This window comes from Talpa europaea (assembly GCF_964194135.1).
Source record: "Talpa europaea genome assembly, chromosome: 2".
Taxonomy (NCBI): domain Eukaryota; kingdom Metazoa; phylum Chordata; class Mammalia; order Eulipotyphla; family Talpidae; genus Talpa; species Talpa europaea.
In genome coordinates this window covers 66,446,021-66,590,199 of record NC_140068.1, presented here as the reverse complement: position 1 = coordinate 66,590,199, position 144,179 = coordinate 66,446,021, and the positions used below count along the sequence as shown (strand labels likewise).

The following is a 144,179-nucleotide window of genomic DNA, read 5'->3' as shown; positions in this document are numbered from 1 at the left end:
ACTTTTTATCCACCAAATCTAAAACAATTCTCTAACATAGCCATTATTATTAGATAGTATTATGGTATTGTGCCATCTTTGTGGACAAAGAAATAAAATCTGTGAGAAGGTATAACCTGACAAAGTTATTGTCAGAACTAGAATTTGAACCCATGACCATCTCATCCAGAAGTTTATGTACCTCCCAATATACTAGACTACCCCAGAAGTGGAAGTTTTCCAATTATCTATTAATACAACTTTTAGCAGTTTTATGATTGGAGGATATATATATATTAGGGAAATTAGACAAAATAGATTCTACATTAGCCTATAATATTTTGTGTTAAAAATGTTTCTGATAGGGCCTCCCCGGTGGCGCAGTGGTTGAGCACTGGGTTGTGAAGCTGCCCACAGCCTCTGCAGCGCCAGTTCGATGCTCGGCTGCTCCCCGGCCACCAGAGGAGGGTCCCACATGGCGTGCAGACCTCTCCTGCCGCCCGCTGCTCCCCTCAGCAGTGTACTTCGGTCCTTCTGCCTGCTCTGCTCCCCGCTCTGGCTCTGGTGAATTTTCTCACCCTCCCGTGCTTCTGACTGTACCCAGTGCTTGTATAAATCAATCAATCAATCATAAAAAAAATGTTTCTGATAACATAATTTGTTAAACAGATATTTTTCAGCCTGAACAGGAAAAAAAATTGCAATTTTATGCTACATACTGACACAAATTTATTTAGCACTTTTTAAATTAGCCAAATACTAACTAAAGCTAATTCATTTGAATAAGTCTGCTTCTTATTTTTTAGTGAAGTACCACTGTTTTATATCTTGTTAATGTTTTTAGAGTATAACATTTCTTCTCTCAGGTGTAGTCACTATAACTCTCCCATCAACCAAATCTGATTCTTAAGATGATACCACACACTTTCTAATAGCAGCCTACCTCTGTTCACTTCCCTATCAAGACTTGCATAAAGAAAAGGATTGCAGCTGAATGCACATCAAACTATAAAAAATTCATAAGGCCTAATGGGCTCAGACATTTTTGTATTTGAACAAAGAATTCAATCTATCTACCTGTGAAATTAATAGAATTTTGGCTTCAGAATTTCAGAAGCTAGTAAACAAACAAAATTTAGAGATATCTGATGAGACAACTACCTTTCCTATGTTTTTCCTAATGCAAGTATTCGTAGGACTAATTCTATAAAAAGAAATACAGAGAGAACAGTCTAAACCTGAGCAGCAGGTTTCTTTATCCTTGTAATACCAATTAATTCTGTGCATTCTATTAGATTTTAAGTTACTAATCTGCCAGGAAAAACTTTATAAAGTTGTCACACAGGCAATATATGGTTAAGATAATGTAAATAGCGTGGAAGTATTACAAGATCCTAGAGAAAAAAAGCTGCTGCCTGTTTACTCTTCACCGCCACCAGATATAATCTAAACATTACATTCCTAAAAGGATATGCAATATCACTTACATTTAGCTTAGGCAATTGCATTCCTCTCCTGGTCTTAGCTGAACTCTGTGGCTTGATCTTAAGCTTTGGTTATTTGAGGTAAACTAACCCTGTGGTCAAGCTTGCCTCAACTGAAGCTAATGTCAATATAGACAGGCATTAAAGGAGAATACTAAAAGCTTAGAAATACTGATTATCTTCAGAAAATGCAATGAGTCAGTTCCTACTCTTATTGATGTCAGATTTTTATAGGGAACATTACATCACACAAAGTTTAAAAAAGAATGGAAGCCAGAATAAACAGAGCTATACATCACAAGTCTTAAGTATCACAGCAGACACATTTTAGCTAATGTAATCATATTCATACCGTTTTTGTCCAGAGAGACCATGGTAATAAAGCAGAAATATGGACATTGGAACATACTTATCTGCCTATAAATATGTAGTTTTACATATAAATAAAAAGGTCTTTGCTTGTTTCCAGAAATGTACATGCTTATACTTATCCAATGACTAAGATGAGATTTTATAGTTTAATTAAATAATAAAATATATTTCAACTTAAAAATATTTCTACCTATTTCAAAAAAAATAATATTGCTCAATAATACAGTATATCATCATTTTATCTCTCAAAACTTAAAAAATTTTATTTCATTGAAGATGTTGTCCTGCCTGATTGAGCTTTATAACAAAGTTATACATAAAGAGTTCAAGTAATGGGATAGTTGTATTGTGCTATGCGGTTTTTTTCTTTCCCAGTTCTCATTTACTGATGATACAAACAAGTGCTTACAGGTCAAATGAGATGATCTCTTGGGTTTGCTTTAAAAATTACTTCAGATATTTTGGAAAAATAAAAGTTAAGAGGTGTAAATGAAACAGTGAAGAATGTTGATAATTATTGAAACTGGATAATATGTATAAGAGGGCACGTTATATTATCTCTCTTTTGTATATGTTTTAAATTCTATAATAAGAGCATAAAACAAAAAATATACTAACTGAATAAAAATCATGTAGTTTCCATTCAAAAGAAAAAAAAAGCAGTAAGAATGAGATACATCAATACATATTAATAAGGATAATTATAATTTTGATTTTATGCTTTAAAATGAACATGTTAGGTACTTTCTATCTTAATATTAATGCAATATGGATCTAAATGTTTTTTTGGTTTTTTTTAAAGATTTGTTTATTTATTTATTTATACAAGCACTGGGTACAGTCAGAAGCACGGGGAGCAGAGCAGGCATAAGGACCAAAGTACACTGCTGAGGGGAGCAGCGGGCGGCAGGACAGGTCTGCACGCCATGTGGGACCCTCCTCCAGGGGCCAGGGAGCAGCCAGGGATCGGACCCCCTCCAAGGACCCCCGGAGCAGCCAGGGATCGAACCCGGCGCTGCAGAGGCTGCGGGCAGCTTCGCAACCCAGCGCTCAACCGCTGCGCCACCAGGGAGGCCCGGATCTAAAAGGTTTTAATAGCAAGTGTTAGGATTAGGCATGATGTGGGAATAGGAAGCTCTTATATACTGTTGACAATGTAAATTAGTACAGCCATAATGAAAACCAGTAAGAAAATTCCTCAAAAAATTGAAAATAGAAATTCCATGCTATACAGTTATCCCACTTCTGGGCATTTACTTGAAGAATACAAAAGCACTCACTTAGAGAGATACATGGTCATCACAGTATTATATACAATAGCCAAGAGTTGGAAACAACCTAAATAAGTGTCCATGGACAGATGAGCGGATAAAGAAGATGTAATATTAATGTGTGTGTGTGTGTGTGTATATATATATATATATACACATATATATGTGGTATTCCAGTCCCATATTTTAGTATCATTCCATTGTGTGTGTGCATATATGTGTGTATATAGATAGATAGATACATACATACATACATACATACATATATATGTATGAATACTACTAAATTATTCCTGCCATTTGCTACATGGACAGATCCAGAGGGTATTATGCTTAAGATCTAGAGGGTATTATCTTACTAAAATAAGTCAGTTAGAGAATATGTGGATGTCATGCATATGTGGTACATAAAGAAATAAACAAATGAACCAGATAAAGCAAAAAAATTTTAGGGTATATCTTTTATAGGGTATGTCCAGTTATACTAGAACATAGCTTTTAGTGTATTTGGACTTAAATGGATATTTAATAATGGGGTTTGTGATTCTATATTAGAGTTCAATCACATATGAGGGGAAAGTTTTTTAAAATTTAAGTACATTTGTTTTTCCACAAAATCAGTTCCTTCGTCATCATACCCTAACTTAAAATAGACACTAGTTCTTACTCTGATGAACAGTGCTTGAGTGCCATCTGGTGACTTTCCTCCACACAGCATGATTTTCCTCTGATCCTCTGGCACGAGAAAACCCTCACACCAGCTTGGTACTACAAACATCAAATTAAAACAAGACCTTATTTGCCAGACAGAAAGATCATCTCTTCAAAGGTGGTAACCCAGAACCTCATAATACAGTAAAATTCATATTTTGAATTGTATAAATGACTTTCCTATTATGGTCAAAAACTATTAATATATGAAGCAAAAGGGGAAAAAAAGATACAATTCATTACTTTTAAATAGTTTGTCAAGTTTTAATATCTTGATTTAGTAGCATGAGTCACTAAGTGATCGTGAAACTTGAAATCAGAAAAGCAGGTATCATGTGTTTAGTATGAACTTAGTATAAGTGACGAAAACTTCCTATTTTGAAGATAAAATTTGAAATATTCACTTTTTTTCCATACTTTCCCTTAGTCAGAAAGTGAAGTCAAGAGAACAAGAAACAGTCGTCATTCATTACAACTTTGTTTTGTTTAATAACTTACAAAAAACACTATTTTCAGTAGTCATATTTTAAACAGCAGTGTTATTCTGAGATTGTGATGCATGTAACTCAGGATAAAGCAAATAAGTTATTATGTAATATACTATTTCTTTCATCCCTAGTGTCATTCAGAACCTTGAAATAAAAATGTAAAACAAAGGCAGTTAGTAAAACCCCCATAGTCTTAAATTTGAAGTGGATGTATTATTCTAATGGAGGATATAATTAACTCTTAAAAAATTCCTGGCTCTCTTTATTGAAAAGGCCTAAAAACAATGATATATCATAGTATGACTTAATGAGTGATAATATGTCCATTTAGTAATAGTTATTAAATGCTTAAAGAGCATAAATCTTTACAAATTGTATATGATTGAAGACAGAAATTAAAAGAGAACAAGGATAGATTGATACCAGATGATTTATTACAGCATTTGGGTATTGTCAAAGATTGTATTATTATAATAATAGAGTTATTTTCACAATAAAAAGAGATTTCTAAAACCAAATTGTAAATTTAATTCCCTGGTTTATAGTGCTATTTGTCAGCGAAAATAGACATTCTAGGTTCTGTGTGGAATCCAGGTTGATCAAGACAGGATTGGAAATAAGAGAATGGAGCACCGTGGAGACATTATGTAGCGGAAAGGAAATGACCTTTAGAGACAAACCTATGTAACAGGTTGAGTATCAGCTTTATTTGCTACTGTGAGGTCTTCGCAGCTTTCTTTACCTTACAGAACCTCAGCTTCCTCGTTTGTGGAATGGTGGTAACAACTACTCTATAGTTACTGCAATAAGTGATAAGACAATAAGTGATTAAAGTTGTTAATGCAATAGCTAGCACTAAAGAAAAGCTAAATAAATGTTCTCTCTCTCTCTCTCTCTCTCTCTCTCTCTCTCTCTCCCCCCACCGCCATTTTTAAATGTATTTCACCCTGTTACACCTAACTTCAATATCATTAATTATGAAGTTATACAGTCTCAAGGTATAACTATGATGGCCTGACAAATCTGAAAAGAAACCTTAATTTTTAGGTGATTGATTTAAGTTTTGATAAATACATTTGGATTTTTTCACTTAGCGAAATCATAAATCTAAATTTGAAAATCAAATTATCTCATTCAAAACACTGCTACTAACTTACAAACCAAAATAGAGTAGAATTAACATAACAAATATTTATTAGAGGTTATTAATAAGCCAAAAACAAGAAGTCAGGAAAGGGAATAAAATAATGGATATAAAGTCTTACCACAGCCACTGTCACTGCTTTCCAAAAGTTTCTGGGCATTGTAGTTTGCTAAGAAATTCAAATATGGAAAATTTTAGAAAATGATTTCTCTGTTTTTAAGAGCCCAACCAAAATTGTTTTCAAAGAGTCCTTCCTTGGTTAGCTCAAAAGCAAAATAAAATGATAGTGCACAGATATTTTCATCTAGTTTGCAATGTTTCATTGTATATCCCAGTCTATCCAATATGTCACTTTAATTGCGTTTTTGTGTGGGAAGTATTGTCTCCTACCAAAGCAAGTTCTTTATTTGGTCAGAGAGGAGATTCAGAGAAAAACAAGTAAGACAAGTTTCGTTTACATACTAGTGGGAGTCAAGTCTGCATTGAGGAAATATTTGTCATGCTCACCACATTTTTGTAATATGCTTGTCTCACAGAGCCAGTATATAACTTTGAAGAAAGAAGAATGGCTGTTTTATATAATGCTGGAGAAAAAACTTTCTGCCACCTAGCTTCCCTCCTACAAGATAGCCAGATAATTATGAGATTAAATTATTTTTTCTAAAATATAACTTCAATTCTGAATCTTGCTTAGAATTTCCTAAGGTCCTTTTCCTAACCCTTTGTTCAATTTCTCTCTATTCCACATGTAAGTTGAACCACCCAATATTTATCTTTTTCCTTCTGTTTTAATTTGCTTACCATAATCCCTTCCAGCTTCATCCATGTTGCCTCAAGTGGCATGAGTTTATTCTTTTTTTTTCATCACTGAGTAGTATTCCATTGTGTATAGATAGAAAGATATGGGGAGAGAGAAGAGTCAAAACAGGGGAGGGAAGAGCACAAGGCATGGTGGAGATGGGTCACAGGTGCTGAGGTGGTGGGAAAACTACAAGATTAGCCTAAGGGGAGAAATCAAATACTGTCCAAAAATTAATGATGATGTAAGAAAAAAAATTTAATTAAAAAAAATTCCTAAGGTCTACTTTTTGTCGCCTGTTGTACCCAGTAGCAGGATCCAAATTAGTCGCCTCATACTACTGTTCACCCTACTACAACTGCTTAAAATGAATTTTATCCAAAATCCTAATAATCTCTCAAATCCCAGCTCAACTCCTCTCTTATTTATCAGAGGTTTCTAAGTCTTTATAGTTCACACAAATATTCCTTCTGTATGACCATAGCATCTCCTCTCTAAATTTTTTTATTAGCATTCAGTAAAATACTCCTTTGTACCCTAGCCATTTTGAGCAGCCAATTTTCATAGTCTTAATGATTATTCATGTTGTTTTGCTAGTTTTTCTTTGGTTATTTATATTGTGCAAATTAGCAAAATCATCTGATAGTTTTTTTCACTTTCTGACTTATTTCACTTAGTATAAGCACCTTAAGATCCATCCATTTTGTCCCAAAAGACACTATTTCATCTTTTTTAGTAATTAAGTAGTATTTCATCAGTATATATTCCAAAATTTATCTAGTCATCTGATGATGGGCATATAAGTTGCTTCCATAACTTGGCTATTGTGGATAATGCTGCTATGAACAGAGGAGTGCATAAAAATTTTCATATCTTTGGACAAATAACTAGAAGTGTTGTTGCTAGATCATATGCTATCTCCATTTTTTTTTTTTGAGGCATCTCCATACTGTTTTCCATAGAAACTGTACCAAATTACATTCCCACCAAGAGTTAATGAGGGAGCCTTTATCTCCACATCCATAATATCTGTTGTTTCCAATCATCTTGACACAGGTTCTCACAGGGGGAAGGCAATCACTCATAGTGGTTTTGACTTGCATATTCTTCATAATAAAGGATTATGAACTTTTTTTTCATGAGCCTGTAGTCCATGGCTATGTTCTTTGGAGAAGTGTCAACTCGATTCTGATTCAATCTATCCGAAGATAGTGTCAGTTATTACAAGTGCTCAGTCTCTCATGACTGCCTACAACTTGTGAAACCAGTCACAAATCCAACTTGCTACCTGCGCTCAATAAATTTGCTAGAACAGCTCATGAATTCTGGAAACCCACTTATTCACTAGAGCACCAATTCATTACAAAAGATAGAGCTTACAAATAGATATTTGGGAAACATGCATAGGATAAGGTATGGGGAAAGTCACTGATCTTTTCTGTCCTCTGTGGGTGTGCTTCTCCCACAAAATATCCACATGTTTATAGTTCTCCAATATCTACCTTTGAGCTTTTTTTTTTTTTTAAAGATTTATTTATTTATTTATACAAGCACTGGGTACAATCAGAGGCGCAGTAGGGTGAGAGAATTCACCAGAGCCAGAGCGGAGAGTAGAACAGGCAGAGTGAGGAAGTACACTGCCGAGGGGAGCAGCAGACAGCAAGAGAGGTCTGCGCATCATGTGGGACCCTCGCCCAGAGGCTGGGGATTGAACGGGCGCTGCACAGGTTGCGGTCAGCTTTGCAACCCAGCACTCAACCGCTGTGCCACCGGGGAGGCCCTACTTTTGAGCTTTTATGGAAGTTTCATTATATATTCATGACTGATTAAATTATTGGTCATTGTCAACTGAATTAAAATCTCTAGTCCCTCTACCCTCCCCAGAGATCTGGAAGTTGGGAGTGGAAGTTCAACTCTCTAATAACTTGCTTGTTTCCACTGGTGACCAAGCCCCATCTTTAAGTACTACAAGAAAAAGTTAACCCATTAACAAACAAGACACCTTTATTACTCTCAACACTTTGGAAATTCAAAGGTTTGGGTATCTGTGTACATAAAGAACAAAAGAAATATATTTGGTTATTTGAATGAACAAATTATATATTGTTGATTGATCACAATATCACAGATACCAATGAAGCAAAAATAATTACTATATTTGTATTAATGTTTTATAGTTGTATTAATGTTTTCAATAATTCATTCCCTCCTTTACTGTAAATAAAGTATGTTTCCCTGCCCACTATGGGCTTGGATATCTCACTTGATTTGGTCAGTGGAATATTCACTATACAACACTTCCAAACAGAAACTTTTAGAGTAATTGTAAGATTCTGAAAATTTCTTAACTCTTGTGCCCTCTTCCATAAGAACAGCAAGTTGTACGTAAGGTTTTCTAGTGCAGGTCCCAAAATATATTGAGATTATAGAAAGACACACCCTGCACTCTAGGGTAGAATCATAGCTTCCAATAGCTGACAATATAAAGCCAAACAAGAAATAAATATTTGTTATTGTAAACTGCTGAGAATTTGAGATTGCCATATAGTAAAAGCTGACTAATATAAGACCTAATATGCTGCAACTAGTATGTCCTGTATCCAGAAAATCTCATTTAACTAACACATTAGTCCTAAACTTTATATTTTTTATTATCCTCATTTTACATAAAAACAAGTATGAGAAGTGACTAATCCAAATGTCACAGCGCTAGGAGATTTCAGAATCAGACACATGTGGAATTGAAATTAAATTCTGCCCCTTATTAAATGTAGCATGATAGGCATAATATGATCTCATTAAAGTTCAGTCATATGTAAAATAGAGTTAATACTTAAGTTCTTCTAAAATGTACTTACAAGGGTTGTTAGGAGAATTATATTAAATAATGTGTGTGAAAGACCAAATGATTTAATGAGTGCCTTGACTTATATCACCCCTAAATCAAGCTCTGAGACAAAGACTTGGCATGATAGTTTCAGAATTGTGTATAAGTCAGGAAAGTAAGATAGCAAAAGAGAAAGAAACATCAATAAAATGTTAGGTTATGATATCTGCATTGTAGCATAAACTGAATTTCACTTTTGTGCATGTGGCTAAATAATACACCATTGTGTAAATACATCACATGTTATTTATTCATTCATCAGTTGATGGACATTTGGATTGTTTTCATCTTTAGCTAATATGAATAACACTGCTATGAACATTTATGCCCCGGATTCTCTGTGTAAATTTGTCTTAATTTCCTCGTAGGAAATATACCTATCTAGGGGTGGTATTGCTGGCTCACATGCTTAGTCTATGCTTAAATTTTTGAGGAACTTACAAACTGTCTTCCAATGATACACCATTTTACATTTCTACCAGTAATTTGTGATGATTCTAATTCCTCCACATCCCAACATATACCTTTCATTACCTCTCTTTTTATTATACCTAGAGGGTGTTAAGTGGTATTTCATTGAGAGTTTGATTTGTAGTTCCCTAATAATTTGTGATGTTGAGCATTTTTTCATGTTTATTGGTTATCTGTATATCATCATTGAAGAAACATCTATGCATTTGCTCATTTTTATTTTTTTCTGTTTCTATTGAACCATTGTCTGCCTACTAATTTTTTTTTTCTTTACCACCACCATCCATTCTATCCCCTATGTCCCCTTATCAGTCCCCTCCCTCTTAATCTCAGAGTGCGCATGATGATTACTGGCTTTCACTGTTTTGTTTTTTTATTTTTAATTTTTTAAAGATTTATTTATTTATGCATATAAGAACTGGGGTACAGGCCAGAGGTACAAGGACTGGGGGGGGGAGGGATTGGTTAGAGGAGTGGGGAGCAAAACAAGCAGACTAACTGAAATACACTGCTGAGGGGAGCGGCAGGAGAGACAGGAGAGGTCTGCTACGCCAGGTGGGCAGCTTCCTGGCCACTGAGGATCAAACCGGTGCTGCAGAGGCTGCAGATAGCTTCACAGTGCTGCACTTAACCCCTTGCGCCACCAGGTAAGCCTTTCACTGGTTTTTGAAAGTGTTTGACATTATTGAATTTTCTGCTATGTAAATTCCATTATTTGTTTTTATAATTCTAACTTGCTTTACTACACATAATTCTCTCAAATTCCCTCCATTTTGTTGAAAATGACTGCATTTCATCATTTCTTATGGTTGAATAGTACTCCATAGTGTGGGTATACCACAACTTCTTGATTCAATCATCCATATTTGGGCTACTCCCATGATGCTACTATGAACATTGTAGAACATATGGATTTTTGTGTTGAGGGTTTCAATTTGGCTTTATTCCCAATAGTTGGATTCCTGGGTCATATGGTATTTGGATTTTTTAAGGTAAATCCAGATTGCTTTCCACATAGTTGTACCAGTTTACATTCCCACAAACAGTGTAATAGGGGTCCTCCATCACTTGCTATTGGAGGTCTTTTTAATATGTGTCATTCACACGGATGCAAAATGGTAGCTCACTGTGGTTTTAAACTACTGGAAGTGATAAACATTCTTTCATGTCTATTAACCACCTGGAAAACTCTTTGGTGCATTCTTAGCTGGTATCTGCTGCCATTTATTTATTGGGTCATGTGGTTTTTGAATTGTTGAATTTTGTGAGTTTTTCTATATATCTTGGATATTAATCCCCTATCAGTTTTATATTGTATGAATATTTTCTCCATTCAGTATGGTGTCTTTTTAATCATCTTATATTTTCCTTTGTTGTATAAAAGCTTTTAAATCACATTTGATATAATTTAATGTATTTTGTTTTTAATTTACCTTGCCATGCAGGACAAGTCACTAAGAGCATCTTTTGACATTGATGTCATGAAACGCATTTCCAATGTCTTTCATCTGTGTATTTTATTGCTGTAGATCTCCAATCTGTAATCCAATTGGAGTTTATTTTTGTGTATTTTTACACAGCACCATTTATTAAAGAAACTGTCCTTTCACCCATTATATGGTCATAGCTGCTTAATCATAGATTAGATACTGATATGTCATGGATTTATTTCTGGGCTTTCAGCTATATTCCATTGATGCATATACCCATTTTTTGTGCCAATACTATATTGTTTTTAGGACTGTTGCTTTATAGTAAAGTTGAAATCAGCAAACATTACATCTGTTTTTCTCCTTTTTCCTCAGTATTGCTTTTGCAATTCAAAGCCTTTTGTGGTGACATAATTTCAATATTTTTTATAAAACTTCTTTGAAAAATATTGCTTGTATTTTTGATGGGAGATTGTGTTGAATCTATCCATCATTCCATAGCAGTTACTTTCCCCCCTATGTTTATCAAACCCCAGATGAGTGAGAAATTCTGGCATAGATAGAGCAGGAAAGAGAAACAAGCTGATCCTAAGGGTATGGTCCCCAAACCAGGACCTAGCTCATTGTAGCAGATTAATAAATCTTGGTCGAAAGAATTAATGACTTAATCCTGAAAATTACTTAGCAGTGTTTTCAAATTTGCAATTCTGATTTCATTCAATAATTATACTGTTTCTCTGACCTGTCAATCAGAGATCAATCTGTCATAAGGCTTGAAAAGAAAATTCTACAAAACATTTGAAGGGAGAACTAGTCTACAAGCTCTTATATGGGAGATTAATCTGAGATTCTGACTTACTCCCATATCCTGCAAAAATTAGAAAAACTTGTTTGAACCTAAAGAAATTCTCCCATATATTCTGTGTGCCCTTCTTATGACAGTAATGTTCCCTCCCAATCTGGCAGAAAATGTAGTTTAAGCTAAAAATAGCAGAGACAGAAAAAAGGAACATTTTCACTCCTTGGTGACTCTGCAAAGAACACTATCATTTTCTATGAAATTATTCAAACAAAACAAAAAATGTGAAATACATTTATAAAAAAAAAAAACAAAAAAATTTCCAGATGCATTAGTATATTCAAATAGAACAACTCTGACACCAAGTGGTTAAAAAAAAAGTTATTGTCCAAGATTCACTGTCAATAGCATCTTTCTTTTTTTTTTTTAAATGTTTTTTTTTTTTTAAGATTTATTTATTTATACAAGCACTGGGTATAGTCAGAAGCGCGGGAGGGTGAGAGAATTCACCAGAGTCAGAGCAGGATGCAGAACAGGCAGAAGGACAGAAGTACACTGCTGAGGGGAGCAGCGGGCGGTAGGAGAGGTCTAGCGCGCCATGTGGGACCCTCCTCTGGTGACCGGGAAGCAGCCGGGGATCGAACCGGCACTGAAGAGGCTGCGGGCAGCATCGCAACCCAGCGCTCAACCGCTGCGCCACCGGGGAGGCCCTTCAATAGCATCTTTCATGTAATCACTTTTTTTTTTTTTAGGTCTGCAAAGTTTATTTCAGAGATAACATGCTTATATGGAGCTTTAACAGAGAGTTTCAACATGACATTTGTACAAAAAAATCAGGAACTCATCTGTGAGGACAATTGTCTCTGCCTTGTGAATAAAAGAGCTAATGTCAAAAAATATTTTTTAAAATCCAAGGCACCAAGCTATAATCTGTAACACAAGTGCAGTCCTCTGAATAGTAAAAAACTAAACAGTCAGAAAGAACAATGATTTCCTTTTCTTAATGCAAGATTGATGCCTAAAAAGGGACAAGGAACTATTTCAAACTATTTGTAAGTTAACAGAACACTTATTATTAGCATTAGGACAATTAAGATTGTCAATGTTAAACTTTAAGCAGGTGTTGAAGTTATTTCAGGAAACATTGTGTCGGTGCAAGCACCTGTGCACCGGGGCAGCATAGGTCTGCTCCTGTACATAGTTGCAGCCAAAGAGTAGATAAATCAAGCACATTTTGTGTCCATATTCCCAGACTGAGTGTGTCCTAAAAACAGAATTGCAGAGTACAGAAAAAAAATATACAGTTAATATTTATAGAACTAAACACATCCCACCAGATCAACAGTCAAAAACTGCTCCAAGTACCAATATGCACTTCAAAATGCAAGACTGACAAGCACTGAAGATGCAACTGTTTCCAAGCTTTTCATACTCCCTGCTTTGGGGGTCTAAGTGCAGCACTCAGCTGGCATGCTAAGACTGAGTTCTAAATGTTACTTATTTAGAAACACAGCTCAGAGTTAGTACCCATGGTGAGGTGATTTTTTTAAAACACATTACATCTTGCAAGCTTCAGTGTTTGTATATTAGAAACAATCCAACAAAGTCCTTGTGAGCCATTAACCCAATCATGTTCTTCACATGATCATATGTGGGTTTTTAATTGCTAACTTAATGATATTGTGAAACAGAATAAACACTTTAAGATTTCAAATATGTACTGAGAGAAAAAACACTTCTTTTGTAGAGATCCTTTTAGAAAATCAAGAGTGACCATTTTACAAAGATACCCTTGATGCATATTCATACCTGAATTGCAAGGAAAAACCAAGAATGAGAGACCAAGGAGATTTTTACAGAAACAAAAACAAAAGCAACTTCTTTACTCAGAACCTTTGTTTATGAACCAGGGACAAGATAATATAAGCACCTTCTGAGATATGGGTTGTTTTTTTTTTTCTTACATAGGACTGGGGTGTAAGCCAGAGGTGCCGGAGGTGAGAGGATTCACCAGAGACAGTGGAGAGCAGAAAGGGCAGATTTACTGAAACAGGCTGCTGAGGGGATCAGCAGGCAAGACAGGAGAGATCTGCTGCACCATATGTGGGTTAGCTCCATGGCCAGGGATCCAGCTCAGGCTGTAGAGGTGCTAGTGCTGAAACTTAACCCCCAAGCCACCAGGGAAGCCCCTTTTGAGATATGGTAAGGTGACTTCTTTGTTTTCCTTTTTCCTTGGATGGTCATTTTCTTTGCCATATTCAAGTTAGAGGTGGGGAAATTTTGGGAAATGGTCCTCGAAGTTGAAATCCAGGGTGAAGGATGAATTCTCTTTCTAGGCATACAAGGTTTAGTTTACATAGCCCGTTGAGCAGAAACAGATTTATTTTTCTTGTCATCTAAACTCATCTGGGGCTTTGGTGTGATACAGCATAAAATCTTACAGATAATGTTTTTGGCTTGATATCAGGAGGGATACTGGACACTTGATTTAGTCTCACAGTGTCGATAAACTTGTCATTTATCCACTCCTGTGCCCTTGGTCCCACTGTATTGCTGCTTTTGTTTGCCTTTCTGATTTTTGCTGCTGTTATTCATTATTTTGGTGTACAGTCTACTGCCCTTTAATTGCATCAAAGAATCTTTCATAGTTTTTGTTGGAAAGTTTTTACATCACCATTAAAAAAAGTTTTTGTGTTTATTGATTTGGCTAGGAGTCACATCTAAAAAGGCAGTTTGAGGGCCTTCTCATTTTCAAAACATGTTTTGGGTTTTGTGGATGAATTCATGCCATTTATAGAGGCTGATGAAGTCACTTGCAGACTGCAAGCTGCTTCATAATGTCAATCCTCTTTTTTCTTTCTAATCTTTCCCTCAAACTCTGTTAACAAAATTCTGTTGTTTTCCCTCTGTGTTTGTTAGACTTATCTTGAGTTTTTATTTTGATGTCCCCTTTCCAAAGCAGTACTCTCTGCTTTTCTTGATCTTGACTGCTTTGCTTCTTTTTAATCTTTTTTGGTTGTTGCCCATCATCAGATTGTAAGAATTCTTCTTCTTGCCCCTAAGCTTCTTGCTTTGCCATCTTTTTTTTTCCTTCATTGATTTCTTTTTATAGTTTTTCATCTTCTTTTTCTTTATTCATGAGCAAGTTATCATTTTTTGTTGTTGTTATGCCAAAATTTCCTTTGCATCCTGGGCACTAAGTTCCTAGTGTGCATTTATTGCAAGACTCTTTAGTCTTGTAACCTCACATCTTTTAGTGGTTTTAGAAAGTGTTTTTCTTTTATTATTAGTCACACCTAATGTATTTTGTGCAACTAGGATATGCTGAACAGGAATTACTTTATAGGAAAAAAGAAAACGGTGGTGCTCATTTTTTTTTAAAGTACTCCTGACTTTGTGCTTTTTTTTTTTTAAGATTTATTTACTTATTTATTTATTTATACAAGCACTGGGTACAGTCAGAAGCGTGGGAGGGTGAGAGAATTCACCAGAGCCAGAGCAGGGAGCAGAGCAGGCAGAAGGACCAAAGTACACTGCTGAGGGGAGCAGTGGGCGGCAGGAGAGGAATGCGTGTCATGTGGGACCCTCCCCCGGTGGCCTGGGAGCAGCCGGGAATCGAACCAGCGCAGTAGAGGCTGCGGGCAGCTTCGCAACCCAGCGCTCTACCGCTGTGCCACCGGGGAGGCCCGGTGGTGCTCATTTTTGATATGCTGGGTGAAAGAGAGGGGGGTTGATTCTTTTGGATTTGCCTATTTGTATTAATAGAAAGTGGATGCCAACTGATTGTAGAAGATTACCGTTATAAACACAGGATGTTTCACCATGGGTGCCTCTTAGTAACGGGGGTTGGCATCTGTCTACTCATTTCTGACATCTGGGGACATCTCCACACAACTCCCCAAGGAGAGCTTCAATGCTAATGCTTGCCTTGATGGATGACTGCACATTTGCCTCAGATGATGCTTCCATGCTCACAGGATGAATCCATGCTCATGTCGGTGAGCTTTCTACACCCTCAGGGAGCCCCTCCATACTCATCCCAGGAAACCTTTCCATGCTAACCTGGGGGTTGAGTCAATGCGCACCTTGGAGAATTCTTCCAAATTTGCCTTAGGAGGTGCTTCACTGCTCACCTTGGGGTTGGGAGGTGATTCCTTGCAGTTCTTGAGGGATGTTTCCACTTTTACCTCAGAGGGTGACTCAACACTCCCCTCAGGGGATCTGCACATCTGCCTTGAGGGGCACATCAACATTTGGGAGCTCCCAGGTTTACCTCAGGGAATGTGTTCCTACTTTCTCTAAGGGAGGCATAGACACTGCTGACTTGCAAAGCACAAAGGCAGCCTTTATTTATTTATTTATTTGTTTTTTAAATGTATTGATTTTTTGTCTGTCTTTTTTTTTTTTTAGATTTATTTATTTATTTATACAAGCACTGGGTACAGTCAGAGTGCGGGAGGGTGGGAGATTTCACCAGAGCCAGAGGGGAGAGCAGAGCAGGCAGACTGATGAAGCACACTGCTGAGGTGAGCAGCGGGCGGCAGGAGAGGTCTGCGCGCCATGTGGGACCCTCACCCAGCGGCCGGGGATCAAACCGGTGCTGCAGAGGCTGCACGCAGCTTCGCAACCCAGCGCTCAACCGTTGCGCCACCGGGGAGGAAAGGCAGCCTTTAGATCATCACTGCTGTGGCTATGCAGAGGCATATTAAAATACTGGATTAAAGTAGTCTGGGTGCCTGGAGCATCTTTTCCAGGAACTGATAATGAAGCAGCAATTTTGCTTTTCACTATTAATGTTTTTGTTGGGACTAGCAGGTGAGAGATCAAATTATTCTCCTAAATAATTTATTCATTATTACCAATTATTTATTATCAATGATTATAATTATTATCACTTATTAATTGATAATCAGGTGGCTTCTTCCACTTGTTCTATTTCTATAGATGGATGTCATTTGCTGAGTCTTCTATTCCAAGATAAGTTTCTTGCTTTATTTTTATTTTCTTGGCAGAACAATTTTGAAGACCTGCAGATGATGTAGACATGTGTTTCTGTAAACCATAAGTCTCCTGCTCTAGTTTTCCTATAGATATTAAATGGTTATCACCAGCTTTGCTCTCAGGGTTCATTGTCATAGAGCGTTTCCATGACCATCTTTTTTGACAATAATCAAAACCATTGCTCTGGTCCAGTGTAAGATAAATAACAGATTTGAATATCTTCCTCTATATTTCCCCTATTTTGCCCCCTGCTGGTAGTTTCCTCTGTTCATCTTTTCTTTCTGCACCCTTAGTTTCTATTTTTCTTCCATCTGTTTTTCATATTGGATCTTTTTCAAGCAGCTGTGTTTCCTTATAAGCATATTGTTTTCTTTTTCTCCTCCCTGTGCTCCTTTACCAATTTTTGTTTTATCAGTACATCACTTTTCAGCACAGGTCCATCTATTATTGATTTACATGTTGATCCTGTGTCTGAGTATTTAGATGGAAAAGAGTTAAGGCCACTTTGATTCTTTCTTCAACACAAGTGTGAGTAGTAGCTATGACCCACTCCCTCATCTCTCTTAGGGACATGTGCTGTGGCAAGGGAGTAATCTGTTGTGCTCTGAAAACCTGAAGTGCCAGCTGTGCCTTGATAATTTTAAAGAAAGAATACAGTATTGCTACCTACTTAAGTCTTCTGTGAGAATTAAGTTTAAAAATTAATAACCCCACTTTGTGGTATATATGCAGAGAATATGAAATTATCAACTCAAAAAATTATATGCACAACATTTTTATTGCACATAGCTCGGATATTAAAGCAACCTGTGTGCTCACTGATAGAGGTTTAGATTAAGAAAACATGCTGTATCCACGTAATGAAAGAAAAGACTAAATGTCACCATTTATAAGGAACCAGAAGGAACTCAAGAGAATTGTGTGAAGTAAAGCAAAGCAAAAAAAGACAAATATTGAATATTTTCATATATGTGAGTAAAACAAGGACACTCCTATATATATATATATATATTGAGATGTCTGAGATTAAGAGGAGTAGGGAGGGAGAAAGGGTTAAAGAGTTATAAGGGATGGTAATTGATTACTTAAAAAGAAAGAAAATAAATATTAATCTTGTCCAAAAGAAATACTCTGAACAATGCTTCACCAAATATATGGCCACTTCAAGTCCCAGTAAAATTGACATATAAAACTAACCATGACATAGACACTCTGGGATGTCAAACTGAAAGTATTAGTAAAAAACAGGAAACAGAGCATGCACAGACTGATAATAAGATCATTGGTTTTGTTCCAAAAAGCAGAAAAGAAAGAGTTAAATAATGAATCACACAAACAAACCAAATTTGCAAGCAGCTGCATGCCCAGTGCTAGTGAGACTGAGAAAAGGTAAAGAGAGAAGAGAAGAGGAAGAAAGAATAAAAAAGGAGGGAGAAAGGGAGGGAGGGAAGAAGAGAAACAAGAAAGGGGAAAATAAAAGAAGGGAAGAAAAACTTCTAAAACAAATTTCAAACCTGGAATATGGCCCTAATTTCTTTTCTACAAAGACCTACAGAAAAATCTGGACCTAGAAAACACATTTGCTTCACAAATGGAAAATCAAAAAGGAATCAGAAAAGAATTCACTCACACGATACTATATCACAAAACAGGATGATGAAGAAATGAAAAATAAAAATAGTGCAGATAAGGAGCATTCGCCAGAAGCCATTATGAAAATTTTGATCTAAAATTTTGCCACAAATTTTAAAACATAATGAAATAATTACTTCTATTAAGCAAGACCCCAAAACAAAAATAAGAGTTCTCTGAAAAGAGAAATGAGCCATCAATAAACCATCAACTATTGACTAGTAAATTATTAGCCAATTTAACCAGAAAAAAATAAATAAATATACAATAAGAGGAAAATAATCATATATTTAAAAAGAAATTAAAATAATCTTGATATAATTTATTCATATCAAATATATTTTTAAAACTGGATAGAATATATTATTTCTAAGATAGGAAAATTTACCAAAAAAGACTTCAAAAAAGAGAGAATGTACACAACGATTGTAAATTTTTATAAATTATTAGCAATGATTATTTAAAAAACTGTTGAATAGAACACTCCAAATAAAACCAAAATCCCCAAGCTCTGATGAAGTCACAAAGAAATGTTACCAAAATTTTAAAGAATGATTTATTCCAATACCATTAGATTGCTCTAGAACATAAAGAAGGAAATTTTCACATTGTTCTCTGGTGAAACAAATATGACATTGATACTAAAACTTAAATGTATTAATGCAGACATTACAAAAATATAACATGTTGGTTAATTTTTAGGAGGGTAAGAATCTGGTCTATTCTTGATTCTTGGTGAAAACTCACTTTTTTCTGGATCACCATTAGTTTATAAACCTCTAACAAAACTGAAGCAAAGTAACAACTTCCCCCACCTTTTCAACTGCACCAATTAATGAAGGTATGTGTATTTTAGTGAGTGATCCAATTCCTCAGTTCTGAACCACACATTGACGTAATTCTATACACTTGCATATAAATGAGACTATTTTGCATAAAGGTATTTTTAAACTGTTAAGAAACACATATAAGATATTGATCCTGTCATAATTCTTATTATCTATCATTGTCACAACTATGAACTTCCCAGTGACCTACACTTTGACTTCTGCATAGTAAGTCCTAAAGTTAATAACATATAATGCAAGGAATTCAGAAATCTATATTTCCTCTACTAAAATGTTTCAGATCTTAAAGTGTTTGCTCTGTGATAGCAAAGAGTGTCTCGGTATATACAAATTGTATACAAATGTTTAGCATCTTGGGTTCTGTGGACAGATTTCAAGGGGACCTATAAGCCTTCCTTGTCTTTTTTAGTATAAGAATATTTTCTTTATTTTTAAAATATTAAGTCATATTTAAGAAATAAACATTATGTTTGTTGAAAATTCACAAATTCAGGACCTCCCTGGTGGCGCAAGGGGTTAAGCACCGCACTATGAAGCAATCTGCAGCCTCTGCAGCACAAGTTTGATACCTGGCTGGCCAGGGAGCAACCCACATGGTGCAGCAAACCTCTCCTGACGCGCCGCTTCTCCCCTCAGCAGTGTACTTCAGTCTGTCTGCCTGTTCTGTTCCCCCGCTCTGTCTCTGATTAATCCTCTCACCCACACCCCCACCCCGCATCTCTGGCCTGTGCCCCAGCTCCTGTATGCATACATATAAATAAATCTTTTTAAAAAAAAAAAAAGAAAGAAAGAAAATTCACAAATTCATTGCTGTATGGTAAGGCTTAAGAGGAAAAAAAGGAGACTTTACCATAATGCAGGTAAATTAAGAAGTTAAAGATGCAACAGAAATAATTCTAATTGTGTGACAATTATATGCTTAAAATCTTGAAAACAGGCATTCAGTTAAACACAGCAGATTGAAAATATATAATGAAGGCCCACTAAAATGACAGTAAGCAGATTTTTTTGAAACCACAAGGAGAAGGGGGATGTGTAAAAATATCATAGCAACATTTTGGAGGCTGGAAAGCAGATGGATGAGTGGTAATTGATTTAACAAACCAGAGAATACTAAAACCTAAACCAGCAGAAGATAAACACAGAAACAGATTGCAAGACTCCAGCTATGTTCAGAAAACTGAGGCAGCAAATACCTTTGAAACCAAAAGTGGTACAGGTGGATCTTAAAATAAAAGATTGATGGAAACATTGTATACTCAGACACTTCTCCCCACCTCTAGTCCCCCAGATATCTCTTCTACTAACTAGGGACTATCCTAGGAGATTTTCTCTGGAAAGGACTTGAACCATAGAGAATTTGAACTCAAGATCAAAATACTGAAACATGATGATCAAGTGAAATTTTACTTAGTGAGTAATGATAGTTGTGATCCTTATTCCTAGGCAAATAGATGATTTCCCTTAGCCCAAGAGAAAGATTAATAAAGATCCTGATAATCAGGCCCTAACAAGATGATCCTACAATAAAGTTTACTTGTTAACTAGTTTTTCAGACACATTCAGAATTTCAAATACGCTGTCATTGCCTTACCATTTAAAATGAGTGGATTGTCAAAGATTTCAGGTAGCAGAGAAAAATCCCTAGACAGTTATGAAAATTTAAATCTATAGAAAGAACTTGGGATAACAACACATGCAGAAAGAAGAATAAGACATTCAAGATTTTTTTTAATAGTTAGAAAATAAATATATAAAAGCTACTTCCTCTACTAACCATGATAGCATAACTGGTTCAAGACTAGCCATCTTGGCATTATTAAAAAAATCATAAAAATACATGAATTAGTTGTTCTCTGATGTTAGACAACTAGAGTACAGAATAGTGATCCCTAAGGAAAGGGAAATATAAAGGGAGAAAACCACACTACTGACTGAAATTTCCCTTGGAAGCGTGTCCCAGACCATGGCATAGAGTGGTAGAGTCTTAAATACAGAGGTCTCATTTCCTCTGTGGAGGCAGAGATCAGAGTTCTGTTGAGGCTGGAACTTGTGGAAAATACATTAAAAATTAAAGAAGCAAAAACTTTTTAATTCCAAGGAAAACACATAATTTATCAAAGAAAAAATGTAATCCTGGTATACTGCATGAATAAAGTTACAGTAATTTGAACTAGAAATATTAATAAAAAGCTTAAATAGGATATTTAGATTTATAGAGGCAGATATCAGGGAAAAAATTTAGAAGATTTGAAAACACATGTGGGGAAGGGAATCCTGAGTAAAACTCATAAAACAGTGGATCACTGTTTTTCCCTTCAATTTAGAGAATTATTTAATTTTTTTTAAGTACTACTGCAAACTTGGATTTTAAAAAGTCTTAGTAGTATTTACTAATTATAATTCTGAATTCAATTCAACTTTAAATTCAATGCTAAGCTAGGGAGACATTAATTTTTTTCTTTTTACCCAAAGTAAAACAATTTTATTTGACAATGTAGAGAAATATTCTGAAAACAAAATTATATACATTATAATTATATACATTATAAAATATAGCAACAATGGAAAATTATCTTTAGAAACTGAACCATATTGGTGGTATGTGGAAGTATCTAAAATGTAAGATTATTATATAGTATATACTATCATTCAAACTGATTTTTTGAAATACCACTACAAAATAGGCATAAATGGGTGTTATCATATTAGTTGTTGATACAAAAATGTAGGCAATGGACATTTAGTTGACCCAATAGAGGAATTACTCAAATAGTAATGTACACTTCAAGCTTTATTTTTTAACACCATCTCAAATGATAATTTGCTGGGGGGGGTGGGAAGGCAACTATTTCTTCTCTTTTTGGAACAGGTAAAAATTATATTGATTCTTATACTTCGCCAAAGACACGTTTTGCTCAACTTCTTGGATATAACAATCTTTTATTCATTCTGATATATTAAAAAAATTTTCATCAAGTAATGTCTTTGTACCCAAATGATGGGAGGAAAAAAGGGAAAAGAAAAAGGAAGTGGGAAGGGAAAGAAAAGAAAATGTTTCAGGGAGTATAAATTCTTAGTGTGGCTTAGTTCATTCCAAAGCAGATTAGAGAAGAAAGGCTCTCTGCCATTCAGTCCAGCCTATTGTTCTCTTTGCTACCTCAACAATCAAGCCTCAGTAAATCAGAACTCAAACAGAAACCAAGAACAATAAAAAGTGTCTTCCTTTTCCAAATGCTACACTCAAAATATAATAAAGTGTGTTAGTCACAAAATTTTATACAGGGTTAACTACAAATACTGTAGTTTCACTTACTGGCAGAACCACTGGAGTGAGTCATCAGGAATTTTGTCTATTCATAAATCTAATGACTCCATTATTTTAAAAATCAAATGAAGATCTTATACTCTTTTCCTTCTGCCTTCTCCTTTTCCTTCCCTTCTTATTAACTTCCTGTTTCTTCCTGTCCAGTCCTCATTTTCCCCTTCCATTCTCAGGAGAGGGTGATGCAGAGATGTGCTGGTGTGCATAGCTGCCTGTACCCAAGGAGACAAAGAAGGGAGGAGGTGTTGAGATAGGAACTTTGTTGCTGCCTTACTGTGGGAAAGCAATGAGGGACACAACAGTCATGCAGCAGGCAAGAGGAAGCCTTGAGGAGGTTCATCAATGGTGTGCTCATCAGCACGAAAAGATGCAGGACAAGGCAAGGCAGGGGGTTGCATGGAGATAGTGAGTAAAGGAGACAATGAGATTGGGAGATTGACAGAATGAGAAAAAAAATCAACTGAGACAATATGCAATCATACTGAAAATAATGAGAGCCAGATTTCTTACATGCATAGATTAGAAGGGAGAAGGCCAAAAAGAATCTTGACATATTAAATTAGAACTGGAGGTATAACGATAAAGGCATGATCTTAAGATTTTCTTCAATGGAGATATGTCCCGACTATTCTTTCTTCAGTGAGCAATGAACCATTTGGCACTGATGATATTGCCTATAGTGATCTTACAGTAAAAAAGGAGCTAAGAAATAGTTTTCTTCTTGTTTTCTCTTAAAGATTTCTGACAAAAATCAAAAGCAATTTAATTGCAAAGGAAAAATGAAAATAAAATGATAGATGTTTATTTATATACTAAGTTATCCAGAGAATATAAAAACTAATGCAATTTTTAAAAATTAAAATACAATTTCCTTCAGTATATATAATTCAGTATATATGATATAAAATACCCTTCAATGTGTATGCCATACTGTGGCAAATACAATAGGAAAAAGGTCTGCAGATTGAGTACAAGAAAAAGCTCCATGGAGGCTGAAAACAGCATTCTGGCTGGCAGTAAAATTGCACAGCTGGTGCCATTTGGGAAATAAAAAGGGAAAATATTTTAAAACCTAGCAATTTCTTATAAGGCTCTCAAAAAACTCCCAGTTTCCTAAAAATATTTTTTGTTAACTTGAAACATCATGTTCTCCATTTTCCCTACAGGTTTAATAATGCCAGTCAAAATTCAAATAGGATGTTTACTTTAGAACTTGAGAAAATATGACACTGAAAATCATATAGTATGATTAATAGAATAAAAAACAAGGGGAAAAAAAACAAGAGGGAATAATCTCACCAATAACTCAAATATAGAGTAATAACAATCTTTAAAAATACAGTAGCAAAATTGGAGTAAAAGACCATTAATGCAATAAAATGTAGAACACAAAAAAATAGACCTTGTTATAGGCTTTAATATGAGATGAATGAGGAACTGCACATCTATGAAGACAAAATATTTTTAAATTATGGCAATTGTGAATTTTGAAAAAAGATCAGTTTAAATACTCATCCTCTATTCCCTACTAAAATTCAAATAGGTTGAGTAATAGAATCAAAGCCAAAGGGAAAAAAAAAGACTAAAAAGTGAGTATCAAACATATGATGAAATTTGTTAAATACACGTGATCTAATATTGACAATATAAAAATATAACATATTTATACTTAAAAAATTTAACTGAAATACAAAAGAAAATAAAGAGGAAAAAGAATTTTAGTAAGAAAAATGACAATAAAGGGGTTACTTCTTTACAACAAGTTCATACAAATCAATAAGAAAATTACAAATATCAGTCAGTAATTCTCAAATAAAGAAATAAAAATATCCTGAAAAATTAGAAAAATACCCTTACAACTCATCAAAGAAAGCTGTAATTTAAAAAGCAGTGTTCCGGGCCTCCCCGGTGGCGCAGCGGTTGAGCGCTGGGTTGCGAAGCTGCCCGCAGCCTCTGCAGTGCCGGTTCGATCCCTGGCTGCTCCCCGGCCACCAGAGGAGGGTCCCACATGGCGCGCAGACCTCTCCTGCCGCCCGCTGCTCCCCTCAGCAGTGTACTTCGGTCCTTCTGCCTTTTCTGCTCCCCGCTCTGGCTCTGGTGAATTCTCTCACCCTCCCGCGCTTCTGACTGTACCCAGTGCTTGTATGCATGTATGTATAAATCAATCAATCAATCAATCAAAATAAATAAATAAATAAATCTAAAAAAAATAAATAAATAAAAAGCAGTGTTCCTACATCAAAACCCAAAATACAACTTGTGGTAGACTCTTACCTTGGAAACCTCCAGTGAACATCATTAATCGGTATTCATGTCCTTGTGTAGTACTCTCCTATATTCGCTCTGGCCTCAGTCATTTAACTTTCTTTGGCAAGTGAGACATTAGCAAGAGTGATGGAAGCAGAAGATTGATAAGGACTTACACATTGGAGTAATCGTTTGGAACACTCTTCTTGGAAATCATCTGCCATCCTGAAAAGAAGATTGAGCTGGACCATTAAATGATTAGAGGCTATATTGAGAGAGTACCTGGAGGATGGTAAGTCATCTTGGATATTCTATCTCTTGCTAATGCTCCGGTGAAATGAAGCCAATAAGGGACCTCAGTTATTCCATATGGAAATGAATCTCCCAGATAGCCCACAGAATTATAAGAAGTAAGAAATCATCGTTATTTTGAGGGACTATGTTTTGGGGTAGTTTGTTACAAAGCAGTAAATAACTAATATAATATTTTCTCCATAACACCAAAACAAAAATAAATAAAAAGATAGCATGCATTACACTAAAAAGCTGCTCATAGCAAAGGAAACCATTAACAAAATGAAAAGGCAACCCATAGAATGGGAGAAAATATATGCAAATCATGTATTTAACAAGGGATTAATAGCGTAAATATATAAAAGTACTCATACAATTCCATAGCAAGAAAAAATTTGATTAAAAATCTAAAAACTGAGATGGTGATAGATGATGGGTGCTATGGTGGTGGGAGAACTACAAGGACTACACCTGAGGGGAGAAATCAAATACTGTCCAAAAATTAACAATGATGATGTAAGAAAATAAATAAATTTAATAAATGAAAAAATGGAAATGGGCAGAGATTTCCAAATATTTTTCAAAGAAGACATACACATGGCTAAGAGGTACATGAAAAGGTGTTCAACATCACTAATTATCAGGAAATTACATATCAATGTAATCAATGTGGTACAGTATAACACTGTTAGTAGGTTAGCAATAGGTTTCAATGATCTTTAAAATATTCATTAAACCCACTGAACTTGAGTCATTTCACTTCTGGAATCTATTCAGAGTAAAAAACACTTAAATACAAAGAAGATACATTTACAAACATGTTCACTGCATTCTTAGATATTGAGACAAAAGCATCTACACCTACATCCCTGTTCTATTCAGTTGCCTTTACTAGCATGACTTTATTATTTCATTGTCTTCATCAACATAACCTTACTATTCTAAAAAATTCTTGAGATATAAATATTGGCATTGGGCCTCCCCGGTGGCGCAGCGGTTGAGCGCTGGGTTGCGAAGCTGCCCGCAGCCTCTGCAGCGCCGGTTCGATCCCTGGCTCCTCCCCGGCCACCGGAGGAGGGTCCCACATGGCGGCAGACCTCTCCTGCCGCCCGCTGCTCCCCTCAGCAGTGTACTTCGGTCCTTCTGCCTGTTCTGCTCCCTGCTCTGGCTCTGGTGAATTCTCTCACCCTCCCGCGCTTCTGACTGTACCCAGTGCATGTATAAACAAAACAAACAAAAAACAAATAAATAAATAAAATAAAACATGCCTCTATTAAAAAAAAATTTAAAAAAAAATATTGGTATTATCTTTATTGTTCATGTCTGGAACACCTAGCCAATACATTAAAAAAAAATCTTTAAAGATGTTTCGACTTTTCAATGGATAATACTAAATAACTCTTCTCTTTCAGTCTCTCTTCAAAATCTTAGCTTTGAATCTTTTGCCTTGCCTGTCTTTCAGTAAATCCTGAGCTATTGTGGAAAGATTATTAATTATCCTTAGTCCAGCCCTCTTATGGAAAAACCTGGTTTAAACCATACCCCCAAAAGTCTTCCAAATATCTCAACTTTGCCCTCATCCTTTTGACATACAGCTACAATTTTGTCAAAATAGTGGTCTTCTTACAGTAATTCCAAAGGACACCTAAATGCCTGTGTTTATAGCAGCACTATTTACAATAGCTAACATATGGAAACAACCCAAATGCCCAAAAATAGATGACTGGATCAAGAAGAGGTGGTACATAACACAATGGAATATTACTCAGCAATCAAAAAAAGATAAACACATGCAGTTTGCAGCAACATGGATGGAGCTAGAAGGGATCATGCTCAGTGAAATAAGTCAGAAAGAAAACGAAAAATACTGGATGGTCTCACTCATAGCAGGAATTTAGAAAACCTAAATAAGAGACCAGGAAAAAGATTAATCAATACAAAGTAATAATCAAAATCAACGAGCAACTATAAACCAGAGACACACTCGGGGGGGGGGGGGAGGAAGAATTAGAGTCAAAATAAGGGGGGGTGCAATTGTATGGAGAATATAACCAAAATGAAAATGTGCATACATTGTGCAAAGATGAAAAATGATGTAAAGATTATATAAAATAAAAAAAAAGAAAAAAATAGTGGTCTTCTTTACAAGGTAAGCAATAAGTTCAGGTTTGCCTTATCACCAGATTTTTCACCAGATTTTGTTAGTGGTATTTTAGGGGAGCTAGCATTTGATAAAATGAAGTACAAGACTGGAAATAATATTTATATTAAATGTCTAATTAAGGAAATTAGTTATGTAAAATATAGCACATTATTTTAAAAAATGGAGAAATATCAATAAGTGGAAAATGCTTATGCTTTAAGTTAAGTTAAATATAACAAAATTATAATATGATTCCAACTATGGGCTCTGTAAAGCATGTTAAGAAAGAAAGAAAGGGCAAGATAGGGAGAAAGAAAGGAGAGGAGCGTAAAGGAACCAGAGAGCAAAAGAACAGTTAAATGTTTGCCTCTAAGTGTTGAAATAGAAATGATATTCTTCCACTTATACAAATATTCTTTAATAAGAAATATTTAAAAGATTTTTTAAAATTATTTTTAAATAATTTTTGAACAATATTAGCTAAAAATATAAATAATATGTAATGATCTTTCCTGTCTTTGTAAGCAAGGTACACAATGGCTATAAAGTCATGTGAATGGAAGGGATATAATTCAAGCAACACTGTCTCTTCAGGCTACTGAAGCATGTCAAAACCTTCAACAATCAAATTAAAAGATAGCAGTCAGAAGACTACTGGTGAAGAGAGACCCTAACTGGTAATTGAAGAAAATGACAGACTATTTAAATCAGGCAGAAACACTTCTTTGAATATAAGTAATCATTATACTACTTATTCTAAATTCAGTGTGGTTTCTATAATCCCTATAATGTCTTGTATATGTGACAAGATTTAAATTATTTTTTAAAGATTTATTTATTTATGCATGCAAGAACTGGGGTACAGGCCAGAGATGTGGGGGGTTGAGAGGATTCACCAGAGACAGAGTGGGGAGCAGAACAGGCAGACTGACTGAAATATACTGCTGAGGGGAGCAGCAGGCACAGCAGGAGAAGTCTGCTGTGCTGTGTGGGTAGCTCCCTGGCTGGGGATCAAACTTGTATTGCAGTGGCTGTGATAGCTTCATAGGTTACATCTTAACCCCTTGCGCCACCAGGGAGTCCCAAGATTTAAATTATTTACATGTGTACAAGCATAGCTTCTTTCCTTCTCTTCTCCCTCAACTGCTCAACTTCTCCCTCAACTCTCAGAAAGCTTTTAGGTAGTGATTACTTAAGCTTCCTCTTTTCTCCCTTAGGAGCATAGAGAAAGGCATAAAAAAAGAACCACAGTTCTCATAGGACTATGGGTTTCTGGGAGCAAGCATATGGCTTGGTGACCCAGAAGCTGAAAGGAAAGTGGCAATTATGAAACTAAAAATGTTCTTTTAAAGTAAGAAGGGAGACAGTCCTGGAAATTTCAAAGTATTAGAGATCTGAGTGGATAGAGGATTTTAATAAGAGTTTTCATGAGCTAAGTAATTAGACCTCCTTAAACTTCTGCAAGAGACATGAATCAAGAATGAATATCTTTTGGACTATGCTTGAAGTAAATCACCACTCCTACACAAAATCACATGGGCAACCTTTTGCTTCATTATTGTGATAAACATAAGTTAAACTCTGGGTTATAAAGGAGTGTCTATATATATTTTTAAATACTATGCACAATGAAAGTAGAAAACAAATGAAAAGCAAGTCTGGATTTTTATCTAAAATTTACACAAAGGAAACAGAAACTGTGTATGGTAGTTAAGTGCACAGTAACTACAAAAATATGTTTGATTGTAAAGAACTCCTTTATCTGGATCTATCAAGGTTTGGGTGAAAAACCTCTCCAATCATCAAATGCCTTTTACTCTGTTTTCTATACTCAAACAAACATTATTGGATTTCTTGGTTACTTAATACCAAGCAAACAGATGTACCAGCAAATGGGTGCTAGATAACAGACACAAGTAATATAACAAATGGAAACATGGTATTTTCAAAATCAATAGTGATCTTTCTGTGTGAGCATACCCTTGCTTGCACACACACAAACCTATTATGTGCTTGGCTAGAGTAAACTAGTTAATCTGAGAACTGTGATTTATTAAAGTTCCAGAACTCTAAAGAAGAGGAACCAAGTAATTTACCAGAGTTTAGTGCTGGTCTATGTGGACCAGATATTATTTCAGATATATTAAAACAAAGTATACTAAGGGGAAAAAAGCCTCTGATGTTTTTATGATTAAGAAATTACTGAGTATTAATTTAAAATTTGCAGAAATGCTGTGAAATGTTAGTCAATGGTAATAATATGAATCCCATTAACATGCTAGAAAATAGCATTTCTTTGAATGTAGGGTGAGGTAATCTTGGTGTCTGCCAACCGGAACACAGTCTCATACACTGAAAACTAATCACCTGTTGGTCTCCTCAGCCATAAATACTTGTAAGAATAACCATATTGGGGGGCGGAGCAACATGGCGGCGAGGAGACGCTGCCAGTAAGATCTCCCATTAAAAAAAGTTAATAGGGAGGAAAAGCGGCAGGTCCCAGTGAGAACTGGGACACGGAAGATAAACGGACGACTCCAGCAAACTGCCCGAAGAAGAAAGTTGCCATAAAAGAGGACGAGAAGGGAGGGAAGCGCAGAACCCTGCTCCCCTCCCCCGCCCACAGAGGCGGCACTCTCCGACCGGCAGAGACCAGGGAAACAACAAACCAAAACGCCCAACAAGAAAAACGGATGCAGCAAGCGGGACTGTGAGTGGAAAGGAACTATTTCAGCCACCACACCCCGTGAACGGGAGCTGAGGCGAACCCTGCAGAATCCGCCGCGGAGGTGAGCTCCACGCGCCATTAAAAAGAGAGCCCCGCCCACCAGGAGGAGACCAGCACCAGCACACAGCCCCGGCCGCCCGGTAAGCTTGCGCGAAAGCGGCGCTCGGATTGCAGCTGCCCAGGCCCCTGCGCCTGCGACCTAGGCTTGCGGGGAGACGGCGGAGGCCCTCCCTGAGTGAGCAGGAACAAGGTGCCCAGGCAGGGGAGCGGGATTCAAAAGGCGCCATTCCCGCGCCACTGATCTGGGCTACAGCCCGCGTCCTGGAACTGAGGGCTTTGGAACTGAGACCCGGGGCACGAAATTAGGGGCGTGGGTTCCCCACGACGGTGGGGCACAAGGCAGACACAGTACCCCAAAGCCGTTGAGGTGTACCCTACCATCCCCGCTCTGCTCCCTGTCCCACGGGGTGGAAAATCAGCTCCCCAAGGGCTCTAGGAGAGATCTCTGGTGCCACCTAGCGACTTGACCCAGCACAGGCTACTGAAGGAGCTAGTGGCCAGCTGGGGAGTTAGCCCACACCGGGCCCCTTCTGAACAAGTAGTCTGAGCCCACAGGGAGAGCGAGCACCCACAGCCGGGGCAGACCAGGCGCGCAGAAGAGTGTGCCTGAGACCAGAAGCGCAGGGAGTGTGTCCCACATCACCATTTTAGAACAGGGACATTTCTTCAGTAAAGACTACCTGCAGAAGGCTTCCTCAGGAGCCAGAGGTGAGCGGGGGAAGTTCGCCCACGCCAGACCCCCTCTGGCCTGCAGTCCAAGCCCAGAGGGGAGCAGGAACCCACCGCCGGGGCAGACCAGGCGCACAGGGGAGTGTGTCCCCACATCGGCATTTTAGAACAGGGACCTTTCTCCAGTAAAGGCTGCTTGAAACTGACAGATGACTCCTGGAAGAACCAGAGGGGAACAGAGAAGCCCACCCAAGATGCCGGCAAGTCCCAACAACACAGTGTCCCAACGCATACGGCAAATTAGAAAACAGACAGTAGGGAGGAGAAGAACCACACGCAACCTAGCAACTCTCCAGAGAAAAAGCACACCACAAAAAGAAAGCCAGCTCCCAGATTGCAACGACAATAACTTGGAAGAATTTCTGAGCCTTCCAGAAAGAGAATTTAAAATTGCCGTGATTAAAAAACTGACAGAAGTCATAAAGGAAAACAATGATAAGGGAAAAATAATCAACGATCAGAAGAATGCAATTGAGTCCCTAGAGAGGGAAAACAATGGTCAGAAGAAAGAAATTGAGTCCCTAAAGAGGGAAGTAAAAGAAATGCAGGAGATCAAAGAATTAATGGAAGAACTAAAGAACTCTGGGAAAAGCAATGAAAGCAGAATAGATGAAATGGAAGAACGAATAAGTAATCTTGAAGACACAGAAATAAAAAGAACCAAAACAGAAAAGGAAAGAGAAGTACGAAGGAAAAAGAACGAAGAAAGACTTCGGGAACTATCTGACTCCATGAGGAAAGGAAATATAAGAGTTATAGGAATACCAGAAGGAGAGGAGAGAGATGTAGGAACAGAGAAAATATTCAAAGAGATAATTGAAGAGAACTTCCCAAATGTGAAGAAGGAGCTGAAAATTGATATACAAGAAGCAAGAAGAACACCAAACTTCCACGACGAAAGGAAAAATACAGCAAGACACATAATAGTAAAGCTCCCAAGAATCCAGGACAAGGAAAAAATAATGAAGCTGGCAAGAGGGAAGAAACAGATAACATTCAAAGGAAAACCAATCAGGCTGACATCAGACTTCTCCGAAGAAACACTACGGGCAAGGAGAGAGTGGAGGGACATAGTCAACAGACTCCAAGAAAACAGATGCCAACCAAGAATACTCTATCCCGCAAAGCTCTCCTTCCTCTTTGAAGAAAGAATATGGACCTTCCCAGACAAACAGAAACTCCGGAATTTCATTGCAACTAAACCCCCACTCCAAAAAATACTACAAGGAGTCCTAAAGCCAGAACCTCAGAGCGACAAATAACAATGAAAGAAGGCCAAAAAAAAAAAAAAGTTAAAAGAATAAATAAATAAAATCAAAGGAAAGACAAACACAATGGCAAATACAGATGTTAACATATCAATATTAACTCTAAATGTAAATGGACTAAACTCTTCAATAAAAAGACACAGAGTTGCAGCCTGGATTAAGAAACAAAACCCAACCTTTTGCTGTCTCCAGGAAACACATTTAGCTACAAAAGATAAAAATAGGCTCAAAGTTAAAGGATGGAAAACAATCCTACAAGCAAATGGACCAAAAAAGAAAGCAGGAACAGCTATACTTATATCAGATAAAACAGATTTCAAACTCAAAAAGATAAAAAGAGACCCCAATGGTCACTACATTATGATCAAGGGGACAATACTTCAAGAAGAAATAACACTCATTAACATATACTCACCAAACGAAGGAGCACCAAAATATATCAGACAACTGTTGTCCTCTCTGAAAACAGACATCAGAGAAAACACATACGTAGTGGGAGACTTCAACACACCACTATCAACAATGGATAGATCAACAAGACAAAAAATAAGTAAAGAAACCAAAGCTCTAAATAAAGACCTAGAGCAATTGGGCTTAACAGACATCTATAGAACACTAAACCCCAAAAAAACGGAGTACACATTTTTCTCAAGCGCACACGGATCATTCTCCAGGATCGATCACATACTGGGGCACAAGACAAACATCAACAGATACACCAAGATTGAAATCATATCAACCATCTTTTCTGACCACGAAGGCATCAAACTAGAAATAAACCATAAAAAGAAGGCAAGGAACTTTCCTACCTCATGGAGATTAAAAACCACACTACTGGAAGACCATTGGACTAATGAGGAGATCAAAGAAGAAATTAAAAAATTTTTTGAATTGAACGACAAGGAGGACACCAATATCCTAAATGTATGGGATGCAGCAAAAGCAGTAATAAGAGGAAAATATATAGCAATAGAAGCTCACATCAAGAAACAAGAAAGAACGCAAAGAAACAACCTAATCTCGAAGCTCAAAGATCTAGAAAAAGAACAACAAAAAAACTCCAAAACCAGTAGAAGAAAAGAAATAATAAAAACCAAAGCAGAAATAAATGAAATTGAAACTAAAAAAACAATCCAAAAGATCAATGAAACCAAGAGCTGGTTCTTTGAAAAAAATCAATAAAATAGACAAACCCCTAGCCAGGCTCACAAAGGAAAAAAGGGAGAAAGCACAAATAAACAGGATCATCAATGAAAGAGGAGAAATCACAACGGACAGAGCAGAAATCAAAAGAATAATCAGTAACTACTATGAACAGTTATATGGAAACAAGTTTAACAATCTAGAGGAGATGGACAAATTCCTACAACTCTACAATCACCCAAAGCTAGATAAAGAAGAAATAGAACACCTAAACAGACCAATTACAATTAGCGAAATTGAAATGGTAATCAAAAACCTCCCCAAAAACAAAAGCCCAGGACCTGATGGATTTACAAATGAATTCTACCAAACATTCAGAGACGAATTAGTGCCTATCCTTCACAAACTCTTCCAAAAAATTGAGAAGGAAGGGACAATACCAAACACGTTCTATGAAGCCAACATTACACTAATACCAAAACCGAACAAGGACAACACAAAAAAGGAAAACTACAGGCCAATCTCCCTAATGAACACTGATGCAAAAATCCTCAATAAAATTTTAGCTATCAGAATCCAACAATGTATCCATAAGATAATTCACCACGACCAAGTTGGATTCATTCCAGGGGCACAAGGATGGTTTAACATCCGAAAATCAATCAACGTTATCCAACACATCAACAAAAAGAAATATAAAAACCATATGATAATATCAATAGATGCTGAGAAAGCTTTCGACAAAGTGCAACACCCATTCATGATAAAAGCCCTTGAAATTCTTGGGATACAAGGAACATACCTCAACATCATAAAGGCCATCTATGACAAGCCAACAGCCAGTATCATTCTCAATGGTGAAAAGCTGAAAGCAATTCCATTAAGATCTGGAACAAGACAAGGATGTCCACTCTCACCATTGCTTTTCAATATAATACTGGAAGTCCTAGCCAGGGCAATAAGACAAGAGAAAGACATCCAAGGAATCCAAATAGGAAAAGAAGAAGTCAAACTATCACTATTTGCAGACGATATGATATTATACATAGAGAACCCCAAAAACTCCACAGAAAAGCTAATTCAACTCATCAATCAGTTCAGTAAAGTGGCAGGATACAAAATCAACACGCAAAAGTCAGTAGCCTTCCTATACACAAACAATAAATCTGAAGAAGAAGAAATCAAAAAGACCATCCCTTTTGTTATTGAAACAAAAAAAATCAAATATTTGGGAATAAATCTAACAAAAGAGGTAAAGGACCTATACAAAGAAAACTATAAAACACTGTTAAAAGAAATAGAAGAAGACACAAAGAAATGGAGAGACATCCCCTGCTCATGGATTGGAAGAATAAACATTATTAAAATGGCCATCCTACCAAAAGCAATATACCGATTCAATGCTATTCCAATCAAAATTTCAATGTCATTCTTCAAAGAAATAGAACAATTATTGATGAAATTCATATGGAATCACAAAAAACCCTGAATAGCCAAAGCTCTCCTGAAAAAAAAAGAAGGGAATGGAGGCATCAGACTCCCAGACTTCAAACTATACTACAAAGCCATAATCATCAAAACTGCATGGTATTGGAACAAGAACAGACATACAGACCAATGGAATCGAATAGAAAATCCAGAAATAAACCCACAGATTTATGGTCTACTAATCTTTGACAAAGGAGCAAAGACTATGCATTGGAGCAAAGAAAGTTTGTTCAATAAATGGTGCTGGGAAAACTGGGTCGCTACATGCAAAAGAATGAAGCTTGACCACCACCTCACACCATACACAAAAATCAACTCAAAATGGATTAAAGAACTAGACATAAGACCTGAAACCATAAAATATATAGAAGGAAATATAGGCGAAACACTACGTGATTTGCACATCAAAGACATCTTTACAGACACATCACCCAAAGCAGTGATAGTGAAGGCAAAGATAAACAGCTGGGACTATATCAAATTAAAGAGCTTTTGCACAGCAAAAGAGACAATAACAAAAACAAAGAGAAACCCCACCAACTGGGAGAACATTTTTGCACCCAACACTAATGATAAAGGACTGATCACAAAAATCTGCAAAGAGCTGATGAGACTCAACAACAACAAAGAAAATAATCCAGTCAAAAAATGGGCAGAAGAGCTTAAAAGAAACTTCTCTGAAGAGGAAATGCAAATGGCCAACAGGCATATGAAAAAATGTTCAACATCACTTGTCATCAGGGAAATGCAAATCAAAACTACCATGAGATACCATCTTACACCAGTGAGAATGGCACATATTAAAAAAACTAGCAACAACAAATGTTGGCGAGGGTGTGGAGAAAAAGGAACTCTTCTGCACTGTTGGTGGGAGTGCAAACTGGTCCAACCACTGTGGAAAGCTGTGTGGAGATTTCTGGACCTACTAAACATAGAGCTTCCATATGACCCAGCAATTCCACTCCTAGGTATTTACCCAAAGGACACAGAAACATCAATTCCAAAGAACACCTGCACCCCTATGTTTATAGCAGCACTGTTTACAATAGCTAAGCTTTGGAAACAACCCAAATGCCCAAAAATAGATGACTGGATCAAGAAGATGTGGTACATATATACCATGGAATATTACTCAGCATTCAAAAAAGATAAACACATGCAATTTGCTGCAACATGGATGGCGCTGGAAGGAATCATGCTCAGCGAAATAAGCCAAAAAGAAAAAGAAAAATACCGGATGGTCTCACTCATAGCAGGAATCTAGAAAACTTAAATAAGGGACCAGGAAAATGAATAACTATAAGAAAGTGAAAATCAAAATCAACAAAAAACTATGAACCAGAGACACTTTTAGGGGGGCGGGGGCGGGAGGGGTGGGATTGGGGTCAGAATGGGGGGCTGCAATTGTATGGGGAATATAACAATAAAATTTATAAAAAAAAAAAATAAATAAATAAATAAAAAAAAAAGAATAACCATATTAATATTAATCACATCAGTATTAGCAATAATAGTCCCAACAGCCTTGAGTCTCAAGAACATTTGGTGGGTTTTTCTATACATATATATGTGTATTCAAAATCACCCTCATCCATGCAACGCTACAGAATGGAGTCAACCTTACAAAAACTCTTACTTCAAGCCATCAAAATTGATTTGCTTTTCAAAAACACCAAAAGACCTTGTTATACTACTATATCACCTCTAATACTCTGGCATGGATATAGAAAAGTTTATAGGGGATTCCAGCATTTTTGTGTATTTAAAGCTCATCAATAATACACATTAAGTAATAAGTATGACTGAATTTTTAAAAATATTGAGTTATAATAAATATAAGAACATAAGTACAAATAAATACAAGAAGGCATGTAGGCAGGATTTAAGATTCTCCTGAGTTTGTTTCATGGACACACCACATATTTAAAATAATTTTATGGCAAGGAGTTTGATTTTGGTGGCTAACGTTTAAATTCACATTAAAAATGTTAGAAATATCTGAAAAATCTAAGAACACTTATTGATTTGTTATGGTTAAGCTGAGTAACACACGTGAAAAGTGACATCACCGGTGCCATATTAAAATAGGGCCAGAGAAAGCCAGACCCTTGGCCTGGCCCTAACCATCAACATTTAAAGAATCCAGTAAGAGTGAGAATATCCTATTTTAAAGGACTGATAAAGAGAACTCTTACCTACATTTATTTTTGACCCATCTACCTGATCATTTTAACTTATGATCCTTCACTGAAGCATTTTTACCTTTAGACACCTTCATCCGACCACTACCTCATCCTTCACTATCTCATCTCTCTTTTCCCAACTCTGAAAGAACCCATTTATACACCTGGGTCCACACACATCTTGGGTTTCTAACTTTAGCCTGTGTTCCCTGAATCACAATTCTCTGCTATTCCCAAATTAAGGCGTTTTGGTTTACTGCTAACTTTACTGTTCTTTTATTAAAAATTAACATAGGAAACCAGATCTCATTAACTCCATATGAAATGTTCAAACCTCATCTTTATTAACAGCAAAATTCCCTAAAAATAAATAAAGCGTATATTTCCATTCCTCTAATGTTTTGATGCTAGAATTACTGGTTCAGTAAATCAGGTGAACAACTATTTACTAAATATCTCTTATATTTATGACACTTTACTGTGAGAGATATAAAGAAATCTTTAAAAATAGTACCTGTCATTAAGGGATTTACAATTTAATAAGTTATTGTATTTTGAACTTTTTAAAATTGTAGTTATTTTATGTCAGTTGGTCATATCTCCTTTGTTTTTCATTATCCTTTAAGAATAAAAGTTGGGGGCCTCCCCAGTGGCGCAGCGGTTGAGCGCTGGATTGCAAAGCTGCCTGCAGCCTCTGCAGCGCCGGTTTGATCTGGGCTGCCAGTCGAGGGTCCCACATGGCGCCCAGACCTCTCCTGCCGCGCCCACTGCTCCCCTCAGCAGTGTAATTCGGTCCTTCTGCCTGTTTTGCTCCCCGCTGTGGCTCTGGTGAATTTTCTCACCTTCCTGAGCTTCTGACTGTACCCAGTGCTTGTATAAATAAATCTTTTAAAAAAAAAAGGAATAAAAGTTGGGGGGCCTCCCTGGTGGCACAAAGGGTTAAATGTCAGCACTATGAAGCTATCTGCAGCCACTACAGCACGAGTTCAATCCCTGGCCAGAGAGGTGATCCACGTGGCGCAGCAGACCTCTTCTGTCTCTCCTGCTGTTCCCCTCAGCAGTGTATTTCAGTAGACCTGCCTGTTCTGCTCCCCACTCTGTCTCTGGTGAATCCTCTCACCCCCATGCCACAGCTCTGGCCTGCACCCCAGCTCTTGTATGCATAAATAAATGTTTAAAAAAAAAGGAAAAAAGTTGGATGTTTTTAATAAAATGTAATGTCATGCTTTTGGCATAAGCTGTACTTTTTATCAATATTTGAAACTGACATTCAAAAAATGTTAAAGATAAGTATTCTTGGAAAGCTTAAGATGTGAATTTTTTTTTTTAAAAGAAGAATGAATATAATTTTGCCTGTAGGAATTGATGATGATTGTACTTTTTGTTATTTACAAGAAAAAATGACAAAATGCACAAATTATTACTATAGACTGACAACTGAAATAAATATAACAAGGGCCAATTACTCAGTAATATTGTTATCAAGTATGCAATGTGTAAACCTAAAAATTTAGGAGGCATTTAAAAAGGCAAGCTGTTTTAATTTGAGGTCAAAGAATTGCAAGTCAGGCTGTAAAGACTCAGGTAGAAAACCTAAAATAATTCCCCAGAAGGAACATAATCAGGGTTTTTTATGGAAGGAAAAAAGGAAGATGAGGTAAGTAGTTAGAGAACATTAGAATTAACAAACTATTTTTGGATATACATTATTGGTTACTGGTTCTCTAGAAAGGATGAAAAGGGAACATAATTAATTATATACTGTTGCTAAAAGTCTGTAATAATTAGCTCTTGTGATCCAGCTGATTTTTCAAACAATTGTTTGCTTGATGATTTCTTAAAACAATTGTACTTGACCCAATTTAAGGAGATAGGTGACGAAATAAGTGTCCAGAGAACTTTTCAGATGAGTGTAACACCAATACAAAATTACTTTTTAAACTATTATCTTTATACAAATGCAGGCTAAGCCTCCCCAAAATGTTCAGAGAGACTTCTACAAGATGCCTTGCCAAGGTGTGCCAGTTTGGCATGTGGATTATTTTGCGCTAAGGCCAACCAAGACCCTGTGGGCACATAAGAAACTTTACCACTCCTTTATTTACCTAGAAATATAAAAATAGGGATGTCAGAAGCAGTTTATTTCAAGGAATATTCTATCAGAGAAAACTATATAGGTCTTTCTCATGAATCATGCTCTCCTCATATGAGTACCCTTCCTCTTCTTTGAAGCGCCAGGCTCTTATCCTATTCTTTATCCTAGGATCTTTATCCTATCCCATTCTTTATCCTTTATTCTTGGAAATCCTTATTTCTATTAGGTTCCCCATATAGATGTAATAAAGTTTGGTTTTATCATCCTATTACTCTGTCTGATGTTAATTTGATTACGCAACAGCCCAAAAAGAATCTGAAAGGGTAGTGGAGAATTTTCCCTCCTCCCCAACAAAAGATACCGAAATCAAAAAATAGAATATGAGCATATAGTAAAAAGCAAATCTCCCTTCCACTTTAGTTCTTGTCTCAGAAGAAAAAAACTGCTACCAGATTTTTTTTTTAAAGATTTATTTATTTATGCATGCAAAAGCTGGGTGTAGGCCAGAGGGGTGTGTGTGTGAGTGTGTGTGTGTTTGTGTGTGTGTGAGAGAGAGAGAGAGGATCCACCAGAGATAGAGTGGGGAGCAGAACAGATAAATCTACTGAAATATACTGCTAAGGGGAGCAGTGGGCAAGACAGGAGAGGTCTGCTGCACCATGTGGGTCATCTCCCTGGCCAACTGGGGAATCAAACTCATGCTGCAGTGCTGGAACTAGTGCTGCAGTCGCTGGCGATAGCTTGATAGCGCTGTCTTTAACCCCTGAGGCACCAGGGAGATCCTACTACCAGATTCTTATGGATAAAATTATCTTCTTTATAATACTTTTCTTCTCTAAAACTTTTTAACCCACCTATACTTCCATTTCAGTTGTTTCCAACCTTAATCCTTATACTCACTCTACATGCTATAGTCATAAAGACTATCCTATAAAGTTCACACTCTGAAACAGATTAATATAATAAATATGAAAACATCAAAGTTAGCCAGCTTATCAAGATGATGGTAATGAGCTTTGTATACTTTTCTTCAATATGAAAGAGAATGTCTTATTTTTATCATGTATTTCCAGAACTAAATTGGTTTATCTGAAGCAATCACTATGCCAGAATGAGTGGGCTAGACTTACGATATGAATCAGCCACACCGTGGAGCTAGGTACAATTCCAAAGACATAGTGGCTAAATTGGAACAAGATGCAAATAGACTTTGTTGAGGCACTTTCAGGGTCTAGAGCACCTAAAAGCTATTTGTGATACTGACACAAATTTGAGAAGACACAGTTTATATGATCCTTAATTTAGAAAACCAAAACAGAATACACGACTTACACAAGATTGTGAAAATAAAATATTTGCCTAGGTTTGCCAGGTTTAAGGAAAAGTTCTAATAACTTAATAGAAACGTATCCACTTATTATAAATTATTCCATACTACAACTATAAATTATTCCATACTACAACTATAAATTATAAATTATTCCATACTACAACTGTTTTAAAATATATTATTAAGACAGAGAAACTTCTTCATGAATTAATACATATTCAGATGAGGGCCTCCCCGGTGGCGCAGCGGTTGAGCGCTGGATTGCGAAGCTGCCCGCAGCCTCTGCAGTGCCGGTTCGATCCCCGGCTGCTCCCCGGCCACCAGAGGAGGGTCCCGCATGGTGCGCAGACCTCTCCTGCCGCCCGCTGCTCCCCTCAGCAGAGTACTTCGGTCCTTCTGCCTGCTCTGCTCCCCGCTCTGGCTCTGGTGAATTCTCTCACCCTCCCGCGCTTCTGACTTTACCCAGTGCATGTATAAACAAAACAAACAAACAAACCAGCAAACAAATAAATAAAGCATGCCTCTATAAAAAAAAAAAATACATATTCAGATGAATGCTAGGTTTTGTGTAGGGCCGACCACAAAGCCACTTAGGCTAGAAGTCTGTCAAGACTGATGATTTAGATTTGACTAAAGTTGATTTCACTCTATTTTACTACTAAATCAGTAAATATGCAAATATTAATAATAATATTACTAATATGCAAATATTAAACAAGATATAATGGTATTTTCAGGGCACAGAGGAAATCATCCCATGCAGGCAATCAAATAAGCACCAGACAGAGAAAAAGCCAAAAACAAGTTTAATAATAATATATATATATATAGCTCTTGTATATATGGGAGAGACACAGCATGACTGAATTACTCAACTACATGGCTTCAGCATCATATTAACTGGCTTGGTGAAGACAGAAGAATGTTGGGGGAAAAGAAGGAAAAGCCATTTAGGGTGAAGGCACAACAGGCAAAGATATACAAAAGTTCTGCCTCCTAGCCATTGAAAAGGAATAATTAGATCTTCCATGCAGAACTTCCATGAGAAGTTTACATGTATATTTATCAAAAGCAACCTCTACCCAGCCTTTAGATCTTCTCCTATGAAATCAATATTTCATCAAAAAGACATATTTTGGTGTCAAGATTTTTGCTTCCCTCCAGCACAAGTGAGTGGAAGGGGTTTCCAGATGCATCCATTTTACCTCATACAGGTCTGTACTATGATCTGCCACTGGGAAGGGGTCAAATCTGCATTCGAGGATTGATCCTAATTTTTTTGTATGACAGCGTACTATTGGGTCTTACTGAAATTTCAATCAAATAAACTTGGCTACAATCTACATAGTATGTCCAGACTCCAAAATATGAACATACTTAAATTGTAAGATAATTCAGGAAATATTTATTGAATACCTATGAAATATTCAGCACTAAACCAGATACTGGAAAACAACCAATTAACTTTTTGTATCTGATTTTCAAATTTGGTTTGAATTCTCTGCCAAAGATAGCTAGCCATTTTGAGGGAAATTAGAGTTCTGTGATTTTTTTGGTGATCTTTTAGCTATCTTGATAATACTAGAGTGCTTGTTTTATCAAATAGCAAATTGTTGAAAATATGCTGGTTACTAGAGGGAAGGGTGTGCAATGGGAGGAGGGCATAGCAGAGGAAAGATGATTGGGTTATGGCACTGGAGATTTGGTAGACAGTAAGTGAGGCATGTACACATATGGATATGTGAAGTTGAATTCCCAAAATTATATAGTTATGTAAATAAGTAGTAAACCAATAAAGAAAAGTAGCAGATTGAACAGCAGATCAAAATTCTTTTTCTCTCGGGCCTCCCTGGTGGCACAAGGGGTTAAGATGCAACCTATGAAGCTGTCCGCAGCCTCTGCAGCACGAGTTCGATCTCCGGCCTGCCAGGGAGCAACCCACATGGCACAGCAGACCTCTCCTGTCCCACCCACTACTCCCCTCAGCAGTGTATTTCAGTCAATCTGCCTGTTCTGCTCCCTGCTGTGTCTGGTGAATCCTCTCACCCCCCATCCCCACACACACCTCTGGCCTGTACCCCAGCTCTTGTATGCATAAATAAATAAATCCTTAAAAAAAAAAAATTCTTTTTCTCTCATTATGCAAAAGATTTTATATTATTATCCTGACTTCAAAAGAAATATTCTGAGGACTATGAGGTCATATATTCCAGACAGCCACTAAATCCATTAAAGACACCAAAAGCAACCTACCTTGCCCCTGATTATAAGAAATAGATCAGGTACTTAGACATTTTTTTCAAGTAGGTCAATTGGGTGGTAACAGCAGGCAAGAAGAAAATAACACCAACTTCTTGTTGCCCTATTCTTTCCTCCTGGCTTCTGGATAAATGCTCTACTAGTTCGGTTTGCCCTTCACGATAGATAAGACTGGCTACTGACAAAGTGTTAATGGCTCCTCCAGGACAAGTTCATAGGTCATCCTCAAACCCGTTTTGGGGAAAGGGGATATAGAGAGGCACCGCAGGATCTCTGTGCTAGTGTTGTAGTTAGAGTTCAGATTTTACTTGCTTCCTACTCTGTTCCTATCAGAAACAGGCATTTGTACTATTCTGCCAAGTTCTTACATAAGAGGCAAGGGCCTTTACATAATAAAGACCCATTCACAGAACCAAGTATCTAAACCTGTTATCTTGCTTAGGATGACAAAGTTGAGTAATATGCAGAAAATAAAATATTTTCATGGGCTAGAGGACAAGTACAAAATGTCCTCTAATTCACTAAATGAGACATTACAATTCAAAACATTCCAAACTAAATCATGACTTTTGCTTCTCTTGTTTCCAAAAGAGAAGATAATCATAAACATTCTTTAAGGAATATCCTATTAGAGGTCTGACACATCCTTCTTTTCATCTCCCCAGATGAGACAATTTCATAAGAATCTAAATCTCTGGGCTTCCCCTGGTGGCGCAGCGGTTGAGCGCTGGGCTGCAAAGCTGCCTGCAGCCTCTGCAGTGCTGGTTTGATCCCCGGCCACCACATGAGGGTGGGTCCCACATGGCGCAACAGACCTCTCTTGCCAGGCCCACTGCTCTCCTCAGCAGTGTGTTTTGTCACTCTGCCTGTTCTGTTCCCCACTCTGGCTCTGGTGAATTCTCTCACCCTCCCGCGCTTCTGACTGTACCTAGTGCTTGAATAAATAAATAAATAAATCTTTGAAAAAAAAATTTAAATCTCTAGTTTGCTACATTCTGGATAATTGCTTATATCTATTCTAAAATACTACATCGTTTGCTTTTCTAGTGTATTGAAACCAAGGTTGTAGTACTGGCTTGTATTATAAATTTAACAGTGGCCATGTAAATGCTATACATTTAGAAAAGCAAGCTTTCAGTATTATGTTTTCATGTATATACAACAGTAAGACAAATATACATTTTCTATAATTATTTACTAGATACACATCTTAATTCAAAAAGCCATTGATGATTATGCAAGTACTAACATCTGACCAGTTTTGACCTGTATAAACAGTGATATCATTTGAGTACACTTAATTCCATAGTGGTTTCAAGAAGAAAGTATATAAATGTAATAATAACAAATAGAAAAATGGAAGAAATAATTGGAATTAACTAAAATTCAATTCCGACTGTTAATATACCAAGACTATATAACTTACATGGTTTTCATACCTAAATTTTAAACTCTTTTGCCTACATTTGTATTAAACTATATACTAAGGTATAACAGGAAAAAGGGAAAGTGATCTATGCAAGATCTGAAAGATAAGGAAAGACATACAAACTGAGAATGTCAACAGTGACCATATTTTTGTTTCAAGAAAAGGTGTATTTTTTATTTTTTATTTTTTTTTAATAAATTTTATTGTTATATTCCCCATACAATTGCAGCCCCCCCATTCTGACCCCAATCCCTCCCCTCCCGCCCCCGTACCAAGCCCCTGCTTCCTCCCCCGGGTACCCCGTTGATTTGCCCAGCTGGCCCGGACATCAGACCAAGAGTTTATGTTGTATATAAAACATTGAAGAAATAATTTCTTTGCTGAGTAATTTAAGTTTGTTCACATCATAAAAGTTGGATATAACATGTAGACAATCCTTGAGGTAGTTTTTTTTCCCCAATTCATTCATCACTCTCCATTTTTTTTTATAAATTTTATTGTTATATTCCCCATACAATTGCAGCCCCCCCATTCTGACCCCAATCCCTCCCCTCCCGCCCCCGCCCCCCTAAAAGTGTCTCTGGTTCATAGTTTTTTGTTGATTTTGATTTTCTCTTTCTTATAGTTATTCATTTTCCTGGTCCCTTATTTAAGTTTTCTAGATTCCTGCTATGAGTGAGACCATCCGGTATTTTTCTTTTTCTTTTTGGCTTATTTCGCTGAGCATGATCCCTTCCAGCGCCATCCATGTTGCTGCAAATTGCATGTGTTTATCTTTTTTGAATGCTGAGTAATATTCCATGGTATATATGTACCACATCTTCTTGATCCAGTCATCTATTTTTGGGCATTTGGGTTGTTTCCAAAGCTTAGCTATTGTAAACAGTGCTGCTATAAACACAGGGGTGCAGGTGCTCTTTGGAATTGATGTTTCTGTGTCCTTTGGGTAAATAAAAAGGTGTATTTTTTAAATGGTAAAATAATACTGTTAAACCTTGTATTTTCAAGGAAAATATCTAAAAACATAGATTTATTTATTTGCTAGCTTAAGGTTATTTGAAAATACTGAAATGATTGGTAGCAAGTCACCTATAATCCGAGAACTATTAAAAATTCAATTAAAAGATGACAAAGTACTCCACATCAACCCTCTAATCCCCTTCCTCTTAAATAGCCCTTGCCACACATATTAACTTCATCAAGTTTTTACTTAGCCTTATTGATAGGTTATTGTAAAATGTGACTTTAAGCAAAATGTTAGCTGAGATTGTTTTTTTTTCATCGACATTATAATGAAACAATGAACTGCTGGACTTATAAATTTATTTTTATGAAATGAACTGGTCTATAACTCACTTTTTCTTTTTAATTAATCTTGCATGTTTTCCCAATCAGTACAAATAGGTCTACCTCACTGGTCTTAAAAAGCTGCAAAGCATTTCACTACATAGATGCTTTATAATGTATTTGATCATCTCTTTATCTTTGCAATATGCCTATTGGTTTTTATTTTATTATGCCTGTATTATTGGTGAAAAATTCCGGCCCCTTCTCCCCTGGTGCGCAGGAGGTTGAGCACAGTGCTGTGAAGCTGTCCTCGGCCTCTGCAGCGCGGGTTCTATCCTGGCCGTCCAGCGAGATTCCCACATGGTGCGGTAGACCTCTCCCGTCTCGCCAGTTGGTCCCCTCAGCATTGTGTTTCAGTCAGTCTGCCTGTTCTGTTCCCTGCTCTGTCTCTGGTGAATCCTCTCACCCTTCTGCACATCTGGCCTGTACCCCGGTTCTTGTACACATGAATAAATAAATCTTTAAAAAAAAAATTCCTCCTTTACATGGGGATGTGGCCAAAAGTTTGCTAAAAATTGAGGTTATCAAAGATTCATGTTGAAACACATAACTTTAGAAAATAGGTTACATTTGTATTAGACTATATACTAAGGTATAAAAGAATCAAAGAAAAAAACAGTAAAATACACACACATATACACACACAGAGAGAAATAGAAAGGAATATTCTGTTTTCATTTGTAAGACAATAATAAGAATGGATGAGGAAGTTATAAAATGAGACTTTAACCTGGTAAGGCAAAGGTGTTTTAAGTCCAAAATTGAGGGCTTTTGAAGATTTAAGTTTGTTGTTTTGAAGATTTAAATGTGTTGACCTGTGGAAGAGATGAAGCAGGCCAAGTTGCAAAGCAAAGTTAATGAAACATGCAAAATCCTAATCAGCTTAGTTGGAAGTCAGCATTACAGAACAGCACTTTCGGAAAAGTATGTTGCAAGCCATTGCTACATTTCTCTTGTTATTAACTGGAGACAAGAACTGAGAACTAAGTAGCCGCAAAGAAAGCCACTGGCTAACTCCAGGAAAACAAGGCAGATACAAAAATGATGATTGAGGAAAGTACATTTCTTTACTACTTTCATGCATTATTTCATCTTTTAAACACTGCTCCCAGGCCTACTGATTGTAATCTACTGTTGGGATCACATGATAATGTTATTAAGAGAGAATGGACTTTGGTGTCTAGATGGACCTCGGCTCAAATCTCAACTCTACCACTTTTTTAGCTGAGTCACCTTAGTAAAGTTATTTAACATTTAGAGTTTCAATTTCTACTTATAAAATAAAAATAATATTTGTTCAGTAAATGTTGGGTAGGAGATCTTGATAACATACCTAGCAAATTGTATTAGAAGCACTTGTCTTTGCAATTACAATTACATTACTCCAAGCACTGGTTTTCAAATTGTGGTTCTCAGATGGGCAACTTCAACATCCAATTTGAGTTCATTAGAAAAGCAAATTCAGATGGTTTGGGTTGTGGCCCAGGATACATTTTAATTCTTATACATGTTGAAGTCTGAGAACCACTGCCTCCAGAGCCTGGCTAGACATGTTCACATGATCATTTCCATTAATGAGAATAAAAGGATCCAGCAGTCATGTGCAGAGCCAATTTATCCATTAAGTATAGGACCCATAGTGCTGGCGGTTCAAGATATTTTTAAAGGCTCATGAAAAATACTTTAAATATTATTTCTTTTAAAATCAGAAGAAAATTAAGATCACATAATAAATACGGAATAATGAATTTAACCTGGATTTTATCTTTATACCAAAGCACTTGTAAAATTAACTAGCTTACAAACTAAAAATATAATTCCATATCCAGCAATCTGAATTTGGCTTTTAAAAATGCTTAATATGGATCCTCCCTGGTGGTGCAAGGGGTTAAGACACAACCTATGAAACTATCAGCAACCACTGCAGCACCAGTTTGATCCCCAGCCAGGGAAAAGACCCACATGGCGCAGCAGACCTCTCCTGACTCGTTCGCTGCTCCTCTCAGCAGTGTATTTCAGTCAATCTGCCTGTTCTGTTCCCCACTCTTTCACTGGTGAATCCTCTCATCCTCCACAGCGCTGGCCTGTACCCTAGTTTTTGCATGCATAAATAAATAAATCTTAAAAAAATGCTCAGTATATTTCTTGTGGAAGAAGCAGGCATAGAGCCTAGGAAAGTCTTAATTCTGTCTGGTCATACAAAAATTTAACTTTTAATTTATAAATATTATTAATGAAGGAACTGGCCATTATAAAGAATGTGTGTTATTCTGAGGATATATTCACTTTCAAATATAAAATGTTCATTTGAACTTAATCAAAAGTTTGAAAAAAGTAAGCATCAATGTTTTAGGTACTAAGTTTTAGGTACTAAACAGTCTGCTAAAATAGGGAAATCTGTGATACTGAAAAGGGAAAGTATTCAATAAAAGAACTGGAAAGAAAAAAGCAACAGGAAACATGACAGGATTAAACAAGAGCAAAAATAAGATAACCAACAAGTTGAAAGTGAAGTAGAATATTATGATGTAGATATTATATTAAAACAGAAACATATATATTGACGAGAAACAGTCTCCTATAATACTCATTGTTCATCTCATCTGACACCAATTATTTAGGCCTTCAAAAACCATCAACCAGACATAATTTGCAGAACCTTCTTATGTCTTTGGAATTTGCCATTAATAATGGACTAACTAATGCTGCCTTCTAAGTGTAGTGTTTAAAAGACCAAGATTGATAATTGTGCTTTCAAGAAACAAGAATTAAAATTACTTAAATTTAATATTTTAATATTAATAACATTAACATTATTTTATTAATAACGATTACATTCTACCAGCAAAGAACATGAGTCGGTCTAATATAAGTCATTTTAAAGTTGGCTAAAATAAACAACAGTTCTGATACAAAATAAGAATTTATAGTACCCTACAGTGAGAAAGCTTGTTATTGTCTGTTATGAACCCAAATCTTTCTTTCAGGCCTTTCTTTCTTCCAGGCCTCCTTAAATAACTAACGTTGTTTCCAGATTGCAATATTCACCAAAATCAAACCTTAGGTTCACACTTGGATTACTAATTCATTTTAGGATTTCTACCATATTATGGAAAACATATTTTCTTGACCTCTGAGAAGACTGTATGAGATGGTTTCTAAGGAGTTTAGGTTCTTGAATTCTATGATTCTGACTTTTCCTTGGAAAATGTTATTTTAGATATGTTGTTGTCATTTCTTTATTCATGAAACAAATATGTATTAACCTGCTGGTGCAAGGCTATTTACACAAAAAAAATGCCCCTCAGATGAAGAGTAAAACACGTTCAAATTCTCCAAAGTAGATGAAGCTTGTGAAGAGATGAAAGAAGCATGAAATAGTTGGAGTTTAATGAAGGTAAAAATGCTGCAAGAGGCTATGAAGTAGGTAGGTAGGGCCCAGTAGCAATTCAGTACTTAAGGTTTTATCTTAAGAGCAATGGCAAACCTTTGAATGGTTTTAAACAAGGTTTAAAATCTACTCTGATTTGTATTTTTAAAAAAAAGATTGCGGCTTTTGTGTGAGAAATGGATTAGAAGATGGGTAAATAGAACAAGGAATCACTTGTTTGATGCTATTATTACAGCAGTTGGCTGCAAGGTAGAATGGCTAAGGCAGAGGGAGGGGAGTTGGAATTGGAAAAAATATGGATAGAATCAAGAGATATGGAAGAAGTAGTTTTTTTGTTTTTTTTAAGATATATTTATTTATTTATACAAGCACTGGGTACAGTCAGAAGCGCGGGAGGGTGAGAGAATTCACCGGAGCCAGAGCAGGGAGCAGAACAGGCAGACAGACCGAAGTACACTGCTGAGGGGAGCAGTGGGCAGCAGGAGAGGTATGCGCTCCATGTGGGACCCTCACCAGTGGCCGGGGATCCAACTGGCGCTACAGAGGCTGCGGGCAGCTTCGTAACCCAGCGTTCAACCGCTGCGCCCCCGGGGAGGCCCAAGAAGTAGTTTTTTTTTAAAGATTTAGTTTATGCATACAAGAACTAGGGTGTAGGTCAGGGGTACAGGGGGTGAGATGATCTACCAGAGAAAGAGTGGGGAGTAAAACAGGGAGATTCACTGAAATACACTGCTGAGGGGAGCAGCAGGTGAGACAGGAGAGGTCTGCTGAGCCATGTGGGTTAGCTCCTTGGCTGGGGATCCAACTCCTGCTGCAGAGGCTGGCGACAGCCTCATAGCACTGAGACTCTAATTCCTGCACCACCAGGCAGGCCCAAGAAGTAGATCTTATGTAAGAATAAAGTCAAGAATGATTTCCAGGTTTCTGGCTTGTGAAGCTGGTGGGTGACAGCTGGGTGGATGACACTGTTTACTAAGTGAAGGGAGAAGTAATTTTGGGGAGGGTCTCATGCTCTTGGATGCTTCCAAAGGATCCTGCAGATTATTTTAGTCCTGCTTTCCTCTGAATTCTGATTTAGTGGGCTGATTGTGTAGTCTTGAGGACACTGGTCCTTTGATTGTCACCAGTGATTATTAGGTCTTATAGGATTCAGAATAAAGAAAACTGAGGGAATGCTTAATAATATGGGGACTCCTGAAAAAGTGTCTTTGAACCAATTTAAAGAGGCTACAAGTTAAATGGTAAATTGCCTGCAAAGCTCTCAAATGCAGGGTGTGGTCAAAACATACTAAGGGTTTTTAACAGAAGGATCAGTGCTTTCTGCTGCAAAAAAAACAAAGTATACTCGTTTGAGGAGAACAGGGATCTAGAGAAGGCATTAGCATATAGAACTTATAGGGTGTGAGGGGACAGAGTTAAAGAGGAGGGACCTCTGCCTCTATTTTAACAGTAGGAAATAAAAAACAGTGTGTAAGTACAGATGCAGGTTGTTTTGATAAACAAAGGAATGTTCTTGTGGTTTACATTTCTCTTTGAGGTAGAAAATAAGGAATTGTGATGGGAAAGAATTGGAGATGTTTGATACCGTTGTGGACAATTGGGAGAGCAGGTTGTTCTGAAAATCTGCTAAGACTGGTAATACTTTCCTGTGAGGTGGCAGTTAAGATACTGATATTTAGTGGAACTAATGTCTGTTGGGTGACTTTCTTCAGTAATGCTCACCCTTTTATGTTCCTAAGGAGAAGGTGGGCATTAGAGTTTACTCAGGGTGAGGGTTTAGGAGAGGAAAGCAGGGGAATGGCAGAGAGGTAAAGGAATTGAGCGTATCATTTAAAAAAGAATAAATAATGTATCATGAAATACAAAGTAGGTAGAAAGAAAATAAAGATAAGAGAGAAAATGGAAGACACAAGGATTTAGGGATCATAATGAGATTGAAAATAGCCATAGTAGTTGTGATAGGAGATAGGATGTTGGAATAACTGAGTATGGAATAGAAGTAAGTAGGTCCAGGGTTAGATGGGAATGGATGGCCAGAGAAAGTGAGTAAAAAGATAATGGAAAAAAATGGCTAGGTTTAGAATTTTGGGTGGCAGGAACCTATTTTTTTCTTTGTTCCTACTTTTCTTTAATGGAATAATTAGAAAAAATAAAGTAGCTTATTATACTGGCTGTAATTAGCTATTTATTCAAACTTAAAGTAGTCCAAATTTTTCTTCATTTATTTAATGCCAGAATTATATTTTGTGTAAAATGACAATAAGTCAGCTGACATCTGACTAGCATTTGCTTAAGCTGATAACAATAAAAACATGCCGGGCCTTCCTGGTGCCACAGGAGTTAAAGACAGTGCTATCAAGCTATCACCAGCCACTGCAGCATGAGTTTGATCTCCTGCCAGGGAGCTAACGCACATGGCAGAGACCTCTTCTGTCTCACCCACTGCTCCCCTCAGCCTTGTATTTCGGTAGATTTGCTTGTTCTGCTCCCCACTCTCTCTGGTGAACCCTCTCCCCTGCCCCCCACCCATGCCACCTCTGGCGTGCACCCCAGGATCTTGTACGCATAAATAAATAAATATTTTTAAATGCTATATTTTTAATAAAAACTGAATATATAACTCAGAGAACTGGTTTTGTAATTAGTCCTATTGCTAATATTCACAGGTATTCTCTGTAACATTCCTCAGCTTCAAAAATATTTGTACAAAGAAGAAAGGTTACCAATTGAACATATGTACTAAGGACAGCTAAATTTCAGGGCTATTTCCTAAGCCTGAGATTTTCTATGCCCTGAATCCTGAATAAAGGGACACATGATACTACCAATTCTTAGGTGATAATATTCATAAGGAAGAACAGTGATTTCTGAAAATATCTTAAATCTTATACTTGAATAGGGAAAATGACCATTTCACTAGTAATTGCAGACTCATATGGTAAGAGTAATTGAACTGGAAAGGAATTGACTGCTTTATCCGAGAGGTTTCCTTAGTGTAGTCCGCTGATCAGTAGCAACTGCATGAACTGGGAATTTGTTAAAAATACAAATTCTTAAGTCCACTTCAGACCCACTGAATGGGAAACTCTCCCCTGGTGTGAGAACAATCCATTTTAATAAGCCTTTCCTGGGTATTCTGATGAACACTTAAGTTTGAGAACCATTGGTTTAATTTATACTTTTTAAGTTGGGATCCCAAGAGATTAGCTGAAATTAATAAGATTTAAAATAAAACAATGGAGGGCCTCCCTGATGATGCCGTGGTTGAGGGCTGGGCTGAGAAGCTCCCCGCAGCCTCTGCAGCGCCGGTTCAATCCCTGGCTGCTGGATGAGGATCCCACATGGCGCACAGACCTCTCCTGCCACCAGTTGCTCCCCTCAGCAGTGTACTTCGTCAGTCTGCCTGCTCTGCTCTCCCCTCTGGCTCTGGTGAATTCTCTCACCCTCCCGTGCTTCTGACTATACCCAGCGCTTGTATAAATAAATAAATAAATAAATAAATCTTTAAATAAATAAATAAAACAATGGATTTTGTGTGAAAGAGGGTAATTCAAATTGCATAAAAGTTATTTTTTATACAACTCCACCTTGTTTCCCATTCCATGTGTATTAGCTTCCCATGGTTGCTATAACAAATAACTATTAACTTAACAATTTAACAAAAATGTGTATCTTACAGTTCTGTAAGGTCAGAGGTCCAACATCTATCTCATTGGGCTAAAATCAAGGAGTCATAGATGTCCCCTTTGGAGGTACTAGCGGAGAATCAGTTTTGTTCATATTCTTTGCCTTCTGGCATCTTCTTCTACTTTCAAAGTCAGCATGTACGTACTTTAAAGATTAGAGAATTATTTTTTAAAATTACATTTTGGAGTCATTACAAATGTGCCCAGTTGCCCACATCTGCCTATCATCTACACACTTCAATATTATACTGTCATTGGCACAGACTCTATGTCATAGAGCATCACAACTGGATCATGCAATATCCTCAAGCAACAACAACAAAAAATTATATTCATTACATTAGTCACTAAATCAGGAAAGAATATCCGTTCATTTTAGGTAAAGATTTTAAATGCAGTTTAACAAAAAGCTTTTCTGCTTAAGTCTTGGTTAAACAGAACAGTTCATTACCCAGATTGCACTTAGTCAGCTTTTCTGCATTTTAATTCTTGTTAAATTTTCATTGCTCTATGTTCCTAGATTTTTCTTTCTTAAAGACAACACAGCTAAAGAGCAGAGTTTCCCTTATACATGACAGGGCTATGTGTAACTCCTTTCCTTTTCCGTATTTTCCAGATTTTCATCACTGAACATGTCTTACTTTTATAATTTAAAAAGTGAAAGAAAATAGGAAAAGAAAAACAGCCATGCTATAATGACAAACAACAGTAAGACCTGACCTAAACGGTAGGGTGTGGTTTGGGACGTCTTCGGTACAGAAATAACAGGACCTTTTTTTTTTTGATTGTCATCCAAAGTGTACTGCAGAAGCTTCCCTGATAAATTATTTCGAAAACTTTAAATGAAAATGAATGAACGCCACGAGCCCCTGCTCCAACATGATTGCACTCCCTCACGCTACCTTGTCTCGTCAGCTGGCTAGGGTCTAAACTCCGGGCCTTCGCAAAGAGATCCACTTTTAACATTTCTCGGGCAACTGTGGGGCCGCACAACCCCAATTCATCACCGGTCAGCTTAGAGGCCACCGCACGCCGGGTCCTCCATGGGGCCGTTGGTGGTCGGGATTTTGGACGAAACGTGTCCAGGCCGAGCTGGCGCCACAAAGGGCCGGGGCTACCGACAGCCGGGGCGGCCGGCGCCACAAGGCGGTGTTCGGTGCGGGGCGTCAGCCCCCTCGGCTCGCGAGCCGGCCGGGCCCCTGAGGGGGAGCTGCGCTGGGGGCGGCGGCGGCGGCGGCGGCGGCGGCGGCGGGGCGGGGGCGGGAGTCGGGCGGCAGCTCCAGCGCCCGTGGGGGAGGAGCGGCGGCGGCGGCGGCTGGAGCTGCTGTGGCGACGGACGCGAGGCGGTGGCAGCCGAGACCCACCCCTGTCCACATGGACAGTCGCAAAGGCCTTCTCTGATGCATTCACGCCTGGGCGGGGTGGGCGGACGGCCGTAGCGGCGGCGGCGGCGGCGGCTGCAGAAGGAGCGAAGGGCTTGAGGCGCCTGACGGTCGCGGAGACCTCGCCGCCCCGGCGCGGCCATTTTACGGCCTGGGACGAGGGGAGGCGTGTTAGTGTGCTCGCCCTTCAGCCTCTCCGCCTGGGGCTCGCGGCTGGGGGAAGCTTTTCAGGCGGCCTGGGTGGGCGGTGGATGGGGAGTCGTGGGCCAAGAGGCACCGGGCCCGGGAAGCGCCGTCGCCGTCGTCGCCGCTCGCGTTCCCCCGGAGGGGCCTGAGGAGAAGCCCAGGCCGCGGGCCTCGCCGCCCGCCCGCTTCCCCGCCCGCCGGCTGCCGAGAGGCCCCGGAGCGCCCGGCCTGCTTTTGTGGAGGCCTGTCTGGACGTGGGGACGCCGCCTGCCTGACGGCTGAGCCCTCGGCCCGCAACCCTGAGGCGGCTACCCTCCTGCGGTGCGGCCCCTCTTCCCGGCGAGCGCGGCGGCGGTGTGGGCCATGGATTAAAAAGGAGGCGGCGTGGGAGGAGGAAGATGGCGGCCGGCAAGAGCGGCGGCAGCGCAGGGGAGATTACTTTTCTGGAAGGTATATCTGTATTGCCCTTGCGCGGGGTGGGGAGACACAGGAAAACGTGGCCCGCCGATCCCCGGATATTCAGTTATTCCCCCTGGGTGGGTTTGGGGGGCGGCTGAGGAACGGGGGGCGGGGGCTGCCGGGCCATGGCGGGGAGGGAATGCGCTGCGAGCGCTCTGGGTTCGAGTCCGCCGGGGTGAGGGCCTGGGCGGGGAGCTGGGCCCGCCGCGAGGGCGCGGGTGGGCCGGGCTGCGAGCCGGAGTTGGTGGGTGTCCCTTGAGTACACGCACAAATCTGACATTTAAACGTGTTTTTGGTGGTGGCCTGAGGATGAGAGAAAATTGCATCCAGGTCTTGTTTAGTGTTCATGGAAAGTTTGAAATTGCTACGGTTGGGTGAAATGGGGGGCCAGTCCAAGCAGGGAGGGAAGAGGTAGGTTTACCGAGTACGTCTAATACCGCCCCGGTCTTTCTGTTTCTCGCTGAGCTTCAGGCTTCCTTTACAGCCTTCATTCAGATTAGGCCTGACCTTTCCTGATATTCTTACGAAATGTGTTTTGCTGAAGGTACTTTATAAAATTGTTTGTTTGAAAAAAGAGGACGAGATTCACAGTATCAATTTTGGGACAGTCACGAAGTTCGGGTGGTTCCATTTAAAAATGGAACCCTTCTGTGAGGGAAAGTTAATTTGCTGTAGGTGAACTAAGCCAGTCTTAAGAAAGGCTGTTATTGTTTGTGATGGGTGCAATGGATCAAAATATTGGCTCTTTGCCCCTATGTATAAGGACCCAAAAAGCATAGCTAAAGTCATTGTTGAATGAATTTTATTTAACTAAGGAACTTTTAATTTTCACATTGCTTAATTTGAATGTGAACTCAGTATTTACACTAGTAATTGAGTTTACAGACTTGTCTAGGAAAAGGAATCGCCACTGTGCAGGGATCCTTAAAAAGGATTAACTAACTACTCTGGGTAATTTTGCAAAGGCAATTTTCATATTCAGTATAAGCGATACTTTGAAAAAAACTAGAAACATCTCAATTAAGAAAGCACAATGCAAGTTTGTCTGTTCCAAAAGAGGGACTGTCATAATTGGTTTACTTTTAATATTGACATTTCCTGGAACTTAGTAGGTGTTCAATATTAGCCTCATGAACCAATAGGTGAGAAAAAGATATCTTAATTTTTTAAATTCTCACTTGAATATAGCAAAGCAAAATATACAACTATCCTGCTATTCAAACCAGTCATTACCTAAAAGTGTTGAGAGTTTTATATGTGATTTCTGATAAGATGATGTGGAAAGCCTGTAAGTTCTTGAAGTTTCCTTTCTACCTCAAACTGTTGAGAGCTGTCTCTAAAATTCCTAGTAAGAAGATGTGGAAAGCCTGTAAGTTCTGGATTCATTTCATAGTATTTTCATTCTAATTGGAGCAGAATAGGTACCTGTCAGAAGCTGAGAGTGGTTGTAGCTTGTGTCACAGTTGTTGCTTTGTGTGTGATTTTGTGTTATGAATTGGAACGTCAAGAATGCTTACTGATGCTTATTTGATTCAGTGTGGTGCAGTTGATTGTACTTTTGTGCTACTGTGGGCTTCTGATTCAGTTTAAGTCCTGACTAGATGAACATAAGGAGAATAAAAAAGTAAAGCAAAGGAGATGCAGGGCTGATGTAAATTTCAGACTGTTGCTTTAGCTTGTGCAAACTGGCTTAAGCATCATTGAATGAACAGGTGTGATAAATCTGAGTTTCACCATGTCTCCAGCATTCTTATAAATCAAATGGTGATTTGTTTATAATAGCATAAGGGACAGAAAGGATTTGTTTCTCATATCTGATTTTCATATAGTTTTTAAATAAATGGATTGATATTTACTACTACTTGTATTTCTTATTTAATTTTTCATGATTTGATTTCTTACACTTTTAATAATAAAATAAAGTTCTCCACCATAACTTGACAGGTTTTGTATTACTGTGCTTACATGTTTTCAAAATGTTTCCCCATAGGCTTTTATAATTTAATATTTAAATATCTACTCAGTATATTTTTTTTATTCCCCAGTAGACTTCTTGAAAAACTGAGGTAGGTGTTTACTCAATCATCAAATATTTGTAGCAGCCTACTCTGTTTGAGGCACTGTGCGTGCCTAGGTGAATACAGTAGTACATAAGGTAGTTGAGGTCCCTGCTTTCACTTATAGTAGGAAGGACTTTTAATAAATAAGTAAAAATTTAGAACAATCTTAATCCATATTTTCAGTTTCCTGTGAAATGTCATACTGCCCCCACTCCCACTATGTACAGACACTCTGTGTTCCCTTTCACTGTTTTATTTTTCATAATAGCAGTTATCATATAATGTTTTTTTTTCCATGTTTTTAAACCCTACTAAAATATCTGCTCCATGAAACCAATGATTTTATCTTTTCAACATCTTATTTCTTGCACTTGGAGCATATTTGCTATTAATTTAAAAAGATGGCAACTGGGGCCTCCCTGGTGGTGCAGGGGTTAAGCGTCAGCATGCTCAAGCTATAGCCAGCTACTGCAGCATGAGTTCAATCCCCTGCCAGGGAGGTGACCCACATGGTGCAGAGCTCTCCTGATTTGCACGCTGTTCCCCTCAACAGTGTATTTCAGTAGATCTGCCTGTTCTGTTCCCTGCTCTGTCTCTGGTGAATCCTCTCACCAACCCCCCCACCTCTGCCTTGTATCCCAGTTCTTATATGCATAAATAAATAAATCTTAAAAAAAAAAGATAGTAACAGTATGATAAAAAGTGTGGAAGAAATACATGGAGCAATGAAAAGAAACAGTGCCATTTTAAACAGTGTTAGAAAGGCCACCCTGAGGAGGTGACACCTTAACTAGGAGACATTAGAGTATGGCAGTAAAGATTCAGAGGTGTATATAGCTTCTTTTTTAAACAAAAAGAAGGTTGTTATGGCTGAAACAAAGCAAGCAAAGATGATATGAAAGAGATAACTGTATCTCTATCATGGATAAATCATCCATCATGAAAGATCACAAACTTTCTGAGACAAAGAAGTTCATTGAAGAGTTTGGGGCAAAGAGGGGGGTGTCAGGATATGATTTATCTTCTTTTAAAAATCACTTTATGTAAGCGAATTAGAGAAGAACAATAGTAAAGGCAGAGACACAAGTTAGAATATTGTAGTCTAAAATGTAGAGGAACTTGGATTAGAATGGTGGTGGTGGAAGACTAGGAAAGAAAAATGGATAGATGGGAGATATTTTTAGATACAGAGCTTACAGGGTCTCTTGATTGCATACTCAGAATCAGTAGGGGAGGAATCAAAGATGACTCATAGGGCTTTGGTTTATGGTGTTAGGAGTTAATTCCATTTACTGAGATGGAGTAGACCAGTAGAGGAATGAGAAGTAATAACTGCTTTGGTCAAATTAAATTTAAGATGACTGTTTGTCATCCATATTCTAAATTATGTTTTACATCCTCATTATTACTAAGTAAAATGCTAATTCCATTTCCTTTTCTGGCTTCATTAGTCCAAAAACCTATACTACTCTTGTACTTAATTTTTTTTTATATACTGTCACACTAAAATTGTGTGAATTTATAATCAGGCTGCTTATATTGAATTCTTTTCTTTCCACTCTTTGACTTATTTATTCTCTTTTATTGACTTAAGGTTGTCTCAAGTGACCCCTTTTCCTCTTGTGATAGATGGTTTTGGCAGTGTTCTCTCTTACTCACTAGATAATTTTTGTGCATTGGTAATGTTGTAGGTACCTTGCTGAGAAGCACAGCGATAAGGAGAGGAAAAGATTTCCCCATGGAGTTTCCAGTCCAGTGACAGGAGTCAATAATAAAATAACCACACTTGCAAATGTTAAATTATAACTGATAAGTACAACAACAAAATGAACATTTGGTCTAATCAAGTCAGGGTGAAGGTGAATAGAGAAGGAAAGGGGAGGCAGAACTTTCCAGGCAGAGGGAATAAGCGAGAGTGTAACATGTTTAGGGAACTAAAAGGATTGAGTGGTGCTAGCAGGGAGGGATGGTACAAGGTAAGCCCAGAGGTAACATCATTTGATTTGTTTCAAAAATGGTCATTGACTACCTCATGAGGAATACTGCAGGAAGAGATTATCACTTAGGAGACTTGCAGTATGGAGCAAAGGTGATGGTAACTACTTAGTGCTTATAACCTTTCTTTTTGAATTCTCTCCATTTCTTTGTGGAACTTTTGATAAGTACTTCCTCTCATTTGATTCTTTTTGATATTGTACTTGTTCATATCTAGCTTTCTTTTCTTTTGCCTTTTTTCTTTCAATTAATTTTCCTACCAGTATTTTCTCCCCCTCCCCCCCCTTTTTTTTCCTTGAAGTGACTTCTTTTTTCATATATGTGTATGTGTATTTTGTTTTCCTTTCCATTCTGGTTCATCTCCTCGCTCTTTGTGGACCTTGTCTGCTACTTGAAAAGACTGATGTTAAACTATTGCCATGTAGTTTTCCTACCAGCAAAATTGCTTATGTCTCCATATTTTTATTTTACATATAAATGCAGTTTGGAACCCAGTTAGTCTGCCACTTTTACTGGGAATATTACACATATTACACTATCTCTTGAACCAAAATAAAATTTCTCCTTAATGTGCAATCCATGACTGTGAGCAAGGTCATTAATTTCTGTCTGTTCAGGGGAACACACCATGAAGTTCTCCATTGAACCCTGCTCCTTTTTCTTTTGATTATACAATTTTTAGAAACTGTATCATGGTGTCATCCCTATTAACTCCACAGTTAAGTGTGTTTATTTCTGGTTTCATTCCTGGAAATAATTAGATAAATTCTAGCTGTCTTTTGATTTCATGTACTCACGTGTAACAGTAAAGTAGACCTTGGCTTGTAATGTGATTTTCACTAGAGATGCTTTGATGGTAGGAACTCAAAAGTCAGAATGCTATGATTCAACATAGAGCTATACTACTTACTAAGCTATGTGATCTTGGCTAGATTACTTCAGTTTTTTTTGTTTTTTATATTTGTAAAATAGGAACAGTACTTGTAGTTACCTCGTAAGGTGGCCATGAAGATTAAATGTGTTAAGATACAATAAATTCTTAGACCAATTGCAGGCATAAGTGCTATGTGTTAGTTGGTATTGTATTTCTTAGCAGGTAGAGAAGAGATAAAGAACTCCCTTTCTTGCTTTTCTTCTCTTTGATTTTACCTTTTATTGAATTCTAGTTTTTTTCCCCCCACTTACTACTTCTCTTTTTCCGTGTATTAGCTGCTTGTTATTGATATTCTATGTTGTCTAGAGAGAGAAGAGAAATTACGTATTCCATGTCTAGATTCCATTAAGTTGATTGTTCCTGTTGCCATTATAAAAATATATTGAATATTTGAGGAAATCAAGAGATAGAGGGTTATGTGATCCCTTAGAATAAATTAGTGGTGAACTCAGAACTGGAGATTGGAATTTGATAAAGCCTTTGACCTACCTTCCTTCCTCCCCTCCCTCTCCTCCTCCCCTCTCTCGCCCTCCTTATTCCTTTGCTTCCTCATTCCTTCCTTTAATCTGCTTTGCCTTTGGGAGGGTGTTTGGATCAGAGAAGGAAAAGTGATAGGAAATTATGGGGAATTAATCATTTATTGATGAAGAAGCTAAGGGCAAAAGCAGAATCCACAGATCTCTCTGGCCCAACTTCAGAAAAACTGTCACTTCTGCCATGTTCTTTTGTCATAGGGTCATTATGCCAGCCTAAGCTTAAGGAGAGAGAAAGTAGACCTCACTATTCAATAGGTCTAGTGGCAAAAAGTTTGCAGACACAGCAACTTTTTCCCATACATAATTAGTATTTTATTTTTCTTTCAATGAAGTCATAGTATTTCTCAAATTTCAAAATGACGTGTTTTAATTAATAAGAACCAAAATCTTCTAATTTCCGGGCAGATTAGGAAGCTAAGAGAGAGAGAACAAGTTAGTTTGTAATTTATTTCAGGTGTATAAATAACATTATAAACCGATTGGTGTGACGTTTCTTTGATCTGATTCAAAGGACTGATTGGATTGATTTAAGAATTTCTGAAACTGGGCCTCCCCAGTGGCGCAGCAGTTGAGCGTTGGGTTGGGAAGCTGCCCACAGCTTCTGCAGCACTGGTTCGATCCCTGGCTGCTCCAGTACCACCGGAGGAGGGTCCCACATGGCGCTCAGACCTCTCCTGCTGCCCGCTGCTCCCCTCAGCAGTGTACTTCAGTCCTTCTGCCGGCTGTGCTCCCCACTCTGGCTCTGGTGAATTCTCTCAACCTCCCGTGCTTCTGACTGTACCCAGTGCTTGTATAAATAAATAAATAAATATCTTTAAAAAAAAAAAAAAAAGAATTTCTGAAACCAGGAAAGCATAAGAAAGAAAAAAAATGTTTGAAACTTACTTCCTTTCCTATTTTCCCGCGCAGATGACAGGAAGCTGACATTCTTCGCCCTTCTTTCATTTAGTGATGTCTGTTGTTATTATGAGTCTCATTTGTATTATCTAAACTCTTCAAAAATAAAATCACACCACTTACAGTATTAAAATTAAATTGTCTTGACACAAAATTGACATTTAATCCACAAAATCAAAGATAGTTAATGATTGTAACTCCAGTTCACTTAAGTCTTATTTACATCACAGTTCGTGACATGATGCAACAGGTATATTCATCCATTATTGTGATCTGCAAATTATGGGTCCAAACAGCTGAAAAATAAAGACAGCTAGTACAGAGGTGGATAATCTGTGTGCTATCCATTTGACACTAAAAATATAGTTGCTTTCAGCCTGAGATTTTTGGTTCCCCCCCCCCCTCCTTGGTTTACTTAGAATTTTGTGCTTCCTAGAACCACCTACATTCATCACCAAAAATTAGGACCTATTGTTTCCTGAGGATATGGACTTTCAGTGCTAAAATTGGGACAGTTGTAGCAAACTGGGATGTTTAGACAGTGCTTTGTCGCAGGTTAACAATTACCTTGAGGCTGCCTGAAAGTACAGGCTTGAATAGTAAAACACCAAACCATATTTTGATTTTTGCCTTCAGAGGTTTTATTGTCATTATTTCAAATACATTTTATGCTTGGCTTGAATATGGGCTCTCCCCCAACCCCTGCACACACACACACACACACACATTAATTGTATTACCATCTTTGAAATAGAGCAGGGGGGAAAAAACAGTGCTAGTAACAGTGCTAGAAAAAACAGTGTATAGTAAATTCACTTTTTCATTTTTGACAAAACTGAAGCCATTTTTCAAGATGAGGAAGCTAGAAATTCCCTTAGACTTATTTGTAGACTATGTACTAACTTTGTTGTCTTTCCTGTATTCAAAAATCTGCAAACTTTTTGCTCGGACAGCCTCCTGTGTATGAATCTGAATGGGGACATGGTGAAGATATTACCTCTTTACCCTCTTAACCTTTGTTGACTCTGCCTCTGTGAAAACCAGTGTCTTCTCTGTCAACTCCTGTAGCCACCATTTGGATGACTTGAGATTCCAAATGTTTTGTCATTTAATCTTTTTTTATTCAGTTCGGGTTGGTCTCCATTCTCTTTTATCAAAGGATAATTTAGCTTTGTCATAATAGAAATTAAGTTTGAGGATTTTCATCAGCATTTGCTTTATGAGTTTGCTTCACCTCCTGAGTTTCCATTGTCTATCATATACAGGCTTTGCCTGTTTCTCAAGTTTGTCTTTTTAAAATTTATTTTATTATGAACTATCAATTTTCATATTTTTTTAATTATTGCATTTACACATTCAGAATTGAAGTATTTCATTATTGCATCTCACTGAATACTGAATTTCCCTGCTATCTTGATCTCTCCTTTTTTCTTGAAGCAAATGGAACATTTAGAGTCACTTATTTCTTGTAATCATTTTTGGTTTTAGAACTTTGTGTGCATTAACTTGTTTTTAGAGGTTGTTTTCTGTGTACAGTTAGAACCAATTTAATTACTCTGGAATAAGGTTCCATTACTTGATATTTCTGTTTCACGAAAGGTCAAAAGCAGCAAGCTACTGCCTCACTAATGGCCTTGGACAGAATTAAGTATGTGATGGCATCCTGCCAAAAGGTCCATACCCACTGAATGGAATGAACTAGTAGATAAACTGAGAGAACTCTGAACTATAGCTGAATCCTGAGGCAGAGAAATATAAGGTGTTCAGACTTCATCTTAAGGTAGTACTGGGTGAGCTATTGATTGGTCTGTCTTCTGTAACAAAGGATAAAGGTTTTATAGACTAGGTATTTGAGACAGTCACCTTAGGTAAATGATTTTCTGCTTCACATAGCACCTGTGGGAATTATTCAGTGGTGGCTGATCTGTTCTAGCGGTTCAGAGATAGCTTTTATTCAAAAATGTCTGACTTAGGCAGGTATGGAAAGTTGGGCCTTCCCATCCCGGTGTATTCTAAACACCTCTATTGCATGTTCTCTGCAGCAGGGTATTCAGATTGCATAATGGTAGCTCCAGGAGACAGGGCACAAGGAGACAACCTTTGGAGAGTCTTGAGAATAACTGGGGCTATAGCCCTATAGAGTCACCTGAAATTGCTTTATTGAGAGATTTTTTTACTTTTGCATTTAACAGTCTCTTCATAATTTCTTTCGCAGCTTTTAGTTAAAAGTTAACTCTAACAGTTAACTTTTGTGTCAGTGATTCTTTTCTTAAAATTTTATCCTGTTGTAAAATCTAACCAGTGATAGTTTAATGAAATTTATGCATATGAAAAAAAACAATGTAGCAAATACAAATGTACTTTTAAATCCAAAGATACTACTAATACTGTTGAAATGGGTAAAACCTTACCTTTTGGTATCCTCTTTTTCTACAGGGATAACCACCATTCTTAATTTCATAGTTATCATTCCCATACATTTCTTTATGCTTTATTCTTTGTGTTTGTGTCTCTGAACTCTGTGTAATTTTTGCATGTTTTAAACTTACACATCATGTCATACAGTATTTGTTCTTCTGGAACTTAATTTTCATTCTTACAGCACTGTTTGATAGACTCAATAATGTTGATAAAAATAGCTTTAGTGCTTTTATTTTTCATTCTCATTTAATATATTCAATAGTAATACACTACTGTTTACTAGTACATTCCCTTTGTGAAAATTTAGCTTAGGTTATATTTACGTTGTTTGGTGAATTGGTGTTTTTTTTTTTTTTAATAATTGAAACGAAACATCTAAAATCGCAGCTTCTGCAGGAATAATTTATTCTTGCCAGTCTTGTACCTCTCCTTGAATTTGAGTTTGGCCTCTTGTCACGCCTTGCGTTTAAGAGCAGGATCTCTGAAGACATCCTTGTTGACAACAGTTTAGCGAATGGGCATGAGGTGATTGTAGCTTACAGACTTTTCACAGAAGGCTTGCTCTTTGACCTTTTGGCCATTTTCTTCTTGCCCATCGCAGCTGTCACTTTGCAAGAATAGTGATCTGGCCTCCCTGGTGGTGCAGCAGTTGAGCGCTGGGTTGTGAAGCTGCCCGCAGCTTCTGCAGCGCCGGTTCAATCCCTGGCTGTCCGGTGAGGGTCCCACATAGACCTCTCCTGCCGCCCGCTGCTTCCCTCAGCAGTGTACTTCGTCAGTCTGCCTGTTCTGCTCTCCGCTCTGGCTCTGGTGAATTCTCTCACCCTCCTGCACTTCTGACTGTACCCAGTGCTTGTATAAATAAATAAATAAAATCTTTTTAAAAAAAAATATTGCTCAATTCCACCCACCAGAGCATGGTTGTAAGGTGATCTGAGGTCCCCTCATCATTGTTTTTCACAAGGACCCCTTTGTCTAGAGTAGTATCTGGCCAAGACTAGTACCACCTGCCCAGGTTTCATGAACTTGCCTGTTTTCACAGCAACCATTTGGGCCTACAATAAAAATACACACACACACACACACACACACTTTTTTTTTCCAACTTTTAATATTACTACTCAAATATTTTAGTATGTCTAGTATTGCTACTATGAACTTCTTTTTAAAAGTACATTGCCTGTGTATATATGAGGGTTTCTGTAGGGCAGAGGTCAGCAAACTTTTTCTGTAAAGGACCAAAGAGTGAGGAGTATCTTGAACTTTGCAGTCCAGATTGTCTCTTTCACAGGTATTCAATGCTGACATTTAACAAGAATGCAGTCATAGATAATTCATAAGCAAAGGATACTGAAATTTGATTTTCATATAATATGCATGTTATGAAATCTTCTTTAGAATTTTCCCCCACCATTTAAGAGCCATTCATGGGCCTTATAAAAAAGAGGCAGCAGGACAGATTTGGTTGACTCATATGTTCTTGATACCTGATCTCATGTATCTTTTAATAATGGAATTGTTGGATTATAGGGCATGTGCAAATTCAACTTTCCACAGGTATTGCCAAATTTATCTCCAAAGTGGTTCCACTAGCAGTTTTCAAGTTTTCCTGATTATGCCATTCCCTTCTTGATAATGTCCCTACAGGTTTTAGTTTTTGTCATTCTCATGGATTTATCAGATGGTGGTTTGAATTAATAATACTCTTGTTTACAGTGAGGTTGCATGTCATCATTGCTTCATTATAAAAAAATTGTTCCTTCATTGACATTCAAAAAATATTGAGCACCAACCTAGACTTAATTCTTATTCTTTGTGCTTGGAATGCATGAGTAAACTAAACAAAATACCCTACAAGTTTCTTTTTGTGTGTCTTCTCTATTCTTAATAGCTTGTTTTATACCTTTAGTTAGTCCATTTTGTTTTTCAATTGGAATGTTGGGTTTTTTTATATATTCTGGAAAGTAGACTTTGGTTGTTAAATTATATGAATTGAACATATAGTCTGTGAAATTTTAACATTATTGTTTAAATGGATGAAATTATTTTATGAACAGAATTTTTTAATGTTTAATCACTTGTCCTTTTTTAAATGTTCTTGTATTTTTTGTGATAGGACAACTCTTTTGGTCTTACTAGTCTTTTGCATTACCACTTTTTTTTTTCCTTTCATTAATTTCTGTTTATTTCCTTAGTTTTTATGATAGCAGAAAAGTAGCAGTTATAGGGTGGGGTAACAATTTATAGTATATAGTATATTTTCTTTACACTTTTAAAAAGTTTAAAGGTGTTATTAAATACTTGAAAACCATGTATTTTATATGAGATTAGTATCTAAAATATACAAAAATTCATACAACTCAATAACAACACAGCTATCCCCCCGCTCCCAATAATACAAGTAAAAAAATGGGCAGAAGAACTGAAATATTTTCCCCACGATGTATGAATAACCAATAGGTACATGAAAAAGATGCTCAACATCACTAGTCCTTAGAGAAATCAAAACTGCAAGGAGATAATTACCTCACTCCTGACAGAATGGCTGTCTTCAAAAAGACCAGAAATAACAAATGCTGTAGGGATGTAGAAGAAAGGGAACCCCTGTGCACTGTTGCTGGGATTATAAATTGGTACCGCCACTGTGGAAAACAGTATGGAGGTTTATCAAAAAAATAAAAATGAATTACCGTATGATCCAGCAATTCCACTTACAGGAATATTTCCAAAGTAATTGACAACAACGGTTTGTTAAAGAGATATATTTGCATGTCCATGGTCATTGCAGCATTATTTACAGTAGCTAAAACAACTGTGAACAGATGAACAGTTAAGGATATTGTGGTTTATGTATACATAATGGAATATTTATTCAACCATTAGAAAAAAGAAATCCTGCCATTTGCAGTACCAACATGGAAGGACCTTCAAGTGCCAAATGAAGTAAGTCGGAGAAAGACAAATCCTTTGTGATCTAACTTATATTTAGAATCTTCAACAACAAAATCCAAATTCACAGAAAAAGAGATCAGATTTGTGGTTACCAGAGGTGAGGTATGGGAGTGGGGAATCGAATGAAGATGCCAAATATCCACTTATAAGTACTGGGGATGTAATGTGGTAAATATAGTTAACACTACTGTATGGTGTTTGAAAGTTGCTGAGTTGTTCAATTCTGAGAGTTCTCATCACACGTAAAATAAACCATTTTTTTTCTTTATGAGATGATGGTGGTTAACTTACTGTGGTAATATTGTCACAACATATGTAAGTCAAGTACTATGCTTTAAATCTTAAACTTACACACTGTTACATGTCAGTTGTATTTCAGTAAAACTGAGGGGAAAAGCCTTTTTTCCTTAACTATGCAGTTCCTTTTTAAAACTTATTTTTAAGAGCAGTTTTAGGTTGACAGCAAAATTGAAATAAAGGTACAGAGATTTCCAGTATACCTACTACTGCCTCACATTTGCATAAACTACACCATTAACAGCATCTCTCACCAGTGATACATTTGTCACAAATTTTAAACCTATTTTGACACATCATAATCACTCAAAGTCATGTTTTCGTCATGGTTCACTTTTAATGTTGTATAGTCTGGGTTTGGATGAATTTATAATGAATGACATGTATTCATCATTATAGTATACAGAATATTCTTATTGCCATGAAAGTCTTCTATGCTCTGCCTATTCATCCCTCAACCTCCCATGCCCAACCCACTCCAGGTTGCTATTTTTTTTTTTTTTTTTACTGTCTCCATAGTTTTCTTATGCTCCACTTTTGTTTTACAGATTTCTTTGTTATAATTTATCTTTACTCATTAGCAGTTATCACTTTCATAAGATTATTTTTCTTTTACTTACAGGTAAATAAATCTTGATTAGGAAATCATGATTAGATTTGCTAGAATTGTCTATAAAGAATTTTAGTTTCTTTAGTGTGCAAATAATATAACATCTCTTGACTTTTCACTGCCTATTGGTGTTTTTGTTAACTTGCCTGACTCAGTTGATAGATACTAGTTGCTGGATTAGGAGTCTTTAGGTTAGTAATAATTATGGGTTATAACCTTTTTTACTTTTGATAAGTTTTGAATTATGAAAGCTATTTCACTTAACCCTGTGTTTTTAAAAAACTTGCAGTTTCACCTTACATTCAATTTTTTTTTTTTTTTAAAATCACAAACTATTCTTTTTTTTTATTTGTTTATTTATTTATACAAGCACTGGGTACAGTCAGATGCATGGGAGGGTGAGAGAATTCACCAGAGCCAGAGCGGAGAGTGGAACAGACAGAGTGACGAAGTACACTGCTGAGGGGAGCAGCAGGCGGCAGGAGAGGTCTGCGCATCATGTGGGACCCTCGCCCAGCGGCTGGGGATTGAACCGGCGCTGCAGAGGCTGTGGGCAGCTTTGCAACCCAGCGCTCAACCGCTGCGCCACCGGGGAGGCCCTACATTCAATTTTTAAAAGAACATTTGGGGCAGTAATTTCATATTTATACAGAAATTTCAAAGATATTATAGAGTTTCTGTATACCATATACCCATTTTCCCCTGATGTTGCCACCTTTAAATTATAGTATATTTTTGAAAACTAGGAAACTGATATGGACCTAATACTATTAGCTAAACTGCAGGCTAGTCTTGACTTGAATTTTGCTAGTTATTCCACTAAAGTCCTTTTTCTATTCCCGTTTCTAATCTAAGAATAGCACATTACATCCAGTTGTCATGTCTCTTTGGTCTCCTCTGGTACTTGACAATTTCTTGATCTTTTCTTTCTCTCTTTTTCATAACTGACGATTTTAAAGCTTACTGGTCAGGTATTTTGTAGACTTTTCCACATTTTGGGTTTGTCTGATGTTTTCTTATGGTTAAACTGCATATTATGGACTTTTGGGAAGAAGACCACAGAACTGAAGTGGCATTTTCATTGCATTGTAGTAAATGATACATCACTTTTGATGTCTTATTCATCGAACATAATTGTTTGATTGTGGTAGTGATTGTTAGGTTTCTTACTGTCAATTTACCTTTTCCCCTTTTTGTAATCTACTTTTTGAAAATGAGTTTAGTTCCATTGATTATTTAGAGACTTTATGCGTCTACCATTGTGAATCCTGTAAGAAAGATGTTAACTTGTCTGACCCTCAGTTGATAGATACTAGTTGCTGGATTAGGAGTCTTTAGGTTATTAATAATTGTAGGTTATAACCTTTTTTTCTTTTGATGTTTTGAATTATGAAAGCTATTTCACTTAACCCTGTGTTTTTAAAAAAAATTTGTAAAACCTTGTGTTTTTAAAAAACTCGCTTTCCTTCATTTATTTATTTGTTTATACCAATATGGACTCATGAATATTAATTTTATTTGAGGGATTGTAATCTAATACTGTTGTATTATGGGGGTTTTTGTTTGTTTTGCTAACTTTGTTCCACCTTTGTTTGGCTCTTGGGAGGTTCTTTCAGGTTAGTGCCTGTACCTTTTGATATGTTACTATTTTAAAAAAACAACCTTGCTGTCTGGTATTATAGAATACTTGAGTCTCATCTTGTTTTCCCTGATGCATACCTAGAATCAGTCATTTCTTTTTGGAACCCTGGTTCCTTTTACTAGAGAAGGGTATTTAGAAGTCAAGATGCTTGACACTTGATAAGTGTGTTTTTTGCTACTGAAGTGTTGCTGTGTTTAGATTTTCTCAGTATAGTAGAGTCTTGCTCCTATGCTAACCCACAATACCACACATCTGTATTTTTTTCTGTGTCAATTTATATATGTTATATAAAATCTAACATCATTAGCAATCTCATGAACAACTCACCTTCATCTCTTGCTTACTTAAGTTCTTTGGCAGGGAGAAACCTCACTTACATTATCTACTATTTACCTATTCATTCAACCCCAGTAAAGACATTTCATGTTTGCTCATGATTTCTTCTTCTATGATAGTTTTGGTTGTGAACTCAAGTTCTTTGGAACTTTAAAGATTTGCATTGAAATTTTAATTTTTCTTAGAGAAGATTTATGTTTGAGCTTTTAGTCATTTTGAAACCTTTTTTAAAAGACGGTTTTGTTACAATAAAATATACATAACGTAAAATTTGCCATTTTAACTTTTTAGGTGTAAAATTATGAATTGGCATTAATATGTTCAAGTGTTGTACGATAATTACCATTGTTCATTCCTAGAATTTGTTTATCATTCCAAAATAAATTCTGTACCTATTAAAAAAATAACTCCACATTCTCTTCTCTCTACAGCTCCTGTTTCTGAATTCATCTGTTCTGTGTATCTCATCCAATCATTTATATATCTGGCCTATTTCATACATTGTAATATTTTCAAGGATTATCCATGTTGTAGCATGTATCAGAATTTCATTCCTTCGAGGCTAAATAATATTCCTCTGCACATTTTATTCATATCACTATTATTGTTGTTGTTATTCACATAATAGTCACAGCACATTTTGTTTATTCACCTGTTGGTTGACCTTTGGGTTTTTTCTACCTTTGGATTAGTGTGAATAATGCTATGTGAATACTGGCATACAGAATCTGAGTCTATGCTTTGATTATTTGGGTATATACCTGGAAGTGGAATTGCTGTATTTTTAAAAAATATTTATTTATACAAGCACTGGGTACAGTCAGAAGTGCGAGAGGGTGAGAGAATTCACCAGAGCGGGGAGCAGAGCAGACAGAAGGACCGAAGTACACTGCTGAGGGGAGCAGCGGGCGGCAGGAGAGGTCTGCGCGCCATGTGGGACCCTCACCCAGTGGCCAGGGATCAAACTGGTGCTGCAAAGGCTGCAGGCAGCTTCGCAACCCAGCGCTCAACCGCTGCACCACCGGGGAGGCCCTGGAATTGCTGTATTATGTGGTGACTCTGTGTTTAACTTTTTGAAGAATTGCCAAACTTTTCCCATACCAGCTATACCATTTTACATTCCCATCAACATTGTATAAGAGCGCCAGTTTCTCCACATCCTTATCAATACTTATCATTTTCCATTAAAAAAAATAGCCATCCTAGTAAGTGTGAAGCAGTATCTTCTTGTAGTTTTGTACTTCTGTCATGTCTGGTAATGTTGAGCATCTTTTCTTGTATTCATAATTTTTCATACTGGCTTTTCTAGGCCACATGAAAATTCTGGTCCCAAACCTGAGTAATTGCAAGGCTTTGGGTAGGAATTTTTTAGCCATGAGTTAGATACACTTTGTCATCATTTCAATCTAAGAGTCCAGCATAAGACAGCACAGTTATTCCCACTGTCTCAGCAGGGAGTTCCTTTTATTCTCCTTGTTTACCCCACCAGGAGTGTTGCCCCTTCAGGTGTTCTAGTCTTCAATCTGACCTCCTTTTTTTTTCAGGTCAGGGTAATTTTTTATTGCAGGTCTCCTTTAGTATTGGCTAACAGAAAAACCTATCCCCAACCTAACAGATTACATAAATCCACACAGCTGTTCCCACACTTCCTCACAGTGAAAAGCTCTCTGACAAGATATCAGAAGGTCTGACCTCTCATTTTGGACCATTAATTTTTTGTCACTTGGCTCCAGGGTAATACCAACTTAAGGACTTCATTTATCTCTCCAGGTTCCCACTTTCTAGTTGTTTATAGGTTTAGGAGGTTTTATCCATGCATGCAGTTATAAAATTTTTTGAACTCCAGTGTTTGGTGTTCTTATCTAGAGAATTTTTTTGGACATTGAGTGCACCATATTGCCAGTGCAGGAATCTTTAATTTTTGTTTCTCTTCTTTTAAAAGGCAGAGATATTTGAGGCAAAGAAAAGGATAGTGGTCTGGATGTAGTCCTTATAAATAAGCAAGCAAACTACAAGGGCTGACTTATAGAACCAGTGACCAAGTGTGGAGATACAGGGTTGATTTTTATATATTTCATACATATTCCTGTGTCTACCCCAATTTTATTATAGTTTAATATGAGTATTTTTTTCTGTCACAAACTCACACATGAATGACTGTAACTCGCAAAACCAGATTTTAATATGTTCTTTTTCTTTTTAGAGAAAACAAGAATAAACAACTAATACAGTCAAAAGGCAAGCACATCAAAATCTAGAATAAGCAAAGAGCTTGGGAAATCTCAATTTTATTTTATGTTGAATAGCTCTATTAAAGTACTTATCTCAGTTTGTTTTTATTTCAGCTTTGTCTAGATCAGAGTCTAAGAGAGATGGAGGTTTTAAAAATAATTGGAGCTTTGATCATGGAGAAGAAAGTGAAGGAGATACAGATAAAGAGTAAGAACTTTTTTTCCCTCAGATATAAGAATGAAACTTTTCATTAGAAGAACAATTTATATTCCATTGGAAATATATTTTAAAGTGTGGTATTCTTAAAATATTGAACTCTTTTACAATAACATTAAGGAAAGAAAAAAGGGAATTCTTTATTGGTAAATAATTTTGCTGTCCTATTTCTCCATCTTTTGAAATGTATAAATTTGTATAAAAGTTGTTCTTTTTTAAAAATACGGCATTCAGTTCAGATAGTGATTTGACAAGTCACCATTTATCAGTAGTAAGTGAACCAGGTTAAGACCCTTGAATTTTGTGAAAGGTTAAATCCCAAAGTATCTTCTCCATTGTGACCCTCTCCAGCACCATCACCACCACATCAATCTTAGATCAGTTTCCCACAGAGAAAGGCAGAAACTATAAATGATAAACACAGTTGTTCACCCAGACAGAAGATAAGCAAAATTTTAATTATATTTTGTTAATGTTCTTGGAATGGCTGCTGTGTAAAAATTTTAAGTCATAGTTTTAATAGAACCTTTTGCATGTCATGAGATTTGTATTATCAATTCAGCATTGCTTTTATTAGTTTCTTGATATTGATTTGGTTTTCCACTGGCCAGAACAAACAGCAAATTCAGAGACACACCAATATACACACTAAGTTCTATCTAAACTAATAAATATTTTTTAGAAATTTTACACAAGGAGTCATTCAGAATATATTGGCTAAATATTGTAGGTGCTTCACTTCTGTCTGGGCAACAGCTCCGTTCATCATTACTACTTTATGTGCCTTCACCTATGAGATGTTGAACTGAAGTGAAGTTTTATTTGAAGGAGAGCTTTGAACTGGTAAGTTTCTCACATAAAATCACTACTTTATGGTCTTCATTTTATTTCCTTTTTAAAATTTCTGATTATTTTTCCATTAAAAAATTCTTTCATTGCAGACATTTAGTTGTGCAGGTCTTAAAAATTGTAATTAAATTTGGAATTCAGTTGAATAGACAGTATACCACTTAGACATTTTTGTTAAATATATGGAAAGAGAATTTTTAGCATTGAAGTTGAGTATAAATAGTAATAAAAGAGATGTTTGAACTGGTAAAATCAAGTGGATATTACAAAAATAGCAGATTTGTTTTCAGAAGGGTGTATTTTTGACTGTTTTTGTTAGAACATTTGTCATGGCCATGTTTAAAAAAATTGTCTAAGATACTCTGTCCTTTATGTTTTATTTATGAATTACACTTTTTCGTTCATCACTGTAAGTGGGTCCTTAGGGGCTTCATCTTTTTAAACATGTAAAGATTAACATGAACTGTTGAGAGATCTATTAGTCAGATCTTTTAGAATCTCAGGCCAATGATTCTCTGAGTAGTGTTGATATTTCCAGGCATAGGAGAAGTATAACTATTTTATTATGGTAATATCACTGGAATTACTTCCTTTTCTTTAGTTAAGGTTTTCTTACCAGTTTGTTCCTTCAATGTTTTGTTTCTCTGCCCTTTTTTCCTTAATTTTAAATGCACGAGTGAAAGAAAAATTGAGTAGCCATATATGAAATATCCTTAGTTTAAAGAAATTTATGTGTTCATTTATGGCAGGGATCAACAAACTATGACCCACAGGCTCAATCTGACTTACCACTTTATTTTATTAATGGTTTTATTAGAACATAGTCACATTTGTCATGGCTGATTACATACTACAGTGGCAAAGATTAGTAGTTGCAACAAAGGTTGTATGGCCTGCAAAGCTTAAATAAAGTATTTACTCTCTGGCCCTTTACAGAAAGAGTTTGCTGATCCCTGAATTGGGTGAACAAAGAAGATAAAACATGAATTTAATGTATGGGTTATAATTGTCACTTAAGGTTTTTTCCCCCCTTATTTTTCATATAGTGAGGCAAATCTACTCAGTGTAGATGAAGATGAGGATTCTGAAACCTCAAAAGGAAAAAAGGCAAGTGTTGCTTTACAATTATTTATTTTTAGGTTATAAAACTAAAAACTAATACCTCAGAAGAAGATTTTTGTATTTAATTGTTCAAGTCCTACTCCCTGTATTTCCCTACCCTAGAGGCAAAAGTATATTCCCATATCTTGTTTGTCTTTCCAGGGGTATTTTACATTTACTCTCAGTATTACTCACAGTGTTATCAACGTTTTGTGTATTACAAAGAAAATATTTTCACCTATTCTCACACTTATACAACATACTTCACACACCCTAAATTCTTTTTATCTTTATATATCTTAGAGACCATCCATAAGAGTTAACTAAAAGCACCCACATTTTTTTTCACCAGATGGACAGTGTTCCACTATATTTTATGTGCTATTATTAACCACTACCACTACATTGAAGGACATTTATGGTGTTACTAACCATTTTCAGCCTAACTTAAATACTGAATGTTAGCTGTATAGGTTATTTTGCACACTTACAAGCATATCTGTTGAACGAATTCCTAGAAGTAGAGCTGCTGTATCAGGACAGGTGCATTTCTAATTTTGTTATACCTGATTGCACTTTTACCAGTGATATCTGAGAATGCCCATTTACCCACACTTTTGTCACAGTGTTACCACCCATTTGACTTGCAAATAAAATCATAGTATCTTATTGTAGACTTAATTTGCATTGCATTTTTTTATGAGTGAGATTGAACACCTTTTCATGTATGCTCATTTATTTCCTTTTTTGATAATTGTAAGGTAATTTCTTTTGCCCATTTTTCTGTTTGGTCTTTGGAATAATTACCGATTTGTGGGAAATATTTTTATACTGAAATGAAAAACTTTTTTTTTTTTTTCATTTTCACATCTCTGAATTCTAGTTTTTAATCTATAATGATGGCATGATATGGCTTAATTAAAAGAGAAAAAAATTGCTCACTACTACATTTAATGAAGCTTCTTCTAGTGATTTCCTGAATTGGATAAAATTTGGTATTTGAAGAAACTGGCCTATTACTGTAATGTAGGTAGCCCCTACATTATACATTCCTATTTTATGTGAATTGGTAGGTTATTTGGGGAGGGAAAGGGAAAGCTGGCAATGTTGTTACTATTACTTTATATGAAAAAAAATTTGAGCATTTCCAGGTCCCAAAAATAACTCACTAAAATTAAACCAAATAGGTACTTCCTACTTCTAGAAAACCAGGGTAACTTGTACTAGTTGCTAATATTTGAAACCATTTCTTCACTAATCTTTTGTCTTTACCTTTGGTGTTTATTCCTGGTATTTTTTTTAGGTTCTCTTTTTTTTTTTTTCTTTTATGTCTTTTGGGTTCAGTGTCTTAGTTTTTAACTATGTTAACTTAATTGCTCTATACTGATAGATAAATTATTTCACAATAATATACAAAATAATTACGTGATAGCCTTTCATTGTTTGTCATAATACAAGGATATACTACCCTTCTTGGAGAAGTTAGCCACGCTAGTTTGTTACCTTGAATATTTTACTTAATAATACAATGTGTAGATAATACTACACAGCAGAGTATTTAAAGATCCTCATCTCTTTTACTGCCACATAATACCCCAATAAATGGATAAATTGTAGAAATTCATTTGGTCTCCTGTTGATGAACAGGCTTTTCCAGTCTTTTGTTATTATAAACAGTGCTTTAATAAAACCTTGTGCCTATGTCTTCCTGTATCTTTACAGTATATTTGTGGGCTAGATTCCTAGAGCTGTAGTTGCTGTTTCAGAAGGTAAATTCATATGTAATTTTGCTAGAAATTGACAAATGCCTCTTTCATAGGAGTTGGCATTTGCCATCCCTGGTAGTAATATATGAGAGTTCCTATTTTCCTGTAATCTCTGGGGAGTGTGTGGTCAGACTTCAATTTTTGCCAGTCTGTCATAGCACCCTTTTCACATATTTCCTATACTTTGAGTAGTTCTTTAGGGACTTTTAAATTTACTCCCCTACTGCCATCTTTGTGGGTTTCTTTCTATATCTCTATTTTTTCATAAAAAATTTATAGAATTTGAAGTTTTTCTTGCTATATGGTTTTTCACATTGCAGTTTTCTCTAGATTTTATTTTAACATCTTGATTCCGTGACGTGCTGCCATTCAGATGTATCTTTGGTGGACAGAAAAATAGTGAACTTAGTAGGGAAAAATAAATCTTTCATCATTAAATTATATGATAGTGGCCTTTTTGTTTGTTTGTTCTAGATGCCCTATATTTTTTTCAAACAGTATATGCCTAATTACACACTTTCAAGGATGTGAATGTTGATGTGTTAAAATAAAACTTATTCAGTGATCTCTAAAGATAATTCTGATTTGATACTTAGCAACATCTATTTTAAAAGTACATGTATCATCTTTTTTTTTAACAGTTCAAAATTTTATGTTGTGCCCTTGAGTCCTTAAATTCCTAAGTCTGAATTCCTGCAGAATTTTGACTTCATTTTTCCCCATATATGTAAGCATCATATTAATGTATTTTTATGCAAATGAACCTCCTAATTATCCTATCATACTTCAATAAAATGGTATGCAGTAGCTGAAATTTAACATTAAGTAACATTCTTACCCAAACATTCCAAGTACTCGTTTTCTTGTATAGTTCTTGTATATATATCTACAACTATATTGTATATATATCTACAACTATATATATCTACAATATATTGTAGATATTTATAGTTATTAAACTGGTTGTGTACAATTACATTGGAAATATATCTCCTAAGGTGGATGACACTGGTATTTTCCCTTTATATTTATTTAGTCTGTGTATCCATGAATAAATAGTATTTATTAGTAGAATGAAACTTTTATCAGCAAAGTTCTTTTCAAATATTCTGTGTTAACTTACATCTTCATGACAACCATTTTACAGAATTCTTAGAAGAACATGTATGGCCTTGTTTTAACCTGAGTTTGTTGAATGGTTATAATAAGACACAGCAGATTTCAGACTTCTTTCAAAATAAACTATGATTTCTTTGAGTTGTTCTTACTTGACTTTCTTCTTGGGGCAATGTTTTTCTTGATAATAATTGGAGTAGGAGCTGGAAAGTCAGTATATGCAAATTTTGATACTTTGCTTTTCCATTTTATCATGTTAAATTAAGAAGTGAATTAAGAAAATACTATTTTGGTCTAGAATACCCAACTTCTAACCCAACCCATGTTTCACATTTAACAAAAATATATATTAAAGCAGAGAAAGATATGAAGCCCTGCCATTCTTTTATGTGTCTGCAGAGATTCAGATTGTTCTTGGGGGAGAGGGGTTGATGTGAGGGGCTAGACTGTAATTCAGTAGATGAAAAATATGTCCTTTTTTTGGTAATGTAGAAAAAATTATATTGTGAAAGAGGAGACAGGAAATTTTGTATGATGCCTCTTCTAGGGATGGGTTTTTTAAGGAAGTAATCTTAATAAAATGGAAATCTAGGGTTTTGATTTTCCTTACAACTATCCGTGCCTGCGTGTTCTTTAGAAAGTCTTTATCCCAGGAGTTTACATATCCCTGCCTGGATTTTGAATGGCTAGTGGGTAATTTATCAATTCATATGGATCATTTATTTAAACTAATATAGCTGCTTTTTTTCACTTGAAAATGAGCATGAAATTAGAAGAAAGCTTGTGTTTGGTTCAGAGTATCATAGTATTTTTCAAAGACGCCTTTGGACTCCTGCAGTTTCCTTGTGACTTTTTAGGTAAGGGATGCATGTCTTTCAATAATTCTGGAAAATTTTAGCCACTATCTCTCACTGTGGATATTACATTCCTGTGTTGTTTTTTTCTGGAGTCTCCAATAGACATATGTGTTGAATACAGTGTTCTCCATGCTAGGGAATAAAACAGACACATATTTTTTTGTTCCTATGTAGTTTACATTCTAACAACCGACTGTGCTCAGTAGTTATTAAATGATTAATGTATAAGATAGGACTGGCAAACCAGGGCAGAACTCATGGATCAGATCAAGTCTCCAACCAAAGGTTCATGAACAATAATGGTTTTTTATATTTTTGAATGGGTGAGAAAAATCAGAAGAATACTAATTCATGATGTGAAAGTTACATGAGATTCAAATTTGTGGCCATAAATAAAATATAATTGGAAAACAGGCATGCTTATTTATGTTTTTTCTGTGGCTGTTTTTATGCTGCAGCACTGAACAGTTTCAACAGAGATTGTGACTCAAAAAACCTAAAATGTTTGCTATCTGGTTCTTTACAGACAGGCTTGCTGATTCCTATACCATTTGTTTATACTGTGTAAATGTGTTCTATAAAGACTGATAATACTGGGCCTCCCTGGAGGTGCAGGGGGTTAAGACACAACCTACGAAGCTATCCACAGCCACTGCAGCACGAGTTCAGTCCCTGGCCAGGGAGCTACCCACATGGCTCAGCAGACCTCTCCTGACTCGCTCACTGCTCCTCTCAGCAGTGTATTTCAGTCAGTCTGTCTGTTCTGTTCCCCGCTCTGTCTCTGGTGAATCCTCTCATCCCCCACACCTCTGGCCTGTATCCCAGTTCTTACATGCATAAATAATCTTTGGGAAAAAAAGATTGATAATACAGTTGAGAGAAACAGAGCTCTTTTGGATGGGTGGTATGGTATGGTAATCATTCAGACTCTCATACTCTATGCTAATAACTTTCCAATTTATGGAATGGTTGATAATTATGAGAGTATAATTCACATAGTGAATGATAAATATGAGTATAATTCACATAGTGCATGATACTAGCAAGCCATCCATTAAAAAAGCTACCATATCATTAAATGCAGTGTTAAATTTCATCTTTATGTAAACTGGTTTTCCCCTGTAAATAATGATGTATTTATAGTTCTTTATCTGACGTCAGTAAGACCATATTTGTACTTGGTTTTGTAGTCATGTGATTGTTTTGTGCTGATCCAATCTGTTGTTAGTAGTCCTCCTAATATGTTTGCATTACCAAGATAACTGTCTTGACTAGTTAAGAGTTGGACACTTGAAGGAGAATTAAAGGTTTTCAGGAACTTATATACTAAATATATCGTTTTAACATTGGTAATATAATCTTTGAGATGGTCAGCCATAAATGACTCAGTTTTTTCTTATACCTTAACATCCCTCAATAATTTTATGTAAGCTTATCATGTTAAGAACACAAATAAAATGATGGAGAAATAAAAATTATTAGGCAGAGAAAAGTAAATGTGTGCCAGCCATCTAAAATAATTTATATGTTGTATTTTAATTCAGCGTTTTTCTCTAAATTTTTTGGTAGTTGGAATGTGTCAGGATTTAATTGCATGAAAAGAGAATTTTTTTTTATAAATTTACATCCTGTGATTCTCCTGTGATTCCTCCCCTCCCCCAGTGTGTTACCTTCAAAATATAAGAATGGTAAGGAATCTGCTAAGGCAATTTGACTTGATGATATATCTATTTTAATTGATATATTTATTTTTCTTGATACGATTATGTATCAGTCACCTAGGACATTGACTTTCCAAGTTAGTATACATCATGATCAACTGGCACATTGGTCAGTTTGTGGAAGCTGAGATGATTGAAAGCTGGATTCAGTCTTTTTAGAGGGCTATTATAGTTTTGAGGTCTTTATGCGGTCCTATGTTCTTGGTAGATTGGATGCCACTTCTTGTCTCCCTTGTTCTCTGGTTCTTTTGGAAGTACAGCTTAGTTTCTCAACCTCTCAGCTACGTCTGGAATTAGTAGATGTCTGAGGGAAAAATAAGGGCTCAGATCTCTCTGCCTTTCTTGTCCAGGGAGATCTTAAACTTCCCTGCTTTGGTAATCCTCAAATGCCTCCAACAGATATTTTGTTTTTAATCTGCGCTTTGCTGTTCAGCTTTTCTAGTTGTTTTCAGAGAATAGAGGGAAGGAAAATTGATCTACCAGAAGCAGGGGAATCTAAATATGTGGCTGTAAAAGACTAAGAAGTAATGTCTTAAGGAGAAGGAAGCGATAAGCTGTGTGTCAAAATAAATCTTTTGGAGCTATGTAATGTAGATATGTATGCCTGAAAACAAGATTGGTGCTGGCAGAGTATAGTGAGAGAGATTTTTTTTAGGAAATAGGTAGGTTTTTATAAAGATAATTGGGGGAAAGCTAAATTGCTGTCTTCTTTTGACTGTATTTTATTGTAAAATAGGACAAAAGAAAATAAAATATTAGACTATTTCAGAAATAAAATTAAAATAGACAAGAATGATTTTAAATGTTCTGGGGAAATTTTCACTAAGAACTGAGGACATTTGTCTTAGTAAGTCTGAATGCAGTGTTTAAATGTCTTGTGCAGTGAATATAATAAAAGTAGGTTTCTTTGTTGAAAAGAAACAGGCCCATCCTGTTGTCCAGCTATGATTTCCCCAAAGTGATTAGTATTGATACAATTATATTATCATTTGCAACTATAAAGGTATGAAGGTTTGGTGTTTTCCCTTCTTTTAAAGGGACACTGATGCTAAGGCCAAAGACCTTGTACAAATTGAAATAACAACTGATAGCCACATTTGGATGTATTTGAAGTATAGGTATCAAGAAGCTGTTAAGGAGAGGAAATTGTTTTTAATTTTTTTCTTTTCAGATATTGCATGAAAAGAAAATAACAAATACCCATGTTCCTACATATTTGTGTTATCCTTAGAAAATACTAAATTATTTTTAGCTACATGTTACTGCCATCTCCTTTTCCCCTCCCTAAAATGGTACATTTTCACTACTGTTACTTATTAGGTAAATGATTTTTAAATAGTTGTTGATAAATTACCACATTGGTGCTTATTGACGCTAATATATATGGATTTTTTTACAGTTAAATCGTCAATCTGAAACTGTTGCTACTAGTTCTGGTGATCCCTGGAAAACATGCACAAGACGAAACAAAGCCGACAGTTCAAAATCTTTGAAAGGCAACTCAATTGGACTTAACATGTTGAGCAACAATAAGAAATTGAGGTATAGGTGTTTTACCATACATTTCTGCAAAAATAAATAAATAAATAAATAAAGGGTTTGACATCAAAAGCTAATGACCTTTAGGGCCAGTAGCTCAAACCTGTCTTTTCAATGTGTCAATAGGGTCAAGAGGTAGGATGGTCCTATAGTGTGCATATGGATTCTTTGCTTTGACTCTTGCATAGATTTGATTGTAGTAATATCTTGGTTTTGAATGAAAATGTTTTAAGAAAAATCTAAGTAGACCGGAATTTCTTAAGACAAACTTATACAGTCAGTAAAATCTCAGGGACAAGTCTAAAAGTAGAAGGCACCATAAAGTGGAGTGGTCATGTCTTCTTTAGGAATTTTATCAGGGACGTTCAAGGAACTTCTTATTCCTGATCTTTCTATATATAATCACTGTTCATAGAAGCTGGTTAGCCATTGTTAAGATTGGGCTGTATCTCCCTGAAATAAGGTTGAAAATCACTATTCAGTTTCTATTTTGCCAATTTGTAGATAGCTGAGGTACATAAAAACTAAGTAACTGTCTAGTCAGTAACAGAATTACAAGTAGAATTTAGGACTCATGGTAGTTTTTTTTAAATACTGTTTTACCTTTATTTTGGCATATAAGAAAACATTGTAACATTCAAGGTTTAAAAGCCTTTTTTTTGTGTGGCTAATCCCTATGAGGAAAGAAAGTATATTTGAGTTAATTTATAGGAAATCTTACATAGTACAGTACATTCATTTAGGATTCCTGGCTTCTGTTCTACTTTTATCTTCTTTCATGAACTGGTTTAGAAACATTTCAGAAACAAGTTCAGGAAGTGGGAAGTCATAATAGAGAATTTAACATGGGCAGTTGGATTTTTTCATAAGTAAATACATATTTTCCTAATGGAAAAGGTTTTGTGTGTTTCTGCTCAGATTTTATGTACATGCATGTGTAATTTTCGCATGTTCACATTGATCTTTGTGTCTTAAATCTGCAGTGAAAATACACAAACTGTATCATTATGTTCTGGAGCTGTGGTTCTTGGTAGACGTTTCCAGCATGCTCTTCTACCAACAATAAAAACAGCAGCCCAAAGGTAAGGAAAGATTCTACTTGCCTTTGTTTAATATCTAAATACTACATATTTAATATATACATTTTCCTCTTTAATAGGTTTTTTTTTTTTCCACTTTAACCAGTTTTTTTCTTTTGTGGTTCTTTGCTGTGTTTCCATTATATAGAGATTATCACATGTCTCCAAAATAATTCATGTCCTAAAATTTTATTATTTTATATCTGCTTTTGAATAAATGACATTGTGTAAATAGACTTTTAAAAATAAAGTCTTCCTGTTGTATTTTATTTTAGTTAAACTGATTGTACAACACTGATCTTAAAGCAATATTTGACAAGAAATCTTCACCTGATAATTTAGTTCTGATGAATAAAACTAGTTACTACATATTTTTTAATAAGCATATAGGAATTCATAGTATCAAAATAAACTACATGACTAGTTTTAAATGTTTGAGATAATTTTATGTTTGAGATTTGGATATTTTCATTGATTGTGAAGGTACTGTATGAACTTTGAAGTAAGGGAAATAATAGTTGGGGAAAACTTGATCTTTTAAATGCTTTTGAGGTTTTCCATAATTGGTTTGGGGTAGTTATGCAGTTTTAGTTGAATTTTTACATCTAAGTCAATTTCAGTTAAATCAGAAATTCTCAGGCTCCAATAACAGTTATCTTTTTATTTCTTACATTATGAATAGCATAAAATTTTTTATAACATTTAAAAATTTGGCTTATGTGTTAAGATGTAGTTCTTCAGTTTTAAAACATGGCAATCTAGACTGCTCCTTATTCAGAAAATGTGTCCTGACTTCTTGCTAAATTTGATATTTAGGTAGATCTGCTGTTACATAGATTTTCTACTCAAAAACCCTTAATCTGTCTCATAATTTAGGATAAGAAAACCTTTCTTTTGCTTAAGTATATTATCATAGTTACCCAAGATATTTATACAAAAATTGACTTATCCTACTGTAAAGTACACAAATCATGTGCTCTGGTATATTTGAGGCACAAACATGAAGCATAAATAATAAAAATAAGAGTAATTGGGGGAGGAAAGAAGAAGAAACAACTCACACATTGTTTCTCACACAGACTGCATTGACAGATCAATTGCTGATAAAGATCTGTCTTATATTTTCTGAAAATATGGTCTAAGTCGAAATGCTAACTTATAATTTACAATGAAGTTAAGGGATATATTCTACACTTAAAATTATTAATTACTTTGGAAATTTCCTATTAATTTGGAAATATTTGCACTGTGACCTATTCACCCATCCTTTCCTCATTGGTAAGCCAGTTCCAGTCTAGAAACTGGTTTGTGTTTTACTTTATTTTAGATTTTGACACTTACTGTACTTTGCTTCTGTATCATTGCTCATTTGCATACAAAATTATATTCTGTTAGTAGGAAGTGGTATTTACTAGTAAAATATTGTTGTTGGTTTTATTTTCTAAAAAAATACCCTGAATTGTACTTAAAAAAAACAATCCTGAGTGAAAAATACTTGACAAGGTTAGCAAGGAAAATGGTGATGTCAAGTCACCAGGGTAGATAATTTAATGCTTGTTTCTTAATTAGAATAAACTTTCTTATTCCTAGAGCAATATGATTTTCGTTTAAAAATTTTGAAGTTTAAAGACAAGAAATTGAGTTTTTCTACTTTTCTTTCTTTAAAAATACTGAGTGATTTTGTGCTATGTATGGGTGAGATACAAAGTAGTCAAAGATGAATATGACAAAATCCTGCTTTGAAGCTCTGGTTTGGTTAAGGTAGATATTAAAGATAATTAAGAAGGGTAGTAAACAATTGATTACATGGTAAGTATTGTAGTAGAGATGTACAAAGTATGTGTAGTACTGTTTATAGAATAGGGAGTAAGGGAAGAATTCACAGAGAAAGTATTAACAGAAATTTTGAGTATACTATCTGGAAGAGGGTACTCCATGCAGTAGGAACTACATCTTTAAAGATTTAAAAAAAAAAAAACTTAAGGTGATTGCTAACCAAACCTTTGGTTTTAATTAGTGTAGTTTTGGCACAATTTCAAACCTCTAAGTTTTCTTATTTTCTGAATTCTTAATTTGAACTTAAAGGAAACATCCTCAGCTGGTAATTCACAAAACGTGGTTTGTCATTTTTGGGAGTATGTGAAATAAACTGTGTTTTAAATAAATCAGACCCGAATTTTGAATAACTTGTATTTCTTCTAGAAGCTGTAGAAACAAGTACTTCATACCTTTTTAATCTAAAAGGAATGAATGAACATTATTAAAGAATCTTACCTGATTAGCCACTGTTTGGGAGCTAATTAAGATTCCAGGGTTTCTGTTTTTGTTTTTTCACTGCTATTCCCTATGATCATTCATTTTAAAAGAAAGATTGTTTATATCCCATTAGTGATGGAGGAGGATAGTATTAGTATGGGAAAAATAAAATGCAGAAATTTAACAATCTATGTAAAACTATACCATGTCCATCCCTAACTTTAACCAGACTTTTGCAAAAAGTGTGCATTTTAGTGGTTTATGGTTTATTTACATTTTCATTTTTTGTTTTTGTTTTTTTCTATTAAGGATAAGTGAAAAGACTTGTAAGGACCATAGGGGAATTGAATACCAGCAAAAGCACATATAATCCATAAGTGGGAAAATGGGCTCCTGGAATAATAAGCAAGACTTAATTATTAATGAAAAGCACCACTTTGAAATAGTTTTTGAAGTCATAAATCAGGTTATGGACACCAGAATCAGTCTATCTTTTTTTCTTATTAAAAAATTTTAAGAGTACTAGTACAGCACTAGTTCAAGAATGAAATAGTCCAACAAGAATGTAAGCTGACAATTTTACAAAGTCCTACATTACTAATATGGCTTTTCTTCCCATCTTTAAAAAACTTACTTTAAAAAAATATATAAATCCTTTAGGGCAGGACTTGTTAATAAGCACATACTGAAAAATCTAGTAAAGGTGCAATGACTTTTATAAATTAGGTAACATAATTACATTTTTCTCAAGGATAAGAAAAATAAGCATGGGTATGTGTATATGTATGAACACATACATACATACATACGTATATTTGTCTTTTGTTTTTCTCCTAACTCCCTTGGTTTGTCGGAGAGAACCAAACCTGTTTCTTCTACTGTTACTCTCTCTCTCTTCCTCTTTCCTTTACCCTATACAGGTGAGTTTATAAAACAAGAGAATCCTAAAGTTTCTTCACTTTTTAGGCACAACATGTGGATCAAGTTAGAAATAGCTATTTTAGTTAATAGTCTTTTAGTTTTCATTTTACTTTTCCTAAAGATGTTAACTCCATAAGAAATTAATAAAAGACAACCTATATTTAAAGTTTTATGTTTATATATTTTTTCACTTTAAAAAATGGAGTGTGATGATCCCTCATTTTCCTGTCATTTATCCAATATAAATTTATTTTATAGACTATTCCTTTTTTTATAGTAGGTATAATTTCAAATACAGTATTTATGTAAATTTATATTTTGAGATGTTTTAAATAATAAGTAGTTTTGAGATGTTTTAAATAATAAGTAGTTTTGAGATGTTTTAAATAATAAGTAGTTCTTTTCAGAATTGTTTATATAAAACCAAGTTGCTATATTTCTTTTTTCTTTTTGTGATTTAAAAAACTGTTCAGCTTTTTGCTTGGTACCTCTGTTTTCTTAATTTGCTAGGATTAAATTGATAATTTTACATAAATAGTCTACACAATAGGAATGCAAGCATTAATATGGAGACTTGGGGATTTTGTAAGCTATGTTTTGTTTACAGTTCTGAATATTTAATTTCTACTAAAGAGGAATAATTCTGGAATTTGTTCTAAGTTGAGGCTTTTTGTAATTTTACTCTTTAGTAATTTATGTTGCTAGCTTTTTAGATTTTCCATGGTCACTGGAGAAGGGTGATCTTTTATATATTGAACTTTTAGTTAGAGACCACGGTTTTAAGTCACAGACCTTTCCTTATTTCACAGTCCAGTATAATGCATTTAATCAAAAACTTATACAACAGTTTCCACTAAAAAAAAAAGAATTTTTTTCTTACTAATAAGTAATCACTCAGTGACAGGATTGGGACTACTAAGAAATGCTATAATTTCTGGAAATTGTATTACTGTTTAAAGACTATATTCTAAAGTAACATAAATCCTTGAATTTTGATGGTTAAGTAAAGCTTTCAAGAATTATTTAATCTATGTGTTGACAAAAATTGAAAAGCAATTTTATATATATCTGACAAGAGTAAAAGCATAGTATATAGCATATAATGTGTGTAAAAAAATTAATCACAGTTTTGCCTTATTACCTACAGTTACTAAAGCTACAATGATTATCAAAAATGGGGTCTTGCCTCTTACATTTTTTTTCTTTTTCATGTTTTAAGCAGTGTGGACCAAAAGGAAAGGTAAGCTTAATATGATATAGCAGTAAAATAACAGATTATATGCTTGGAAAAATAGCCATGGAATTTAGAGTTCATCATTAATACTTACTATTTTAATAAAAACAAACTTACTAGTAGCATTACATGGTATTTGATTTATGTGGGTGGTGTTTCAGTATAATTTTTAATACAAATGTTTCCATTAGTGGTTACATTAAATGTAACATGAATTATATATAAGTATAAAATGGCTATTATATATTTATACTGATATGTACGTATTTTCCTTTTAAAGATAAAAATATTTCATTGCCTTTCTAGTGAAATTGCTCTCAATCACATCAAAATCTTGTTATTTTTTAGTGATAATACTTTTGTTTTCAAACTTCAGTAGAGTGAGGAGAAAAATGGAATTTCTAAAAATTAGAATACTTTAAAGTTGGAGTTAAAACCGTAAATATCCAATGTATTTCTATTCTGACCAAAAAATGTCCCAGAATTTTATGATCACCCTTTGTTCCCTTTATATAACACTGACAGACACATAGTCCTTTAAAGGAAATGTTGAATAATGTAAATATAGAACCAGGTTTTAAGATTACACACTTCTTTGAGTAGTGAAATGGTTGTAATTGTTCTGTAGCAAATGTCCACAAGAAAACCTTTCTTGTCATTATATGTGTATAGAATTGTTTATGCTTGAGCTTATCTTTTTTGTTGTTTTTGTGAGATTCTCAAAAGCCTTTTATGAAACATTTCCTGTCCCACCCCTCCAATAGGTTAGCAGTGCTTGGCATCAACTCTGTAATTTTCTTCAAAGGTATAGAGGAGGGCAAAGAAGACAACTTGCAATGTTTTTTTGAATGCATATATATAGATATATTCCATCTTCATGAACACCAACTTTCTGAAATACAAAGATGATTCTGTTAGCAAAGATTTTCATATTTTGTAATTCTTTTATACTTCACAGATCTACATGTTTTAAATGAACGGGTTGTACAGATATTTGACTACCTATCTCCTGGGAAAAAGGAAGTATTTTCCCATTGTGTCAGTTTTTTCTTGAAGTAAATCTTTAATTCTTTTTAGATATAGAACAATCATATCATTAAAATTTTTAACTTGTAAGTGACCTGTTTTTTTGAAAGCCCATTGGATAAGATGTTTTAAGTAAAATTGGTATATGTAAAATTACTTTTAATACAGTCACATTTGAAACTCTTTTGTCCAAATCAGTCATAGGCTATGGAAGATAAAATGTAAGCAAGTTGTATTGCCAGATTTATATAAAGATGATTCTTTTATTCTCTTTCAAAGGTTTATGACACTACTTTGGCTTCTTCTACATGTTTCTTGAGTGGAAATTTATTCACTGATAAATTTAGCTAAAACTTCAACAACTCTGTGCCAGGCACTCTTCTAGGAGCAGACAGAAATCCCTGTCCTCTTAGACTTTACATTCTTGTTGGATAATACTGGAATAGGAACCAGAAGATTTAGACTTATGTAACCAACATTTCCAGTAGGCACATAATGTACTCTAAAATGGGAATGTATTAATTTGCCCAGTTTTAAAGGTTTGAGAAGAACAGTTGCAATTAATTATTTAAAACTAATTTATACAGTGTAAAAACTGAACTTTACATAATAGTGATAATGAAACTCTGTCTTTTTAGTAAGAGTATCACCAGGGACTGGATAATTAAGCAGCAGCTATTTATGAAAGACCTTGTAATAAATATATCTGAGTGCTTTATTCAGCACCTGTGTCACTATTAGTTTGAATTTAATCCATTAATCCTTTAGATTCTTACCTAAATTTAGTTTATGTTTATCTGAGATAAACTGGGAAGAACCTTACATCAATAAATTTAGCTTTGTAAATTTTTTCCATATAAGGCGCTTCCTCCCTCTAGAGAGCATTTAGACACATTTTTTTTTTTTCTTTTAAGGAGTGATAAGAGAGCCTCCATATTTATCCTTTCATACATGAGGGACTGTAATTCTCTGGACTAAAACACTTAAAAGAGAATGTTTTATTTAATAAACAAAATTTAGGTAGTTGTGAAAAGTTAATCTTTTCTAGGGTTTTTTCTATTTATACTATATATACTGGGCACAATGAGGTATATTTTAAGTTTAAAACCACACTGGAATAAATAAATAACAGTATTAAGATCCAGAGCCTGCAAACTTAAAATGTTTGCCACCATTTCTCTGTGTTGTAAGTGACTTTGACAACTTGAATGAATGTTTCTTGATTCCTTTCTGACTCATGAACAGAGGTTGTGAATGAAGTGTACATAGGTGGTAGTACTAGCAACATAGAGTATTTAAGCTGGTATTAGAACTGTATGTATTTTTTCTTCCTAAGTAAGAATTGGTTAACTAATTATGAATCTGAAAGGCAAAAATTATTTTCAAATGAAATTTTTAGTATTTTTTGTGTAAAAATTAAGTGCACATTATAGTGACTTGAAACAATAAAAGGTACAAAGGTAAAAAAAGGTAAAAAGAGTATTTAGAACAACATATATGAAATACTAAAACTTTACTTAATGGGTGTGTTTGAAAGGGCAAATATTATAATTGAAGATTTTTTAAATTTTTTAAGAGTTCAAAATAAAACATTACATTATTAGGTTCATGGTGATTTCTTATCAATCTCCCCCCCCCCACCAATGTACTTTTTTAATATATCTAATGACATGTGTTATCATAATATACACAGCTGCATATTTTGAATTTTTGTCTAACAGTATGGTATGAGCATTTTTCCAAATTGACTTTTAAAACTTATTTTTAGTGATTGCATAATAATTTGTCCTGCAGATATACATAATTATTTACCTTTCATTATCCCATTTCTGGTTGTTATTCACTATTGTACTTAGGTATAACACTAGTGAACAACTTGGTACATAGATCTCTAAATTCATCTCAAGATAAATCTCTGGGAAAGGATTCTTTGGGCTTGATTACAAATGCTGTTAATGCTCTTGATAAGTACTGCAAAATTGTTTTACAGAGAGATAATACTATTTTATAATAGTATCATAAGGTATCTGAAAATAAAATTATATTCAGATGATACTATCTTCTTTGGAATTATGAGTTATCTGAAACCTTAGAATAAGACTTGAGCAAGAGGATAAGCTACCAAACTAGTTAAGTATTATAAATGAAGTTTCCATCATTCATCTGTAATCAGGTGAGTAGAAGATCAAAATTTCACAGTACAAACTAAAATTAAATACCAAGTAATAAAGTTAGTAATGTAGAAATCCTTTGTAAATATATCACAAAAACCTAATCTGAAGTTTATTGTGAGATTATGATACTATTTGGTTGTTCGATCCCATTGTTCCTTAATGTAAGTTTATGCAATTCTACTCCAAATCTCAGTGACGTCATTGTTATTTTAAGAAATTTGACAAATTGATTCTAAGTTCATTTAGAATAGTAAATTTTGAGAAGAGCAAGATACTTTTGCTCTTAAAGAAGGATAAGCTTAGAAGAGAGTAATGACTTGTGTTGCCACCAAAAAAGAACACATTATGAAGAAAAAGTTAGATATGGAAATACTATTAAAAGACTAGGAGAATGGCTAACAGACTGAAGTGTCCAAGTATATTTAATTTCCAACCAGCCTGTGCAGTCGGTAAATATAAACAAGCTTACAGTGACTTTCAAATGCCCAAATTATGTTTGTACGTAGGCCGACAAATTAATATTTTGGATTACTGTGTAATGGCTTTGCATGTGATCAGTAGTTCAGTTTTGACATCTTTCTTGTGTATGAATATTTATAATTAATTTGACCTGATACATATATATCAATCTACATTTACATACTGCCTTTTAGATACATGTCTATTCATTCCAAGTATTTTTCAAGTGCCTGCTATGTTCTAGACATAAGGATACAATAATAAAATAGACAAGATTCCACTATTCCTTTAGTATACATTTTGTTGGGCATGCTGATAATAACACGTGAAATAATAAACTATGAATAATTGGATGATGTGATAGACAATATGGTTTCTTTAGATTGCATATTCAGAGAAACTCTTTACTATGAAGCTAACATTTAATCAAAGATTAAATGAAGTATCAGCCATGCTATGGTCCTAATAGAGAGGGCTTTTCCAGATAAGGAAGAGGTGGTTCTGAGATTTAATGCAGAACTGAGTTTGGCAAGTTCAAAGAATGGAAAAATTCAAGCCATGACCTACAGTGAGCTTGACTGAGGAGCAAAAGGGAAAATGTTACCAGGTTACCAGGTGGGTTTGCTGAAGTCAGCTAGGACCTTAGTTTATTAGGTAGGGAAGTATTATTAACTGGTAAATCTTTGAGATTTGTAAAAATAGTAATCTTTTGCATGTGATTTATAATTTGGCATAATTAAAAATTTAATTGAGTGACAATCAATTAAGGCTAATAAGCATGCTCCACTTTCCACATAGAAGGGAAATCACTTATAGTTTGTGAATGCGTATTCAAAAACTAGGCAAATATAAGAGTTGGAAAGGTGGAAAGACAGAAGTAAAAGGAATCTTAAGGCCTTACATGGAGTAAAGTGTTGGGATGGGTATAGCAGGAAAGTAAATGGATTTTAAAGATCTTTCCATTAGGGCTACAATAGACTTGATGAGGGAATAGCTGGAGTTTAGATAACCTGTGAATGAGCAGAAATATGCTGGTAGAATAAGGGTTGATGAGGGATGGTAACCTCATTTATTTAAATCTAGCAGGAAAACAAATAGTGATTATTTAAACTAGTGAAATGAGGGAAAGAGGAAACAAAGTGAAATAATAATGAATATAAGATTTTAAAAAGCAACTAATAAATTAAGGGGGAAGGAAAACATGAACTCTGTCAATATCATAATTGTGATCAGATTGAGTATATTTAATAAAAGACAAGCTGGTTGGATTAAACCTAGCTATACTATACTGTTTATAAGACTCAGATTTAAAAAAGCAATTTGTCAATAAAGAGGTGTTTAGAATCACCAGAGACAAAAAAAAGCATACATAGAATTTGAATAACAAACAATATGAAATTAAGGACTAGAAACCTAAAGAGTGTAAAGGAGCGCATTCTGTAATGGGTTTAGTCTTAGAGTAACAACTGAATGATTAAAGCTCTTGCAGGAAGTTCTTGGCTAGGGGACAACTGTGAGAGATCATTTAAAACTGAACTGATTCATGAGTTTGGAATATTGAATTTTTACTGTAAAATGACTACATTTGATTTAGTAGAAATTTGCTTCTTTTGAGATCAGGTAGAACAATAGAGATAGTAATAAAAACAAGCTGTCATTAAAATGAAAACAAACCAGAGCCCAGGTCCTGGTTTTCAAGACTACTTAAAAAAGGTATGTGGAAAAAAGGCTGATTCTAGGGATAGGTTAGGTCAGATTCAGAATAGAACATATTGTAGTGCCTGAAACCAGGCAGGTACTCAAAAACACAAAGGGGTACTTGCTTCAACAGCACAATAAACTAAAACTGAAACCATATAGAGAAATTTCCATCCCCCCATATGGCATACAGATTAGCAGGTGATATGCAGATTAGTGAATGTATATTTTCATAAATGTTACATTTAGCCACAATAAAAAGTGACATCAGAGAATGCAGTCTTGTCATAGGAACCGACTAAATGAGCTCCCAAGGGCCAGAACTCAAAAACAATTGGTTATAACCTAAAGTATAAAATACATTTTAATGCATCAGTGTAGTAGAGAAATGATTTAATAAGTACATCACTTGTTAAATAGTCTAGCATTCTTGAATTGAACAGCACTTTTGATATAAAGCTAAATTTTGTAATAAGAAGTGGAACTTAAAAAAGTGGAACTTAACTCTTAGTGACTGGACTTACTGACTTGATTGCAAATAGAGTACAGAAATGGAAAAGGGGTTAAATCTCAGCACTGTGAGGCTATCAACAGCCACTGCAGCATGAATTTGATCCCCAGCCAGGGAGCTAACCCATATGGCCCTGCAGACCTCTCCTGTCTTGCCTGCTGCTCCTCTCAGCAGTGCATTTCAGTCAGTCAGCCTGTTCTGCTCCCCACTCTGTCTCTGGTGAATCCTCCCAAACCCTTCCACCCTCCACACACACACCTCTACCCTATACCACAGCTCTTGTATGCATAAATAAAATAAATCTTTTAAAAAAAAAAAAGGAAAATAGTTCCTTTAGAATGAAGAAAACTGGCAATGCTCTAGTCATGCTTAAGGTTAACATCACCAGTGATCAATCAGATTGACATGTCTTTCCTGTTATATGACATGATGAGATGGGCACTTTATCTCTTAAGATTCTACCTTTATACCCACAACTTCATCCTAACCATGAAGAAAACATTGGACCCAGATTGAGGGGTTTTCTGCAAAATAATGGACCAATACTTCCAGCATGAACAACCATGCAAGACTAAAAACAAATAGACTAAGGAGATAAGACAACCAAATGGTAAAATTTGAATAAAGTCTTAGTGTTTAACTACATTATAACACCATTGGCTCCTTTTTTACATTTATACGGTTAGTAATAAAGGTTAACATTAGGAGAAACTGGGGAAGAGATCAGCAAATTCTGAATTGTCTCTTAAACTTGTGCAAATCTTGAAATTATTCCAAAATTGTTTATTTTTTTAAAAAGGACTTTATAGTTGAAGCTCTCTAATCTTTAAATAGTAGAACATTCCAGTATTATTTACTTTATATAGAAAAAGCTGATTTGTTGCAAAGCACAATTATATACTGATTTTAAGGAAAGTCAAATGATTTGTCAAAATCAAAATTTTATAATACAGGGCGAAAAGCTCAGGTTTCAGAACTTAGTGGTAGAAGAATGCTTTTCTCTTTTTTTCTGCCTTATTCTGATGTTTCCACTATTTTGACTCAATCTTTTTTTCTGATATTTTAAATTTATTTTGAAGTGCCTTTAGTGGAACTGCATAAGACCTTTTCCCATTTTAAAAATTTGATTTTTTTTCTTTGCTTTTTCTTTTTTCTTGTAATGCCTGAAATTTGTTTAGTTCTTCAGTTTTTTCCATCACTTTCTTCACTGCTTATGCTGCAACATCCACAACTGTCCCTTTTTGGGTCTACTCACAGTTCTTAACATTTTAAAAGTCAAATGATCAGGGTAGCCACATTTTTTACAATGTACTTGGACATTGTCCTTGTTGCAACATTTATTTTTCACAATTCTGGAGGCTGTAACACATTCGGTTTCTAGTGAGGACCAACCTCCTGGTTTATAGTTTGTCATTTTCCTGTGTCCTCGTGGCAGAAGCCCATTCTGCACATAATAAAAAGCTCTCTAGTTCAGTTTTGCAACTTGTAAATGCTGGGTCCATGAAGTGAGGTTTCCTCTACAACTTACATACATCACAAACCTTCAAAAGCAATAGAAAAAAATAGATTTATCTTACAGATGATGCTTTTCTACTACTGCTTGGTTTGGAGTAGGAAAGAGTCAGTGAAATTTAAGTCGTAGGCTTGAGCTTTGTACCAGTTTAGTTTGAAATTTTAGTGTTTGTAGAGTGATAGAATCCTCAAACTAAGAAATTAACATAAAATTACACTTTTGGTCTCCTAACAAAATTTTCAGAAAACTAAACTAAGTTTTAAGTTTAAAGAACACAAGATAGTATATGGCTACAATGTTAATTTAATTCTTATAGCAAACCTAGTGCTATTTTTATCCTGAAATTCTTATATTGTATTAAATTTAAGGTATGCTTCTATTGCTGTAATTTATTAGTCGTAATAAAATTTTAAAACAAGACTTAACGTTGCCTTAATTTATGTAAGGATATTTAACAAATGGCAGAGTTAATACTAAGTGGTCATGAAGTCTGGAGATGTTGGCAGATATGCATAATGGTTTTTTAACACTATCACAATACATGAAAAGGTAATAGATATTACATGATTTATTTAATATATTTGTTCCTCATTGGCAATGCATAGTTCATTGCATTGTCAAATTGCAAAGAATATAGTGCATTAGTGCAGCATTTTCATCATTCTGCACATATACTTTTCTTTTTTTTTTTTTTATAAATTTTGTTATATTCCCCATACAATTGCAGCCACATATACTTTTCATTTGTAGTCTCATGACTTATATCCACTATTAACTGAACTAACTGCTCACTGCATACCACAGAATAAGTAATCAAGCAAGTTCAAACTGACAGAAATCAAATAATTAACTTCCACATTTGTGGCCACTCTTGACTAATAATTATTTTCCTTTTTGTCCACTATTTAAAATACAGTAGGGCCTCCCCTGGTGGCGCAGCGGTTGAGCGCTGGGCTGCGAAGCTGCCTGCAGCCTCTGCAGCACTGGTTCATTCCCCGGCTGCTGGTGAGGGTCCCACATGGCGCGCAGACCTCCTGCCGCGCCTGCTGCTCCCCTCAGCAGTGTATTTCGTCAATCTGCCTGTTCTGTTTGTTCCCCCGCTCCGGCTCTGGTGAATTCTCTCACCCTCCCGCGCTTCTGACTGTACCCAGTGCTTGTATAAATAAATAAATCTTTAAAAAAAAATACAATATACAAAGTTCATGGAATACATCATAATAGTATCATAGTTTGATTCAGATTCATTATCTCTGTTGTGGTGTTGGTATCCTTTATTTTTTGGAAGGGTAGAGTTAAAAAATTAGACATTAAAAAATTAGTTATTTGATTTTAAGATAAAACTTAAGTATGCATATATTTTCCCCTTAATGTGAAAGTGTATGGAGTATAAAAACATGCATTTTATTTTAAGCTGAATATTGTGTAGTTAAAAACTAAATACCTTCTGTTTCACAGCATTAGTAGTACTGCTATCTCTGAGGCAGATTCTTATCTTCCCAACTTAAGAATCTTAAAATTTGACAGTGAAAATTGTGCACATTCACCAAATCGGGCTTAGTAATGTTGAAAATATCATTACTTCTCAATAGTAATGCAGTTTGCCAAGGTTCAGCTTCTGGTGTTGCTGTTTAATAGTTGTGTGGCCATCAACAAGTTAATAAACCTCATTGTGCCTCAGTTTTCTCATCTATAAAGTGGTAATAATAAGGTTATCCTGCAGATCAAAGGAATTAATAGATACAAAGCACTTAGAACAGTACCTGGCACATGATGCTCACTATTTGTTCATTGTTACTGCAAATACACTACTATCGCTATATTTTTCTTGTGTCATTACATATTTTTCCTGTTTAGGTACTTTGACTTTCATAAGAATATGAAATGCTGACAGGAAAATTCTTTCAGGATATCTGTTTAATTTGATAAATTACATTTCTTTGTGATAGGTATTAACCACTAGTGTGAATGGATTCTTAACAAATTATTTTTTAATTCCTTGGTTAAATAAAATGGGTATATTTCTAGAAACTTTTCTGTAGTGTGGGAAAGTATTTGACTATTTGAGCTCCTTGGTGTATTGCACTTGTTGCAAATCTGCTTATTTACTATTTTATTCCACCACTAGCGATATGTTTTTTGCTTTTTTCAAAATTAATGTTTGTACTTGCATAATATTTTAGTATCAATATTTACTATTTATGTTCAAAATCCTAAAAATATATTATCAATTATATATTGTCTAACAATGTGATACGATAAATTAAGTGGAGTCATAAGACTAACACTTGTTCCCTGATTGCTGGTTTTGTGCTGATTTTGGAATTGTCCTTACAGCCAATATCTTACTCCGTATTTACATTTTTCTACATTGATTTGTTTGTTACTAGACAGCTGAAAATATTTACAGCAGAATTGGGCAAATTGTATATTAAACTAAGTGATTTTTTTAATTAAAAAATCTGTGTGACAATGAAGTTTTCTTTTAATGTGCTTTTACAAACTGTTTATGAAGGCAGTTCCAAGAGAAAAATTCTGAAGTTTTGTTCATTGGAGAATAAATATGAACCTGTCCAAAGTGATTACTTTGTTGTTTTTTTGTTTTGTTTTGTTTTTTGTTTTTTTGTGGGACCCTTGCCTGGCAGCCAGGGAACAAGCAGGCGCTGCAGAGGCTGCGGGCAGCCTCGCAGCCCAGTGCTCAACCTCTGCGCCACCAGGGGAGGCCCCCAAAGTGATTACTTTGAAAGGACATTCATTTGGATTCATTTACTAAATACTGATTCAAAGTCTGCTTGCTGTGGACTCTGATACTCTAGTTAAAATACATTCACTGCCCTTAAGGATCTTTTAATGTATTAATCTTTGCAATATTTGTGTAATACACTTTTATTATTCTGTGGTATTAATAAAGACATTGTAAGTATTTCCTCAACTTTTTCATTTTGAAAGATCTCTTTTCTGTTAGAATAAAATTGAATAAATTTCCTTTTCTAGGAAAGAATACCCACCTCATGTCCAAAAATTTGAAAATAATCCTATAAGGTTAAGTCGACCCCAAGTTGTTGGTAAGTGTGAAGTTTTTATGTTTTGCATTTGTGTAGGGTTTTGAGTAGTTGTATTAAAGAAATAGATAATATGACACCAGCCTAAGAATATACCCAGATGTAATAGGCTGAAAACCGCTTTTAAATGTTGAGAGAAAATGATTAGAGAGAAATGATTAGAGAGAAAAAAGGAATGATTAGAGAATGATTAGAGAGGATTTTCTCTCTAAAAAGGATTAGAGAAAATCCTCTCTAATCCAGTGTATCTTCTATTAGCATCTTAGTGTATAATTTCAGACTTTTTCTATTCATATATACCCATTTTTAAAATGCATTTATATTATGCATACTGTTAAAAACTTTATTATCTTATTATCTGGTTCCTATATGTGCATTAAAAAATATTGGAATATTAATGGAAAGCCAGCATGGAAAACACAAAGGAAGTTTAAGAATCAAATGGATGAACTTATCTCTGCAAGCTAATATATCCAGGTCTCTAATCTTTTTTTTAATGAGTACATGGTGACCCACTATTATGTACCATAGGTTTAGGCTGTTTTCAACATTTTGATATTATATAGTATGATTAATAATCTAACACATACATACTGTATATTTGGTCTATTGTTTCCTTAAATCAAAACCCTAGAAATAAAATAATAAGGACAAAGATTACAGACATTTTAAGGACTGCATTCTGTAAAGGGTGTCAGCTCCCAACAAATTGTGTTTCAGTATATCTATTTCTCATGCTCTTCAGCAACATTAGATATTCTTTTAGGCTTTGCTAATCTGATAGGGAAATAGTGCGGGTGCTAATACAAATATCAATAAAGTACTGTGGAAATGCAGAGGACTGTAGAATTGTGCTTCCCGTGGAACAGAGGAAGCTTCTTAACAAAGAATGGTTTGAAGTTACTAGATAAATAGGGAGGGCTTTGTTTGTGACGAGAACAGCTTATATAAGAAGGTGAAAGAGAAAACACCATGGAGAAATGTACCTCTTTGAGGTAAACTTTGAAAGTGAGACTAGAATATCATTGCAACCTTTTCCTTGCCAAGAGACAGAGTATAGAGTTTGTTCCTTAGCTACTAGGATGATTGAAAGATGTTAAGCATTTGTATGATAGAGTCATGTTTTTGTGTTAGGATGATTACCTTTTCAGTGGTGGGGAAGAATCTGAAGCAATCAAAACTGGAATGAGAGAGGAGAGGTTAGGCAAAACATTAAACACGTCAAATGAAGTGGAAATGGAATTGGAGAAGAAAGTGAACTTAAGAGTTAATAAGGGAACAGAATTCTCTTCAGTGTGTGAGGAAGGGACTACAAGGATAAAACAGTGATTAGCTAACTTTCTAGCTTTGATGCCCAGCAAAATAAAGTTGTTTGAACTTGTGTAAAGACTGAGAAATTAGAAATCACTTAGTAAAACTTGATGTCATTATACTAAACTAGAATGTATAGGTTTCTTAAAATAGTGTCATAGGGCCTCCCCTGGTGGCACAGCGGTTGAGTGCTGGGCTGCAAAGCTGCCGGCAGCCTCTGCAGCACTGGTTCAATCCCCGAACGCTGGCACGCAGACCTCTCCTGCCGCACCTGCTGCTCCTCTCAGCTGTGTATTTCATCATTCTGCCTGTTCTGTTTGTTACCCCGCTCTGGCTCTGGTGAATTCTCTTACCCTCCCGCGCTTCTGACTGTACCCAGTGCTTATATAAATAAATAAATCTTAAAAAAAAATAGTATTATAGTAAACTCGGAAATATTTTTATGTGTAATTTCTTTTTAAAATAATCAAAAGGGTATTATTAAAAATAGGAAAATGGAAGTATGAAAACTTGGTATTATATAGGTAGAGTAGTTTGGTTTCAAGTTGTAACCAATTTTAAACTGTCCTGTTTCAGAGTTCATTAAATAATTTAATATTTATATTTTTAATGAGAATTATCAAATCAATATTGAAAAATAAGATTCTGGTTTGTTTTTCTTAAAGTCAGAAAACCATTCTGTTGAGGACTCGTTTAGCTTCCTTTATCTAAACAATTGTACCTAATGTTTAAATTCAAATTTTTCTCATTACCAATCTAAAAAGAGTAACTTCAAAAAAAAAATAAAAAGAGTAACTTCAACAATAAAAATGTGTGTGTGAATCAGTGGCAGAAAGTGCTGCTGTTGCCTTCATAGCACATAATAAACTAAGAAAATACTGATATACTTGATGTAAGTGGCCCACAGCATTAGAGATCCTAGTGAGGGATGAAAAGTAGTAAGAGCAGCTGAGACATGACTGCTGGGTCTTACAGTTCTGGTTATTTATTATACATATTGAAATGTTATGTTAAACAATACAATTACTTGCTAATATAAATTAGTATTTTTTCATAGCATTAATGAGGAATTTATAAAATTTAGTTTCTGTACATTTTTTTTCTTCATTTAGATCGTATGATGAAGAAAGCGGAAGAGCCTGAATCACATCTGGAGTCTGAAATTAAAAGGAAAGTACCACAGAAACGTCACAGTAGTATCTATCAGTCTACTCCTTCTCCTCTGTCTCCTGCTTCAAAAAAATGTCCAGCTGATTTAGAGGTGGGTACAGACATTACTCTTCTTTGTTAATCACAACTTTCTTTAAACCAGGCTAGAGGTGGAAATCCATACTTTACTCATCATGAAATAGTGGAGTTTAGTAGTGGAGTATAAGCTGTTTCTTAGGAGATTAGATGTTTCATCATATCGTAGTATTTTGGTTGAGATTGCTCTTTTGTTTCTTATAGGTTTTCCTTTTCAGGTGCAGTGGAACATGACCAACCATTTGCATTGTTTGTATTTCATTCAAATATGTTATTCTTTCCCTTACTGACAACAGGCTAAATATAATAGTAGGTTGAATGTAACAGTCAGATAATCTTTTCCATTATTGTGTCTAGCCAGTTTGTATAATTTACCTGTTAGCATATGTATTATAGGCTACAATATGCAGGACTCTATTGAAAGTGTTAATGTGAAAAATAATTTCCTTATACCTGTACTCCACATATAGCATAACTGATTTCTCCTGTGTACTGACAGAAAGAAAAGAGACATTTCTTTTTTACTAATCTACATATATTGAGATGGCAAGCACATCGCTAATAAGTTCAGTTTTGCCCTCTCTAAGCTTGATTTTCATCCATTTTTATCATCTGGAATAAATCGTTGAATAAGTATCATAGTTTAGTAGAAAGGCATTGTTATTGGTCATGTTTGTCTTTTTTTTCATCTTTGAAACAAAAGGAAAACTAGAGCAGTGGTCTTCAGCTCCCCCCACCCCATGTATTTTCTGTGTTTTTAAGCTCAGATATTTAGAGAATAAAATGTATGGAAAGTAAGCACTTGGTTCAGTGTCTTGAAATTTATGCATTATATTCATATCACTTAATACCTTTAACTCCTCCCAAGTTATATGCTAAAAAATCACGATACTCTACTGTGAAAAAATTTCAGTGATCTCACAGTTTTATTAGGCATTCCTTCAAATATATTTGAAGCACTGTCTTAAAAATCTGTTGTCTTGCAAAGTTTTTGTTGACCAGTACTTAAATATGATTCATTTTTCTAGTATTTAAATTATCCTTTTCTTTGGTTTAATGATTTTTGTATCTCAGGACAATGCACCATTGTGGTATTTCCAGTGCAAGACCTTGTTAGCATTTTTTTTTTAAGTTGGAGAACAATTGTGACACGCGTTTTACAATCAAATCAGTTTTTGGAAAGTTTATATGTAGAAATTTGGGATCTAGCTATTGATTCCCATAAGATTTTTTATACTCTATATAACTTAGAAAATATTTATGTAACTTGAGAATACATAGTCCAATTTGAAGACTACTGGACTAGGTGGTCTCCAAAATTCCTTCTAGCGTCTGATGCTGAATCTCAAATAGCGTATTCCAGTTCTGTGGTAGCCATGGTAATAATGATGCGGAATGAGAGACTTAATTTTGAGACTTTTTGTTCCTGTGAAGTTGAAATAAAATGCCAAAGTCTTTTGTTTCTTTTATTCTTTTGGAACTTAAGGTTTGTCAACAGTGTGAATATTGTGCAAAATGTGGAAAAGAAATATCAGACCTTATGCCAAAGTTGTGATATTCTTTTTTCTAAGGATTTGCAAAGAAATTGCAGACAAGCTGTAACTTTGAATGAATCCTCTGGACCATTATTAAGAACATCAATTCATCAGAATTCTGGAGGACAGAAGTCACAAAACACAGGATTGGCACCCAAGAAGTTTTATGGCAACAGTGTGGGAAAGGTTCCAATTGATATTATTGTAAATTGTGATGCTAATAGACAGAAATATTTACAGCCTAATGGGAAAGTCATTTTACCTAGGGCAAAAATAGCCAAAATCACAAACCCTAAGGAAAGGAAAACAAGCCTATCAGACCTAAATGATCCAAGTAAGTATTTAATTTTTTTTAGTATTCCTTATCTCAGTCCAGTATTTTTCACATAGATTTTTAATGTGAGCATGAGCATATTTGAGAAGCATTGTCTTACCAGTTATATTCTTGTGTCATTTATTCAGTAGATGAATAACTTTGTCCAGGTAGTTGGAAAGTGATAACTGGTTTGTTATCCTGTCTATCATAAATATTTTAAAATAGATAAATCATAAACCTTGACCCTAGTCTTAAGTCAAGTGCCAGTTATACTCAACTTTCTAACTTTGATCTGGTTAATTGAATCTCTCTGATCTATAAATGACTATCTCTCCTACCAGATAAGTGTTTTCAAGAGAATAAATAAAATGACATAAAGTGCTTACCATAACCCATTAAAGTATTTGACACATAGAAAAGACTCAGTGAAAATAAGTTATTTTTGTTCCTTTCCTAATCTGTCTTAAACACTTGTACATATATTTGTGCATATGGAATGCAGTCCTGTTTGTAATAAATAACAGAAAATTGAGAACAATGAGGCACGAGCTAACGTGTGTTTAGTAGTAAGAGGGGTGAAAAGATCTGATTTGACTTTGTGTAGAGTGGCAAAATCTTTAAGTGATAATACACAAATTAAATGCAAATCAGAGTATATAGTATGTTGCCCTTGATTTATGAAAGATAGGAGAATAAATACAAGGTTTTTTTTTTCTTTTAAATGGGAAAAAAATCCACCAAAAACTAATTTTAATGAGTAGTTGGTTGGAAGAAGAGGAAACAAGATAGAAGTTAGAGATAGATGCTAGATTTTTGCAAATAAACCTTGTTTTATAGATTTGACATTGGACTATACATATGTTTAAAATGATAACAAAACAAAATTAAATAAAAACTGTCAAAAGCAGTTAAACGAACCTATTTATATATCTAGTTGGTAACTTAAACATATAGGAGAATTATAGCAAATGAATTTGAATTAAAATAATATTGTGACTGTATTTCCCTATGTGATATATTTTAAGGTCAGAATCATAAAGAAATCCTAAATGTATTCAGTAATATTTTAATAATATTGATATTAAAAATAATAACATTGGGCCTCCCTGGTGGTGCAGGCGGTTGAGCACCGCACTGTGATGAAGCTGTCTGCAGCCTCTGCGGCGCGGGTTCTATCCCAGCCAGCCGGGGAGAAACCCACATGGTGCAGCAGACCTCGCCTGTCTCGCCCGCTGCTCCCTTCAGCAGTGTATTTCGTCAGTCTGCCGGTTCTGTTTCCTGCTCTGTCTCTGGTGAATCCTCTCATCCTCCTGCACATCTGGCCTGTACCCCATTTCTTGTGTAAATAAATAAATCTTCAAAAGAAAATTAAAAAAAAAATTGATATTTTTCTCTTTAAACATCTATATTGATGAAGCAAATAAGTTATTGAAATCTGTAATGTTACTTTTGAAGTGGCGTAATAGTGTTAATACATATTTTCTCTTAAACAAAAAATAGCTTTTCCCATAGAAAATGACTAGGAACCATAATATAGATGTGAACAACCGTATTTCCCATACGTGTGTTTTTAAGTACCATTTCCCACTCAAAAATAGCCCGGGAGACATAACCATCCGAAAAATGGTTGACTGCTGGTCTGGAGCACAAATACAGATCATATAACTATCAGAAAGCATTCAAAAATTATAGATATATCAAAAGTACACAGAGGTAACGTGAAGGAGATCCCACTGAGTGATAATGTGCCTTGGGTCACAAAAGCAGTAACTGCGAATTATTGAAACATGCCAAATATATTAAAATAATTAGATTTATAATGATATACCCTTACTTTTGTCAAAAAAAAAAAAAAACAAACAAAACCAAAATGCTGTCCAGTGGTTATCTTTGGAGATTGCTTAAATAAGGGACCAGGAAGAAGAATAACCATAAGAAAGAAAATATCAAATCAACAAACAACTATGAAGGAACAAGAGACTCTCTGAGGGGTGGGGGGTGGGGAGGGGAGGGATTGGGGTCAAAATAAGGGGATTGCAATTGTATGGGGAATATAAAAATAAAATTTATTTTAAAAAAATTTAAAAAAAGATTCCAAATTATTATTCTAAAAACTGGTAAATCAGGGGGATGAAAGTTAAGAAAAAATTTTTTTACCTCAGAAATAATGTCATGTTCTATTTTAATTCAGTTCAGTATAAAAGCTTAATTCCATTAATACATTAACCTATATTTCAAAAAGGACTTGGTTATAAACAACTCATTCTGTGATAGCTATTCAACCACCACTGTTATAATGTTGATACTTTATAAAATAATTATATATTTTAATGCAGTTATACTAGTGCAATGTCAAATATTGTTAGTATCATTTGAATATTTCCTAATGGTGAGGACATTATATTTTAATGGTAAGATATAAAGAAAACTCACTTATTAGGCAGTTACGAGTTATTCCTAAGCCAAACTTTATATAGGAAACGTAACATCCTGACATGATTCCCAGGATGAAAGGAACTGGAAGTCAATGAGGCTAATTTTAACAAGTAAAAAAAATGCCTAAGAAAATAGCATGTTTATATTCATCATGTAATTTGATAAGGAAATAAATTAATTCATGTGGTTGTGATGTGAATTAAGTAATTTGCTATTCAGAAAAAAAAAACCTAGAACCATATTAACTATTAAAATCATAAAATATAAATTTACTCCCCTTCCTAGATCAAAAAAGTAAACCTAAATATTTTCCAGTAATTGAGGTACTAAAGCAGCCTTGGCTTAAGGAGATTGAATAACTTCTCTCCCTCTCTCCCTCCCTCCCTCTCCCTCCCTCCCTCCCTCTTTCCCTCTCCCTCTCCCTCTCTCTCTCCCTCCCTCCCTCTTTCCCTCTCCCTCTCCCTCTCTCTCTCCCTCCCTCCCTCTTTCCCTCTCCCTCTCCCTCTCTTTCTCCCTCCCTCCCTCCCCTCCCCCTCTCCTTCCCTCACCCTTCCTCTCTCTCTCCCTCCCTCTCTTTCTCTCTCCCTCCCTCTCTCCCTTTCCCCTTCTCCCCCAACCTCCCCACCCACCCCAGTGTATGTGTGTACATACTATACGAGTTGAGTTTAGATTTTTCTGGTTTTAGAATCTGTTTATATGCTTAATCATTCTTAAATTTGTATTCCTATTTAAATAGTTTATTATCATACAGCTTTTATTCTATTACAGCTGACCAAATAATAAATGCATTGTACAGCATTTCAGGTACTGAGTAATTCTGTGTAGAAATGTCAAGTGGGTCCAGGTAGTAGTTTTGTTGTGTGTTAAGATAAGGAGTAGTTTTGTTGTGTGTTAAGATAAGGAATAGTTTTGTTGTGTGTTAAGGTAAGGAAGGATGCTAGTTTAGATAAGTGGTGAAATAGGTACCTTTGATAAAGTGACTTTTGAACAGAGCCTAGGACAAAAGTGAAGGGGAAGATACACTGATATCAAGGGGAGCAAGTTTAAATCCTGAAAACAAAAATACTGCATTATTCTGTTCAGGTTGTCTTAACAGATTATCAAAACTGGTTTAAACGAGAGCCCACAGTTCTGGGGGCTGAGGTCCCAAATTAAGGTGCTATCAATGTTGTTGTCTGATGAAGCTTCTCTTCCTGGCTTTCAGACAGCCACTATGTCCTCACATGGCCTTTATCTCTTTTTCATTTGGGTGGGGAGGTGGCACCTCCACTCCTTACAAGGACACCAGTGCTGTCAGATTAAGCTCTCACCTTTATGACCTCATTTAACCTTTATTACCTCCTTATAGCCATCCTAAGTAGGGCTTAAGACATGCAGAGTCATGCTGGAGTTGATGCCTCTTTGGAACAAAAATTTTGCTAAAAAAATAATAAGCATTTATGTGAGGGATACTAAAAGAAAGTTGCTCACATAAGTTTATACATTCTTTAGTGCATGATTTTGAATGCTCTTCTGTGTCAAATACTTTTTAGCCTCTTGGTGATACAGCAGTGATTAAGGCAAGAGACCTGTTCTCTTATAGTTTCTACTAGTGGGGGAAAGGAAAATGGGGGAAACAGGTAACAAGTCAGCATCCATCACAAAAAAAGAAAATTTTAAGTCAGTGGCTATAAATAAGTAAGTACCTCTGTGCTTACTTTAAGTAGTTAATCAAAAAGTGCTATCTAATCCAGTATTTGATGACAAAAATGCAAGTTGCTAGGTAAATTGCAATCCAGGTAAGGACAAGTTTGTAGTATTTGAAGAACAGAAAAGATGGTTGGTGTGTTTGGAGCATAAAGAAGGAAATGGAGTTATATGAGAAAATTTTGGAAAAGTAGACAAGGGCCAGATTATGTACATTTATAAATTAGAGTAAGGAGTTAGGATTGGACTCAAGTGCAGTGTGGGCGATTCTCAGGGATTATGATACAGAGATGGGTTTGAAAAGATTCAACAACGAGTATAATACATAAAACCAAATTATCTTCATAGTCTTTCCTTGCCACATTCATTTATTCAAGATTTATTGAGCATTAAGCATTGATCCAAATTTCCCCAAAGACCAGTTATGATTTTAATGAATTCCTGTATGAGATAAAATTATTTGACCACATGAAATGTCACAAATATTTAAGTGCATGTTATTTTGTGAATAATTTGTATGCCTATTATCGTCATACTTTTAGCCTTTTTTGAAACTTTGAACTAGACTACCCATATTTAATTATTATTGTAACTTGTGTCTGTTTTTGTGTAGATGAGTGGTGGTAGACTATAGAATCAATTTCATGTTTCTATGTTGTAAAAAAAAAAAAAAGAAAAGATGCCAATTATGCTTTCCTCATAATTTAAAATCAGATAGAATGAATTGTATGGTCATTCATTTTTAATCTCAAATCTGGAGAAAATGCAAAGCAATTTTGGTGTATTTCCCCACTTTAGTAATATATTTATATTTTTGACTGATAGAAATGAAAAATCTGAAGCATTTAAATTTTCTTCATAGTCATTTTATCCAGTGATGATGAAGATGACAATGACAGGACTAACAGAAGAGAGAGCATATCTCCTCAACCTGCTGATTCAGCATGTTCTTCCCCAGCACCATCCACTGGAAAAGTAGAAGCTGCACTGAATGAAAATGCCAGTAGAGTAGAGAATGACTTAAGAAGCATTCCAGCAGATTCAGAGTTAAATACAGTTACATTACCAAGAAAAGCAAGAATGAAAGACCAGGTACTTTTAACATCTATTGACATTTATCATATTGTCTCTCCGTTGGGATAAAAGGATAAAGTACTGTGCTAAACTGTTTATATACATTTATCTCATTTCAGTAGATAATTTCCCTATTTTACAGTTTAGGAGACCAAAACTTGTAAGGAGTTGTTTTATAAGGTCAAATCATTAAATGGTGATATTATTGTGATTTGAACCCAGTCTGCTTCCCAGTATACCGTTCCTATGTTGTTACTTGAATCTTAGGTAATGACTTCATACAAGGAATTTGTTTTATATAAACTCAGTATATTTTTACTTCAGTCAGTTGGAATATCAGTCTTATGTTTTGATTGCATTTCCTTTCTTGGGTCTTCTTTGTATGTGGGTACTTTCAGTTTGTAGTCTTCTTTTAGTAACTTATTTGATAAAAATTTTCCTTTTCAGTTTGGTAATTCTGTTATCAACACACCTCTGAAAAGGCGTAAAGTGGTTGCTCAAGAAACTGTAGTTGATCCTGTGTCATTAAGCTGCCAAAGTTCCTTTGAGAGTGTCATTTTAAACTGTCGAAGTATACGAGTAGGAACACTTTTCCGGCTATTAATAGAGCCTGTAATTGTAAGTACATTCTTAATCATTTTCCTGTACCAGTTGTAAGATTCAGAATTCCATGCTCAGGCCAATACATAATATTTTAGATTTATACATTTAAGCTATTTAATTTAATAGAATTTTAGTTATTTCAGGATTTCAAATTACTTTTGAGTATATAAAAAATTATGAATACATCCTTGCCATAAAAATTAATTTGTGTAAAAAATTTATTATAATGTAATGCTCAGAGAGTGACATTTATCATAGGAAGATAATTATTTTTACTGACTTTAGAAAACTCTAATATGTTGTTGTTTTATTCTATGCCAGTTGAATGCATGAGAAGTGTATCTTAAAAAAGTATGAGACAGAAGTATCCAAAGGTTTTAGAGTCTGCAGAAAATTGTCTTGCATCCTTAAGACTACTAGAAATAGATTACTAGAGTACAATGGCCACTCAAGTACCACTGTACTCGGAAGACCTCATTGTCCACAAAGAGTAAAGGACTTTCTGCAATTCCTTTAGCTTACCTCTCTGACCTACTTATTGTACTGCCACTAACCCAGTATGTGTATTTTCTATTTTAATATCTCCTTAATCACCTTTTTAAGTTGTCACTTTTTGTAAGTGTTTCATTTAATTATATCTTAATTTGATGTCCCTGTGTGTTTACAACTACTATTTCAAACTCAGTCTTTAAGTATTGCCCTTTCTACCATACTGATACTGTATTTTTAAGAAAACACATCATATAAGGAAAGTTAAAATTATCAGAATTTAATTTTGGCGTAATAGCTGTTTATTTTCTAGCATGGATGTCTCTGGAATACAATATGATCAAAAGGAAAAAAATTTTACAGGCTAGTCTTTAGGGCAAATGAATGTAAACCTGATTTACCATCAGAGCAATGCTACATGGGAAGCCAGCGTTTTCCTCTTTTATCAAAAATTGCATCTCCTCATGATTTAAAAACTAGAAGTTCCAAAAGTATTCCAGAAATTTAAAGCAAATATACATAAACTATCCATTTTGTCCAGTAATATTGTAAACATTTTTCAGAGTTTTTAAGGATTTATGAAACTGTTTTGATACTAGTGTTCATACTACATAGTGTAGATATCTTTCCTGGTTTCTGTCAGCTAACAAAAATGTCACTATACCTCAGAATTCCCAGGAGAACCCTCTTATGTTTTATCATGGCTTCCTTGACATTTAGTATGATCATTAAAGTTTTGCTCATGATTTGATACATTTAATTGTAAGTTGTATGTTTTCTCTCAGGCTACCTATTAAAAACTATATTAAGATACTGAAGGAAATTTTTTTACAGTCATAAGAAAAGTTATCAGTTAGGGTTATGCATGATACAGTGAAGAGAAACTTAACTTTGTAAGTTTGTTTTAAGAAATAAAAGGTAATGTGTGTAATGTAAAATATATAGATACAGATTTTTTTATTTAAAATGCTAAATGAGGGCCTCCCTGGTGGCGCAGCGGTTGAGCGCTGGGTTGTGAAGCTGCCCGCAGCCTCTGCAGCACCGGTTCGATCCCCGGCTGCTCCGCGGCCACCGGAGGAGGGTCCCACATGGTGCGCAGACCTCTCCTGCTGCCCGCTGCTCCCCTCAGCAGTGTACTTTGGTTCTTCTGCCTGCTCTGCTCCCCGCTCTGGCTCTGGTGAATTCTCTCACCCTCCCACGCTTCTGACTGTACCCAATGCTTGTATAAATAAATAAAAATAAATTAAAAAAAAAAATAAAATAAAATGCTAAATGAAGTATGTTAACCAAAAAGCAGTTGTGCTTATAATGTGGAAATATGCAAGATTTAATATTCACCTTAATTGTATCATAGAATTTTCCTGGAGACCATTCTTTTATGAAGTATAGTAAATTTGTATATTCTTCAGATAATCTATTGAAAAAAGATGATTTGGCATTTTCTTTTTAAAGATAACGTGCTTGTATTTTGTATTTTGTAGTGATTGATTTATCTCCCTTGTCATGGTTAAGCTGAGGAATAGCTTTTAAATATTTCAATGTTCAGATGTTTTATCAAATTTTGTAATCATTTATTATTAGGTAATTTCTTTATATTCACTCAGAATTGGCATGATCTAGATGTGCCAATTTTATTTTAAAATAAATACTTTCATGCAGCAGAAAAATGGCTTATATTATTAGGAATACCATATATGAGCAAATTTTCTGATGAGAAAATTGAAAGCATAAACTTAAGATTTTTCTGTCACCAAAATTTCAAAACTCTTGGCGGGATGTAGGTGAAATAACTCAGTGTTACTGATAATTTACGTGTGCACAAATCTTTAAGTGGCAAATGTTTAGACTTGTTTCTTTGCATATATATCTGGTAACAATTTTATTTAAATGCTTCTATATAAAGCAAAGCATATATTGGAATGTGTCCCAACATAGAACTAACCATTCCTGATGTGCCCAATTAAATTGTTACTTTCCAGTGAAACCAGTCTTCAGAATGTATGATTAGTGACATTGTAGACTTTGCATTTACTGTAATAATGCTAAATTTATTTTTCCTTGCTTTTTTTACATTGTGAAAACCTTTAGGCAGAAGAGTTGTAAGAATTTTATAATGAACACTCTTAAAAATCCCAGCTAGATAATGCCATTGGCATTTTATTGCTAAACTTGTTTTTCTTATGTTCACCCCCTATATAGCAAACCAAATTTTTTAAATTATTTTTAAGTTTGATTTTCTTAGCTTGTGTAAATACACAAAAATTACTATTAATTCAAGGACCTCCCTGGTGGTGCACGAGGTTAAGTCTCAGCACTATGAAGCTATCAGCAGCCACTACGGCATGAGTTCCATCCTGACCAGCCAGGGAGCTATCCCAAATGGCACCACAGACCTCTCCTGTCTCGCCCACTGCTCCCCTCAGCAGTGTATTTCAGTCAATTAGCCTGTTCTGTTCCCCTCTCTGTCTCTGGTGAATCCTCTCACCCCCTGCAACTCTGTACCCCAGTTCTTGTATACAGAAATAAATAAATCTTTAAAAAAGAAACAGAAAGAAATATAGTACTTTATGAAATTTAAAAAAAGGGTAAAAAAATTACTCTTCATTCTTGTGTATCAGCCTTAATGCGTTTTTCCACATTAATTTGTTAGAAAATCATCTTTTAAAACCAGTAGCAACAGAATCAGGATCTTCAAAACATGCAAAAATAATTGGGTGAAAGTTTATTAGGGAACAGGATATTCACAGGCTTTCAAGTATTTCCACACAGACTTAATTTAAAAGGGGAAAAAATATTTCTCTATAGTAGAAAGACCAGGTACACTGCTTTCTCCAAGTAATTAAGCTTGAATCATAGTGGAATAGCCTAGCATCATGTGTCTTTGGATATTATGTAAGTCGGAGGTATAAAACATCAACTATGTGCTGTATTTGCTGGAATTGTATGGCCTATATTTAAAAATGACAAAACACAAGTCTAGGATGTTGTATATTTTACAGAACCTATTTTGGGCTTTTTAAATGCTGGTTATGAAGAACAGAGAAGCAGGTTTCTGGTATAGATTGGAGTGAACAGAAATAACAAATGTGTAACCTGGCTTAGCAAAAGGGAAGTGTGTATATATATACACAGAGTGATAGAATAGGTATGGCAGTATATTAACAATGAATCTAAGTAAGGATTGTTCGGTTGTTCATTTTAATATTCTGTCAGCTTCTCATTGAAGTTTTTTTTTTTTTGATCACTTTTTTTTTTTTTTTTGATTAATTTATTTATATAAGCACTGGGTATAGTCAGAAGTGCGGGAGGGTGAGAGAATTCACCAGAGCTAGAGCTGCTAGAGCAGAACAGGCAGACCGATGAAGTACACTGCTGAGGGGAGCAGCGGGCGGCAGGAGAGGTCTGTGTGCCATGCTGGACCCTCGCCTGGCAGCCTGTTATCGAACTGGCGCTGCAGAAGCTGTGGGCAGCTTCGCAACCCAGCGCTCAACCGCTGTGCCACTGGGGGAGGCCCTTCTCACTGAAGTTTTAAGAAGTAAAACAAAGAAATGTTTTAGGTACTTGAACAAAAATGGTAAACCACATGCCTTTCTGAGAGGAAATTTGGGTGGGGGAAGGACATCTTTTTTTTTTTTTTAAGATTTATTTTTATTTATTTATTTATACAATCACTGGGTACAGTCAGAAGCACGGGAGGGTGAGAGAATTCACCAGAGCCAGAGCGGGGAGCAGAGCAGGCAGAAGGATTGAAGCACACTGCTGAGGGGAGCAGTGGGCAGCAGGAGAGGTCTGTGTGCCATGTGGAACCCTCCTCCGGTGGCTGGGGAGCAGCTGGGGATCAAACTGGCGCTGCAGAGACTGTGGGCAGCTTTGCAACCCGGCACTTAACCGCTGCGCCACCAAGGAGGCCCGGACATCTTATATTTAAACACGTGGTAGATGGCTCAATTTTTCTGCTGTCTTTAGTAAGTTCCAAATAACATGTCATTTTAGGCTGCTAGTAGCAAAATCTTCATATATCTGTGACTGGTATTAATGTATATCTGTTTTTGTTTTAGTTTTGTTTAGATTTTATCAAGATACAGCTAGAAGGTAAGCTATTTTATATCTTTTTACTCATTAATAGTTTTTTTATACAGTAAAGCACTATACAGGAATAAAAGATTAAATGATATTCATAGAATTCATAATGATTATTTATTGCATATATCATAACAAAGAACATAAATATATCTTTGTGTAAATATATAGAATTTTATTCTGTAACTTCAGAAAACCTATCTGATTTTATGAGTACACTTCATGAGAACCCTCTTCTCATTTGGAAAAATACGTATCTTCAGTAAGAGAGTCCTAGAGATTTTTCTTCATTTCTCACTGAAATTATTATATAGTATAAATTTGTGCTTAGCTTTAAAACTTAGTATTTACTCAGTTTCCCCCACTCAGTTTCTGCCCTCCTAAGACCTAATTCCTTTTCCATTTGTTTTTCTCCAGAACCAGAAAATGATCCTGTAGGGATTACTTTAAATACCTCTGATCTAACTAAATGTGAATGGTGTAATGTACGAAAATTACCAGTAGTGTTTCTTCAGACGATACCAGCAGTTTATCAAAAGCTGAGCATGCAACTGCAAATGAATATGGAAGATAAAGTTTGGAATGATTGTAAAGGAATAAATAAGTTAACAAGTAAGTTATGTAGAACAGATGTAATAATACATACAATTTATGTACTAGTAGAATATAAGTGCACCTTGATAGATATCTTATGTGTATATTATCAACAATCCTTGCAGTAACCTTGTAAGATAGACATTATTTCCCCTATTTTACAGATGAGGAGAAGCTCACTAAAAGTAGGAGATCTGAAGTTAAAACTCAGGTTTACCCATTTAAAATTTTCGAAATCGATTATAATTCAAAAGATCTCTACTTTTTATTACAACATTTTATATCCTAGTAAAGGAATTTCTTTAACACTAGAAGAAATTATAAAATGTAAATCTACCATATAAATCAGGAATCCTTGATATAACCTGAATAGGAATTTTGCAAATTCATAAAATGAATTTCATCTTCTACAATTAATAGATGTGGTTGTCTAGTTTGTTTTCCTTTATCTCTAACATTTATGGCATAGCATGACTGGTTGTAAAATACTTTTCAGCAATAACTGCTGCTTCAGCTTTTAATGATGAGTAAATGATAGCAACTATTAAAGCAGCAATGCTATTCACCATTAGTGAATAGCAGTTTTTGCAGTTGAATTTTCTAGAAATATCATCAGTTCCTTGGCAGTTTACTACTTATGTTTAACAAAGTTAATTGATGTATATTTAAAACCATAAATATTTTTGGATTCTCTTAGATGAAGTGTATTACTTACATTCATGTATAGATTTGTTCTGTAACTGCTGCTGCTCCTAACATGTTCTGGTTCCTTTCTCTTAATAACTTAGGTTTCATTTTTGGGTAGCTTTGTCACTGGCTTTTATTCCAGTGTTTATCTTATGTGTACTGTGTATCAAACATTGTTTTGAAAATTTATACCAGGATTTCTGGTATACTTGAAATAACAAGTTGTTATGCTTTCTAACATCTATACAATTAGTTTGTTTTTTTTTTTTTTCCATTTAGACTTAATGGTTATATTATTTCTTTTCAGATTTGGAAGAACAGTATATAATTTTAATTTTTCAAAATGGCCTTGATCCTCAGGCAAATATGGTATTTGAAAATATCATTACTGACATTGGTATAAAGAATAATGTGTCCAATTTTTTTATGAAAATTCCCTTTGAAGAAGCCAATAGCAGACTTGTTGCCTGTACAAGAACCTATGAAGAAAGCATCAAAGGAAGTTGTGTACAAAAAGAAAACAAAATAAAAAATGTAATTACATTTTTAAAATTTTTCAAATATAATTTTAAATAACATAATTTTAAAGGGAAATAAGTTTCATGTTTCACTGTTCATATCAAAGTTAGATTTTTTAATTTTATTTTAAAATTATTTGCTTTTTATGTGATTTGTAAACAATTTTATGTTGAAGCATGGTAAATAGATGGCTTTTGACAGTAATAGTACTTGGTACAGGTCTCAAGCATTTTTAGTTCCTTTTCATGTTCTATTCTTGCCTTTACTTTTTGTCTCCTTTTCTTTTTCCTTAGTACTTAACCTTTTGACATATATATATATACACATATATGCTACATTCAAATCTATACTTACCAAATTTCTTAAATTTGTTAGTGGTTCTCATTGGTGCCAAAGAAAGTGGTGCCATTTGACTTCAGTACAAATAAAAGAATTTTGGTTCCTGATGCATTATTGTAAATTTACATGTAACATGTAGGAACAAGATTAAAAACTTGAAAAGTAAAGAATACTTATCAGGGCCTTCCCTGGTGATGCAGGGCTTAAAGACAGTGCTTAAAGATAGCTTGACAATGCTGTCAAGCTATCACCAGCCACTGCAGTATGAGTTGGATCCCCAGCAGGGAGATAACCCATTTGGCAAAACAGATCTCTCCTATCTCGCCTGCTGCTCTCCTCAGCAGTACATTTCAGTTCATATGCCTGTTCTGCTCCCCACTCTATGTCTGTGATGAATCCTCTAACCCCCCCCACCCCCAACACTGGCCTATATCCCAGTTATTGTATGCATAAATAAACAAATCTTTCGCCCAAAAAAAATACTTACCATTTGATTTTGACTGTTAATATGTATCCAATTCTAGAATAACTGATATATATATAAGCGGTAATTCTAAAGCTGTCTGAACCAAAGGTCAAAGTTACAACTATAACACATAGTATAATGTTAAATAATACAAATATAACTTTCTCAAGCACCTGAATTTTGTTGGCTTAATTTATTGGGAATACTTAAAATATGTCTACCTGTCTACAAACTTAGAATAGTACACTATATAAGGCACAGTCTTGGTGAAATTGAACAAGATCTCACCATTAAAGGTACCGGCACAGTTAGTGGGTTATAGAAAAGAATAGAACAAGGAAGGGGACAGTGCCCCATCCTTTGCAGAATAGATTACAGGAGGTAATTCCAGAGGAAGAATAGAGCAGCTAGAGCCATAAAGTACCCGGGATGGACTCAAAATTTCAATGGATGGCCCTTCCTTTAAAAGATTCCTTGATTTTGGAGGACTGAAGTGCATTGGACTGTGCTCCCTGAGCCTCTGCTCCCATATGCCATGGAATGCTTAGCTACTGAACTGAGGTATGCTTCCACCAGTAGAAGAAGAAAACCACTGTATATGTTCTTTGGATTTTATTAACATAATCTAATTTAATATGAATAGTAAAGATCTTAAGACACAATAATGAGAAACAATTTTAAATAAATTGGAAGTGTATCACTGTTCCAGAAGCTATGGCTAAAAAGAAAGTGACTCCTAGTTTTGCCTACTACATCTTTTTAATCCTCCTAATTGAAAAGTGCTCTTGTTTTCTGCTTGTTCTTTTTGTTGAAAAATTTCTCTATTGATTTTGTGAATTCATATTTTAATTTCATTTACCAGGCGTCCCTTGAATCTAAAATGCAGCTTAAAAACAAACAAGAATTCCAGTTTTTTGATGAAGAGGAAGAAACTGGAGAGGGTCATACCATCTTCATTGGCCCTGTAGAAAAGTGAGAAAATTCCTTTATATTTGCAACACTTTTAAATCTCTCCTCTGTTTTATTACATTTCAACTATATACATTAATATGTTTATTTGCTTGAATTTTTTTTTTTTTTTTTTTTTTTTTTTTTTTGTTACAGATTGATAGTATATCCACCACCTCCAGCTAAGGGAGGCATCTCTGTTACTAATGAGGACCTACACTGTCTCAATGAAGGAGAATTTTTAAATGATGTTATTATAGACTTTTATTTGAAGTAAGTTCATTTTCTACTAATCTTTTAACAAGTTTTTAATATCCTATAATTTATATTTTATTTTCTAGAGTCAAAACTTCTTGGGTTTTGAATTCCATCACTGCCACTTATTATGTGACAATTGGGGGACTTATTTAATATCTCTACCTATGTTTCCTCATTTGAAAATGATAATATCTAAAAGGATTGTGAGAATTAAGTAATGTATATATACGCCAAGCACTAGAAAAAATATCTGGCCACACGCAAAGTGTTCCGAAAGAATAGCTTGTTTAGTTGTTACAACATGTTTTAAGCCTTTAAAAATTTGTTACTGTCCTAGGCTATTTAATAGTTTGTTGAACAAGCAAAGAATACTTTTACTCTTTTAAGTAAATTCTGACTAAGTACCAACTGTGTCAAGTGCTATGTTAGAAGTTTATCATCTTGTGGGAAATGCAAATATGGGACTAAAACACTGACAGATGCATTAGCATGAGACAGACACAGAAGGAAAAAATTGCTTCATTCTCTTTGGGCATGGGGTTATATGAGGGACTAAGAAGATGTCCTGGAAGAGCTTACATTATGACCCAATGTACATTATTAATACCTGTATAAATTGTGTGTTTACTGTGTTATGATGTAGGTATGTAATGGAACAAAACAGCTTAACAGGGTATCTAGTGGTCTCCAATATTTTTTGATTTATGCAAGTGTATTTCACAAAATGAAACAGTTTTCTAAAACTGGTATTGAAAGCTACTTAATTGATTTTATAACCTGCTAATAGTGGTGACCCACACTTTAGGAAAAGAAAACTTTGTTAAAAGAAGCAAAGGGTTTTGATCAGAGTGATGTCATCATTGGGTTTCCTTAAGATATTTGGACAAGCATGTCACTGGATATCTAGATGAGAAATCATTTAAGGAAATTTATTAAATTGATTTAAGAAGCACAATTTAGATGTTTTAGTTGGAGTGAAGAGGGAGTAATGTTTTGAGAGATAATAAAATGTTTTAAGATGTAAAGTTGTTTAGCAGGATTGTAAGACTGACTGAATGCATGTTAAGGAGGAGAAAAATGGGTCCTAAGTAACTCTTATTTTTCTGACTAGTGAGACCTGTTTTGTGATTTGGCCACTAACTGAAAGCAATGAAGAAGAGGCAGAACAGTTTTGGGTAGGAGACGGGACAAGTTCCTTTTCCCCTTGTGGTACAACAAAAAGAACAGTAATAGAGAACATTGAATATGTGGTCCTGACCTGTAGAGTTAGAAGACTACTTGACAAATGATACTTTAATTAATTGAAAATGGATGAAATTGTGTATAGGTTAGGGATATTAAAATGAGGACAAGAACTATAAGGACAGGACCTGGAGAGTAGTTTTTTTTTTTTAATTTTTTAAAAAAATTTTGTATTAATTTTTTTTAAATTTTTTACATCATTGTTCATTTTTACACAATATTTGATTCCCCCACCCCTCTGGTATAGTCCCCATAGAGTGGAGAGTAGATTTTAAAAGATAAACAGGAGAGAAAGACCTTCCCGTGAATAAATTCTAAAGATATTTGAGAGGTAAAAAACCCAGAGTCTGTGGTAAAATTAAAGGGAGTAAAAACTTTAAAGAAAAGCCTCCCTGGTGGCATAAGGGGTTAAGATGGCAACTTATGAGGCTGTCCGCTGCCTCTGCAGCAGGAGTTCGATCTCCAGCCCGCCAGGGAGCAGCGCACATGGCAGCAGACCTCTCCTGACTTGTTTACTGCTCCCCTCAGTGGTGTACTTCAGTCAATCTGCCTGTTGGTGAATCCTCTCCCCTCCCCCCTCCCCCCCGAGACACACACACACACACACACACACACACACGCACCTTAAATCTTTTAAAAAAAAAACTTTAAAGATAATACATTCAGTGGTGTCAGTATAACAGAGGTTAAAGCAGATACAGACTAACTTGAAGTTCACAAATCTCTATTTTTACCTTATGTATTTTAAAGCTCTTTTGTTGGGTACATACATGTTTGTATCTTCTTGGAGAATTGACCCTTTTATTACTATGCAATACCCTTTATCCTTGGTAATCTCCCTTATCTTTAAGCTTACTTTGTTCAAAATGAATATATCTACTCCAGTTTTCTTTTGGTTTATGTTTGTATACTGTATATTTATTCATTCCTTTTAACCTGTTTAAGTCTTCATATATAATTTTTTTTTGTTTTGAAAACATATAGTTGGATTTAGAAAATAAGTTGAACTCCTGCATTGTGTTTACATTTTGTTCATTCTATTTCATACTTAAGCAGTCTCCACATTTTACATTATTGTAGAGATTTTATAGTCATTTATACTCTTGAAATTCATTATATTTTCATGAGGCCCTTTGACACTTTATAGTTTACACTTTAAAATAAATTTCACACAGTAATCTTACATTGTCTACAATTCTATCTTTTAGAATGCAAAACAACATTCCACATTGTTAAAAAGGATCCTAACAAAACCCATGATAATTTATATCCATGATTTTAAAAATCTTTATATATTTTATAACATTCTTAGAAGTGAATTAAAATGAGGAATTTTTTTTTAACCTCACCATTAAAATGAGTGATTCTGCTGCTATCAGAGCTACACATTGCTTTCCATTTCTAACTCAAGTTAGAAACAAACTTTTAAAGTTTACTGATATTATAAGTAGTAGAAAGGCAGTACATCTCAAGAATATTGATAGCATGCAGAAAAGAATTATTTTAATAAAATTTACTTTCAGAGGCCACATAGAATTGCAGACTGACCTTGAAATCATCTTTTAGTTTTATCCTACAATTAAAGAAGGCATGATTTGATCATTGGATTCTCTATGTTGTAGCAAGTGAACAGCTTCACTGTGATACTCAATAAGTCATTTATGCTCTGAAAGGAAAAAAAGTGCAACCAAACCAAATATAAGAAATTCCTACAAGTTTTGGTATTAAACTTGGATTTGGATTTCCCCATTAACTCTAAAAATAGAGAAACTGCTGTCCTAATTAATCATTAAATACATGAACATTAAAAACCCCAGAATGACATAGTCACAGGAATACTAGTGAATGTATATCAGCAAAAAGACAAAACTAATTACTTTAAATGGCATGTGTCTATTTAAATTTGAAGCAGAGGGTCTATTTGTTTAAACCACAAATAATTTTCCTTTTTAAACTTGAATTATCCCTTTGTTTATCAGTTCAGCTTTACAAAGTAACCATTGTAGTTTGGGCCAGTAAAAGCTGTATGATTTACCCATTTTGGCATAAACTAAAGCTAATTCATTATGTGCTCTGTTTTGAATATAGTATTAATAGAATTTAGCAATTGATTTAAACTGTCATGAGCTAGATTAGTTGTCTTGTCTTTTGTGGGGACACACTGAGTTGCCCTAAAGTGAAAAAAATCCCTTAGTTATGTTCTTTCATCAGAACCTGAGCTTAGGAATTTTCAAACAAAATAGTGACTTTTCCTTAATTATAGTACATATAACATGTAGCTCACCCATTTAAAATGTAAAATTCAGTGGTTTTAGTATGTTCAGATGGTTATACAACCATTAACAGTCAATATAACATTTTTATCCCCAAAAAGAACCTGAGTACCATAAGCAGTGGATTTTCCATTTCTTTCCAACACTATCCCCAGTTCTGGGTAACTACCAATCTCTTCTTGGCCTCTAGATTTACATATTCTGAACATTTCATATACATGGAATCATACAATACATGGTCCTTTGTAACTAGCTTCTTTCATTTAGCATAATGTTTTCATAGTTATTCTATGTTATAGTTTGTTGCAGTACTTTATTTTTATGCTGAATAATATTCTACTGTATGACTATATCACATTTTCCCATTCATTAGTTTTTAAACATTTCTGTCTTTTCCTATTTTTGGCTATTATAAATGTTGCTATGAATATTTGTGAATGTATTCTTATAAAAGATTAGCTCTTTCATAGTTTTACTTTCAGATACCAGTTCTCATTACTTCAGTGATCTGGTAGTATCACTGTCTAAAGATATGAGGTAAACTTTACTGATATATTTTTTTCAGTTTTTAGAAATAGAGATTGATGCTGACTAGACATTTGGTCACTGCTTGACTTTTTATTGTATGCTGTTAAATTTGTTATATTGGAATTATTTTTCATAAAATAGATATTTGGTGCTTGAGAAACTGAAGAAAGAAGAAGCTGACCGAATTCATATATTCAGTTCTTTTTTCTATAAACGCCTTAATCAGAGAGAGAGGAGAAATCTTCATGAAACAACTAATCTATCGTAAGTCAAGCTCTTTGAAAATATTAAGCAGATATAGTAATTTGCTTAACTTAGTAAAAAGTCTCTTACTTATATTGAGACAATACCATAATAAAAGTGACAGTTATCAGAGATGAGAGAATTTAGTTATATTATCAGTTTGCAAAATTAATATAATAAAATATTCTGAAGCTTCAGGAGTACCTAGTCTAAAGTCTTGATCAATATTTCCCAAATATGCTTAATAGTTAAAAGAAAAAAAATACTTACTAAATACAGATTGCTCTGTTTTACCTAGATGTCCCATTCATGTTTTAGAGAGTAAGCTGTGAATCTGTTTACTGAGTTCTTTGGATGATTCTTCTCAGACATGTTAAGGAAATTAACATACTAGGAAATTAAGGTGTTACGGACATTCATATTAAGCCTGAGTTATTTTGTTTATAATTCCTCTCCATATAGTGATGGCATTCAAATCTATTACTTGTTGATAATTACTCAGAAGATACAAAAGGTTGGTAAATTTTGTCAGTTGTTGTGCACAACATAAATTTTCTGCTATTTTAGTGATTCCTAATTTCGTATTTTAAAATTGATAATAGTGATTGGTTTTACAAATGGTCAGTCTATCCTGCTTTATCTACTGTAAGATAATGCTCACATTTTTTCCTACTTTCAGCTCTTTAGTTCTCTCAGGTCTGCTATGTTTCTCAAAATGATTGCTAGTACCAATTCTGTATTAATAGAAATAGTAGCTCTGGTCCACCCTACTATATAGTGGTAGAAATTCAATATCTGTCCTCCAAATTCAGGTTTGGACAGTTTCACATCTTCTATCTATAGATAGTGTCTTTTTCTCCCCCCAAATTGTTAAATCGTCAATTAAACTATTTGATCCGTTAACATATTAGCCCTCATAATTTGTAAATTGCTGCATATAAGTGAAGCACTAGAAGCATTTCAAAAACTTGATAGTTTATCTCTTGTTTTTCAGAATACAGCAAAAACGGCATGGGAGAGTAAAAACATGGACCCGACATGTGGATATTTTTGAGAAGGATTTTATTTTTGTACCCCTTAATGAAGCGTGAGTAAGAATTTCCTTTATGTAAATATGATAACAGTTTTTAGAAAATATATTAATGAAGTAAAGAATTTACCCCTTTTTAAGGTTCTTTCTGAAATGTGTTATATATCTATACTTACACTGCTTATTTTATGAAAATTAATGCATTTCTTCAGTGACTCAGGTAAGATACTAAATTTTATATAGTAGACAATAGGTTTTTCTGATTTTAATTTATTTTTATTGATCATTGTGGAATAATGTCTTTTTTTAAATGGGTTCTAGTGGTCTAGCAAACATCCTATAGGGAGGGGTACATTATACAGAAAAATGATTAGGTCACTTGGAAGATTTTGAATCTTTAAAACATACTTTGCCTCGTAACCAAAAAAAGGAAAAGCTGCTTGAAGAAAATATGCCATTTGCCCATATTGAAAACCATGCTGACTACTTGAAGCAATTTTCTAAGTAAATAGGGGTGGATAAGCATTTTGTGTTATCCTCTTCCAGTGACTGGAGAGACATTGAGAGTTTATTTCTTTTTGTTTGTTTTCTCTTTGTTTTGTTTTGTTTTCCTATGCTCTGTACTCAGAGACACCCCCCCCCCCCCCAAAGAATAAGCACCTGTAATTGGACAACTTGAATTTATTACTTGCATTTATTACTTTCAAGGGAGTACATACAGCCATGGGCAGCCAAGGAACCTTAGTAAAAGTGTGTTTGAACTTTATAACAGAATTTGGCTTTAGTGATTCAGGGAAGGCCCTAAGGAAGTAGGCATTTGCGTGGGTAGAAGAGTAGAATTCACCCATGTGATAAAAAGGGGGGCTTTTTGGTATTTTGCAGGTTGTAGTGTGACCTTGTGTTTATCTGTGCTTAGATAATCTACTGACCTTGCTTTATCTCATTTTATCATGATTGCAGAATAACTTTGTCTGAAGTTCCTATTCTGTGAAATTCTTTATATCTCATAAACTTTGCCATGCCAGACTAGCTTTTAAATATAATTTTTTTCTTTTTTTACTGTGAAAAGCAAATTTATAGTGTAATCAAACTCCTTAGTTAAAATTCTGTTTTAACCATTAGACCTGTGCTCTCTTGTTTTTTTAACCCAGTCAAAGATAGAATAGATATAAAAACATTGATTATGCTATAAAGCTCATCTTTTCCAGAACTATATAATTTTTAGTCAAATATAATTATCTTAAATTCCTTCATTCTCCTCAAATAAGATTTTTGACACAAATTTGTCATATAAAGTAACACGGGAGCTGCATACAAGATGAAAAGGAAGAAAGGAAGGCTATAGATAGAAAAACTATTTGTCAGAAATGTGTTATAAAAAATTTAAATAGAAATATAACTTGAGGTACACATAATTTATCCATCTTTGTTTCTAGCTGATGAAAGATAAAAAATGAAAGAATGAACAAAGTTGTAGAGTCAAGAAAGAGTCTGCAAGAGAGCTATGCCATATGTAGGTGGGAGAATAGCCTCCAAATTATAAAAAAATTATGAGGGCTCTTTTTTTTCTTTAAGAGGAAAGGCCACAGATACTTATTTTCAGTAATTATATTAGATGCCATATATTGTCACCTATTTCATTCTTAAATTTCCTGGTGGTTATTAAATTTAAAAGTTTATAAGTTATTTGTTAAAAATTGTCAATCTTTGGGCCCCCCCGGTAGCCTTAGGGTTTAAGTGTCAGTGCCACCACCAAGAATGCCCACCCTGATGGCCTGAGTTCAATTCCCAAACAGAGACCTCTCCCCCATGGCACAGCAGACTTCTCCTGTCTTGCCCATTTGCTTCCCTTAACAGTGTATTTCAGTAGATCTGCCTGTTCTGCTCCCCGCTCTTTCTGGTGAATCCTCTCACTCCTTGCAGTCTGGCCTGCATCTCAGTTTTTCTACGCAAAAATAAAGTCTTTTTAAAAAAGAATTGTCAGTGATTGACAAGGAACAGAAATTTGGCATTTGATCTAATCCATTTTAAGATAATTGAAATTACCTTTTTTTAGCCCATTCTCCCCCTGATGACTTGGAATCAATAGAGGTACAAATAGAAGGGACTTTAAGAACAGAATTGTGGCTGTGAGAAGTTGAAAGTTCCCTCAGGTATATCTCATTTAGCTTTCTCCTTTCTGCTATGTAGAACTTTTCCTGGTTTTTAGGTAAAGCAACAGAAAATTTATGGCATATCCATGTTGCCATAGCTAGGAAATATCTAAAACTGAGAGACTTTGTTAGGATACAGCTTTAGGTTGAGAATCACTTATCACTTATATTTAATGAATCTTTTAAACATTTTTTCACATTTTAACTTTTTTAAAATTGTGGTGTCAACTATAGTTGGCTGTCAAAATTGATAAAGGGAGGGCATTGTTATGTTGCTCATTCTACTACCTTAGCCTGACATGAAGTATTCTTAAGGTACTAAGGATTAATAATTAAGAACAGGAGAGAAGCATGCTTCCATCTGGCCTTTACCAACCTCTGTGACCTTTGTACTTAACATTGTGTCAATAGAGAGAGAGATAATGCTGTGTCTTAGTACTACTTTGGGATTATTTTAACATTTTGCAGAAATGAGAATGTGTAGTAACTTTTATCCATGTCAAGATACTCATTTTTTCATTCAGCCAGTATCTATTGAAATACCCTATACTATAGGACAAATTATGTTCAACCAATAAATTCTCTAACATTTATTGCCCTTTCATTGTATCCCAGCACATAGAACTGTGCCTAACAAATCATAAGCCCTTAATAAAACTGTTTGTTAGATTAATGAATATTAGCCAATATGAGCAATAGCACTTACTCATGGGATGTAGCCTACTGTTACAGACTAATACCCAAATTCAGCTATATCTTGAGTACTACTTGATAGCAGGAATACTGCTACTCGATAGCAGTAATAACTTTAAGTTTTGTGATAATGATTAGATCAGATGTGTTATTTCCTTGTAGGTATTTACATTTTAAAGAAGTATTTAATATTTTCAATATTAATCAATTTCTGCCTTAATTAAAAAAAACAGACATGGTAAAAAGTGTTAAGCTACATATTTGCAGTATTTAGAAAATGCCCAAAATTATACAATCTAATTAAGCTTCTGAAAACATTTTAATCTTGAGGCTAGTTTCCTATTTTCTGACATAAATAGGACAAAGAAAAAGAAATGGGAATGATGAATTACAGTGATGTAATTTACATTTTATTAAATTGCCTGAAGAAACAATTTTTCATTCCAAAGGCAAGAAAAACTACAAAGGATTGTTTGCAAAAGTGAATGTAGGCTACATAATACCAATAAAACTGTTTTTTTGAGTAGATACTGTATTCTGTTAATAAATCTAAATGGTCATATAAATGAGTGGATTAGTTTGAAAATTGAAAAAATTTGGGCATTCTTAATAAATTATTCACAGAATCTTTAGAAATAAATTTCAAGTGATATTTATTGCCAAATATAATAAACTTTTCTAATAATTTATTCAGTAGTTTCATTTGTTTTTTACAGTGCACACTGGTTTTTGGCTGTTGTTTGTTTCCCTGGTTTGGAAAAACCAAAGTATGAACCTAATCCTCATTACCATGAAAATACAGTCATGCAAAAATGTTCAACTGTAGAGGACAGTTGTATTTCTTCTCCTTCAGCCAGTGAAATGGACAGTTGTTCACAAAACTCTTCTGCCAAGCCTGTAATTAAGAAGATACTAAACAGAAAGCATTGCATAGCTGTAATTGATTCAAGTGCTGAACAGGAAGAAAGTGACCCTCGTTATCGGAGAAATGTATGCAGTGTGAAATGTAGTCCGAAAAAAATTAATCATACTGCAAGTGAAAATGAAGAATCGAATAAAGGAGAATCTGCATGCCAGAAAGTTGTTGATAGGACTAAAAGTGAGAATGGCCTACAGAATGAATATTTAAGTTCTGTGCACCATACAGGTATGTTTCTAAATATTTTGAAAGAAGGAATTCAGAATAAATTGGATTTTTTATAAATAGGGTTAAGATTTCAGGGCTTACTTTTTTTTAAAGTCAGGTTTATTCAGGTATAATTTACATAAAATAGCATTCACTCAAATAAAGCTCAGTGAGCTTTGATAAGTACATATAGCCCCATGTAATCACTACAACAATCAAAATTTAGAACCTTTCAATCACTCCAAAAAAATCGCTATAGCGCTCTTGCCAGTCAGACTCTTCTGCTCAACCCCTCAAAGAGCGCGGTTGTTAAAAATAGTTCAATTTGTAGTTACTCAAATTGTAGAATAAATATTTTCTATTTATAGAAACTTGGATTTGTTTTTATTTCATAGGACATTTTCTGTATTCAGTGTAAACAGTAATTGCACAGTTTTAGATCTGTAAGGTAAATTAATTAGTTCAATCCATTTATAGATGGGCGAATTAAGTTCAAGTGGCCAGAAATGGAAATTAGAGCTTTCTCCTTCTAAATAGTTGTTGACATTCAAATTAAAACTTAATTCTTTATTCCTTACTCTATCTCCCTCATTGTTTTCAGGGGGCACAGTCTAATCTCTGCTTTTGTTTCCCCTCAGTTTTAGAAAATTCTTTTTTGCCCTAGAATCAATTCCATATTTCTAGCAATTGTTACAGAAATCTAAGGTTTCAGTTCAAATACTTAAATTTCATATCACTCAGTTGTATAATTGCCTCTCTAACACAAACGGAAGATGGTCTACACAGTAAACTCGTAGTTTGTACCTTGCAAACATATCAAAACTTTCATAGATCTAATACATTTCTTTGAAGGGAAAAATCTCAGTATGGGACAGAAAAAAATGTGAATTCAGAAAGAAATATGAAATATGAAAAATTGTGAATGCTGAACATATTGGTACTTGTACCAGCTTGTGTTATTTTAGTGAGAAAAGTATTGCTGAACTCTAGTAAAAATACTTAATTTGTTCATACCAAACTACATAAAGCTGACATTGGTCCCATTGTATTGATCTTCTTGTCCTTTGGGAAATATGAGGCAAAAGTAGAAAATTTAGTGGATATAGCAAAAGGGCACATCAAAAGTCAAAATGATGGATAAACACTTCCTTCTCTAGTTTACTTTCTAGTCTGTTTCATCAGGCAAACAATGAAAAGAAGATAGGCAAAGTAGGTAACGAGGAAGTCCTGCCTATACTTTTTTTTTTTAATTTTAGTATTTTAATACTTGAGTAGAAAAAAAATAACAGGTAGTTAACAGCCACATTAGAGGCTAATTACCATTTTAGGCTCTATAGAATCTCAGCCTTCAAGGCAGTGTGCATTGTTTCTCATTCCCTTTAAAACAAAATCCCACCAATAAACATGTGAGATGTTGGACATCATTAGTTATGAAGAAAGTGTAAATCAAAACCACAATTAGATACTACTTCACACCACACTAGATTGACTTCATTAAAAAGTCACATAGTAACAATGTTGGTGAAGATGTGGTGAAATTGGAATCCTCATAATTAGTGGGAATTAAAATGACACAGCTGCTTTGAAAGACAATTTGATAGCTCATCAAAAAGTTAAACAGTTACCACGTAACCCAACAGTTCCACTCCTAGATATATTTATTTCTCAGAGAGAAATAAAAATATCCACACAGAAACTTAGGCATGAATATTTATGGCAGCATTATTGATAATAATAAGTTTGGGGAGGGAAACCCAAATATTCATCAGTTTGACAAATAATGTTCATTCAATGGAATATCATTAGGCCATTGAAGTACTGATACATGTCACATGTGTGAACCTTGAAAACATGCTAAGTGAAAGTAGTCACAAAAGACCACATACTATGATTCCATTTGTATAAAATCTCTCAAAAGAGGGCCTCCCCGGTGGCGCAGCAGTTGAGCACTGGGTTGCAAAGCTGCCAGCAGCTTCTGTAGTGCCGGTTCAATCCCCGGCTGCTCCCCGGCCACCGGAGGAGGGTCCCACATGACGCGCAGACCTTTCCTGCCGCCCGCTGCTCCCCTCAGCAGTGTACCTCGTTCCTTCTGCCTGCTCTGCTCCCCGCTCTGGCTCTGGTGAATTCTCTCACCCTCCCGCGCCTCTGACTGTAACCAGTGCTTGTATAAATAAATAAATAAATCTTTAAAAAAAAAAAAAAAAAACTTTTTTAAAATCTCTCAAAAGGGAAAATCTAGAGATTAGTGCCTGATTAGGTCTGGTGGAGAGAGGGATAGGAAAGCTAAAAATAATAAAGGGTTTCTTTTTGAGGTTTGAGATTTAAAAAACATTTTGAAAATGTTTTCAAATTCATTCTGGTGATCACAGCACATGTGTAAATATACTGAAAACCACTGAATTAAACACTGCTATATGAGTAGTAAATTGCATGGTATGTGAATTTGTTTTATTACTATATTGTATAACTATTCAACTATATCTTCCTTAAAGGAAATTAATTTGTAGGCATACCTCATTTTATTGCACTTCTCAAATATTGTACCTTTTACAAATTGAAGGCTTATAGAAACCTTGTGCTGAGCAAATTTATTTGGCACCATTTTTCTAATAGTTCTGTGATATTTAACTTTTTTTTAAGCAGTAAAGTATTTCTTCATTAAGTTTTGTACATTGTTGATTGGTAGGGTGTTGTGTTTTTTTTGTTTTGTTTTGTTTGGTAAACCATAATACTTTTGTACACTTAAGATTACAGTATAGTGTAAATGTAAATTTTATGTGTACTGAGAAACAACAAATTTATATGACTTGCATTATTGCTATATTCACTTTATTGCAGTAGTCTGGAACTGAACCTACAGTGTCTTCTAGGTATGCCTATACCTTCATTGTGTGTGATACACTGATACTTTCTTTTTAGTGCTTGTCTTAATCTATTGATGATAGTGTCCCACAATTTGAAAAATGGTGCTCTTGAGTCTATACATTTCCCAGCAATAAGGTCCCAGAGCTTTTGTCAGAAATTTCCAAGGTATCACTCACCCAAAAGTACATTAAATAAGAGTATTATCTAGAGGTACTTTTACTATCTCAGGATGGTTTAGCAGTTCACCCTATATAAAGTTTAATGTATTATTTTATGATATATTAAATTAGGATACAAAGAGCTTGTAAAAATTTTTGTGATCTGATTCATCTTGATCTGGGAGTATAGTTAGATTAATAGTAATTGTGAATTTCAGAAAGTTTTAACAGTTTTAACCATCAAACACATACATTCACAAGTACTGGTTTCTGGTGTCAGATAATATGCTATAATAAATAAATGGTATTGTATTTTACTTATCACAGGGATTAGGTTCTTTAGGTCAACGTAGAAAATAATATGTGGTATCACTACTTTAATTTTTTTGTTTACATTTAGGCATCTTATGAAATAGTTGTCTTGCTATGTACATGGAAAATGTATGTTTAAACTCTGAAAGTCACACTTAGCATCTTCAGATGATCTCACTGTATTGCAATAATGGGACTCATTGAGAGAACAGATGATTAAGTTATTGTTTCTGTTTATACCAGGACATTTGTTTACCAAATGAAATAAGTGAAGGACTTGAATATACTATTTCTATTATTTTTCTCCATTTTTTGAAAGTACATATAGTTTAATTTGTATCAGGTTCTCATTTGCATGACAGTTCCTGTAGATAGAAATAATTTACTGCTAGAATAACTGGGCTGTAATTGACTAATTCTGTATTGCCTGGGGATGTGGACTAATTTTACTCAAATAGAGATATTTTAGCCTCACACACAGATAAAAATTCTGGGTTTTGAAACAGATTAATTGAAAACATTCTTTGCAAAACAAAAGGACTATCAAAGTACTTTATTATTTTAAATAGTACTGGTAAATAGTACCAGTTAGATTATATACAATTTATTCAGGAGCATATTTTTCTGTCTTCCCATTCCACCTTGCTAATATTAATATTCTTAATTTCTTTTAGTAACATGCCAAAATTTATCCTGTCTAAAGTCTTACTTTTTAAAACTTAGAAATGGTATGCTCTATAGTAAACAATATTAGTGTCACTGGCATTAAATTCCCTGCTCAGATTTCATTATTTTCATGTAAATCTTTTGTTTCATTGAAATGTTTTGTGTGATTAACTTCTTTCAGCAAAATAATTGATTTTTAAGTATTTAGAGTCTTGAAGCAGATCTCTACAAGCATCACTTTCAACTTATCCTTATGATTCATTTATTTTCATAGTACTAGCACTTACATATTGGACTTGTATTGTTTTATTTTATTGAAAAGTCTATGAATGTAATCAAACATGAAGGTATTATATAGAGTTGGAGAGCTCATCCATAACTACTAGTCTACCATGATTATTTTCATTTTTGTATTTTTATTTTCATTTTTTTCAAAGACAAGCCTATTTTACTTCATTTTAATCATGTTTATTTCTGATATTACATGCTAGGGCATTATTTTGTAGTCTTAATTACTGTATCATTAATTACATAGTATTTCTTATTGCTACAGATGGCTTAAGCAAAATCAGACTAAACTATAGTGATGAATCAACTGAAGGTAGTAAAATGCTTGAAGATGAACTCATCGACTTCTCAGAAGATCATGATAACCAGGTGAAATCTTACAAATAGTCTATAATATTTTATCGAATTTAAAAGATTTTCTTTGGATTCCTATAGGCAATTTCTTCAATAACTTATCACATGCCCTCAGGATTTGAGTCTTAAAACTCTAATTCCAGAGTTGCCGGGATAAATATGTTAGTTTTTTGGGGTTTTGTAGTTTGGTTATTTTTTTCTTTTGCTATGCAGGCTAAACTAATATTAATAAACTAATAAATTAATACCCATCTTAGAGAATATTAATGTAAAATTAAATCTCCTATCTCAACCACAGTGATAACCCTTTACCATCCTCTTTTTTTCCTCTCTTAAAGCATTAATGGTCCATACTTAATCTTTGGTCTAACTTAACATTCAATTTTTAAGTATGCGGTGTATGGGCACAGCAAAATTACATTTTTTTCCCACTTTTTTAGTAATTCCATTTTTTCTGTCATGTAATTATATATATATATTTATACACATTTGAACATATGTCATGGCAAAACAGACAATACTTAGTCAAAACTAAAAATGGTTAGTTCTAATTTTCCTTAGTGTCTATTTGCTCTAATAAAATTTCACTAAGAATAAATTTCATTTTTGAAAAACTTTATGACCAGTTAAAGAGGACTTTATTTTATATTGAGAGAAAAACTTGTAAAAATCCTACAGCATACCATTTCTTTAATTCTCTGATCTTTCTTTAGTTAGGACAAACTGGGTTTATTGAGTAGTAAAGATAACTTTGTACTATACCATTGTTACAGTTTGGTTAATGTGATGAATGTGAAGGATGTGGTGTCCCTTGATCTATAGTATGTGGCTATGACTTCTCTTCTACATATATAGACACATAGATGTATTAATATTCAAGGTTTATAATGAGCACGTGTTTTATGCTCCATTGATCGTAGCAGCTATGCGAACTAATTAGTTGCAGTATTATTATTACTATTCCTACTGTTTATTTTTTTGTTAATAAGGTTGCCCTTTCTCAAAGAACAACAAAAAAATCTGTTTTATATTCAAGATATCTACAGAATAAGACACAATGCCATTATCTTTTAGGTGAAGTGAATATAGGATTTATTCAAGGAAACAGTTTCCAAATCTCTAAATATTTCTGATTTGGAAAAAAAATTCTGTAAAAGAATAGTAAATACAAGTCATTTATGTCCTTTTGTGAAGCAGTTATCCTAGCCAACAAACTTTTTTTAAATATACACTAATATCAAAGCAGTAGCACTTGATCGGAAAAGAATAATATATTTAGTTTTTAAACATTTATTTTAGGTTGAGTAGCTGTAACAATTTTTCATAAATCTGACAGGCAAGTTTTTTTAATTAAATGCTAAATGTGGCGTTAGATAATTATTACCAAATTACATGCCATATTTTCTAGTGTCTGATTATCTAAATAGAAAAATTTTTTGCAATATACTTATTAAAAGATTTTTATCTTCAATAGTGCTAATTTTTTTGATGATTATTTAAATTGTACATTTTAAATACTAACAGTAGATTCTCTTATAGGATGATAGCAGTGATGATGGTTTCCTTGCCGATGACAACTGCAATTCAGAAATAGGACAGTGGCATTTAAAGCCTAATATCTGTAAACAGTAAGCATTAATTATGTATTTTGCAAACAACATAATTTTTATTTAAGTACTCATAGAATAAAATAACAACTGGAGATAGTTTTTAGTACTTAAGTCAGAGACACACAGGCTGTCAGGGTCAGTGAGGAAAGTTGGGTCTTTACTAATACCCAGAGATCTAGAGAGAATGGGTAATCATTTTAAGTCATTCATCTACTCACTTTTTCATGCATTTGTGTATATATACACACGTGTGTGCTTACAACCATAGAGAACCATTATTCCTTTTGGATGTGTAGTGATTTGAAACAGAAAATAACAAAGAACTGGGAATTGCAGTTTATACTAGTTCCACAGCTACTACATAAAAGCTGCCTGATGACTGAAGGCAGCCTTAAGATTCATGTGCCAAATGGGAATCCCAAATGACAGTGAATCTGTTTTGGTTCTCAAAAGTACATATTCTGAGGTTTTTCCCAGAGCTCCAAACAGGTGAAGTTGTATTACCTTATATCTAGAGTTCATCTCTTCACATTTTCATATAAAAAGTTGACTGAAACGCCATAATAGCTTTTGAAGAGCAAATTTCATTTATAAAGTAAAATTTGAGACAGAGTAGTAAGAGATCTGCTCCAATTTCCATAAAATTTTAGCTAGGAAGAACCTAGATCTTAAATATTCCAGGACTTTCTCTTCTGTAGTAGACTTGCTCACTTGGGTTTACAACAAAATTTTGAAAGTTCAGTGTTATTTATAGCGAGTATTCTAAAGTAGAATAGCATAAAAATCACTGGATCCTAAAATAATTATTTTATGTGATAATCACCTGTTTTGTTACCTTTAATAGGTTTTCATTAATACAGGATTATTTTTCTTCTACTTTTACATAGTCCCAATTTTGGTAGTTTGAAATATTGGGATATAAATTGTCAGAATTACTTAAACTTTCTAACTAAACTTTGAAGTATTTGTAGGAACCAACTAAGGAACATCTTTGAAGTATATTCATAACTAAAGTTCAGTTAAACTAATATTTTATAATTTGGCATTTAATATAATCATGGATTTAAGTATTAGGGTGTATGTGACTATAAGTTTTAGTTTTTTTCTAAGTTTCACTAAGACATAAAGGGGGAAATTTAAAGATTTCAAATTTTATTATTATGTACCTCTTTTATGCCTTTTTAACATTATAATATATTAACAGTTGATTATTTTTACTGTACAGACCTTGTATACTACTGATGGATTCACTCAGAGGCCCTTCTCGGTCAAATGTTGTAAAAATTCTAAGAGAGTAAGTACATAATTGCTCCTTGTACTTTGTATTCTAGTAGGGAGTGAAGGACTATGTATATATTCTTACTATATATGCATTATTGCAGGTATTTAGAAGTGGAATGGGAAGTAAAAAAAGGAAGCAAAAGAAGTTTTTCCAAAGATGTTATGAAAGGTTCTAATCCAAAAGTACCCCAGCAAAACAACTTCAGTGATTGTGGTGTATACGTATTGCAGTATGTAGAGAGCTTTTTTGAGGTGGGTTTCAGTTTGTTGGATCTCATATAATAAATTATAAAGTAGTATATTTGACCTTATATTAATTAATGTAAAAAAATATAATTTAAGACTATAATATATTTTAAGACTAACATTTCAAAAACTATTACAGGAAGCAAAAATTCCCAGATCAGAAAAGTTTTAAGGCATGGAAGACTTTATTAAATGCAAGGCTTATTGACATCATTTTTCATCACTAATCAACTCTTTATGTCCACTGACTCTTCCCATGATTTAGATTACCATTTTGACCCTCTTTTTTCCCCTCACAGAATTATTACTGACATACTTATATTCACTATCTTCATTCCTACAAATCCTACTTGCTTCTCAAATCTCTATTATCTGCGTTCATCTCATCTTTCTTTTTTTTTAATTAGCTTTATTTTATAAGCATTCATTAATCAGGGCAGCATCCCATCTAGATATTGCAAGGGATTACACAAAATGGATGCTAATTATAGACAGGATGGGGTAAGGCATCTAACAAAAAAAAAAAATTATTTCAGGTATAATCTTCCCTCGGGGGCAGGCAGGGTCTTATGTTGATCTGGAAACTCTTTATTGATAGGTTTAGAATTACACTTTGGGAGGGGCTAAAACTGCAGTGAGATTAGGTATTAAGTCTGTATTGCCCCCACACCCCTTGAAGGATTCCATCTTGCACCTGTTTTGTTATTTTTATCAGTCCCCCCAACTCTTTTATCTCAGTATTTTAAAAAAAAAAAGATTTATTTATGTATGCATATAAGAACTGGGGCATAAGCCAGAGGTGCAGGGGGTGAGAGGATTCACCAGAGAGAGTGGGGAGCAGAACAGGCAGATCTACTGAAATACACTGCTGAGGGGAGCAGTGGGTGAGGCAGGAGAGGTCTGCTGTGCCGTGGAGCTCCCTGCTGGCCGGGGATCAAACTCATGCTGCAGTGGCTGGTGGTAGCTTGATAGCACTGTCTTTTACCCCTTCTTCCCCCTTCCCCCAACACACACACACATACACACACACACACACTCTCTCTCTCTCTCTCTCTCTCTCTCTCTCTCTCTCTCTCTCTTTCTCTTTCTCTGTCTCTCTCTCTCTTTCTTCTTGATCATACTCTCAGCCTGAGAGTTTTGATCAAAATTTAAGGTGTCAGCTACCTCGTCTCAGTTTTTGCTGATCTACTGTGCGGTGTTCATGGGTCATTTCGATCACAACTTCAGTTTTACATTCTTTAAGTCCATCTTTCTCACACTTTCTCTGATTAGGGAGATCCATCCTCATCGTTATATTGAAATTGTTCCTGGCCTTCCAACAACATGATTCTGTTGACCATTCCTTCCATTTTTAAAAAAAAGATTTTATTTATTTATACAAGAGCTAGGGTACAGGCCAGAGGCGCAGGAGGGTGAGAGGATTCACCAGAGACAGAGCAGGGAGCAGAACAGGCAGAAAGACCAAAAGCACCGCTGAGGGGAGCAGTATGCCATGTAGGTATGTCCCTGGCTGGCCAGGAATCGAACCAGCGCTGCAGAGGCTGTGGACAGCTTCACAGTGCTGCACTCAACCTGCTGCGCCACCGGGGAGGCCCTACCATTTCTTCCTTTTAATCCTCTTTTCCTTTGACTTCAAAGTTACAGTATCACATATACCTCTCAATATTCATTATAGTTGTTTTGACTCCCTCTTCATCCCACCATCCATTGTACCAATAAGTCCTGTGAAATATTTTACTTAATATCAGGTATATTCAGTTCTTGATCCTGCCATCACTTTTTAAGTCAAGTATACTAGTAGCATCATTGTTTCAAGCTATTGCCTTCTATTTTTCACAGTTGTTTTCCCAAAACCCCAATATAATCATGTTATTTGTTTTAAATCTTTTTAGTGGTTTCCTCTTGCTCATGGGTTAAAGACCAAAATTCTTTGATCATGTTGCTAGCACAATCTTACTTTTGTCCAAGCTTCTCATTTCCTACAATTCTTACTCTGGTATTCTATAGGTATATAGCTATATATAGGTATATATAGGCACATATATGGGGGGGGGTGTGTAGGTCACTCAATTTCTCCAATTGCTCTTTCTAGACCTGCTACATATTTTTTTTACCTGGATTTCTTCACTGTTACTTCTGTCATTCCTTGTTTGACTAAATTCTACTCACTCTTCAGTTCTTCACTTAAACATTAGTTCTTTGCTTAAATCCTCAGATATATATTCTCATAGGACTTTTTGTGTATCCTGTCATAATACTTGTCATGTTTGTTGTTTTAACTCAGTTATCTAACTAAAACCAGGGTCAGCAAATCTCTTTTTTAAAAAAAAAGATTATTTATGCATAGAAGAACTGAGTGTAGGCCCAAGGTGCGAGGAAAGTAAGAAGATTCGCCAGAGACAGAGCTAGGGAACAGAACAGTCAGATCTGCTGAAATACACTGCTGAGGTGGGCAGCACTGAGACAGGAGAGGTCTGCTGTGCCGTGTGGGTTAGTTCCCTCTGTGCTGCTGTGACTGGTGATAGATAGCTTGCTAGCACTGTCACTAACCCCTGAGCCACCAGAAAGGCCCCCTTAGCAAATCTTTTTTAATAAAGGACTAGAGAGTAAATATTTTAGTTTTTTACAGCCATATGATCTTGATTCCTACTCTTAGTTTACTGTTGTGGTATGAAAGCATCCACAGAAAACAGGTAATAAATAGAATTTGACAGACTGTCCGTAGTTTGTTGATCTCTGGAATAGACTGTGAAATGTGCAGGAAGAAAACTATCTTAAATCTCCATTGCCTAATACCATGTGTGGTATGTGATGAGTAAATATATACTAAATGAGTTAATGATTTTTCATTTTTAACTCTGGAATGCCTTTCTGATTGAAAGTAAAGTATTATTTATTATAATTTTCTAATTACATTCTTTTTTATTTTCAGAATCCAATTCTCAATTTTGAACTACCTATGAATTTGGCAAATTGGTTTCCTCCCCCAAGAATGAGAACAAAAAGAGAAGAAATCCGAAACATAATTCTTAAGCTGCAGGAAGAACAGAGCAAAGAGAAAAAAAAGAATAAGGACACTTACTCAACAGAAACATCTTTAGGTGAAGGAGCAGAACAATATGTCAACAATATCTCAGATTGACCATTTCTGATGCTTGTCAGTATTGCTTTCAGAAACTGAGTAACTTTCAACTTTGGATATAGACAGTAAAGAACTGAAGTGCTCACTGCTCAGAGTGATTTGGAAATGTTAATGCTTGTATAAATGTCATATAATTAATTTTCAATGGAGTATGTATTAAGTAAAAGTGTAAATATGTTAATGAGGCCAATTTTTCCAACATTTATAATTATTTTTTTCACTTGTTAGGAAGCTTTTGTTATGTATTTTCTGTTAATAGTACCTAAAATTGAAACTTCAAAACACAAAATAAATAAAAAGAAAATATTTATAGGAGGAAATGATTAATTTGATATTCTTTAGTGAACTTATATTAAATTCCATTTGGGTGTGTTGTGTTTCATGGGAGCATTTGAATATGATAATTTTTTAATCTTTTGCATTTGTTCTAAAATCTGAAAATGAAAATAAGATTAAATCTAAGACATTTTGAACAAGAAAGATATCTTCATGTGCTTACACAACAAGAAAAAAATAGCTTAATTTATACATTCCTTTGTGTTCAGAAACCCCCAACACAATAAATATTTATAATTTACGCAAATATTTAAGAAGCAGTAATAAGAGCAACTCAAAGAAAAATAACCTTGAATTACATTACTAAATAATTATTCATACATTATTGGCCAGTACCTTTCTGGAGACATCACTCAGATTTGCACTTTGATAAGTGCAGCTTGAATTTCAAATAGCCCATGTCACCTTTCTATATTGTTGCTTAAAGTATGTTACAATCTGTTTGATACAGTTAATTGCTAAACATTCATACATAGTCTGTATGAATGCAGAATTTTAAATAGGAAATTTGTTATTCTTTTATTTTCTCATTGCTTTTTATACTTATCTTGATAGTTTTAGAATATTTGTGCTTTATTTTTCAATGTAAATTGTTTTTTACATGTGAAAGTACCATCTGAAATCAGTTGCATAAAGCAGAAAAAATCATTTAATTCCCTTTAAAAATACAAAAATGTGATGATTTTGATATCAGATGTACAACTTACGTAGGTAAGAACTACTCACTATTTTCCAAATGAAATATTATATGCATTTCTTTCAAATTAACTTTGAGGCTTGAAATATATATTTTAAAAGTAATTTTTTGTTCAATAATGGATTTTCAAATGCACATATAGCAAAGGTCACTGAGAATAAAAGGAAAAACATTTTTATCATTAGCAGTTACCTTTAAACTGTCCATTTCTGGCACTGTAACCAAAGTTAGGTGACTTTCTTCAGTTAATAATAAAGTTTGTTAGCATGTTTGGAGTAGACCAGTGATATGGTTAACAACAGTCAAAATCTGTTGACACACACTTATTAAGGGAAATAAAGAACGTAAACTTAGCAACATCACTATTAGTATTAATTATAGATCTGTTACTTTGAATTATCTTAACATTTTTATTTCAAGTTACATAATCTTTTATAAAGAATATTTTAGTGCTGTTAGCCCATATGAAAAACAGGGATTTTGTTATTTACTGAACATGGAAAAGTGGTTTTGGGTCTTTTAATTAAATTAGGACAATAAATAGAAATGTTTTCTTTAAAAAAAAAAAAAAAACCCTGATAGCAATAAGCAAAACTGACATACTGAATTTTTTTTAATGTACTGTATTTTGTCAGAGTGAATATGAAAATACTGAAAAAAAACTACTCTAAAATGCTTATCTGTTTTTGTTTTAATTTCTAATGGTTATATTTTGTGCTTTTAATTGTTGGTAAGTTAAAAATGTAACTTGTTCTTTGAGCTAACTCAAGTCAATCATTTTAACATTTAAAGTATAGATAGGTATCTGTTAGCTTACTAGAGGTGTCCAGCTACTTGACACTATTTCACCCATCCCATGTAAAATTCTGTTTTTCAAAGTTACTCTAATAACTTGAAATATATATTGAAATCTTTGGAGACTGCCAGGTTGATCTCCAAAATTAGACTTCAAAATGCAACTTCTTGATAACTGCATACTCTGATATGTCTGTATGTAAAGTGAGCATTAACCTTTTAAAATGTGTTGTTAGTATTTAGAAGTTTCGAAACAGAATTTTAAAATTTAGAGGTTTGTTACTAGACACTGAAACTGCATAACAAGTATCTGGTGTCTTAACTAATTAGATAGATCTGTTGTATTTGTTTTCTTGTTGGATAGAATGACAGTTAATCATTTTTAGAAGAGTTTTAGATTACTAGCCATAAAATTTGTATGTGTCTAAGCTCCTGATAGTTTAGGAGAAAGGTGGCATTTAGTATTTCCTCTTTGATGTTGTGAAGACAGCAGAAAAATTAACAGCTTTAAGTTCAGAAAAATTTAGATTACTTGAAAGGATAAAATAATTATCTAAATTCTCGTTTTAAGTCACCAAAATGAATTCAATATTTTTTCTTTTAAAAACTAATCTCTGACAACTGTAAGATGTAATATAAAAAGAAATAACATTTAATTTCCCCAGAACTTAATTATATTTAAAGTGTTGGGACAATTCACTGAACAAGAATGATAAAACATTTTAATATATATGACCAAGAGTTGGTGGGATAAAGCTATTGGAATATAAGGATAGAAAGAATAACAGAACCTCTAAGAGATGAGCTGGTAATGTAGTGCTGTAGGTCTAGAAAATATAACAAGGTTGCTTATTAGATCACTGAGGATAAAAGGAAAGAGCAGGTGATTGTAGGGGCATATTACAGATTTTCTAGCCAAATGAGTATAAATGGGTAGTTTATTAGTAAGACAACAAAACTCATAGAGGCAAGAATAGACTGAATACAAAAATGTAATTAAATTATACTGAAATACTCCAGGATTTTCTGTTCTATTTACCATTTTCCTACTCACAGGGATGAAAGGAGTTAGCAAAACTCTTTGAAACTTAGTAATACAGGAAGAGCTGGCTGATCAAGGGAAAGAAATGTGTTCATTGGGGAAAAGCAGTCCTATCGTTTTCATTCTGATAACCAGATCAAGGAGTAATGGTTGAATACCCAAATTATTCAGGAAACCATAGTACAGGGTACTCAGAAAAAAAAAAAAAAATAGCATAAACCTGTGGTCTGAAACACTCAAAAAGAAAATTAAAATCAAAAGCTTTTGCTGTCTTTATAGCAAATAAATTATCCTGCTTGCAAATGATTATGTTAAGTAATATATTATCCAAAGGAGGACTTTTCTCTAGAAATGTGCTTCACAATTACCTTGGAAGGTTTTCAGAATATATTTACCTAGGCTTTCAACCCCGTTGGTGCCATGTATATTCAGATTATTTTTTAAGTAATACGGAAAAACCACCCACTCAAAGATCTCAATGTATCTCTTATCACAGTTTTCAAAGTTGCTGGCCGTAAAGGTAATAAGGCTTGCATCTTATCTCAAATGCTGTAAAATACCAATTTCCCACCCCCAAATTCTCATTAAGAGCATAATAGTTTATGAAATTGCTATTATTAAGCCTTGAGGAATTATAGAACATCATTAAGGTGCTGAGAAACTAGAGATGGCAAATGTCTTATTTTTCAAAAAGAACAAAGTAGATTTCTGTAAAATATAAAGCATGAACTCAATTAGGATTCTAACGTAGTAAATAGATGGTTTATGAACTCATAAAACAATGGTTACCAGGAGTTATGGGGACCAGTACAATCAAGGTGGTTAGGTATTTTTCCTTATTGATTAGTCAATCATTTACATCACTATATAATTTGGGGACTGTGTCTTCACCCCACCTTATGTGCATATGCTTCACTCATCCTCCATCAGAGCTCCTGAGCTAATTCCTTATCCTCTTCCTCTAGCCCATCCCCTACCTGCCATTGTCTCTGGTAACTAGTATACTTTTTCAGAGTCTAAGAATTATTTTTGCTGTGCTTTGCTAGGGTATTTTTTTGTTTTTTAGGTTTTATAGGATTAAAATGGGCTAGTCAATCTATAGAATGCAGCCAGACTAGCAATTCTCAGTATGTTACATAGTTAATTTTGAGGAATATTCATAAGTTACATGGTCAAATAAGTTTGGAAGACAAACCAAGTTAAGCAGATTTCTTGGATATTTTAATATTTAATATTCAATGTCCAGGATGATAAAACAAGGAGAAAATACAGACACTAGCAAGAACAGCCTATTAGATACAAAATTTGGCCACTTCCTTCCCTTTTTGTCCTTGACTGATTCTAAACTTACAATACTACTGATCAGAAGACAAGAGTAAACTACTAGAGGTATTTGTGAACTGAACCTCAAGAGAGAATGCTTTTGAAAATTCTGAGGGTTTCTTTTTACATTTAATTTTACTAAGAGATGGATATGTAACTTGAAGTGACAAATGTCTTAGGGAAATGAAGTTTCACAAGTATTTTCCTATAGCCACTGCAATGAAAAAGTTACAAATCTAATTCTTGTACACTAGTAGATTATTCTAGAAAATAAAAGATTTGGTGATACTAACTTTTGCAAGGTCATCAAATCCCTCTAAACTCATACACAAATAGAAAATGTGTAAAAATATGAAAGTAATTTGAAAGATGATCTGAAGACTTTTACTTCAGTTTATATCTGAATCACTTCACTGCTAGCTTACACGTGCAACTTCTCCCATCATCTACCTTAGAATTAAGCTGCAATAGACAAACTATATTTAGAAATATTTTTTATCCTATGAAGGAATTGTGTAAAATTGCATTCATAAAGTATCAAGTATTTGAATATTTTCAATTTTTTTAATACCTCAACTAAAAAGTTGCTTAAACCTGTTATAAACATAATCATCTTTAGCTTTATATATGTTGACAGCACAGGCTTTGACCCCAAACAAATAAGATGAAAACAAATTAATCCTTAAATATTGAATAAATATTATGTGTACCTACTTTGTACTAGGTGTTGGAGATTTAAAACAGGGAGCCAAAAAGATACCATGCTCTTTGATAGGATTTCCTTATTGTGTAATGAGAATGACATTTATTAATCAGCTTCACAAATTAATAATTTCAAATAAGTGTTAAGTCATGCTTATGGCATAAGCAGATGATCTGAACAAGAAACTGCACAATTTCATGATGGCCAAAGCTTAAGACCTGCAGGAATGGAAAGACACATAATCATGTACTTAGTTGGGACAGCATAAGACTAAAAACATCAATTCCTAATATTATAGAATTATAATCCAATTTTATACTAATACTAGTAGTGCTTATAGTGTTGTTTTAGATTAAATTTTCTCAAAGCTTATATATAAAAAGGAAAAATGTCTGAAAGGAGCCAGGAAATGAGGTATGTATGATGTATCTCTTTTATGAAAAGTATGTATAGATAATATATATGTGTGACAAAGCCACTGTAAACCAATCAATATGGAATTTGGGGAGGAATACAGAAAGAAAATGGAGTTAAAAGAAAACAGGCTGTGGGCCTCCCTCATGGTGCAGAGGTTAAAGTCTCAGTGCTATCAAGCTATTGCCAGCCACTGCAGCATGAGTTCGATCCCTGGCCAGCGAGCTAACCCACATGACGCAGCAGACCTCTCCTGTCTTACCCGCTGCTCCCCTCAGCAGTATATTTCAGTAGATCTGCCTGTTCTGCTCCCTACTCTGTCTCTGGTGAATCCTCTCACGGCCCCCGCACCTCTGGCCTACAGCCCAGTTCTTGTATGCATAAATAAGTTTTTTTAAAAATTAAAAAACCAGACTGAGACAGAAGACTGAAGATACCACATGTGAAAGAGACACCAACAATACACAAAGTTTAGTATAAATTGCTGCTTGTTATGAACATATTATAGTAACAGTTCTTCAGTTGTTTTTATGCTTAAATCATTACAGACTTGCTATAAATAGAATAATCACAGGACTCCTAGGGAGAAATTATTTTCCAGACACAGGATTGGTCATGATTTCCTCAAGTTATTGAGTAACCTACAAAGCCCAGGGCAAGACTAGCTTCATGCACAGGAGATCCATCCTTTCAGTAATAGGCAATGGTTATCAGACTTTTTCTTTCCAAACTTTTTTTTTTCTAGATTATTTATGCATACAAGAACTGGGGGTATAGGCCAGAGATGCGGGAGGTGAGAGGACTCACCAGAAGCAAAGTGGGATGCAGAACAGACAGATCTACTGAAATACACTGCTGAGGGGAGTAGTGGGCAAGACAGGAGAGGTCTGCTGAGCCATGTGTGTAGTGTTAGCTTCCTGGTCTGGGATCAAACTCATGCTTCAGTGACTGGTAACAGCCTGGCAATACTGAGACTTAAACACTTGGCACCACCAAGGAGGCCCCCCAATTCCTATACTTTCTATAGAGATACATTACAATAATTTCTGCTCTTTTTTTCTTAAAAAATACTTCTTAAAACTCACTACATGGATATTCATCATTTGAAAAACGCTAAGGTTAAAGATTTGAAATACATGAGTAAAATTTTATCTAAAGACAACTTGGATATATTCATATAGCCCTATTGCATATATTATGAAAACGTTTAAAAAATTGATAGTAGGGTTAAACTGTATCATACTGCTTTGAAGATAATTTTGAACATTGGAAATTTGGGGGCTATATCTAGTGAGGCAGACTATATTCAAACTGTCTTATAAGGGGCCTCCCTGGTGGCACAAGAGATTAAATCTTAGTACTATGAAGCTATCACCAGCCACTGCAGCATGAGTTCGATTCCCTGCCAGGGAGCTGACCTACGTGGCACAGCAGACCTCTCCTGTCTTGCCTGCTGCTCCCCTCAGCAATGTACTTCAGTAGATCTGCCTGTTCTGCTCCCCACTCTGTCTCTGGTGAATCCTCTCACCCCCTGCACTTCTGGCCTGCACCCCGGCTCTTGTATGTATAAACAAATCTTTTAAAAAAAAAAAAGACAAGAACTGCCCTTTTGGGGAAAAAAACTGTCTTATAAATAGCACAATCAAATTGGCATTATCAATGCATTAATTTACAAATATTTGCTTTAAAATACTGAAAAGTGGGCCTCCCCCATGGCACATCGGTTGAGCGCTGGGTTGCGAAGCTGCCTGCAGCCTCCTCGGTGCAGGTTCGATCCCCAGCTGCTCCCCGGCCACTGGAGGAGGGTCCCACATGACGCGCAGACCTCTCCTGCCGCCCGCTGCTCCCCTCAGCAGTGTACTTCGTCCATCTGCCTGTTCTGCTCCCTGCTCTGGCTCTGGTGAATTCTCTCACCCTCCTGCGCTTCTGACTGTGCCCAGTGCTTGTATAAATAAATAAAAATAAATCTTTAAAAGAAATATATATATTTATATATATATACACAAATTTAATATTTAATTTCAGGAACAAACATTTCTTTGAAAAGACAATTTTCTCAGAGCATTAAAAGATTTTTCTTTTTAAAAAAATGATTTTTCTATTCAAGAATAAGTCACTTATCTTCATCTGACTCTTATAAAGATGACTAAAACTTTAGTGAAAATGTCTCAACTAGTTATTTTTCCTTTTATAATATAAACTTCTATTTGAAGCACCACATACTTATAAAAAAAGTGCATAAATCATTATTGAATGTATGAACTAAATGAACCCACTCATGTAACCATCACTTAGACAAAAATTAGATTACCAGCACTTCATAAGCCCTCTACGTGCCTCTTCATAAGATACCAATCCTGTTTAGCAAGTCATTTTTTTTTTTTAAAGATTTATTTATTTATCTGTACAAGCTCTGGGTACAGTCAGAAGCTCGGGAGGTTGAGAGAATTCACCAGAGCCAGAGCGGGGAACAGAACAGGCAGACTGATGAAACACACTGCTAAGGGGAGCAGTGGGCGGCAGGAGAGGTCTGCGCGCCATGTGGAACCCTCAACGGCGTCCGGGGATCGAACCAGCGCTGCAGAGGCCGCAGGCAGCCTGGCAGCCCAGTGCTCAACCGCTGCGCCAACAGGGGAGGCCCTAGCAAGTCATTTTTAATAATGAATAAATGTGATAAGATTTAAATTATTTTTCAGCAAACATTCATTACCTATAATACTGTTCTTCCTGCTCCATTGATGCTGGATTTGGTACCTGACTTTCTTTGACCAACAGAATGTGGGGAGAAGTTACAGTTTGTCAATGCTAAGCCAGGACAATTTTAAAAGACAAGGCATGTTTCTGACCTCTGACATGAGAACAAATCCCAGGTAGCCACTGGGCCTTCTTCCTGAATACAGAATGAGACGCGTAGAACAGCCCTGAAATTACCAGCAGCCTGAACTTTTGCCTCAGGTGACCTATATACTTGCCAGGGGAAAAAAAAAATGAATGCTTTTTGTTATGTGCTATTAAAATTTTGTTGGCTACACAGCAAAGGCTAACTAATACAATAATCATTCAGTAAATCTCATCAAAGCCTAAGTGAATGAACTCAGGATATTACTCTGTGAATGCATTTATTTAATGCTTTGTTCACTTCAAACTTATGTTTATCATTAACTATAAGATAATATTTAACCCTGACATGTTTAATTAGACACTTCCTGGTCAGTGATTACTTGATACTTCCTTGATATATTTCAAGACACTACTATTTTTAAGGCAAGGAAACCACCCTATCTTCTAATTTACTTAACAAATACTTTTTTCACAAGTGTATTGTGTATCAATGATTTGTTTAAATAATATGCCTGACACCAGGTCTTTTCCTGTTTTTATAATAAATACATAGTACTTTTTGGCATTACATAGTGTCAACTTTGAAATTTTCACTCATAACCTTGAAAGAAGTTACAATTTATTTTCATTTTTATATCTTTTTGTAACATGGCAACACCACAGAAAGTTTAACAAACTGTCTTATAAGGGGCCTCCCTGGTGGCGCAAGGGGTTAAATATCAGCACTATGAAACTGAATG

At 35.0% G+C, this 144,179-nt stretch overlaps 2 protein-coding genes and 1 pseudogene across 5 annotated transcripts in view; 1 reads left to right on the top strand and 2 right to left on the bottom strand.

The window, feature by feature from the left end:
* FILIP1 (filamin A interacting protein 1) overlaps positions 1 to 5,609 on the bottom strand; it is a gene marked incomplete at both ends in the record, with an annotated part of 210,061 nt that extends 204,452 nt beyond the window's left edge. The window contains one exon of the mRNA XM_084227829.1: positions 5,571 to 5,609. Coding sequence (XP_084083955.1) covers positions 5,571 to 5,609 — 39 coding nt within the window. The remainder of the gene's footprint in view (positions 1 to 5,570) is intronic.
* Positions 5,610 to 54,427: 48,818 nt separating this feature from the next.
* SENP6 (SUMO specific peptidase 6) lies at positions 54,428 to 135,288 on the top strand (the record flags this gene model as incomplete). 3 transcript variants are annotated; one of them, XM_084228325.1, is made up of 24 exons in its annotated part: positions 54,428 to 54,479; positions 71,511 to 71,604; positions 73,509 to 73,569; positions 80,423 to 80,565; positions 81,546 to 81,644; positions 86,038 to 86,058; positions 96,425 to 96,495; positions 98,916 to 99,064; positions 100,620 to 100,917; positions 105,884 to 106,113; positions 106,543 to 106,713; positions 111,246 to 111,279; positions 111,685 to 111,879; positions 112,856 to 113,082; positions 114,735 to 114,844; positions 114,977 to 115,093; positions 119,263 to 119,385; positions 120,359 to 120,451; positions 123,957 to 124,387; positions 128,921 to 129,024; positions 130,549 to 130,637; positions 131,845 to 131,913; positions 132,002 to 132,152; positions 135,079 to 135,288. In XM_084228325.1, 24 exons carry the CDS (start codon positions 54,428 to 54,430, stop codon positions 135,286 to 135,288), a joined length of 3,342 nt encoding a protein of 1,113 aa, XP_084084451.1. The 3 variants fall into 3 exon arrangements, with proteins under 3 accessions (XP_084084451.1, XP_084084452.1, XP_084084453.1); XM_084228326.1 differs by lacking the exon at positions 86,038 to 86,058; XM_084228327.1 differs by lacking the exons at positions 86,038 to 86,058; positions 119,263 to 119,385; positions 120,359 to 120,451; ... (4 more) ...; positions 132,002 to 132,152; positions 135,079 to 135,288 and having other exon boundaries at positions 114,977 to 115,097.
* Positions 63,707 to 64,377, bottom strand: LOC311167601 (large ribosomal subunit protein eL27-like; annotated as a pseudogene). Its single transcript has 2 exons — positions 64,236 to 64,377; positions 63,707 to 63,965 (listed from the first exon to the last, which is right to left on the bottom strand). The product of its transcript is annotated as a large ribosomal subunit protein eL27-like (transcript).
* Positions 135,289 to 144,179: the final 8,891 nt, after the last annotated feature.